This window comes from Cheilinus undulatus, linkage group 4, assembly GCF_018320785.1.
Source record: "Cheilinus undulatus linkage group 4, ASM1832078v1, whole genome shotgun sequence".
NCBI lineage: Eukaryota > Metazoa > Chordata > Actinopteri > Labriformes > Labridae > Cheilinus > Cheilinus undulatus.
In genome coordinates, this window is record NC_054868.1 from 12,841,335 (window position 1) to 12,963,230 (window position 121,896).

The following is a 121,896-nucleotide window of genomic DNA, read 5'->3' on the forward strand; positions in this document are numbered from 1 at the left end:
GAGGTTCACAGTTACACCGAGTGTTTTATACTAAGGGTTGGGTATTCACGCGCTACTTCTTTAAGTTTACAATAAGTGAGGTCTTTAGCTCACTACTAGCTACTGATTGAAGTGAACTTGTTTCTGCTTAGGCAGCCATCCCCATATGGCGGCCAGAGGCCAGGTCCAGCCAGCCAGCCAGTTTTTCTGCGCTGTCTTGTCAGAACATTTAACAGTAATGAAAACATGAAGCATGAATGAAAAGCCACAATATAATGTGTGCTTTCCCAGCCCTCCTCTCACTTCTCTTATGATATTTTGGCACTGGGGAAAACTAATTTGGGAACCCTATGCTAAGACAATGGAAAAAGATTACCTGAAAAGTTGAGCGATGCATTTACTTGAAAATTTGGGGAAATTGAACAAAGTAGCAGCCGAATCTTTTGGTACATTAGCTGAGGTGTATGGGGAACACTGCCTGCCATGTACACGTGTGTTTGAATGACACAGAAGATTTAGTGAAGGCAGAGAGGACATCCAAGATGATGGACATTCTGGCCACACATGCACATCAAAAACATATGAAAACATTTAAACTGAACAAATTGTTTTAATTGATTGATGACTCAGTATACAAATGATAAACAGAAATGGTCTCCATTGACAAACAGACAGTTTGGCGAATTTTGCATGAAAATTTGAACATGACAAAAGTGTGTGCCAAAGTTGTCCCAAAACTTCTGACTCATGATCAAAAGGAAAAACTCAAGCACATACTTGGAAACATTTCAGAATAAACTGAAGGACACCCACATTTTTAGGAGTGATTACATGTCATGAGACTTGGATCTTCCAATACAATCCTGAGACAAAACAGCAGTCAATGCATTTGAATAAACCATCATCACCAAGGATGAAAGAAGCACAACAAAGCAGATCCAAATCCAAGGTAATATTGATTGTTTTCTTTGACAGTCAAGGTATCATTTTGGAGGAGTGGGTTCCAGAAGGGTCAACAGTAAATCAACAATATCACAAAAAAGTTCTTGAAAAAAATGCAAAAAAGAGGTAGACCGTTGTGGCTAATGCAGTGCATAGAAAGTACGAGACAAGAGCCAGATAAATTGATGGCAGCCTGGGCAATTTATTTGAAAATGCACACAAAATAGTCGAAACTGACAAAAGACTGAGACCCTGCATTCTACTCCTTTTATACCCTTGATTGTGTTCATGCACATAATATTTGTGTGTGTGTGTGTGTGTGTGTGTGTGTTACGAAACACGTCTTCGCTCTGTACTGATGTTTGTTCCAGACAGGCAAAGAATCCAAGCAGCTCTCCAGTTCTCACAATAACCAATCAATTTGTCATTAGGGGGCTGATAACACTTCCTACGCCAGGTCGTTCTGACCCAGGCCTCTTAGAAACATCTGTCCCCTATAACTTAAATGTCTCTGATTATCACAGCCTTTCACATGACTGAGGCCATGTGAGGACATAAACATGAGATCTAACCCTATATCAAAATATGATATACCTACATAATCCTCCACAACTGTGGTACAATGCTTTCATTCTTTATCAAGACAACGTGCCAGCTCACACTGAGCTCTCAGTAAAGCAGTTTCTGGCCCAAAGACAAATCACAGTGCTTGATCATCATCCTTATTCTTGTTCTAACACTGTGTGACTGTGAACAACAGAGGTCTGAGACAACCAGAGGTGGGGGAAAGTCATTGTTTGGGAGAAAGTCATTGTTTTGCAAGTCCCAAGTAAGTCTCAAGTCTTTAATCCCAAGTCTTGAGTGAAGTCTCAGTAAAGACGTGCAAGTCCAAGTCAAGTCTCAAGTAAAGACAAGTCGAGTCAAGTCCAAAGTCATAGGCTGGAAATTTTCGAGTCCCTACAAGTCATAAGCACTGTTTACCAAATTAAATGCCATTTTAACAATGTAACAATCTATTAAATTTGACAAATACAATGAATGTATTTTGAATTGTTTAGTTTTTTTTTTTTTAAATAAAATAAGACGAGTGTGACAGAACTTAATCACACAGAAAAAGAGTGCTGACATAGCATTCAGGATATAATCAGTGTTAAGCGGTGCAACAACAAATGAACTTCTGAAGATGTACAGTCATTTCAACTCATCTAATGTGAGTGTGTGTGTGTGGGTGTGTGTGTGTCTGTGTGGTGAGTGTGTGTGTGTATGGATAGGTATGTGAGTGGATATATAGGGTTTTTGTGTGTTTGTAAGTAAACATGTTTGACTGGTCAACATTAGGTTTAAGGTGTTATAACCAGTTCTTAACCTCTAGTTATGTGTTATGTGTTAAATTATAAGACCTCAAATTATGTGAACACAATGACTGTCTCCTAATGAATAAACAGAAAGGAGCTGATGAATTATGGGTGTCTGTTTCGGTATTTATATTTAATATTTTGATATTTACTGTAGTTCTGTGACTCTGCTAACTTAAAGTTATGCTTTCTATTTTTTCCCCTCTAATTATTATTGCTTTTAGCTAAACGGGGAGGGTCCCCCATATTGGTCTTTGCCCTGGGCCTCCAAATGTCTAAATCTGGCCCTGCCTCACACCTGCAGCTCCCCTCACAAATCGTTCTGTCCTGCCAGTTTGTTGATCTCATTTTTCTGTTTCTGCCATTTTGACAGTATTTATTATTAGTACTTTTAAGATCAAATAAAACACTCATGTTTGGACAAGTTTTACTCAATTTTACATTATTTCAAAATGTGATGTGTGTGTTTGGCTCGTTGATGGTGATGCGCATCGTAAAAGTCATCATCAAATACAAGTGTGGGAGAGCATCGGCAGGGAGTGACTGAAGAAATGTGTTAAAACGAGGACATTAGAAGCTTATCTTAGAACACAAGACTGCACACCTCTATGGATTTACTGAATGAAGACACGCGCCACCAGCAGACTTCCTCTGTGCTCTTTTACGCACGTTCCTCCATCCAGCGTGCATCCAACGGTAATAATATACAAGTTTTCATTTGAATATGGAAGTTAAAGTCTGTCTTCTTTGTGTGGACTTATATTTATGGAGGATTTAGGGAGGATTTTTTTTAAAAGTAAGCCTTAAAAGAGCTGCAACTGGTCACTAAAGAGCCACATGCCGTGGGTTGAGCATCACTGCATTAATTGAACGCAGTTAATTTACTCAACACACTCACTGAAAATCTCAAGTATTTTCAAGTCATCGGACTAAAGTCCGAGTCAAGTCCTGAGTCACTGATATCAAAGTCCAAGTCGAGTTGCAAGTCTTTGATGATATTGCCAAGTCGAGTCCAAAGTCATCAAAATTGTAACTCGAGTCTGACTCGAGTCCAAGTCACGTGACTCAGGTCCACACCTCTGGAGACAACTGTCGTTCTGCACTGCTTTGATCAGTGGAACCTGAATGCAGCCGTGTTTTAATGCAGAAGGGGTGTATAAAGAGAGAAAGACCCTGAAACATGTCTATGTTCAATAAAACTGTTCCACAGCATTAGTCTTGTTTTTTTAATAGCCATTGCTCTTATTGCAAAAGAAAATTAATCTAAAAGGCCAAAATGTTTCTCTGTCTCTCTTTCTTTGTCCTTTCATGTCATGACCAGTTTGACAGAGCTTTATGATCACCACATCTGATCAGTCAGCAGACAGTTTCATACAGGATGATCTCTCCTTCCTAACATAAACTTCTGCTGAAGTGGATCAGGCGTTCATCACAGGTTACCATGGTGACCTATAGCCTACTGATAAGTGAATTGCATTCATAGTACTGAAAACTAGAGTTAACCTTGAGGTAACCTTGCTGACTGATAATCTTGGTTCATACGGTCCACTGATGCCTCAATGACAACATAAAATACTGAGAAAGTAAGAAAAAGACTACTGGCTTTAAAGCACTGTGAAACTTCAAGTTGATAAGACGGCTTAATTAAAAAAAAGGCTTCTTAAGAAAGCAGCAATGGCTGCTGGAAGTTGCCTTTCTGTTGCTGTATCTCATTCATGTTTTGCGCTGCTTACTTCTGCAGACCATGATTATACTCTGCCATCAACTGTGTGATCTGTTGCTCAAGTGTCCCCTGTTTATCTCGCCTGTGGTAAGAGCTGGCCAACATGGTCTAACATTTCTGTAATTTGCTCTTTTTTGGTAACGGTATTATATTGCAGCGTTGCAAAGTTAAAAAGGATAATGCATTTAAATGAATATTCAGATGCTACACTACCACATTCTTTAAAACAAGCCTGTGATGGTAAATGCTCATGTTTGTCCACATAAGAGGACAGAAAGATGTTTCTCTGAGTCTCTGTACAGTCAGTTCTGTGTTAGTGTAAATGCAGTTTTGAGTTTCATTTCTCTCCTGCTGAGGTGTGTCAAGCTGCTACCGAAAACACCTTATTTCCTGATGTGGGCGTTCACAATAAAAGAGCTCAAACAACATAAGATATAAGGTAAGGTAAGATAAGATAAGATAAGATATTCCTTTATTAGTCCCGCAAGGGGAAATTCCAAATTTACAACAGCAAGAGTGGAGTAAACAAAGCATGCAACAGAGTAAAACTGGCATTCAATTAGTACAATGAATAATATATAAAATAGGAAATATAGAAATGTAACTTACAAATCAAAACAATTATAAATACTATTTACAGCTGCTATGTACATGTTGAATATATTACAGATTGGAAATGGGGAGACACTTATATGTACACCAATATACAAATATATACATACATAATGATATATATATAGACATGTGCTCAGATTATACATGTGAATATGGTTTATTGCACAGATTACTTGGAGCAGTTTCTGTTGTGGAGCCTAACAGCTGCAGGAAGGAAAGACCTGCCTCTCCTTCACACACTTCGGGTGGAGCATCCTGTCACTAATGGAGCTCCTTAGTGCAGTGAGTGTGTGTTGGAGGGGTCGGGAGTCATTGTTTATCATGGAGGACAGCTTGGCTGTCATCCTCCTCTTCCCCAACTCCTCCACAGGTTCTAGAGGGCATCCCAGGACAGAGCTGGCCTTCTATACAAATAACAACTATGGACTTGTATTGTGAACAATCTGTCAGAAATCACATGTTTATTGTTGACTGAACTTAGCCGTGGTACTGGTGAGTGTAGCTGTGAGCTACTGTGTTTACAGCTAAGCTTATTTATTGCCACAGTCAGATTCACTGAATCATCATGAACTTAAAACAAAGGAGTCATCAGTTAAAACTCATGTTAAAAAACTGTCTGAGTTGTTATGATACTAGATGTTGCACACTGGACTCAAGAAAACATGAGCACACCTGTCCAGGCCGACAGAGACACTCTGCAGACATCAAACTTGGAGAAGAAAGAACACACATACCTGAATACTACACTTCACGTTACAAAACTTTCCACTCTGTTACCTCTCTTCTCTTTAGAGAAACACTCTCAGATTGGGCTGTAGTTTGTCACAAATCGTTGTCATGCCACCTTCCGCTACTGTGACTGGGAGTTTGAGCTATTGCTGCCATTGGTTTTTGCCTTTTGTGTGAACTAAAGTACAGCACATGTTTAAACTGTGATGGCAGTGTTATAAAAGATAAACTGATGATAGTACTGATACTGGTTTAGGGGAGTAATGGTATTTGTATTTGTCCTGAACTGTGACAGTTTGGGGTTGACAGTTCAGTGTACAAAGTCACATGAAGAATTCTTCTGAAACATTAAAAAAAAGAGAGAGAAAAAAAAGAAACAAATATGACAGTATTTAGCCGCCAATCCAGGTGACACTAATACTCCCAACGACGAAGAAAAACACAAAGAAAGGTTTGCCCCCATAGATAGAGCTGCAGAGCAGCAAGAAAGCCTCCTGATTTGAAAGCAGAAAGAGTCAAAGACATTACAGATGTTTAAACATTTTATAGGCTATGCACAGACCTATAGATGTAGAGAACACCATCTACAAATGTGTTTTTAGTTCAGATTCTGTTGCAACATCCCATCCTGTGTTTACATTAGCTTGTCTGTAGCCCCTCACTAACAAACATGGATCATGAACCACTGCATGGGCTATTTACTGACAACAGAGTCACACTTCATAAATCATGCTGTAAAATGCACATAATTAAATTTGCATTTTAAAATGTGTTTGTTTCTATTATTTCAAATCAGGAGATATTAGGCTATTCATTTCTGTGTTGCTTTTTATTTTGTATAATATTAAAATTTTGCTATTTTTTGTAATCACAGGCTGTACCACCTATAACAGATAGTTCTAAATAATACTAGATGGAACAAACAATAAGTTGCACAAATATTAGTTTTTTTTTTTTTTAGGTACACCTAGAATAATTCATCTCAGAGTCTATGTTCCTTTTTATCAATCAACCAAACCAAAAACAGAGGTACAAACCAAAACCGTGACTTCTGTAAACAGTTGCACCCCTACCGCCCACCACTAACTATGGTCCTTTCCCAGTATGTTTTCATCTGGAGTTGGGGAGATGGAGTAGCAGAGAATTGATCCTATTGTTAGCCCCTACCTTCAACAACATGTTTTGTTACTGTTTTGATTGAAAAGGGGTACAAATACATGTGGGAAAACGTGAAAACATCGGATTAAGAATCTGTTTAGGGTTAGGGTGAGAGTAAGGGTTAGGACACCAAAAGTTAAAAGATCTGCAAAACCTAATCACAAAACATTAAATATAGTTGACTAAACAGAACGCTTATCGACAAAAAAAAAAGCATGTGCTCCATGAAAACAATCTAACATGCAGCCTCTGTAGCTAACTTTAACATAACTAATGTAGCTACATAAGCTATGTAGCTAAATCTAACATAGCTACAGCTTCCTAGTTCATAAGCTACATTAGCTGTCTACAAAGCTATTGTTGCAACATTGGCTCAGACAGTAATGTTAGCTAGTGTAGCTATACTATTTTTAGTGCCTGAGAGCTGCAGTCAGACCCCTCTCCCTGGAGAGATTGATCAGTCTTGATCAGTCTCAAGATGTAATTTGATTCCAAAATGTAATCTAGAGGAAATCACAGTCTGGCAAACAATAAAATATCTGACAAACTAGATCACAGAGTAATGATTTAGAAAGCTCAATTATGAGCAGCAACACATGCTTTTCATCTGTTTTACTCTTTCCATAAAAAAATAAACAGGCGTCTCTGGAAGCCCAAAGATCATTTTTTGACCCAGGTCCTCTTAGCAGGTTTCTCAGGCCTCACAGTACCCAGATGCATGTTTGGGATAGGAAACTGTTAAATAACACAATGTGGTATTGGTTACTTATGTTAGTAGAGTTTATCCTTAAGAATTAGAAGAATTCATGTTATACAACATATATTTCAAGCATATTTTATAAAAATCAAAGGGAAATAAACACAAAAAACACTAAAGAAGGTGCCAACCTTCCTAAATGATTGTCTTTCATTTTGAAAGCTCAAAAACTTGCTGCCTTGTTAGAAGAGGCCATAATTACATGTCACTCCACAAAGCATTGTGCTGCAGACAGTGTGCCAGTGTGTGGAAAGAGAAAGCAGTATATGGTTAAGCGGAAGCAGTGACGACAGGGGACAGAACAAATGAAAGACACCAGCAAAAAAAGGGAGGGAGTATTGGAAGACAAAGAGAAAAAGCATTGCAAGAGAGGGGGGTGGGAGCAAAACACTGAAGAATAGCTTGACTCTCTTCGTGACAAATGGACAGAGGCTGGAAGCGTGTGCTTCATCCTTCTCTGTCAATGTGTGTGTCAGAAGAAGATGTATCCTGCCAACAAATGTGTATGGAGGTTCCTACCAAACAATATGACATGTTGGGTCACCTTCCACAAGAGCGTGCCTTGTAATCTTTCATCTGATTGTCTGTGGACTGTTTATTCATTGCTGTTTTGTGACGTTTTTCTTCTTTGAAATTGCAATGTGGGAAAAAAGGCTGCTGAAGGTCATGTTCAAGATTAACTGGGGTGATTTTTACAGATATTTATGAATTTTCAGAGTGACTGCTCTCTGCCTGCTCTATTAGGAAGATAACTTTTGCTTTGAACTGGTTCTATAAATAAAAAGAACTGAAGATACAGTGTACAGGGAACAGACATTTAACAAAGAATTCCCTTAAGTACTCATTCATCCTCCTGTGCTCCTCACACATCTTTATTAGTGTATCCCATTAGGGCCACTGGGATGCAAATATTAAGCGTGTGAGATGTGCATGCAAGCACAGTCTTCCAATTAAGCCCAGGAATGGGTAGAACCATGTAAAATCCAACCTTCTTCATCGACTGACCTTATCACATCAATAGCACTTCAGGATATTAGAGAACACAAGCAAATGAAGCACAAGCAATATGAACTGCTCCAAAGGACCTGACAGTTTATTTGCAGGATCTTATCTTCTCTAACATTTACTGTGACCTCTTATCAGTGTGACCTTAACACAGCCAAACTTGTAGTAGCGACTATAGGCTCAACTGGATTGGCTGATTAAATGGGAAATCAGTTTATTGAAGGGGGGCCTCTCTCACGACGGAGCCCAATCTAATCAAAGGCCATCAAAGGCACACTCCACAGTGGGTGACTAACACCAGATCCAGGAATAGAAAGTAGGTTGTGATGGGAACTGTGGATCTTTTTAGTGATCTGGATCATCTGGCTCAGCTCAGCAAGACCAGTCTGATCTTTCGGCTCCTGAATGGCTCATTATGACTTCATTCCTCGGCCAAATTTAGCAATGTGCTGACATAAAGTTAATATTTGTGCATGTATTTTATTACCTCTGCCAAGGAGGTTATGTGATGGGGTGGGTTTGTTTGTTTGTTTGTTAGTTTGTTAGCAACATTACTCAAAAAGTCAGGGACGGAGTTTGATAAAATTTTCAGGAAATGTCAGAAATGGCATAAGGAAGAACTGATTAGATTTTGGGAGTGATCCAGATCACCGCCTGGATCCAGGAATTTTTTACAGGATTCTGTACTATTGGGAGATAGGGCTAATGGCAGAGGTCTGTGCTGTTACCACTTTCCACCAGGAGATGGCGGACATGAGTAACTTCAATCCCAACACCAGTTTTTGGGTGTGTTTCTATTCAAAGTTTTGGAGTTGATAGAGTTTGAAGGACACATGTCTGGTCGAGGAGACGAGTCGGAGTGTAACAGAGAGAAAGACAGCGAACTGTAGCGAGAATACTCACAATGCTGGGAGGGATAGAGGACTACGTACACTCTGACATGACCTCCAGTCGTCCGGTGAGACAATGGGTGCATCTGATGGCACCTGTAGCGAAGCCAATGCTTTGCATCACCATGTTTCCACCCCCACTGGGGAGGGAGTAATCTGCGAATGCCATGGTGGGGGGCACATGGGGACGGAGGTCTGCGCTGATTGCAAAACAACCTTTATTATTCTAAAGGTGTCCCAAAGGCATACATTTTTTTTTTATCCTACGGTTGATGCACTTTAGCCAAGACTCTGGGGTGTAGTTACCTGAGCCACAAGACATTATGGGGAAAAGAAAATATTAGTTTCATAAAATACATATGTGAGATTTTCATTACTTAAAAAGGGCACATTTAGAACTAAATATGCCCGATCACATAACCTCCTTGGTGGAGGTAAATATCTGCATACACTGAGTACAATCACTGCACTTTAAAAAGAGTGTTTTTTTTTCCCTGCGATCAATATCTCAATTTACTCAGTCCTGCAGACCTCCTGCCATCATACCTCCTTGTCAGATGAGGGGAGACAAGAGTCAAGAGGAGTCTTCTACTGAGCTAAGAGGCTAGCTGAGCCCCTTTAACAAATAAAAAAAATCATAATTTTGTCATAAACATGCTTTTAATTGAAACAGTAATATACTATTAACCAAATAAAGCTTTTGGGTTAAGCAAATAAGTGATATGCTGTTCATAAACAAGCCTGTGCTACTAAACAGCCAATGTGAGTCACGATAGCTAGCTCCTGTTTGAGTGGCAGTCTCTTTTCCTCCATGTTGTTCTTATGTAATCTACATTTAAAAAGCCAAGCTGTGACCAAATGAAGAGCTGTCTGGGAGCCCAGCAACCAGCTCTACTGATCTGAGACAAGTGACCTACGTCTCTTAAAAGAAACAGATTTTCCATCAAAACAGATGAGAAAGGCAACTGAAGAAACAAGACACCATAATGTGCTAAACCCTAACTGAACCAAACTGGACCACTTTATGAAAACAGACCATATGCAGGTGAGATGTGGGCTCATCCAGGCTTCAGATGGAGGCTTTTTTAATTCCTGCCTGCTGCCATTTCACCTTGAGTTTTTAAAAACTGTCTTATTTATTGCTGAGTATTTCACTACCTTCAAAACACAAAGGAAACTTAAGAAAAAAGAATGTTTTTATTTTCACACTGTGAATGCTTGACACTACAGTTAACAGCTCAAAACATGGCCCTTTTGGTATCATTTCTCTATGCAGAGGAGGGGAGTTCTGCGTGACTTCATCTGCAAAGAACCTATACAAAAATGCATTTTGATGAATCAACTTACTAAAAGCCCTGTGTTGAACCTAAACATTAACAGGATTACTTGATTCCAAAGTGGTTGATGATGTCAGATGAGCTCAGCAAGTAGAAAAAATCAGCTGTGGTAGCCACATGAGGGGTCAGCCTTGAATTATTGAACAACATAATACCCATGTATGCCACTTTTCAGCTGGAAACAGTGGTCTGGGTGTTTAGTTACACTTTAATAGTAGATAATAGTATATCAAAAAACAATAAAAAGAATAAAAAAGGGGACCAACTCACAAAGGGGATCTGGCTCCCATTCCTCACATGAAAGAGCTAGCTCTTTAAATCTGCTCATTTGCAAATGACACATCACCAGTAGATGGAGGGACAGATGAAAACGGACTTACAGATGGACGGAGACAGGCTGGCAGATGTTGCTGAGTGGGTGTTAGCTGGGGAAGCCTCAGTTTGTTTCTGTGCGGGGAACACAACGCGGCGTTCAACACTCTGATTTAGGAGACAGTGCCTACACAGAACAGCAAACCCGCTGTGTGGGTGCCTGGCACAACATGGATTGACTGACACTCTGTGGTGGCATTTAGACGAAGTTGTGCCTCAGCGTGCACGCATGCAAACACACGCTGAGAAACACAGTGACACACAGACTCACACGCTTGCACAGCTGGGACTGTGGGTGTTTTGTGAAGGAGAGGCATGTGAGGTGTTGGTCCCGGATGGACAGTGGGCACTGAAGCTGGTCCACAAGTCCAGATAAGGACAAAGCAGAAGGTGTCAGGGAACAACAACAACACACTATGTCATGGCTCCCCACACTTACTCATTTGTTTATCGTTGCCTGTGGCTCAATTGGATTTTTGCAAGAAGATGCTTGTGTCATACGCAGTGTGAGTTCTCTGCCGCAGGCTTGTTGATATGTGTGTGACCATGCATACGCCCTTACATGTGACTACTTCTTAAATCATACAGTGATCTGTTGAGCCGCCTCTGGGTTACTATGAAGTGGTGCTCTTGTGTCATCAACCTCCTTATGGCTTTTTGTCGAAGCAAAAAAGAAAATTTTTTTCAGTGTCAGGGGCACAAAAGCTGAATGTTTTCTTCAGTATGAGTGTAGATAGCTGCAGCCTCACAGTAAAGCTTATTGCCCAACAGTTCAAAGTGCTGCTTGTACTGTGCTACACCTTTAGAATAATAACACCCTTTTGCTGCATGAATTCGTCTTCTTCTACTGCTCTTCTGGAAATGAATTAACAGACATAACTTAAACTAATTAATGCTCAGTTCCATACAAAGCAGAAGTGGTACAATTAAGCCAAATAAACAGAAAGGCTTCAGTGGTGAAGAGACTTGAACGTTCATGTTAATCTGGAAAACTCTCCTTTGATTTATTGATGGAGCTGATTCTATATTTCTCATGTTGATTAGTAAAATGCAGCTGCGGGTTTGCTCATTACATGATACCTTGCTTTACTTTAGTCTGTCATTGAAGCTCCTTTAGTTGTTAAAGCAGAATTTAAAAAAGCTATTCTGCAACCATGAGTACAAGGGATGCACGATATTATCGGTTTGATTTGCCAATGATTTCCTTTTTGTAATGATTCTGCTCTAAGTGCCTTTAACCCCCCCCCCTTTTTGAACTTGTATTTCAATTTGATACCTGTATCGGCAGATATGAAAATCCTGCCCATATTTTGGCTAAAAAAATCTGCTTGTATTAGTTGTTAATATTGTCAAAAGCACCAGTAAGTTAGGCTGGACAAACAGACCTATGTCAGCTGAAGTCTCTTTCTTCATGCATCATCATTCCCTATACTCTAAAGTGTGCTTTCAGGAATAAAATCTGTTTTGTTTATCCTAAAATTGTAAATTGTGTTATGGACTGAAGTTTTAGGTCTGAACGACATTTGGATATTAGTATAAATGTCGGTATTTGCTAAAATTACTTTGTAAATATCTGCATATTGGATGTTGGAAAAAATCCAATATTGTGCATCCCTAATGGATAAAGGAGCAAAGAGTGTATATAGTGGTGCTTTACAGCAAGAAGGTTCCTGGTCCTGACGGGACCTCTTTGTGAGGAATTTACATGTTCTTCTCATTCGTGGGTTCTCTCTGAGTAGTGAAGCTTCATCCAGCTTCAGCAAAAGTGGTCTATTATTTGGCAAAGGAAGCAACAACTACACGGGGCCTCGTGCTCCATGAGGTCTTAAGATATATCCATGAATGTTCATCAAATATGACGTATATGTCTAAAATTGATTTAACTGAGATGTGTTTTGAATCCAAAAATGGGGCCAAAAGTAAAGGAAAAACAGAATAGATAATGATTTTCTAAGACAGTCCCTGGAAAAGACCCCCCCCCCCACATACAGAAATGTCTACTCTTGTACTAGAAATGCTTACTTATCTGCACCCTTGTTGGACAATTTAAAAAATTGCTTTCAAATAAAGTATTAACATTTCAAGTTTACAACTTGCATGGAGTTAACTTGGGCTGCAACTTATTAACTTAATTTTAAAAATTGAATTCAATTTCTTGTTAACACTGGAAGCTATTTTAAAAGTAGATCAGACCATTTCTTCAGTGTAGATATTCACAATACCCAGAAAGATAGAAAAGCCTGTGATGGCGTGCATTGCAACAAAAAAATCCTACACAGAAAGCACACTTAGCTTTTGTGTTGGACTGAATTAAGATTTAAAAGTGTTCTTTATTTAACTGAAGTTTAAATATATAATTTATATATAATTTAGCAACAGATATTTCATTAATGGACAAGAAACATTTAGAAATGTGTCCAATGGGGTCCCAGGATGAAGTAATTTAGTTCAAATGAAGGGTTTCAAGAGAAAATGTGAAATGTAGTACATTGCCATTGAGAGGCTCCTGTTGGTTTACATTACAGTAGGCAGGGCCTTCTATTTTTTCCACTATGTGACTGACATAATGGATGCAATTTTTTATCTTACAGCTGGTGTTAAAACACAAGTAGTGACAGCTTGAGGCACAGACGCATGGCACAACCGTCTCTAAATGGCATCCATATTTAAGACATCACAGCTGTGTTTTGCTATATTTATTGTTTCATTACTTGCGGATGTCCTCGCATAAACTAAGCTTATTAAAACACGCTTACTGGCCACTTTATTAGGTACACCTGTTCCATTGTTTATTAACATAAATAGCAAATCAGCTGATCACATGGCAGGAACTGAATGCATTCAGGCATGTAGACGTGGTCAAGACGGACTTACTGAAGTTCAAATCAAGCATCAAAATGGAGAAGAAAGGGGATTTAAGCGACTCTGTGTGTGACATAGGTGTTGGCGCCTGATGGACTGGTCTGAATATTTCATGAACTGCTGATCAACTGGGCTTTTCCTACATAAGCATCTTCAGGGTTTACAAAAAATTATCCAATAAAAGGGAAATTATCCAGTACAGTTGTGTGAAAAAAATTGCCTTGTTGATGTCAGAGGTCAGATCAGAATGGGCAGACTGGTTCGAGATGACAGAAAGGCAACAGTGGCTCAAATAACCACTTGTTACAATCAGAGTATGCAGTATACCATCTCTGAATGCACAACAGGTTGAACCTTAACGTGGATGGACTACAGCAGCAGGAGACCACACCAGCCGCTCCTGTCAGCTAAGAACAGGAAACTGAGGCCACAATTCGCACAGGCTCACTAAAATAGACAATAATTTCTATTTGCATATTAGAATGGACAATAGAAGATGGGAAAAATGTTGTCTGGTCTGATGAGTCTCAATTTCAGCTGTAACATTCAGGTGGTAGGGTCAGAATTTGGTGTAAACAACATGAAAGCATGGATCCATCCTGCCTTGTATCAACGGTTCAGGCTGCTGGTGCTGCTGTAATGGTGGGGGATACTTTATTGGTTACCTTTGGGCCCCTAATTAAGCATTGTTTATATGCCACAGCCTACCTGAGTATTGCTGCTGACCATGTCCATCACTTTATGACCACAGTGTACCCATCTTCTGATGGCAGCTTCCAGCAGGATAATGCATCATGTCACAAACTCAAATCATCTCAAACTGGTTTCTTGAACATGACAGTGAGATCATATTCCAATGGCATCCACAGTCACTAGATCTCAATCCAATAGAGCACTTTTGGGATGTGGTGGGACAGGAGATTCACATCATGGATGTGCAGCCGACAAATCTGCAGCAAACTTTGTGATGCTATTATGTCAACATGGATCAAAATCTCTGAGGAATGCTTTCAACGGCTTGTTGAAACGGTGCCATGAAGAATAAGGCAGTTCTGAAGGCAAAAGGAGGTCCAAACTGATGGTAGTAAGGTGTACCTTATAAAGTGACTGGTGAGTGTATGTCACAACAAAAGAGAGGACTAGGAATAAAGAACTGTGTGAACTTTAAACAGCCAGTTAACTTTTAGAAGTGTTTCAGAGGTCCTTAATCAGTAATAAAGCAGACATCTCTCTTATCTCTTATCTCAGCCCATCACACTTGCGTTATTAACCAAACTGATATCATTTCAAATCATCATCATCATCATCATAATCATTATCAAAAGAATAATGTCAAGAGCCATAATTACACACAGCCTGACTGGACTGCGTCGTAGTTAACCTACAACAAATATTTCTCAGTCAGGGCTGTTTTGAGTGGATATCCTGGCACAGAATGCTCTCCTGTGGCTGAATCATAATTCGGGGGCATCCTTCTTTCCTGATACAGAACCATCTAAGACTTTGCTGCATTCTGTCTGGCTGCACCGAGCCGGAAACTGACCATAACGGTGCACGAAAAAAGACAGCCAGGAAACGAGCTGCGCGCTCTTCTCCTACCCATTCTCCGCTCCTCCACACAGCCCAGTCATCATCACCGGGCACTGTGCCTTGCCCCCCCCCTTACCCTCCCTTCTCTGTCTCTACTTTCACTGTATCTCACCCTCCCTTCCTCTCGTTCCTATGTGCGTCGAGAAAGTCTCCTCCTCTCACAGACTGTGAGCGCACGTCTCCAACCAGCCTTTACGCGCGCACAAACTCTCTAAGAGAATCCCCTGTGGTTGGGCCCGCCCCTTTCCGTTTCTTTACGCCCTCACTCATTCATGACCCTGGTTTAGTGACGTAGGAGATTCCACGGTGCCCACTACCGTAGGCAATTACGGGATGCTTGAGTATATATGGGACACTGGTAGCCATCAAACGGCACACTCTCAGTCGCTCCGACTCGGGAACCAGGGCATCAGCGGAGATAGCAGGCTTTACTTCGCCCTCTTAGGCTAACTCGCTTTGGGCTTTGGTTCAGGATGGACACCTCTATGATTTCTCGGAGCCGACGATGCTCCATCATGCGCAACTGCAAAAGTAAGTTTCTCCATGTTCTCTCGGATTTGGATACCACATAGATCTACACGCTAGAGTTCATGCTGCTTTAGTTAACTTGTGCTGTTTGTCTTCACTTGTGCAACTATAGTTACGTTTCTATCAAAGACTGCTGTTATAATTCATATGGTTAATGCTCGATCAAATACACATTTTCTTTTGGAAATAATAAAATGGAGAAGGAAAAAAACTTAAATTTGGTTCATTTTTAACAGAAAATTGCTTATTTTTGCCTTCAGTGGTAGGTATTGTAGGCATATTGGTGCAGCTGCATAAACTAAAGTGAAATAGAAGCACCTTTTAACAGTTGTATGCTTTTGCTTTGGTACTTTTTGTGAATTCGCTGTGCGTAATCGCCGGCAGGTGCTTCAAAGTGTTAATTCATTTGAAAGATAGTCATTATTTTGTCATTCGAGAGCTGTTCTCGTCTTACATTTAATCTAAAATGTATAATACTAGGTTTATGAAAGGGAACATTTACAAACAGTTCAAAATGTTCACTCACAAGCCCCCGGTTGGATGCAGTGAAATGTTGTAGTGGCTACTTCAGCTGCGGATGTTTTCAGCACCTCGGACAGCTCCGGCTCACCACCCTCTCTCCCCGCTCTTCCAACAGGCGGTCTCTCCCTCTGGTTGGTAGTGTGGCTGGTCCTCGGCAAGCCAAGTCCGGCATCGGCATGCCCGCAACAGTGCGTGTGCTACCCGACGCCCATGACTGTGAGCTGCCAGGCGCAGAACTTCACCGCCGTCCCGGTCGGAGTGCCCTATGAGTCGCAGCGTGTTTTCCTCCAGAACAACAGGATCACGGAGCTTAGAGTTGGCTCTTTTGCCTTCGGAACTCAGGTAAGACAGAGTTGAAAGAAAATAGAATTTACTGGATGAAAAGAAATTTCAAGCTGCCTCTTGATATCTAAACATGAAAAAGTCGTCTTTTTAAGAAATCCACTGAGAGGAATTAATCAGAACTCTTTTCATGCCTCTTCTTGCATCAGGTTCTGTGGCTGTTCTCCAACAACATCACGTGGATTCAGGCAGGGGCCTTCAGTGAGCTGAGGGACTTGGAGGAGTTGGACCTTGGAGACAACCCTGGTCTCCACAGGCTGGAGGGTGGAGCCTTCCGCGGCCTTGAGAAGCTTCAGAGCCTCCACATGCACCGCTGCCGGCTCACTGCCCTGCCCCATGACATCTTCCACAAGCTGTACAGCCTGCAGTACCTCTATCTGCAGGTAGGGGCGCAATGGGAGACACTCACATTCACAAACATACAGCCATCTGCTCTTGTTCATCAGACAAGAGCATACGTTTAGTAACATTTATTATTAATTCCTCTGTGTCTGTTCATCATATGCTTAACCACTGTTCATCTTGTGTTTTCTAGGAGAATAATATCCATTTCCTGCAAGATGACATCTTTTCTGACCTCATCAATCTGAGCCAGCTTTTCCTGCATGGCAACCGTATCCGGACTCTGTCAGAGAACATGTTCCGTGGCCTGGTCAACCTTGACAGGCTTCTTCTCCACGATAACCGCATCAGGCAGGTGAACCGCCGTGCTTTCCGTGACCTCGGCCGTCTGACTATGCTCTTCCTCTTCAACAACTCCTTGGCTGAGCTGCCCAGTCAGACCCTGAGGGACACGCAAGGAATTGAGTTTCTTCGCCTGAACGCCAACCCCTGGTCCTGTGGCTGCGAGTCCCGCGGCCTGTGGGAGTGGTTCCGTGAGGCGCGTGTCTCTTCCTCAGAGGTGATCTGCGCCTCCCCGTCAACCCGCCGTGGCCAGGACCTCCGATTCCTTCGTGAGATGGACTTTGCCCTCTGCCCCCTGCCCGATCCAGGCTCCATAGCTGGTTCCACCACCACCACCTTCAGCACCAAAACCCGCTGGTGGTTCCACAAGAACAAGCCCCAGTCATCCACAAAAGGTGTCTTCGAGAAAGCCTCAGAGACTGTCAAAGCTGGTTTGTACGGGAAGGGCCCGTCCACAACCACCTCAGTAGTCAAGTATGAGCTGGGCGAGGAAGAGCTGGCGCTGCCCAAACTTGACCCAGAAGAGTACTGGGCAAACTACGGCAACGAGGACTCAGGTGTCACCCTGCGATGCTTCGAGCTTGAATGTCCACCTGAGTTCGACCTGCCTCCATCTTCCTCCTCTCCCTCGTTCTCCTCACCATCCCTTCTATCACTACTAGCCCTTTCTGCTTTCAGCCTCTGCCTAAACCTGCTATTCGGCTGAATCTGACTCTTAGTACTCTGCACCTTTCCCTTGCAGCCTGTTTTATAGGCTGTGGGGATCCCTGTTAGACTCTCTTCACCCCCTTTGCCCACTTTGCTGTGAGCCAATCCTCAAGGCAACAGCGAGGGAGATGGGGGGAGCGGTCAGATTTTGTATCTAGCAACCACAGGGCTTAACACTTTTCAGGGCTGCTAAGAGTTCTTCAGTTGAAGTCATGTTTATTTGCATTACTCTGCAGGTATGGCGTTCTGTGTCTTACCTGTATGATTTCATGATTCCCTGTAATCAGGGTTACGAGGGCTGAGTCCATCACTAATATCAACACAATTTGATAGAAGTTGTGAATGATGTTGTCAATTTTGTCAACTTGACTTAGTTCAGATGACTAGTGCTATTAGTGCATCCAGTCCACTGGCTGCAACCAATACTGCAATTACTGTTAGATTCAGTGCACAGTGATGACAATACTGTAACCACTTAAAGTGTCATGTAAATAGGTATTTGTTTTTGTGACTGTTCAAACTGACATTTGTGGTCCAACCATTTCATTCTCATCTTGATCCAGGGTATACTCTGAAGGTTAGTGCTTCTTCAGGACAGAGCACTGTGAGGCTTAGCTTTACAATAATGGAGAGAATGGAAGGCAATATACTGAAAACAAAGAGGGAAGACTGCAAGAAGAGGGGGACAGACAGAAAGAGTGGGGAGAAGGATACATGGTGAAAGAAATGGGATTAAAAGAAAAAGGAGAGGGGGGAAAGAGGGGCAGTGATATTGCAATAATAAGGAGAGAAGCAGCAGGGATACTGTAGAGCCCTCTTACAGACAGTGCTGGAAGTAGAGGCAGCAACATAAAAGAGGAAAGTAATAAATCAACTCATCAGTATTTGTCCCATCCATCCTGCTCATCCCTAATTCTTCGTGTGTATGGTGTCATTTGTGACAACCACAGGGAACGATTGCTTCCTGTCAGGAAGCCAGACATTTTGCTTTTTGGATGTCTTTCTGTGACATTATATGAATTATAATTTGTAAAGATTGTTGAATGAAGATGAAGTTCTTGATATAAAGATACACTGACTATTTCCTGAACCATGCTATCATGCTTTTTACTTTGGAGGGGAGGGGTTGATATTTTGCTGAATGTATTTTAAAGAGGGATCTGACCAGCCAAGCAAAAGCAAGAAACAAATACAGGGCAGAAGAAGGAAATTTAAAAGAGAGCTAAAAGTAGCAGATTCTACCCGTTTGACCAAACTGTGACTAAATATGACTAAAGGTCACTAGAAGAACTTACCACATGGACCTGATGTCACAGATAGAGGGTACTCAGCTTTGGCTATAATGGCCATCTGTCACTGTGTGTGCGAAGATAAAATAAGATGAATGGATTCACATGCTGGCATCACTGCAAAAGGCAACTACGTCATTAAGTTTGTCACTACAGTGACTCACTGGTGGGCGATGCCAGATGGAGAGAAGAGGTGCAAATGGGCTGATTTGTAAATACACTAAGAGAGCAATGAGAAAGTCTGGTGACTGTCTGGGCTGCAGAGAGCAGGAGACAAAAATGACAGACACACTGACTTGCAGACAGACTGGTGGAGATAATAAGAAGTGATGGAGGAGCAATCCTTAATGTTCACTGTCCATGTTCACTTTAGGGAAATCTTTGTGAGACTGGAAAAGTAAAGAGAGGGAAGCAGCTATAGCATGGGAGTGGAAGTTACCAAAAAGAGGCAGAGTTCCTCATTCCTCCCTCTTCAGAGCAAGAATTCACACCACCTTGTAGGAGAAGGTCAATGTAGGTGTGCTGATGTATAACTACTTCATTTCTTATCTTTTTTTACTTGCCCACCTTTTTCCTAAAGTTCCCTGCATCTCTCAAGGGCAGAGAAAGTAGGAAGGGAGATGGTCCCTGGTTCCAGAAGAGGTGACAAGGGCAAGGCCAGGGTGTAGGTGCAGAAGAGTGGGAGGCAATGCAAGCAAGGCACTCACACAATTGGACCCACTCACAAAGCCAGTTAGCCTTGCCTCAACACAAACAATGTAAGGCACCTCTCTCTCTTTACTTTTCAGACTTACAGCTAAACAACTGCTGGTTAACTGATGAAACTAAAAATGAAGGTTAGACTAATATTGGGAAATAGTAAGTGTCATCTTGCTGTTATGTTTCTAATGGAGTTTTAAAGAGGAGGTCAAACTGAGCCAGGGTGCTCTTCAGTGACCAGAACAGAGAGGTCACTTTCAGACGACCAAAGTGCCAGTTATACCATTTTCCCTTTGTCATTGTGTCATCGTGCATGTTCTATGTTTTGTATTTAAGAATGAAAAACTATTCTCTATGACAGATGGATAATTTATTTTTACTGTGAAAGAATAAAACCATGTTTAAAGATGCAGCATAATGACAATACATTCATACTTGTTTAACTAAATGATTCTGTGGTGTTTCATTTTATTTCTTGGCAGTTGGCCAGTCAAACACCGTAAGCGATCAAAGCACAAATATACACACACACCCCCGCACAAACTCATGGACACATTGCCATTGTGTAACTCCTCCAGGCAGTGATCCAGCTTTCTTATCTGTGCAACAATTGAGCTGCAAAAAACTGAGAACAGGAAGTGTGGAGATGAAAACACAGAATGAGTAGTGTAAACTATTCATAAATAAATAAATCAACTAATTGTTAATGACTAAAAGCTTACAAGACACCATAAACAACAACTAATATTTCAATATGCAGACCAAACATGACCAATACAGAGAAAATGACAATAACATTCTGGATGGAAGTGTAGTATAAAACATAAATCACTGGCAGAAACCTTGTTTCTCCATTTTTATGAGTTTCTTTTGAAATAAATCAGTGCTGTTGGTCGGCCTGGTTGGTTTCACAGATATAAACTTGTGAAATCCCATAACTCTTTTGGATTGGAGGCATCTTTACAAGCCCTTATGTCTTAGGTTTAATTCCCTGTCTCCAAAGCCTTGTAATAGCATTTTATTTTTATTTTGTTTTTGTCTTTCTAGCCTTTATTTAGCCAGGTTAGTCCCACTGAGATTAGACATCTCAATTTCTAGGGAGACCTGACCCAGATTAGCAGCAACACACAGCTTCAACAACCAACTCATAAAATACACAATCAATGATAACAATAATAAATCATCAGTTAAAACAGTGGCATTTGGAAAGTTTGAATTCAAGAGTTTTCACTAAGGATTTTAAAAACATTCAGAATCACCAAGTTATGCAGTTTTAAATCAGTCAGATTGTTGCAAGCAGAAGGTGCAGAATACCTAAAAATCCTCTTTCCCAACTCAGGCTTTGGGAACAACAAATGACACAAATTGTGAAATCCATCCTTCAAGATCCAAATCAGAATTTTATTGTCAAGTACATTTTCACATACAAGGAGTTTGACTTGGTGTTTGATGTGAAAGAAGTAACACAGAGCAAGAATAAAACTGTGAGGAGGCTTAAAAATAAATAGATTAAAAAAACCCCAAAATATTAAGGTTTAATAGGCTACTTAAGTATATCGGTAAAGAAAAAAATGGTAGCAAAATAAAAATAAGAAATACAGTATAAACATCACAAAGCATGTATGCACAAAGTTGTAGAAGGAGAAACTGCACAGATGTGTGGGTTTGACTGATCAATGCTTATAGGGCTTTTTTTCTAAATGAGTGTAACACACGCAGTGTGCAGTTAAAAACAGTGGAGACAAGTCCAGTGTTGTTAATATAACACGTAAGTCTATAAGATCATGCATAGTTCTGTCTGCTGGTTCTGGGGTTCAGTCAGTCTGTAGGGGGAGGGCTGGAGTACTGTTCATTAGACTGACAACAGAGGGGAAGAAACTGTTCTTGTGTGGGAGGTTTTAGTCCTAATGGACCTCAGCATCCTGCCAGAGGGGAGGGCATCAAAAAGTCCATGTCTGGGGTGAGAGGGGTCAGCCACAATTTTACCTGCGTGCCTCAGAGTCCTGGAGGCGTACAGGTCATGGAGCAATGGAAGCTTGCAGCCAATCACCCTCTCTGCAGAGCGAATGATTCGGAGCAACCTGTTCCTGTTTTACTCTGTGGCTGCAGTGCACCAGACAGCGATGGAGGAGGTGAGGATGGACTCGATGAAGGCGGTGTAGAATTGCACTGTCATCTTCTTTGGCAGGTTGGATTTTCTTCACCTGCCTCAGGAAGTACATCCTCTGTTGGGCTTTTTCTGACGAGGGAACTGATATTCAGCTCCCTTCCGAGGCCCTGGGTCATGAGTTTTCCCAGCAAAAGAGAGTAAAGATCATCTGCAATTCTGGCTTTAAGCTTGATTTTGATAACACATTATTATTTAATGACACATGCCAGTATTTTACCATAAAGCACAAGTTTCCAAACTTTTTCAGCCAGGCTCTCCTCTTGCAGATGCAAATATTTTCATTGACCTTCTTTATGAGGATAAACTTGTCACTATGCAGCAAACTTTGCTAACACTGTTGTCTTACCTAGAACAAATGTAGTCTTCTGCTGACTGTGGGGTCTGACACATAGCATAATCCAAACAAGATGCATTGTGATGTGTATGTGTATGGTTTAGGAAAAAGGATAACACTGTTTATTCTGTAGCCTCGTAATGCTGCCTTTTCCCCATGCACATTATTTGAACATTTTTTTAAGTAGCAACTGCAAAACATCAAACTGCAAGGGAATCTAAATTTCAAAAGCTTTTTCTTAGGAGCTCTATGAACTGTTATGAGCTCTATGCACCTGAAAATGTGATTGGCTTGTAGCATTACAGGGGCAGAGGTTAGCATGTTGCTCTTATGCATTAACAACATGTTAACGGACTAAGACCAACATCCCAGTCTACTTATGAGAAATTGTGACCTGCTAGGGAATAATGCACCAGCCATGACCCAAGTTTGATACAAACAAGTCATTTAAATAAAGGTTTAAAACCAAAATAAATACACAAATAATCTAAAGTGTTTTAAACATCTGATTATTCTGGATATATATGTGTCAGATGGAACGTCAAAAGGTAGAGCCAATTCATAAATTGTCTACATTCAAATAGGATTAATCACATTTTATTTCAGTCAAACTCAGTGCTCACATAAGGGAAAGGTCACAGCAGTCATTCCACCTGATAACGGCCCTCCTTGATAAATTTTAGTGTAAGTTAACAGGCTACATTCAAAAGTTATCTGAAGTTGTGTGAGGCTTAAGCAGCTTGAGTTGTTCAGTTCATTTTGGTATTTTTTAAAGAGTCTTTGGATTTCATTATCATCATTTCTCTTCAATAGAGTCTCCTTGAACTTAAGGGTCGGCCTGTTCGGGATGTCTTGTTTCCCACTTTTTGAGGATACGGCAGGCTTTTCAACTTTTGAAATGGCTCTTTCAAAAGGAAAAAAAATAAAAAACCTTCAGAGCAGTCAGAAAATACGTTTACAGTAGCTGGCAAAGAGGCTGACACACAAAGGCTAACATGATATCATGTTTAGGTTTGGATTAAATCATGGCTTTTAAGTTAATAAAACACAGCAATACCCCATACCATCCCCTTTGAATTTGCCACTGTGAAAGAAGGTACACCTGACATAATTTCTTCTTCTAGTTATGCTATTGTAAAGCCTGCTGTTATTACAGTATATACAGTACCTGACATTTGAACATATAAACTGTCAGTACTGGGATGTAAAAAGGAGAAAAACACCACAAATGAGGCTATGTGGTATTGAGACAAATGCTTACGCCTGATTTTAAAAACAAAAGTATCTAGGGACATCCTATCTGGTGGGGCTCCATCCCTCACAGATTTTTTACCAGTTTTGTTGTGTATAATATGTAGTAATGATAAATATTCCTGTCAAATTCTTTATTTCATACAATAAACATGAGTCACCCCCCTCCCTTTAGTTGGTTTGATCCAAAAATTGCTTCACGAGCTCCGCTCACAACAGGGGATTCTACAGATTTATATGCTGATGACAGGTAGCTGTGTTGAAGTTAGAGAGGAGGGTAAAGAGCATCTTGCTTTTAAAAGTGTAAATATAAAATATAAGGAGCTATACACTGATTGACTGATTTAATATTATAATAAACCCAGTACACAAATATGAGAGTTGCACCAGACAGCGAGACCACATATCCATCCATTAAGCCAAGTTCATTTTCTGAGATGGGCGGAGTCAGACAGCTCATTAACATTTAAAGGTGCAGTGTGTAAAACTGAATATCAACATCTAGAAACTGTGGAAACCAGTTGAATTTAACGTGTATCTGTAATGTGAATACAATACAATACAATAACTTTATTTATCCTTTTTTCCTCTATGTTACCATGGAAACATGTGAAAATCCAAGATGGCGACATCCATGGAGAGGACCCTCCCTATGTGTGAATTAAAGGTTTATTCTGAGTTGTTTTTTTTTTTTTTTCAAAATAGCTATTTTTGAATTTAGATGACTAAACACTTATTTAGATAGACTGTCTTAGAAGTGTTTTTCTTTATTTTACCAAGTTTGTTCAGCTAAATGCTACTAGGCTAAATATTACACACTGCACCTTTAAAGACACAGACACAGAAATACAGCAGCTCGTTCTGAGCAGGGCTGTCACAGAGGGGTTTTTAGACATTGCAACACTGGAGTGTTTTTTCAGCAACAAACTTCACAGGCATATTTTTGAGGACCTCTGAGACCAATATAAACTTGTATTAAAAGGGTAAACTATATGACCTTTAACAGTGTTAATTTAACACAGAACCCATGAGGACTTCATAAACTTGGGGAAAGTGTTAAATTCAGCACTGTGGGAGTTGAACTAAAGCTAATGATTTTGCTGTGTAGGTTGCAACAAACCTCAGATGAGCCCTTCAGTTGATTTCCAAACCCTAAGTCTTGAAACAAAGAATAAAAGAAACAAAAACAACAAAAAAAAAAAAAAAAAAAAAAACAAGAGTGAGAGAATAGTGTATGCAATGATATGACATGTATGATAAATGCCTCTAGTTGTTTTTAAGATTTTAACCTCATCATAATTTTTCTTAAACCCACATGAAATTTCTGTCATTATTACAACCAAGAGTGACTTCATGCAGGTAAGTAAGCCTTAAATTAGTTGCTGTCACTTCAACAGACAAAACTTTGATAGAGAAACAGCTTTCACATTCATGTGACTGAATTCTCTCACTTTGTTTGACACTTTGTTTTTTCCAGACTTTATTCAGAGCAATCTGGCAAACACACACACATGCACACACATGCACACACACACAGTCAGTCTGCAGCAACAGAGCGCTGTTAGAGGAATCACAGTTTGCCATGACTATATAAGGATGAAACAGACAGCTCATTCCTCACATTCCCATTGGTCTCCATGCTTTTGTGTGGCAGAAAAATTCCATGACGCAAGTTCTTGGTGAAGTACATATAAACTGTGTGGGTACGATTGGACAACATCAGCGCCACTCAGTCATCAGACACAGCCAGAGGAGGGACTTGAGCGTGTCTGTGGAAGCTATTTTGAAGGAATAGATGAATATTAATGTATCTTCATTTATTCATGAGGGGAGAGGGAGCTGATCAGAGATGGGGTTGGAGGTGGGTTGTTGTGCTTGATCAAATGCGTCACTACTTTGTCACAACTTGTCTCCACCTGCTGGGCCCCCGTCCCTCTCACTCTTTTTTTCTCACTTACAAAGACACACACAAACAGGACAGCTATTTCTCACCCTGTCATGCACATACGTAATTTGCACGTTTTTCACACTTTTATATGTTCAGGATCTGAATTTATAAAACTGTAAGGATTCTATTTCATGACACTGTTGCTGCATTCCTTTTTATGACACATCTACTCTCTACCACGCCATTGAAGTCAGAGGATTTTCACCTTATGTTTCCATGCTTTCCTGCCCTATTTCTATCTTGTAACTTCCAACATGAGCTGACAAGCTCCTCTGATTCATAGAAATCCTACCCTCTCATATAGAGGTAATTTAAAATGTGTGACTTCCATCCTCTCTGTTACTTGTCTCTATTTGCCAGAATCTTCATCGTATGTCAGAATCAGTTTTTCACTCATGATTTTTCCTTTGAAAATTTGATTCTCAAGATTTCATTGTGTAAGGCCAGTTAATGCACACCCCTCTGTGTCTTTGCACTCTTCACAGCCAGGTGGAATCTCTATATGTTCAATATCAAACAGCAGAGGTTAGTCATTGCAACACACCAGCGAAGAGGAAGCTTTTTGATCTTGTGTGCAGCCAAGAGCTGTTTCTGTTGCTAGTGTGATGCTTGTTATTTCTAACATGTTTACCAGAACATGGAGACATGCAAGAGGTGTGTTCATTAAAAGTAACATTAGTACATGTGCACACCTTTACACCTACCCCCACATTTCCTCCAACCAACACAGTAATTAGACTGGGTGAGGCCATCTGTGTCAGCACAACAGTGATAAGCCTTTAGTTAGGAAAATGTTTCTCATTGCAGCAAAATAAGTTGAACATTTTTTTTTACATAATCATGTTTTTAATGTCAATCATTACTGATTCACTTTGGCCTACCATTGTGAAATATATTTCATGCATTGTTGCTGTTTTATGAATTACATTGTTTCAGTGAAACCTGGTTTGCGCTAATGAGGGCAGGGATAAAAGAGACTGAAATGAAAACTCAGCTGCCATCTGGGTGGGAGTTCTTGCTTGAGGACTGTTGGATGGCGTAGTATAGTTGCCTAAATACAGTTGAAAGCAGAAGTTTAAACACATTGTATAAAAAGATAACCTTGCAAAGCAGATGGATTCATCCATTTCTGTGATTCTCACTGGCAAACCCATCTTGAAAAGCTCCCATCTGAACAGTTTGGGCCCGGTTAGAAAGTGACAGGACCAATCAGTGACGAGAGGCAGTACTTTCGGGCAAGGCGGAGTCATGACATAAGCAGAGGAGTCAAAAGTATTCACATTCATTACTCAGGTAGAAGTATAGATACTAGTGTTTAAAAAGACTTGTGTAGAAGTTGAAGTATCAACTCAAGCTTTTTACTCAAGTAAAACTATAAAAGTACTGGTTTCAAAACTACTTAAAGTATGAAAGTAAAAGTAATGTAAGGGGGGAAGAATGCCATTAAGGACAAAAGCTTAGGCCACGCCACAGGGGCCAATTCCATTCTACAAGTCCCTTCTGCCATTCCATTCCACCATTCCACCATTCCATTCCATTCTACCATTCCATTCCATTATATTTTCCATTCTATTCTACCTTCCATTCTATTCTACCATTCCATTCCATTCCATTTTACCTATCCACTCCATTATACTTTCCATTCCATTCTACCATTCCATTCCATTGCATTCCATTCTATCCTCGTGCCCCCCCCCCCAAAAAAAAAAAAAAACATTTTTCTAAAGGCAATAATGACTATAATGTTATATTAAAATGTTAATGTTGAAAAATTTGGGATGCACCTGTTTCAGCTGTATTTATGCCCATTGAAAATGAACACATTTTAGTACAATACAAATACATTCAAGAACCATATACTGTATGTGTAATACTGAGCATTAACATGTGTTTCATGGAGTGGAAGATATGATGACTAGTTGCCTATAAGTACTGGTCTTCCTGGCTACCAACCTCCTTGCTGGTGCTTGGTTGGTACATTTCGCTCGAGTTCTCTTGAGTCTCCACCATGGACATCTTGGTACTAGGCTACATATGTCTGCTATTTCCTTGCTGGAGTGTGATGTGAGTTGTGTCATGTGCGCAGATGCGATGGATCGCATACAAACCAATAGGGTGTCTGAATGGTATTATGTTTATACTTCTCATCCAACCACAATCAAATTCATTCTATTCAGATGACATGATTTATCTGGATAGGTTTTGGGTTTTTTATTTGTGTTTTTTTGAATGATGACAAGCCGGAATGAAAACAAGCTGAAATGAAATAGCAGTAATGAGGCTATTTTTAAAATTTAAGGAGTAGAAGGAACAGATAATTGCTTGAAAATTTAAGGAGTAGAGGAGTAGAGGTAAAAAGTCGGCTAAAACATAATTACTCCAGTAAAGAATAGATAGCTAAAATTTCTACTTAAGTAAGGTAATAAAGTATTTGTACTTGACACCTCTGGACATAAGCAAGCAGCGACAAGAGGCTGGCGCAATTATGGTGGAAGAGATTGGCGTGGATGCTGCTTTAGCGTCAGTTTTATCAGAACTTGACGACATTTCTTCGTTAAAAGAAGAACAAAGGACATCAGTGAGTTATTTTCTTTTCAAAAACGACAAAAATCTACTGTCCCCATGGTTTGTGTTATGTAGCTCTTTATGGAGTTTACTCCTTGGTAGGGGTGCACCTCGGTAGGGGCTACGTCATGTGTTTTGTTGCTCTGATTGACCTGTAAAGATGTGACAGACAGAACATTCATCTAATCACCCTCCAAGTTTTTTTTCAAAGGCTTTGCCCTTTCCTAAACAAAATCTATGGAATGTTTTCCAGATGGATGTGTGAAACTAATCAATCTGGAGTGTCAGGTTAATAAAAAGATACATACACCTTTTGTTCTCACTGTCTGAAATTATATTAGACTAAACTTTTCCTGTGTTAGGATTGCCAAAATAATTTCTATTTGCTAAATGCCAGAATAATGAGAATTACTGTCTTTAGAGTCAGAAGTTTACATATGCTAGGATTACTATATTAAAACAATTTGGGAAGGCCCAGATGATGATGCCATTGCTTTGGAAGCTTCTGATAGGTTACTTGACACACCTGGAGGCACACCTTGGATGTATTTTAAGGCACACCTCATACACCGTGTTTCCTTGTGTGACATTGGAAAATCCAAAGAAATCAGCAAAGATATCAGGAAGAGAATTGTGGACCTCCACAAGTCTGGTTCATCCTTGAGCACAATTTATTGAAGCCTGAAGGTGCCACACTCAACTGTTCAAACACTCAAGTATAAACACCATGAATGCTCAGCCATCATAGCGCTCAGGAAAGAGACGGGTTCTGTGTTCCAGAGATGAACTTGCTTTGGTGCAAAATGTGTGTATCAATCCTAGAGCAAAAGACCTTGTGAAGATGCTGGCTGAAGCTGCATGGTACGAGACTGTCATCCTCTGCAGTCAAATGAGTCCTGTACTGACATGGGCTGAAAGGCTGCTCAGTGAGGAAGAAGCCATGACTCCATTATTATATTTGGAGGAAGCATGAGAACATCATCCCAGCTGTGAAGTGTGGGGTTGGCAGCATCATGTTGTGGGGAGACTGGTACACTCTACAAAATGGCATCATGAGGAAAGAACATTATGTAGGAATATTGAAGCAACACCTCAATACATCAGCCAGGGCTTAAAGCTTGGGGCAAAGGGGTCTTCCAAATGGACAATAACCCTAAGCATACTTGCAAACTAGTTACAAAGTGGCTTCAGGACAACAAAGTCAATGTTTTGGAGTTGCCATCACAAAACCCTGATCTCAATCCTATAGAGGATTTATGGGGAGAGCTGAAGAGGTGTGTGTAAGCAAGGCAGACTACAAACCTGACTCGGTTACATCAGCTCTGTCTGAAGGAATGGGCCCAAAGTCCAGGAAACTCTTGTGAGAAACTCATGGAAGGATACCCAAAAATGTTTGACCCACATCATACAGTTTAAAGACAATGCTACAAAATACTTAGTAAATGTATGTAAACTTCTGACTTTAAAAAAGTAATACAAAATTCTCAAAATTTTTTCTCTCTCCTTCTTCAGGCATTTAGCAAATAAAAATAATTTTGGTAATCAGACAGTGAGAAAAAAGGTTATGTCTTTTTATACAATGTATGTGAATTTCTTGTTTCAACTGTGTATATTTTTAGTCCTTTCTGGATTTTTTTTTTTTTTTTTAATGCCAAAAACAATATACCTGGGACCTGAGCTAAACCAGCGATACGACCGGTGGTAAGTCTACCTGAAAAATTATTTCTTCAGAAAACCTTTAAAAAGGGAAATTTTGACCTCAGAAATAATTGTTTATGAATCACACCGATCAGTTTGTTTACCAGATGTATACAGTTGGCTTTAAATGTCAGATTTGTTGACCTTTATTTTTGTATCCATATATTTCCAAATGATTTTCTCTAAGCATGTTGTTGGCTAATTGCTTTCATGCTGCCATATTTAAATGGCTTTATCCTGGCTACGCTTTACTGATCCCTCTGCAAGCTACTTTTTGTAGCACTCCTCCACCCCAGCTCCTCCTTTATGGAATATCTGCCTTAATCAAGGTCATTTATGCCTGCTCTGCTCACATTTTATTGCTGCCTCTCTCCCTGCCACAGGCTTTCCTTGTAGGCACAGAAAGAGCAGGAACATGTGCTGTTCCTGCTTGATGCTTTCCATGTAGGCTCGTGGAAGGGCAAGGGGATCCCAGAACAGCCACATTGCCAAATACATATAATGCTAACAAGTGCAAGTCAATTTATAACCACAAATCATGTGTGTTTCTTGACAAAGTGGTCCTAACTGAGTTATCTAATTGACTATGGATAAAGAAAAATGATGAAAATGAAAACTGAAACAAAGAACTCTGCATGCTCTAATCAATGAATATCTATTTTTTGTGATTATTGGTTTCTCACTCCCAGGTTTGGACTGTGGTTCTTGTTAAGGCATTGTTTCAACAGTTACAGTGTTACTTAACAGCAGGGTTGAGTAACACTGTGTTAAACCAACAACTTTAATCTCCATCATCTAGTCCCATTTTTATGTGGAGCTATTGTTCTTTAGTATACCACAGTAGTGGGCGCTATATCCAGTACACTCAATGCATGGCTTCTTTTGCCACGTGCAATACAATGACACGATACATTGAGTATAAGTGTGTATATTTACAACACAATAGAGTAAGGTGAAGTCAGCGCTGACAATGTGGATGGAAAAAGAATGGTCACTGTTTTTAAAGAAATAACAGAGAAACTATGTATGAATGACAGAGAGATAAGCCAACTGCATAGGCAATCCACATTTATAAATGCCTGATCATAACAACATTTACCTTAGGACACTCTACAAAAAGAGCAGGTCTTAAAGAGATGTGAGGTTTGAGTCATGTACTTGGATCTAATTGCAGCCTAACATTTGGAAGGCTTAAGTGTGCTCACACGTGCGAACACACTCTTCTTGGCAGCACTTGGTGTTGCTGATATGCCATGATAGAGGCACACTGGGAGACAGACGTTCCTCATTGCATCACTGGGGCAGGATCCACGTACACACACATGCCTGTGCACACACACACATGTGCAAACACGCAAGAAAAGATTTACGTACATAAGCAGAGCAGACATCTGCATTTTCTCAACAATACAGCCAAAAATATGTGCATGTTTACAAAGTCTTAAGCACATGCATTTCAGTTTGTATTACAGTGTTTCTGATGAGATGAGTGCGTCATGAACTCTGCTGCTGTACCCTTATCTTTTCACAAAAATCCAACTCATTCACAAAAACATTGACGCATATGAGTAGAACATTCCACAGCGAGGGATGAGTGTCTCAAACAAATGTATGTGCAAACATGTATCGGCACAAACACAAAGCACACAGGCAGAGACGCACATGCAGATGTCTCTAATCAACGCTGACATCATCCATCAGGTTGTCAGTGAGATGACAGTGAGAGAATAAGAGGAGGTAGAGGGTGTGTAACAGCAACGGGCCATAGAGAGATTATGTGGGAAAAGGACAGATGGGAGGGCAAAATAAAAAAGTGAACAAAGGAAATCATGGAAAGAGTGTAAGAACAGGATGTACAAACAATAGAGAGCAGAGTAAAAGATATACAAACTGGTACTGTTTCTCAAGAGTGATCAGTTACTAAAAGCAGCTATGGGCACATTTTACAGTAGAAGCTGTTAACTTTGCTTGTACCTGTGAAGCTTCACCATTCCCTCTTCAGTGCCATGCTTCTCTGCAAAGATCTCGTCACACCTCCCTTAGCTTTTCTCTCTTTTACCTTGAGCTGAAACTAGAGTCACTGAGGTCAGATTGGAACTAAGTTTCTCTATGTATTTACTGAGGGTTTCTATGTTGAATCAACATAAACTTGCACAGTTGTTTTTATAACACATTATCTTCATATTACAACATTGTACATATCACAGTCATATGACAAGCACATTTCATTCCACTGTCTAGAAAAGGGGACAAAAGTCATGAAAGTCAAAAATCTCTTTGCAATATCCCTCTGCAATAATGCTCACTCTCTACAAAGCACTAGTAGCACCAGATAGGGACCCCAAATAGATCTGAATTCCTTTACATAATTATTGATTCTGTAAATTAGCTGTTCACATGATGCAATCCTTGCCAATTCATCCCTCCATTCCCCAAAACTGGTTTTATCTGTCCATTTCCAATGCTTCAAAACAATCCTGCTTCCTATTGTTAGAGTCAGTTTTACCCAGGAAGCCACAAATCAGTTCCAAAGAGAATTTAAGCAAAAAAGGCATTCTTTCAGTTCCAACAGTGAAGTGAAAATGATAAAATATCAGAAAAAATAAACTTAAATACCCCGTGGTATTACTGATTGGTTAGAATTCCAGGTAAAAATCAGTCAAAAATGCTTATAATAACCAAATTAAATTGAATGCTGTGTTCAAACCATTTGGAGTACAAGCACAAACAAGGTGTCAAGGTAACACTCTCTGGAAAAAAAAAAATATTACAGCGAATACAACAGACTACTGAGAACAAGAACTGTAAAATTGAAATTATAGAAACCTGTCCATGGATTTTTATGGATGAAACCATGTTTTTGGACTAAATATTAGATTAACTTAAACTTTAAGAGGAAGCTGCTCTTATGCATTAGGAGCTATTTTGCACTGCATGCAAAGCATGGAAAATTTTGTGAGAGAACTTATGGATCAGTAAATAGTGTCTCTCAGATTAAGGGTTTGATCAACTCTTACCGAACATGTAGACGTGTCCTTGAGCAAGACATTTAACTGGGACTTGCTCCCACTGCTGCACCAGTGGTTAATGCGTATCATTGTATGGGATTAGGTCATACTGATGGACACTCTACACAGCAGCCTTTGTCACTGGTGAATGAAGAGTGTATGAGTATGAATGGATAGGTGTCACATGCAGTAACAAGAAGAGAGCTATACAAGCTCAAGTCCATTTATCAGGGCGATTTTACTTCCAGGTAAATGTATGGTCAATGATGAACCATGACTAAAACAAGAATATAGAGACAACTCACATGTTGTCCTTGGCTTCTCCTGTACTATAGTGGCAACCAGGGCTGGAGTGGGATTCATCTTCAGTCCTGGAGTTTCATGGCTCAGACCAGCCCACTTTAAGTGATAACTTCTCACTAAAGTTATTCATATTTTTTTTAAAGCATTAAAGGTGACTTTAGTGTTCAGGTAGAGATATTCTTGAGCCAGTTGTACCACATGCAATTGTTCACGCTGTAGGACATCAGCTAGTCTTTGTCTGGTGTGTTACTGACAGCAACAATGACACTGAGACACTGTAAGAGCCATGGTTATGTAAACCGGAGGTTTGTGACATCCTTACTATGCCAGTCTCTCTGAGTCCTTTTCCTCATTAAAATTGTCATCAACTTATCACAAGTCCTAAAGAATGAAGTCTGCTGTTCTTCCTTCTCTATTTTGTAGTTGTTTTCTCACCTTACATCTTCTAATTACTCCTCTCTTGTGTCTGCAGCACAGACTGAAACTTTGTGTTCATCATAACATCTTCCCACCTCTTTGTGTCATTCTCTTTGACTCCTTCTTTTGTCACCCACTTTCTCTGCTGTCTTCGTCATCTGCGGGTACAGTCTGTCCTGATTTACCGGTGATGACTGGCCGTGTCACGTAGGTGGCACTTCTGAAAAGTAACAATTTTTTTTTCTTAGAATTCTTTATGATGTCACTGTTAATTTCTTGCGACGTCTCCAGTCACATACTCAGATAACCCAGGTGTTGTGTCTGTCATACTCATGGTAGTTTGATGGCATGGATTTTTATTTTATTTTGTTTCATTTTACATGCTGCCTCTTGGACCCATGCCCACAGGAAGTCCACCAGCTTACTCTCAATTTCAAAACAGGGCATGGCAGGATGGTAACTTTAAATGACTTTAACCTCTTGTAACCTTTATGTTCTTTTGTATTCTTCTACTGTGTCTGGCAAGACAACAGTATGACACTAAACCTGCCCACAAACAAACTCCTCGTGGCCCCACCCAGGAAGTGACACAATTGAGCCATATCTATATTCCTATTACTACGTTGAACCTATCAAGCTGAGATTTTGATAGAAACGCATCAATATTTGTCCACAACACTGACATGTTAAAGGATGCCTTACTGCCAAAGGTGATCACTTCGATATCTCGTGAGTTTCACAGGAAGTTGGCATACCTCTGAAATGAAACATCTGACTTGCTTCGAGTTTCACATGAATGATCAAGGTCTGTCTTGACCAAGGGCATTGTTTCATCCTTTATTTCTCTGCAGCACTGACGCGTCCTATCAAAGGACGCTTCACTTGCATTGCTGACAAGTTTTAAATTCTCATCAATTTCACAGGAAGTTGGCATAACTCTCATATCAAACGTGATCTGTTTCAAATTTTACAATTTTTTCAATGAAATGAAGAAGTTTCCTGCAGCTGCAGTTGGAGGAAATATAAAATATCTACAGTCACTGACTATTTAGTTTAGCTGTTGCTTCACATCATTAACCTGATCGCCTCTCCCCTCTTCTGCCGCCTTAAAGAGGGTTTTAGGATGCTACGAGTTTTGATCTGTTTTTAATCTGCTAATTATCAATATTAAGCTATATTCCTTTTAAGTGTTAAGTCTGATTGATGCTCAGCCATTGTAATCACACGTTCATGCAGAGGTTTCATCCTTTAAAAGAGGATAATACTGAATATTAATTAAATAAACACAACACCAACTAGCCCAGAAAGAAAACAAAACAACTGGCCATGAATCTGTCTGCTAAATACATTGGTATGATTACTCTATTGAAGAGTTTTCCGGAAAACCTGAAGAGAATAGCTTTAGTCTTGGATCACTTGGACTCATTCTGATTGGAAGTTAAGCTCGTTCTGACCTCACATCCACCCCAGTTTCATGGAAATGACATCTCAGCAACATCTAGTGGAAATTGTATTAAAGCCTCTCTGTTTTACTTTATCTTTTTACTCTCTGGAGAACAAAGCCTTCTGCAGTTGGTTCATAGATGTTCTCTCTTTGATCGCCCCCTCACGTATTGTTTGTCTGGTTTGAGATTGTCAGTCAGTGTTTAGTCTCTACAAAGTGGAATCAATAGAAAGACAAAGTGGAACATTTTTAAACCTTATGTCTTTCCTGTAAATGATTTGGTGTAATGTGCATACTTGTTTGATGCTTTCTTACAGGTACTTTCTTCAGTCAGATACATACTTTATCTCTGTTGCAGGTACTGTGTCATTCTTTTGGAACCACTTATTTATGTAAAAACAGCTTGGTGACTAATGCTCACCAGGAGATACAGCAGTGCAACACAACTTGTCCAGAGGCATGGCGGAGGAAAAGGGAAGTGATGGGCCAGGACAGAAGCCTCCACACCGTAGCCCACTCAGCTCAAACTGAACAACCTGGGCCAACCGGGATTTGACTCAGAACAGCGAACACTGGCAAATGTAGCAAGGACAGCTGTTTCCCTGTAGTGTATGTTAGAGACCGCATGCTATTCTTAAGAAACTGAGTTCCTGGCTCTCGTCCAGCTCTCTCCTCTCCTTTCCACTCAGAGCAAAAACATTAGCATAAACCAATGAAGTCTTAAACAGCAGCAGAGTTCACTGCCTCCTGAGTTGCTTGGGGATGGAGGTTTGTTTGGACTGTTATTTTGGAGTTTTACTCTATTTTGAGAGTTTTTATCTTCATTTTCAGCTCTGCCTGTGTATTGTGTTCACTGCTAAAATCATAAAAGGAAAACACTCTCCCCTTAGCTGCAGAATGCATCAAGGATATGGACCTGAAGGGCACTTCTTTGTTTGTATGAGTTTTGAAAATCAGTTTTGAAAAGGTCTAACAGTGTGTCCTTCCAGCATGCGAGCGCCAGACGTCCAACAGTATTGCACGCTTGCTGTTCTCAGTGCACCCATTAAAAAACTCACTTCTCTGCCCTGTAATTTTCAGGCTCCCATTGTATCAGCAAACGTAGTATTCAGACACCCCTTATTATTTCAATTTTCTTATGTTGCAGCCTGAAACTATTCAAAATTAAAAAATATATATTCTCATTAATTTACACTCAGCACCCCATCATGACAAAGTGAAAACATAATGCTAAAATTATTTGCAAATTTATCAAAAATAAAAATCTGAAATAACACACTGACAGACTCTTTGCAAAAGCACTTGAAATTTAGCTCAGGTTCCTCCCATTTCCCTGGAACTCTGCTGAGATGTTTCTACACCTTGACTGGGGTCTGGGACTCTCAGCTCTCAAAAGCCTAACCAGGGAAAAAGACTGCAAATTAGTCATGGCTAGATGTCTTTCATACATTGCATTGGTTGCACTGTAATGAAATGCAGCAATGCTTATGTATTGTCCCCGATAAAATAAATGGATAAATAAATAATAAACAATACAAATCACAGCTAAAACCTAGCCATGAGATCAAAGGAACTGCCCACAGAGCTCAGAGACAGGATTGTTGCAAGACACAGATGTGGGGAAGGCTACAAAAATGTTCGGTTTCACTAAAAATTCTTAAGAGCACAGTGGCCTCCATAATTCTCTGGTCATCTGACCAAACTGAGTGATTGGGAGAGAAGGGCTTTAGTAAGAGAGGTGACCGAGAATGGTATGGTCACTCAAATTAACCTTCAGAGATCCTGTGAGGGGAAGGAACAAAGTTCCAAAAGGAGAACCATCACTGCAGCCCTCCAGTGATCTGGCCTCTGTGGCAGAGTGCTGAGAAGGAACCCTTTTCTCAGTGCAACCTTAATGAAAGCCGACTTTGAGTTTACGAAAAACTCCAACTGAAATCCAAATGGGCTATATTTTCACTTATAAAGCAAGTTAACAAGCTCTAATAAGCAAGGAAAGTGAAGAAAATCAAGTCTTCCTGTCCGCCTCTCCTGATGCATTGTCATCTCTCTCTTTCCTTGCCCATCTGTGTGTGAATGATTGAGAGTAGATTAGGAACAGGGCGTTGGGGTGTGATGTTGTGTTGTATTGAGTTGTGTTGTGTTGCATCAAATTGAGTCGTACCTTACTGCTATGCTCGCATGCTGTCAGGATACTTGTAGGAATTAATGTCATCAAGCTGATATTGTTGCTGTATTTTGCATAGTGTGTAGTTAGGACACATGCATGCAGGAAGGCAGGAATTGAATCTGAATCTGAGCCACCAACTTCAGGCACAACAGCCTCTGATCATGGGATGCTTTGACATAACCATTAGGCTACCAGCCCTCTGAAGTTTTCACTTCTTTTTCAGTATGTAGGCTGTTTTGTTGGATCCTGTCCTTATTAACAAAGGTGTATCAACATCCTCTATAGAAAGGTACTACAGTAAACATAAAAATAAACGTTTTGCATGGTTGAAAATTTGGATGCATGAAATATGTGTCTTGTTTGATGGCTTTAGCTGTGGGCCATCATCTAAATTAGGTTGAATATGACTCTTTACTAAGCACTGCAGTGCAAGGCAAACAAATAAGAAAACACATCTAAATATGTGTTGGGGATTGCAGGTTTGGATGATGTAAGCTTGTGTTAAAAAGGAACTTCATAGACTGCAGCTAACTCTCCTTGCTCTGAGAAAATTCCAGTTAGACTGACCTTGGAAATGAGAGGAAGTAATGATGAAAAAGAGACCAGGCTTTCTCTGGAAACAACTTTAGGATGATGCAACAGCTAACTGAAAGGCATCACAGGTGCTACCAGTAATGTTAAAACTGCATGACTGCCACATGACACAGGCAATCAGAAACAAAGACCTGAATAACCTTCCCTTCGGAAATGAAAAGATGTTTAAAAAATGTAATTAAAAAATGCCTCTGCCATTTCTTGCAAAGAGTTTCATCAGAGGATCAAGACCACCACTGTCATGACTCTGCTGATCAATTACAAAATTATGTTCAAGGGACTTTTAGAAGAGTTGCTTTGCCATAGTTTAATTCTGAAAATCTCTGATTACGCTGAAAGATGAGCGCTATCCATCTCAATTGTACGATCCCAAGTATAACTAGAGGGACTTTAGGATGGCAATGACTCGCTACTTCCTCTTGCCTCCATTCGTAACAGTAAGTGCAACTGAAATCAGCTGACTAGAGCCAATCTCCAGCTCTGTTTACACAAACACTCAATTAGCAAACATCCATTTCCCTCCACTAGCTTGATTTAAAGACAGAGAGAGTCTGGCAGGCAGGCAGCAATCGTCAGAGACCTGTGTGATAAGACAGAGCACACAAACAGCAACACTTGTGCAACAAGGTGAACACAAACTGGCATAGTCAAGAATAAGTAAATATCTGCTAGTAACAAGGGAAAGAAGGAGCAACTATCTGCTTGTTAAAGATGGACTCTCGGGACCCCTCCCAGAATAAGGGCAATCTTGAGCCTGTTGAGAACATTGAGGACACTGGTGTGGATCCACTCACCTCTTGTGAGGGGGGTTGAAGCTTCAGGTCAGTGAGACTGACAGGCATGGCCTCTCTGCTCCACTTGTGAACCCTTTAGAACTACATCATCATGATTATCTGTAGACTTTAGGGTCATGAAGGCCTGAGACACAGGCCACCACACTCTTTGATAAGCCATGTCCCTTTAGTTTTAGCCAATTATTATCCAATCATTTAGTAATGCCATATTCCTGTTTTAAACATTGATTTTAAAAGAATAATGGCTTTATCACTCTATTTGGGTAAAATCCTTGAAGGCTATTTGAATGTGTTAACTCTGCGAACTGCTAAAATATGTTAAGCACACATGATTGAATATGATTGGATATGATGCCCTACAAAACATGATTTTTAAAAAAAAAAATATTACATCCTGAGTATTTGCTTTACTGTGGCCTTCTATGTGAGATAAACCTTTCATAACCATTTCCGCAAAGCAGAGATACTCAGCTGATGGATAATCAGCCATCATTAGTTGGAATACTGGAAATAATGCTTGGTGTCACAGATCAGATCACCGGATCAATAATCTGGTGTCTGTGGCTGAGAGAAGCACCATGTGCACACTGTAGTGTAATTGTATAGGCTCATTGAAATGTCAGCCATTAACTATTACGCACATCAGCAATGTAAATCAAATTAATCTGGAATGCAGCAGCAAAGAATTGTAGCTTGGAGAAAAACTTAATAGGCTTGTCTGCTGCTGCTGCTCCAACTGCTGTTGCTCAGACATTCACTTAAAGCTGCATCCATAAAATCCCCCAAACTTTGTTTTAAGTCACTTTGATTAAAACTGATAAACTAATGTTGAAATCTGTGTTAAAGCTCTTATTGAAACCAGAAGATAAAAGCCCAGCTAATTTGCATTAGCTATTAGCCGTCAGGCCGGCCCACAGAATTGGCTGGGCCTCTGAAAAACCCAGGGAACTAGCCCTCCCCATGTGTGATTTATTGATGATATTGATGCATGCGTGTTGGATCAGTTGTATCGGTGCTCCTGTTCTGGCTAACAGTTACATCATTTTGGAGCTGAAAAGAGTTTCAAGCTGTTATTGGGTTCTGAAATTCGATTTTTTTTTCACTACTGGTTTAGCCCTTTTTTTCCTATTAAGTCAACTTTTTAACCAATTTCTGCTCATTTCTGACACCTATGACAATTTTTCGCTACTTTTAATCCCCTTTAACATCTTAAGCCACCCTTTCTTGCCATTTTGAACCCATTTTGCCTCTTTTTTTAACCCATCGACCATTTCCACCCATTTTTTGCTTCTTTCTTTTGACTTTTTTTTTTAAAACACTGAACTGACTGTTGCAATTTTTTAACCACTTTCTCAATTTTCCACTTATTTTGCCCTATCTGTAGCCTTTTTTTAAACCCCACGTTTGCTGTTTTTGATCTATTTTGGCTACATTCTAACCACTTTCACCAGTATCAGCCTATTTTAAGCCTTTTACCAATATTTGCAGCATTTAACCTTTTTTTTTTGCTCATTTTTAACCACTTTCACAGTTTTGCCAATTTATCACCCCTTTTTTTAACCAATATTTGCTGCTTCTGACTAATTTTTGCTACTTTTTACCCACTTTCACTATTTCTGCCCATTTTTTGGCCACATTTAACTTTTTAACCCACTTATGCCAGTGTTTACTCATTTTTGCTACTTTTTACATGCTTTTACCATTCTCCACTGATTTTTGCCTCATAAACCCATATTTGCTGCTTTAATCCATTTGTGCCACTTTTTGATTCTTCATCATTTTTTGCATATCCTTAACTTTTTTGACCTATAATACTGCTTTTAATTTTAATGAAGAAAAATGGACAAAAAGTGTCAAAAGCAGCCAAAGCAGGCAAAAAATTGCAAAATTATGCTGCAGTAGCGTGCACAAAAGGGGCAGAAATAACGAGATAAAGTAGCAAAAATTGATTAAAAGTGGCAAAAAGATGTGGCAATAATGGATGGAAAAATGGTTAAAAAGTACCACAAATAAATCATTCCAACATCAGAATAATAGTTTGACACACTTTTCAGGATGAAATTAAGGGGACTGTTAGCCAGGATGCTAACACCAATGCTACTGGCCCATTCTCTGGGTTCTCAGGGGCCTAGCCACCTCTGTGGGCGGTTCTGACCAGCAGTGAAAGTCTTCTCTTTTTCCCTTCGGTAAAAGTAATATAAATTCTCGGATACAAGTTTAAGTCTAACAATTGAAATTTTACATATGTTTGATGACAAACAAAACATACCAATTGAAATAAAAGCATTTGCATTTTAGAACATTTGATTGTACTATGCATTAATGTGTTCATGGCTTAAATGTTGCAGATGTAAAAAGTGGAGCTCATTTAGATTGATTTTGCTGTTGACTGCCTGCAGACAGTAATGCATCCACTGCCACCTGGCTGCAGAGGGAGAAGCCACTCTAGGGCCTGCACCGGCCACAGGGGGCTGGCTTACTATGGCTGCCAAAGAAGCTTTTATTCAGTGGTTCTTTTGTAAAGAAAAAGGTAGTACATGTTTTCAGTTTATTAATCTATTGGTAATCTGTGAAATAAAATGCTGATACAGATAATTGGCTATATGTCACATTTCGGCCCAGATAACCAGTCAGGCCTATAATAAGTTAACCCCCTACTGTCCAGCACTCTGGACTGTTAAACTCCATCCCTTAATATCAAACTCTGTTTCTGTGTCTGTTATTCTACTTCCAGTGGTTGTGGCACAGTTGTTCAGATAAAAATGAATGTGTTAAAGGACGTAGGAATTTTGGAAACATGATCCTGTTGCAAAAATCCCTCCAGTTTGTTGTCTCTGCTTTTGTCTTAACCTTTCACTGCTGACTTCCTCCACTCTAATATTTATTCAGTATCACTTCAAATGCATCACAGCCATACGTCATCATCACAGTTAAATATAGAATCCCACTGATCCCACTCTCATATCATATTTGGCCTACTTGGTCTTGTCTGATGTAGACTGATTCTTTCTGATCCCAACAGACCTTTTGAGAGTTCTTGGACTTCAAATGAGTCAGTTTCCAAGCCACCTCCCAACCCCTCTGCCTGCTGTCACTGTTGTGGTCTATTTTCAGTCACTGGGAATAAATATAGAAGACTGCAATGAATGAGCTACATCTTATTATGGTGCTCATGAATGAAGTGTGGCTTTTGTCACTTAAGCCTTGAATAAACCGCAGCGGCTTATTTTTTCTTATTTTAGAGTATGCATCTGTCTATTCGCTTGTTTAATAAAAAAAGTTTAGAGGCTGATTCAATATCTCTCTGAGGAACAAGTTCAGATGACATAATGGATGTATTCAGACTATAATTCAATGAACATATTAATGTATTTAACATTTATTATAACAGCAGGGACCTATTTAAATAAAGGACAATCAGCATATACATACAGTGTCTAGAAGAAGCATTCATCCCCTTGGATGTTTTACCCTTTTATTGATTCTAAAAATCAATCATGGTCAATATAATTGACAATAAAATCTTAAAAGTTAAAGTGAAAACAGATTCCTACAAAGTAATGTTAATTAGATAAAAATGTGTGAGGTAGAATATGTGATTTTTCTAATATTACCCCCTTTAAAGTGACTGACCTAATTCAACAGAGGTCCAACATATTGGAGCTAATAGTCCCAAATTAGTGCAGTGGGGATCCCCTGAGTGCAGTGACTGTGACTCAAGTGACTGTAGTATAAGATAGTCACTCGTTAATCAGTATTCCTAGATACCATTACATCATGAAGACAAAAGAACACTCCAAACAACTGAGTGAACATGCAGGAAGGAGACTTGTGAGAGAAGCCACATAGACACCTATGACTTCTCTGAAGGAGTTAAAAGCTTCAGCAGCTGAGATGGGAGAGACTCTGCATACAACAACTGCTGCCTGGGTTCTTCATCAGTCAAAGCTTTATGGGAGAGAGGCAAAGAGCAAGCCACTGTTGAAAAAAAAAAACATGTTAAATCTAAACTAAAGTTTGTAAAAAGCCATGTGGGAGACTCCATGGTCAAGTGGAAAAAAAGTTCTATGGTCTGATGAGACCAAAATTATGCTTTTTGGCCATCAGACAAGCCACTGTGTTTTGTGGACACCAAACACTGCACATCACCACAAGCACACCACCCCCATGGTGGAGCAGCATCATGTTGTGGGGATGCTTCTCAGCAACTGGTCCCGAAAACCTTGTAAAGGTAGAGGATAAAATTAATGCTGAAAAATAAAGAAAAATCCTTGAGGACAATCTTATTTCAGAGAAGATATGTTTTCTAGCAAGACAAAGACAAAGAAGCATACAGCAAAAGCTACACAGAAATGGTTTAAAGGGGCCAAGTCAAGGCTCAGACCTCAGTCCAGAAGAAAAAAAGGGCTGTTCACACTAATCCCCATGCAACCTGGCAGAGCTTGAGCAGTTTTGCAAAGTAGAATGATGTAAAATTGCAGTGTCTAGATGTGCAAGCCTGATTGAGACCCACACAGACTCAGTGCTGTGATTGCAGCCAAAGGTGTCTCTAATAAATACTGACTTGAAGCTACAGCAAAGCTGAAGGGTGGAATGATGAATGTTCAGTAAAAAGAAGAAATATTTTCTGGAACAGGTACAGTTTCTAACATGTGACTTGGCTGACAGCCAACATTCAGCATGCAAATGCCTTGAGTCAACATCCTGTAAAAACACCATTTAACATTGACTGGGCTCAGTGTTTTTATTTACCTTTTTTATTTAGGAGAAAATATACTCATTTAGATTAAAAATATCTTTTTTCAGGAGTGTCCTGGGCAAGATAGGCAGCAGCACAGTCAAAAGTACTGACAATGTGTAGTCATACAGATAAAATGTCACACATCAGTATACTGAAAGAGAAACAGCAAGTGTTTGTTAAGATCTACTACAGTCTACTTATCCTGGAATGAAGCAAAACAGCTGCCCAAATACCTGTGACTATAACACATTTTATCAAGTGCTCAGAAGGCATTTGAGCAAGGTTAAGGTAGGCCACAAGCTGTAGGCTACATGCTTTTCTATGTGGATGATGGATTTATGTAGTCTTATTTATTGAAATTTCTTTGATTCACTGTTAATGATAGTTTACTAAACTGTAGACTTCATGTATTTTCTGTCTTTAGCTTTATTACCTCCTCTAAGGAGGTTATGTGATCGACAGGGTGTGTTAGTTAGTTTGTTAGTTTGATAGCAACATAACTCAAAAAGTTCTGAATGGATTTTGATGAAATTTTCAGGAGATGTCAGAAATGGCATAAAGAAGAACTGATTAGATTTTGGGAGTGATCTGGATCACCGTCTGGATCCTGGAATTTTTTTTAAAGGATTCTGTACTATTGGGAGACAGGATAAATGGTGGAGGTCTGCACTCTCTGAGTGCTTTTCTAGTTTTGTGTTTGAATTTTGACTGATAATGTTGTATTTAGTTTGTGTATATATTGCATACATATTACATTTAAATGGCTACAACAGGTTCCACTTATCAGAGTCATCTCTGTGACACTCTAGGATTGTGGGTAAGATTCCTGGATGAGATCAGGAATAAACTGTGTTATTCTTATAAAGAGGTTAATATCTTAGGATTTTTTTCTCTGCATGACCAAATGTCATTGTTTCATTCAGGTAGCTCATAATGTTAAGTCTAACTTTGTTATTTCTGACATCAGTGCTAAAATTAATTCTGCTATGAATAAACTGAATGGGATTTTTACCTCAATAACCATGCTGTTGAGCTCTATTTCAATCACAGGAGAGCTCTATATTGAACAATAGACATATTTTTCTAAATAAACCTTTGATAAATCTTTCATAAGGGATCCTACGGTCAAGTTTATTTTATCATGGTACCCAATAGATCTGTCTCACTCCCTGGAAGACCAGATCTTTAACTTTGACACTACACTTAAAAAGGAACAAACACAGTAGGGAGGGGAAGAATGGGCCTCTCATTATAAAGAACACAACCAATAGGCTGCTGCCCCTGCTCTATGGGCCATTGACTGGCAGTGATAGTGAACAGGAAAAGAAATCTTTCTGGCAAGTATTTCAGGTTTGTGAGCTGGCTACCTTTTTTCTGTTGGCTTGTTCCTCTCGCCCCGCCTCCAGCTCCTGTGTAGAGCTGATCAGTAAAACCTCTCACATGAACTGATAAGAGGGTGTGTGTAGCCTACAAATGAGTGGAGGGTCTTATCTGTGGGGACACTCTTTGATAAATACCCTGAAAAAGCTGCAAAACAGAGATGAGAGCACACAACTGACAGCATAATGACTGGTGAAAATGATTATCAGAAGTTGTCCTAAGTAATTTAGCTCTTTTTTGGAATCCATTTTTAACAAAATCACATAAACTTTTTAAGATTTGACATGGAGGGAAAAGGAGTTGAAAAGGGCGCCAGAAACAGGCGAGGATTTCAAACAACAGTTGTTCGTGAGTTTGAGCCAGACGACAAAGCAGATGTACAGCGGATCTTTACTGAAGGACTGATGGAGATGGTTCCAGACACTGCCTTCAGAGGGTTAAGACATCACCCAGAGAGTATCCTGCTGTATGCGGCTATAACATGTAAGACTGATACAAAAATGATGTAGAATAAACCAGATTAAATTGCAGATTTGATGCTTCAGAAAAGCACTAGGAGTTTCAGTACATGTTATTTTCCATTCAAGAAAACATTTACAGTGTTTTTTTTTTCAGACATACATTAACAGACACTTCATTATTGCATTGTTTTCTTGTGTTAGGAGTGCACAGGAGTCTTACCTGTGTTATATTGTTGTTATTTTAACTTTCTCTGTGTCTAAATGAACTCTACACTCTCACATTTGTCCTCATCTGTCTTTTTGACAGTTCTATGTTATGTCATCACCATGTGTTGGTGGGTGATAGGACTCCTCCCTGCAGTTTTTCTGAGTGGACGCTACTTTTTCAGCAGACGTGTGATTCATGGCTACCTGGAGCATGCCATGGACACAGACATGGGAGACATTGAAGGGTTCTACATGAAGCCCTCAGGTATGCATTCTTCAACATCGTAGCATTGCAATGAAATTTCACAGCACAAGTAAACACAAAAATTCTTTGTCAGCTATGAGAATAATTAATTTTCCTTGAAAACATTGAGCTCCTACAGCCTTGAATTTCTCATATATTAGCTTATATAGCGCTGCACTTCCTGCTTAGGCGTGCAGCTGTTGGAGGAGACAGAAGTGTTTATGGGCTGAAGTTTCTGTGTGTAAACTTGAAAGATATGGGGTGTAGATGGACGCCCAAAGTGCGCAGATGGCCTGGGTCAGACCTGTGGCTCTTTCACCTCATGTCATTTCCCACTCTGTCATCCCTGTTTCCCACTCCATCTGTTGCCCTATCTCTCTGTAATAAAGGCAAATAAACCTTTATAGAAAATAGAAAGATGGAATCATCCACAGTGAAATCAGAAGTATCAATTTTACACTTGAAAAGTCAATTTTAACATTGTGTCAGTAAAGTTATGGCCACACCAGGGCTGGCCCTGGTCAAAGTGAAGCCCAAAGCAGACTCCAATATGAGGCCCCCCGACACTGCCCCCCAGTGCAATGTGTCTTAAGACTTTAGCCTGAGTTAGATGCATATAAACGACTCTATTCTTATTGTAATTGAGTCATCATCAACCTGTGTCTTTCGGCAAAACTAACTTTTATTTGAAATAGTTCACAAAAATGATTTTTGTGATAACATTCATTTTTGCAATAATAAAAATACTTTTTTAAAAATTCCATCAGTGTTTTTTAAGGTAATCACTGTGAGCTATCAATTTTCACCATAACATTAATCTAACTATCTGTTTTATTGGGGTCTGCCACTCAAAATTAAACATGCTTAAACCAACTGATCTTGCCCCCTAACAGCCCTAAGACACACCTCTGCACCCCTCCCCTTCCCTCACACACAGCAGCTCATCCGTTTTGCTTATTTCTCTTCCTCTGTTTTCTTCTTCAGTGTTATCATCAGTAGCCTTACTTTTATTAAATCACCTTGAAATATACGTTGTCTTTATTTGTTTTCACCCACAACCTGATTTTAAACCAGCTGATTTGTGCAGGAAATTTTACGATGTCAATTAATTCCTGATCAGAACCAGTGCAGGAACTTCAAGATGTTTAATGATAAATTCCCAAAATAAACAATGGTGGAAGATAATGTTTGAAAGGAGAGGCTGCAGAAAAACGGGTGACAGGGTGAGAGTTTCTGTGCTGCAAATAGCAAATAACAGGATGGGGTGGGGTGGTGAGGGGGTGCATTTAATTGACCATGGATGACACTGATCTCGAAAAATAGATATCTTTAGGGTTAATTCACTAATGTGTGACAGCCAGGTAAAGTTCATGTTTGCTCAACGTTCATGTACATTTATGTGTTACCTGGATTATATTTATCATGCAAACACTGGACTGATGTGCAGAGAGAGCAAGAAGAAAAAAAAGCTCAAAGTGAGCCCCCCCCCACAGTGATTAGGCCCTACGTGCTATCCATAGTTTGCATATAGACAGGGATGGGCTTTGGTCCCACTCTACAGCGTGTAAAAGTTACAACACTCCTCAGTGTAGTGTTGACTTTCCAGAGTCCCTTCAACTCTGGTAAGAGTTGATTTTTAACACTGTGCTATAATGTACTACACTGAGGAGTGTTAAACAAGTTTAACTCTGTGATGTCAGTGGTGTTATTTTATACTGGCTCTAGGTTTAGGCTGCAGCCTTTCATAATATTTTTCATCCACACTCTGCATTTTCAGCAATTAGCCTGTTTAAAGACAATAAGGGCCAAGAGGCAGCATTGTGACAAACACTGGGTTAAAAAATGCTCTTCACGGATTTGTTAAATTAGGTGAAAACATCGCATCTGTGACAACATTTTGGTCAGTTTGCACATAAAGCTCTACAATTTAAGATCAACCTGTGCAACTGAACAATGATAGAACTAAATTTACAACTTAACTAGTTTCAATGTGGAGTTTAGTGTGAACTTTACACCAAAACTTAAGACAGAGCTTACGCAATGCTGGTGCAACATACTGCTGTTCTTAAATGCTCTGCTCTCCTCCTCACACAACGGGATTTCTGATCCTAAATACAGAACATTTTTTAGATTAAAGAGCTCTGAACATCTTCCCGGCAGATAGGAGAAGGAAAGTTAATTGAATTCATCCAATCGACAGACATAATGTCATTTAAGTCCACTTGGAGATGGTCACTAAATGTCAGACAATAGAATTTGTAAAAACATTGCTTTGAAATGTTATGAATCAGAAGTAAAACTTAGATGCCAATAAGTACATATGCATTTGGCACAGATTTTTCTGCCAGGTTACACAGCAGTTTCTCACAATTGCCATGATGTTAGCAACCCCAATGTTACAGTATTGTGAGTTCTTCAAGCTTTCATTTACTGTTATGTTAAAAATTATGATGAATTGTGAGGTGAACTACTTCTTCATGCTGTGACTACTGTGAAAAGATTTGAACTGAAAGGCTTTCTCATTCCTACTTTTTGAAATCCTTTCTTTCTTTACCCCTGCCCTCCACCTCAGATTCCTGTCTGTGGGTAGCAGTGTTGGAAGGCAAAGTGGTGGGTGTTGTAGCAGCAGTCTGCCTGGAGAAATCAGGAGGTGCTGTCGAGCTGAAGCGGATGTCGGTCGACCGGAGGTTACGGCGGTGTGGAATTGGTGTGGCACTGGGACGAAAGGTTCTGGAGTTTGCTGTCTCTCACAGATGCTCCACTGTTGTCCTGGGAACCACAGCGTACACACATGCTGCCCACCAGCTCTATAAACGTCTGGGCTTCCGATGTGTGGGGATCACAAACGGGTACGTCACTCCTGGTGCCAGATGGTCCTTATTGGAAAGACTTTTCTACAGGGTCCGCCATCATCACTATAGCATCAATGTGCTTGGAAGACCATTTTAAATGCACAATGCTGGCTCAAGCAGGTGCTCACATGAATGAAGTTAAATTTACTACTGTTACACATCAGATTTTCTGCACTGGTTTTCTGTTCTTAAAGCTGTGTTGATTTTTCTAAGGTTAGTAAAGAATGATGACTGTCCTCTCTCTGTCCTGTGTTAGAAGTCTGTTCAGAAGTGCTGTCCTTTAAACAACAAAGGAAATACAGACTTGTAGAAGTAAATCTAACAATTCCAGGTTTGATACTTACAGTATAATGTTAGCCCCATTGTTTCTTTTATTTAGAATGACTTTTTTTTGTTAACACCATTATGAATGATATCTTAAATTTTAGAAAAGGTAGTCTCTGCTCAGCTTTATCTTTTATGCAAAATGATAACCTCTTTGAGAAATTCCAGTCAGGTTTTAAAGCTGGTCACAGCACTGAGATGGCCCTCTCCATGGTGATCAAGGACTTACTTTTAGCAGTAAGGGGATGGAGTGATTTCAGTTCTTTTATATCTCAGTGCAGCTTTTGATACCATTGATCATGCTATTTTAATTGAACATCTTGACCTGGATGGAAATCAGGGACACTGCACTTAGCTGATTTCATTCTTATCTTTTAGAGTGTACTTTTCCGGTCACAGGTGTCAAACTCAATCACAGCAGGGGCCGGATTCTGAAATCAGGAATAACCTGAAGGCCTAACAGGGTCACCTTTTTAACCATAAACTGTCAACCTTGTTTCACCAGTTAGAAAGTACGAAAAAAAAACAAAAAAAAAAACCTAAGCACTGATGATAAATGATTTTGACATTTAAAAGATTAGAAAGATAAGTTTAAAGGCTCACAATTTGAGAAAAGTAAATGTATTAGTTCAAAAAGGTCAAAACATGAAATTTAAATTAAAAAATATTTTTAAATGGCAAATAAATTAGAAATAAAGTCAAAAGCATAAGTTTTAAAGGTCAAAATATGAAATTAAATTTGTAATCATGAAATTAAAAGTCAAAATATGATTCAAAATTTTAAATTGTGAGTCTAAAAGGTCAAACCATGGGATTATGAAGTCAAAGTTTGGAGTTAAAAATATGAGGTAAAATTTAAAATGATTGGTTAAAATGGTCAAAATATCACTTAAAGTTAGAATTATGACTCTTGAAGCTGAAAATATAATATGACAAGTCAAAATTTTAAGTTGAAATGCTCAAAGTATGAAATTAAAAGTCAAAATCCTAAGTTTGAGTCCTAATTGTGAGATGCTAAATTAAAAATGTGAAATTAAAATACAAATAAATTTCTTTTCCCACATTCCTGAATTCTTATCTAAATATTTTTACTCCTTATTTTTTTTTCAGATTTCATGACTTAACAAGGATATCTTATAATCATAAAGGATAAGTTCACATTTTTATACTTGAGGAAATCTGCAGACCTCATACTGATGGGCCAGTTATAACAGAAATATGAGATAATCTTGGGGGCCAGATTTAACTGCTCCACGGGCCGGATTTGGCTCCCGGGCCTTGAGTTTGACACCTGTGCTCTATTTCTACTTTTACCTGTGGTGAATTGCAAAGTTTCAGGTCCAGTTTCATTTCTGTCTATGCTATTAGGCTGCTCCTTGGCCAAATCATTCAGAATCCCAAAGTCTCCTTTCACTGCCACGCAGACAACGCACAGATACCCCTGAGACCTGAGGACCCCAGAGGCCTAGCTGTCAAAGACTGTCTAAATGACATCAACTGCTTGATGGCTCAGAATTTCTCACAACTCAATAATCAAAATCTGAAATAGCACTATTTAACATCCAAAACTACACCAACCTCATACAGTCCAGACTTGGTATCCTTTCAGAAAACGTCAGAACCACAGCCTAAATATTGGAGTATTTTCTGATGCAGACCTCAACTTCACAACCCACATCAATTAACCTGTCCACTTTTTCACATCAGACCTTGAAGAAGTAACCCATGATCTAATTTTCACCAGACTGGACTGCTGCTTACTCACTCGCCTCACTCGACTAGTTCAGAATGCAGCTAGGCTTCTTATTGGTTCTAACAGATGGCATCACATCACTCCTGTTTTAGCTTCCCTTTGCTCCCTATTAGTTTAAGAAATGATTCAAAGATTTTAATGATCACTTTTAAAACAGTCAGTGGTCTGGGTCCTAGCTACTTAACAGAACTTCATGAACCAGCCCACATCCTCAAATCCTCGTACATGGGTCTCTGGGTCATTACAAAGTCAAGACTCAGAAACCCTCAACTTTGGAACGACATGCGAGAGGACATAAGGTATACAGACTCAATCACATCTTTTAAAACCCTTCACTTTGCTTCCTTTAAAAGTCTTTTTTTTCAGTTGTACATTTTTAAATTCTAATTTCCTTAGTATTCTTATTTTATCTTAAAGCTTTTATGCCTACTCAGCTCTGCTCTGTATTCTATGCCTTGATTTGATTCATATTGTCCCTTATCTCTTCTTCTATTAAATGAGTCTAAGCTTTTAACCCCTACCTCCACTTTTGTTTGTTTCAACTCTTTTTACTTTTACTTCTGTTTTAACTGAGTCTTATTGTTATTTTTATTTCTATTATTATTACTAGTATCAAAAGTATAAAATATGTTGTGGGCAGATTTACGTGAGGTTGATAATTACTAAGATCATTTACATTAACTAGAGCAAACATGCATATGAGGTGAGTTGTTTTACCACAGTGATTTTTCTCATAGTTTATAAGTAATAGTAAAGACACAGTACAGGACTTTTTAAATGAAACAGGGCTAAGGTTCTTGTAAAGTTGTTTTCTCTGACACTATGTGAGTGTTAAGCGTTCATCAGACAGACAGCCTTGGGGTAGAAACTGTTCCTGTGTTGTGCCGTATTAGCAGGTACTGGCCTGCAACACCTCCCAGGAGGGAGGAGTTTTAACCGTTTGTGTCTGGGGTGTGTGGGGTCTGAGCAATTTAAATGGATAGCTTAGCAAGCAAATTATACTTTCGGTGACCTTTTCTAATATTGTGTACAGTACACTGTTGTCACGCATGTACATGATCATGGTTTGCATATTTTTTGGTTTATTTTTAATAAAACAATGTATGCTGCTCGCCATGTTTTGATCTCATTGAAATTAAACAGGTTACATTCAGTATTTAATCTATCAAATTTGACCAGTCACATAAGACAGTCCTGAAAGTCAATACCAATTCAAGAAAATAAATGATAACCAAATATTCTATTCTCGCTTCATTTTCCACAAATTACTGTAATTGAGCAGTTATTTTGGGTACGTTTTCCTTTTTGACTACATTTTGAAATCAGTTCTTCTTCTTCTACTTAAGTAAGTTTTAACCAGAGTAACTGTACTTTTACTTGAGTACCATACTCTTGTACTTTTTCTACCTATGTTGACTGCACAGTAACACACAGCAAAAGAACCATTTCACATCAAAACCCAAAAGAACAGATCCTGCTGGGGTTCTTTGGATCATATTTCTGATGGATTGTTATGTGAGACGCATTGGCACCATGAGTAAAGTTATCCATCGAGTAAGACCTACTTCACACCTGACTTTAGGGGTTCCTAAGGGATGCATAGTGACTTTCTGTTTTATTATTGCCAGAGAAGACCCACCTTGCGACAGATTTTCAAGAGTTACTGCAGCTCTGTCATGCTCTAAAATATTTCTTTACAATCAGATTCCAACATCATCTAGCGTTAACCTGACACACCTGATAGACTTTTTCATGTATTAATTGCAAGGATGTTTTCTATGTATTTGGGAAAACTTGTTACCAAGGTGTTTGGGAAGGGCAGGACTTAAAAAAAATTCTCGGAAGGTGATTAGATGATCGTTCTCTCTGTCACATTCATCACAGGCAAATCAGGGTGACAATACATGTGTAAGGTAGCACGCATGTGCAGCTCTGCAACAAACATACTGGTAAACACTGCTGTAGTTTAGGAACTGTGGATTATGATGTGGACTACTAGCTGCGACCAGTTGGTAGAAGAGTAAAAACATGTTCTCCACCAAGAGCAGCTTACAGTGTGGCTCTTTGCTCCTGTTATAATAAAGAAATGTGGTATAGTCCTGATTAAACTGCCACTATACCAATGCTACAGCCAAGCTAACCACTCCATCACCTCCCATTATATACACAGAATCACACTACAGCCCCCGCCCCCGCCCAGCTTCCCCCATTGCTCTTGCAAACTCATGCTGAAGCAGGTCGGCAAAAGGGTGGAAAAGTCTCTTCCTCCTTGAAATGCTTTTAATGCCGTTTCTTGCTCTTTACTGTATAAAAAAATGGGGTCCAGCTGTGATAAAACTGCTGCTATACTTCACCAAGCTAACTGCAAGTAACACAGAAGTTTCTGTCAGCTCACAGAACAACTAAACCCCGCCTGTAGCTACTGCCTCATTCTCCTCAAATGATGCGGATTGGTCCGATCACCATCTGGTTCACCACAAACGCTGCAGAAAAGAGCCGTGCAACATGGATTTGCCTGACAACAGACATGAGTCTGGCCAATCCCCTGGCTTAGCAAGGTTAATGCAGTGTGGCCCAATGTAGACACTTTAAAGAGTGTAACTCCTCAGCTTCTTCATACTCAGCATACTGAAAGTAACCTTCAGATTAAATACTTTCTACTTTTACATGAGTAGATTTATAGACCAGTGCTTTTAATATAGTACATTTTAATCAGAGTTACTGTACTTTAACTTGAGTACTAGTTGTGTATTTTTTTTCCACTCTTGTTCAAATGGAATAAATTTATAAAGGGGGGCCTCTTTGTTGAAAAAGTGAAGCCAGTGTGTAGTCTTCATTCTTCTAACTGCCAGAAGGGGGAGACAAGAAAAAGAATTCAGATTGTGTGTGCATCTTTTAGAAAGAAACAGTACTTGTCAATGGCTGTAAGCACTAATTAAAGACTCAAAACAAGAGACTGAGACCATTGGAAGCTATCATTAGAATATGTGAATTAAGTTCAACAAAATATATTTTTCTGACCTCTCTTCAATCAGTGTGAATCAAAACAGTTGACCTAATATGGTAACTGATGGCTCCAAAAATACAAGATATTGATGTTCAAACTTGAGGTCTTATAATTTAGCTTAAAAAAAAAAATCATTAAACATCTTTTAAATCAGCTGTTTTCAAACAGATTTGCCTCAGGACAACTGCGTCCTTATAGAGCCAAATTTCAGAACATTTTTAACCACTTATGTTTTCTCTAATCTTTAAGAAAACTTTGTTTCTTTGGATCTGGATTCCATGGATGGTTAACATTGTTAAGCAATGTGAAAATACATTTTGAGATTTTTTTTAAAGAGTACTAATGTATTTTTAAAGCAAGTATTCCTGTACTTTAACTAAAGGGGTTGTTTTTTTTTTCTCAAAGTATTATTTGATTAATATATTTTTCTCAGCCCAATGCTTCACAATGCTTAAACATAATAATGATAAAAAATGTTTAAAAACATTTTTAATAAGTGTGCAACAATAAATCTCCTAAACATGTGCTAGATTATTCTTAAAAATTAACATTTTGCAGTTGAGATCAAACACTGCATGTTTAAATGAATACTTGACCAAATCAGAGTCATGTACTTGTACATAATTTTAGAATAGAAGTGATAAATTGATAAGTGTTCATGTTGAACTCTATATGAATTCAACTAAATGTTGCTGTTTTTAACTCTGAACAACTTGGTTGTTGTTGTTCTGACAAATAAAGAAAGTTCATATCTTACAGTACAACTCCTCAGATGTACTCAGTACTTACTTAAAGTAAACTTAAAATAAAATACTGTTACTTTTACTTTATTAGATTTACAGGACAGTAATTTCCATTTTACTTTGGAATTTTAACCATAGTAACTGTGCTTTTACTTGAGCACAATAAAGGTATACTTTATCAACTTATGTATATACATTTTGCATTATTAAATAGGATAATAATACTATTTTTTAACATCACAGTGTTATTCAAGATGAAATAAGTTTTTACACCAAATCAAACTGTGTTTAAACTTCCCCACAGTTTGCTTACATTAATCCTGCTTGAAAAGCATTTTTGTGTATTGGGACATCTCTTCTTCCTCTTTTCCATTTTGAAAGTTTCCTGTTGTGAAATTAGAAAACAGCCTTAGCTGCTCTGTGCAAATGTGTGATTACACAAAATCAGAGTAAGTTCTCTTGCATTCTTTTAAATCATGGTATTTATACTCTCTGAAGTTTTAAACAAATAAACAAGAGACACAGGCACACTTTAGCTCATCTTGTGTGGTTTCAAGGTCGTCTATAATAATAACTAAAACATACATAACCTGTGGTGTATTGATGAAACCAAAATCATTGAGCCATCAGGGTTTGAGATCAAGACTGTCTGAAGATGAACTATAATTCATCAGCTGTCACTAACTAAGCCAATAACGGGAAACTCTTGCTCCGCCTACTGACCAACTATCCCACTTCTACATATGTGAAAAAACATGCTCCAGACATTGTTAGAGCAAAAGAACACTGCTTCTGTGGGATAAAGTCGCAGGAAGCCAATTGTGAAGTAAAGCCTGTTTCTTAAACTCCTGAGAACACAAATCCTTGTATGTAATTGACTGGTTTCATCTCTACTTGAGGAGGTAAGTTAGCTTTGTTTATGTCTAAAAATATGATGATACTGAGAATCAGATTAAGAATGAGTTTTATTGACAAGTACATTTTCACATACAAGGAGTTTGACTTAATGTTTGGTGCAAAACAGATAACATAAAGGAAGAAGAAAAATTAATAAGGTGATAAAATATTTAGAGGCTCGAAACTAAAAAAGATCATTAGAGAAAAATAAAGTAGCAAAATGAAATATAAACACCACAACAGATGTAGAACGGAGCCACAGAAGGGCACAGTACAGATGTGCAGGTTTACTGCAGGTTTACTAGTGATTAGGTTATAGTGCAATTTTCTAAAATAATATAACACACTCAGGAGCAGTTGTAAACAGAAGAGATAAAGTGTAGATGTGCATTGTTCCGTCTGCTGCTTTTGAGGTTCAGTGAGAGTGTGTGAGATAAGATGAAATAAGATAAGATAAGATAAGATAAGATAAGATATTCCTTTAGGAATATCAGGGAAATTACAAATTTATAGCAGCTAGAGTGGTGTAAACAAAGCATGCAATAAGACACATAGAGCAATAAATAGAGTAAAAAGAGCATGCAGTTAGGACAATAAATACATGTAAAATTGGAAATATAAAAATGTAACTTACAAATGAAAATTATATTTATATAATTTACATAAATTTAATATTTACAGCTGTTATGTGCATGATGGCTATGTGACAGATTGGATATGGTGGCATACGAAGGGGAAGAGTACTGTTCATTAGACTGAAAAACGGGAAGAATCTGTTCTTGTGATGGGAGGTTTGTTCCTTGTGGACTGCAGCATTCTGCGGGTGGGGGGGGGGGCGGGGTGTGTGTGTAACAAAGCAACAGTAACTAAAACTGCTCCTGTTTACCTGGAATCCCTCATTCAGGTCTACACTCCTTCCTGTCCGCTATGCTAGTACTTTTAACACATAAAGCCCCTAAGTCACGCGCTACTCTTCTCTTCAGTTGTCCCTCCATGGTGGATTGAATTACCCAACTCCATTTGATCCACAGAGTCCATCTTTTCTTTCAAGAGAAAGCTAAAGACCCAGCTCTTTAGAGAACACTGTGCATTTAGCTAGACTACTCTCTGCTATTGTCCCCGGTGGTAGAATGAGTCTCCCTACCTCAGTTGGCTTGCACTGTCCTGCTCTACCTCTGGGATTTTTGTGCTGAGCTCTTTGTGAGTGACCCACTTGGTACTTTGGCCATTATTTTTTTGTGTAAACAATTTAATTAATGCTGACAATGATAGACCTCACATTGAAATTTGATTGTTTCATTGTTGACGTTCTTATATTAAAAAAATAACTTTTTAAAAACCTTCTGCATAGCAGTACCTGATTCCAAATGGACTTAAAGCACTTTGTGGCACTTACTAGTGTTGTTTCTTCTTGTCTAGATCTTTTCTTGTGTTGTACTCTTGAATGTACGCTGCTTTGGATAAAAGTGTCTGCTAAATGACATTGTAGCATTGTAAATGACATTGTGCTGTTCTTTTTAGGTAAGAACTCAATTGAAAAATGTCTGTCAAGTATCATGCTGGTACAATGACAACCTTGGACTGTGACAACAGCAAAATTGACTACAAGCAACCCTTTAAAGATGGCAGCAAGCTTCAGTATTCAGGTAACAGAATTAGATAACATTTTAAATGTTATAATAATAATAATAATAATAATAATAATAATAATTGGATAACAGAAAATAAAATGTAGATAAATTATCTTGATGTTTCAGATATTCAAATCCCTGTATTAACTATAAACATTATTTCTTTCACAGTCAATATTCCCATAAATTCCAAATGTATTTGGAATATATTTTTTCTTTTACAAATATATACTTTGGGTGCTGTGATAGGTGCAGTGATAAGTGATGCTGTTTTACAGAAAGGAGGTTCCTGGTTAAAATCCTTTATTGGTCAAGAACTTTCTGGAGTTTGTGTGTTGTTCTTGTGCATTTATATATCATATTATATTTTTTTAAATTATATTTTCTCAAAGAACTCAGACTTTCTCCTACAGTCCAAAGACATGCCTGTTAAGTTAATTTGTTACTCTAGATCATCTGTGGGCAGGCCTGTCCACAGACATGGCTGGGCCCCTGGAAAGCTCAGAGAACAGGCCATCGGCACATGTAATTTATCAGTATCAATCCATTATCATTGGTGTTAGCCTACTTTTGGAGCTGAAAAGTATGCCAACAAGTTACTGCTGGTCTCAAATAGTCCCTAGTAAGTTCTCCTTTCTTTTCTGTCATCCTGACTTCTGTGCAGTTCATGGCTTATTTAAGAAGTCTGATATACTAGCCAAAAAGTGCCCATCCACATTAACATTACACACACAAGCAAAAGGCTAATTTGGTTAAAAAGGTTTGCAATCTTAAATAGAATACAATTTACTGAAAAACAATAGATAAAATGTGTACTTATGTTGCTTTGACAAGATAGTTATCAAACATGGTTCAGTCAGGAACACTTGTCATACATGGTACCATATTATTGCAAAATGTATATATAGTTTTACTTAGTGGAAAAGGCTCTGCTCAAAAGATGCTCCCTGGGTAGTCAAGCAGCATGCTTTGACTCTACAGGGAGCACATATCTAGAAACCCCATATGGATGGATACTTTAATGATAATTCGTATTGAATGCAACAAAATTGGTTCAAAAGCAATTATAGTAGCATGAATCTCAAATATAAAGGTGCAACAGGCTTTATGCTACTAAAGAGGAGGCTGGGGTGGAGGAGGTTAAGCTTTGACAGCAGTAGCAGCAGGCGGGGATTAGTGAGAAGTACATCATATCTAAATACACTGCTTTGTTGAGAGAAGGGCTGTGATTGGCTGTGGGAGCTGGGAGGCAATGATAGGATCAGCTGGCTGTCAGCTGACACATCCTGAATGAACCAACGCTGAGCTTCATTTATCAAAGTTTACAATGGAGCATATTTTTGCCGACCCAATGGGCCCTCCTTGTAACCTTACAAAGCAGATGGTTACGCCCGTTTCCGTGTTTCTCACTGTTGAATCCATCTTGCAAAGCTCCCATCTGAACTATTTGGGCCCTGTTAGAAAGTTACAGGACCAATCAGCCATAAGGGGCAGTACTTTTGGGCACAGCGGAGTCGTGACGTAAGCAAGCAGCAACAAGAGGCTGGTGCAATTATGGAGGAAGAGCTTAGCGTGGATGCTGCTAAAGTGCCAGTTTTATCAGAACTTGACGATATTTCTTCGTTAAAAGAAGAACAAAGAACAGCATTGAGTTGTTTTCATAAACGACAAAAGTTGTCTACTGACATGTCTACAGTCGCCATTGTTCGCATTATGCAGCTCTCTATGGAGTTTACTCCTCCGTAGAGGCACAGGCTGGGTAGCAGCTACATCAAATGTTTTGCTGCTCTGATTGGCCTGTAAAGATGTGACAGACAGATCGTTCTTCAAATCACCCTCCGAGCTTTTTTCAAAGGCTCTACCCTTTCCCAAACGCTGTCTATGAGTGGTTAACCAGATGGATGTGTGAAACAAATCCATCTGGAGAGCCAGGTTACCTTCCTTGTGGCTAGGGACCTGAAAGCTTTCTTCTTTCTCCCCTTAACTGCAACTTTTTCTGTAGGTGTGAGTGTTTGTCTCTACATGTGAGCCCTGTAGTTGACTAGTAACCAGTCCAGGGTGCACCTCTCTCTATCCCAGTTACAGCTGGGATTGGCTTTAGACCCTAGAACAAGACAAGTGGTGTAGATAATGAATTGACATTGATGCTGACCCAAGTAAAAAAAGAGTAGCTATCTTACTAATATTTACATGTCTTCAGGTTGGTCAAAGTTACACAAATCTGAAATGTGATTATTGCTGGTTGTTGACATATTTCAAAGGTGCTCTTTATATGTATTTCTTATCACTATTCATTGTCATTTTATAGTTCAGGCACACAATGACAAGTTCCTCATGGTAGTTCTTCAGTTTGAAGTTTCTGTTTCCTCTCTTGCTGTCATTCAGTTCAAGCACTGGGAAACAACCCTTTCCGAGTTGCAACACTTTTCCTCTGCTTGCTGTGTGCTCTCCTTTTGGCTGGGGTTATAGGTCAGAGCGTTCACTGTGAGTAAACCTTTGTTTTCCCTGTTTCTGTATTCCACAATAACATGATTGATTTAACATTTTATTTCATTCTTGGCAGCTGGGAAAGTAGAGCGAGACCATCAGAACAAAGTAACAGCCATGAGCAAGGACAACAAGGATCTACAGGAGAGTGTAAGGACAGAGCGAAAACAGAGAGGGGAACTGCAGACAAATCGTGATCGCTTGGAAGAAAGGAGCACTTACTTAACTAGAAGAACAAGCTACCAGCAGACCAATAATGATATACTGACTAAAGAAAAAAATGAACTTACACTAAGTCTCAGTCAGTTACAGGACAGTCATGCTGCTTTGAGCAATGAGGTGACAGAGCTCAAAGTTAATTTAGCCCAGCTGCAGTCTTTTCACAGTGCCGGAACTGTAGACAAAGCCCTGTTACAGAAACAATATGATGCTGTGCTGAAACGCAAAAACGAGTTACATGCCAGTCATGAACTGGCCACTAAGGACAGAGACAGGCTTCAGATTCAATTTCGTAATGTGAGCAGATCAAAAGATGAGCTGCAAACAAGTTACATAAAACTTGTTAAGGAAGCAGAACATTTGGAAGAAAGATACAACTTATCTTCCTTCGAAAAAGACAAGTTGGAGGGCAGTCACAGTAATCTGGTGGATGAGGTGATACGTATAATAGATGCCAATTACATTCTCAAAAAACAAGAACAGACCTTGTCTCAAAAATTTGATACAGCCAGGTCAAATTTCAGTGAGGAAGACTGCAATAATCACACTGTAGAAAGAGAAAGACTGCAGACCACCTACGAAGACCTGAGGGATGAAAGAGATCAACTGCAAGCAGAAGTTGAAAGACTGAAGGCAACCATGAATGGTAAGGAAAATTGTTTTAAGCCCTGATGAACAGCACATTTGAAACAATATATAAATATGTCATTCATTCTAATTCTGTGCGTTTTTTTTTAAAGAACAGGGAACCAATTGCCAGGGTAAAAAGAAAGCATCAGAATACGAATCAGATGAATAAATTCTATTTTAGTGGAAGTAAAAGTGACCTCTTAGAGAGGACAAGTAACCTGCTATTTAAAGTGGCATACACCCACTGATCACTTTATAAGGTACACCTGTTCAGCTGCTCATTAATGCAAATATGCAAACAGCCAAGCACATGGCAACAACAATGTATAGAAGGTGCAGTATTTCTTTGACCTGAAATGTGTGTCAAAATACCATTTTAAGGCAATTTTTGGTAGCAGTGATATTTTGATTTACATATCATGCACACATTCAAGTGTCCATTTTTTTCTAGAAAAGTTTCTACAAAATTCTACTTTCCTTATTTAAATGTTTTCCTTATTAAAATGAGAATAATCATTCCCCTCAAAACAATATTTTTTTTCGAATGTGTAATATGACCGAGAGTAGAGATTTTTTTTCTCCAAAATTTTCAGTTAAATCTATCAAACACTGCATTGGTTATAATATATAATTAGGTGTATAAGATAAGAAAGTTCAAAAATCATCGCCTTTAAATTGCAATCACAATATTGGGGAAAATTGTAATAGGATATCCCCGAAACCATTCAGCTCTAAATTGAGCCCAGGCTACCTGCTACAAGGACAACAGCCTCTGCGTATCCACGGTCTTGTATTTGGGATTTCAAAATGCACTGTTAAAATGTTGACAATATTAACAGTTTAAATTAAAACAGTTTCTTCTTATGCTTTGGTATTCATTATCAAAAATGTACATACCTTGTTTATCCATAAGTAATTAATATCAATAATACTAACAGAAGTTAAACATGATGAAGTTGTATTTATATGCAGGGTGACACATTATGAACAGTTGAAATAAGGCATACATAATTCTCCTTAATTTTCAGATAAGAGATGTTTGACCGGCTGGAGGAAGTTTGAGCACAGCTGCTACTTCCCCTCTTCTGTCAAGAAAAACTGGGCTAAGGCGAGAGAATACTGCCAAACCAGGGGAGCAGAGCTGGCAATCATAACAAGCACAGAGGAAATGGTTTGTTTTTCTGCTTACAATAATAATAAAAAAAAGTAATAATATATTTTATTTATGAAGCGCATTAGACTGTATCTGCATGGGCTGCATGCTTAAATGTGTCATCTCAGTCATTTCAATGAACACGCTTCCTGAAGACCTATTAGATAAGCTTCAAACATGGATCTTTTGTAGGATCACCCATTATCAACTGGCTCTGAGGTTCCTATCAGCTCTAAACAACTGTTTGTGTGACTATGCTGATCAGAGTAAATAATCCATATCTAAGAGAAGCAGAGGTAAAATATGACAAATAAAGGCACAGGGGGTCTGTCTATTTGTTAAAGATTTTAAAGAGTTGTATTATAGGGTCAAGCTTTTTATGAGGGTTGTTATTAGGGCTGTCAGAAATAAAGTATATTTTGCATTTGAGGTCTAAAATTAAAACTTCAGGATATGGGGAGTGCTGTTTTGCCCTGTTAAAAGAGTTTTTTTCTTTTGATTTGCTTCAGCTTTTTTCATTTACTTTAGATCTGTAGCTCATTGTGAAGTAAACGTTATAACTTTCAATTGACAAAAAGTTCCTTATTTCCTTTCAAAATAAATCTGTTTTTTATGCAACAGGAACCAGAGTGCACCGAGCTTAAGACAGATCAGAATTTAAAAGCACAAAAAAAGTTTTTAGTCTTATTCTAATCATTAAACTTAAATGGTTTTCTTACCGAGAGAAAAATAATTAAATGGAACTCCTGAAAGTGCGAATGCCTTTGTATTAACCTTTGAGGCCATCTCCTACTTCTAAATCATGGTTTCAGATCACTCTGGTGTATCAGTGAAGCACTCATTTAAAGAACACATCTAAATTCAGGATCAACAAATAAGTGTCTGCTTTTTTGATTCGTAAATCCCACTTTTAATTCTAAATTAAATGCTGTTTTTCCAATGCAAAATAATGGATTTTTTAAACTGCAAATTAAAACGCAATGAGTCATGAATAACCATTGAAATTCAGCAATTAATCATAATCAAACCATTAGTTATTTAATCATTATATGTAAAAGCTATGTTTGGATAGGCAACAGATACAGTATAGTAAATACAATATGCTTGTTTACAGTCTGGCCCACCCCCCCTTCCTTACAACATCATGACATAGTGACCATCAAACAGGGAGACTGCAGCTCAGTAGGTAGCTGGTGGTCACATATTGATGTGTCCTTGAGCAATCTATTTGCCCCCACTGCTGCGTCTGTGGCATATAAGTGTGTGGCATATAATTCTCCAAAGCAACCTCTGCCATCAGTGTATGCATGTGGAGTAAATGTGGTGAATTAAGCACTGCTGAGTAATGTGGTTGTCTGAGCATGTTTCTTTTGCACCCAGTTACTTTACCAAAGTAGCTTTCCCTCCTTCTCACTATGCTTTCTTTGTTTAGCCTCATCAGTTTAACAGCCAAATGGCTTGAGAGTTTGTGCCCCAGTTTCCATTTCCAGTTTTTAAATTGAACTGATATGTCCTCACTTTGCATTTCTCCTCATAGACTTTTATCAATAGTCTGTATTCAAGTGACCAGGAAGTTTGGATTGGGCTGACGGATGAAGGACAAGAGGACCAGTGGAAATGGGTGGATGGGACGTCAATGACCTTAGCGTAATAAACACACTCAGATTTCTTATTTGAAAAACCAACGGATGAGCTCATTTCTTCTCATTTTGGATGTTTTTCAACTCTTGCAGGTTCTGGGGTAAAGGCCAGCCTAACAGCCACAATGGGAAGAACCAGGATTGTGTTGAAGTCTGGCATCGTACGACAGGAACTGGTGACTGGAATGATGAAAGCTGTACCATAGCACAAAAATTTATCTGTGAAATTTGATTCTGATGTACTGAGGGGTGTAAGGGTTTGGTCTTGTTCGCCTGTGTCTGGTTCTCATGAGTATCCTGTCATGTGAGCTGTGCATTTAATTGTTTATGGCCTTTTACGACTTTATATGTAGAGATTTACACGGAATGATAAACAGCGCTGTGAACAGCTTAAGGCTGAAGACAGTAGCTGGTGTTGAGTAAGTTAAATTAAGCACAAGGCCTTTTTTTGGGATACGCTAGGTAAAAAGAAGCAGCTTGTTAAGGTGGTTTTGAGAGTCCCTTTGAAAATGGTTCTGTTTATTAAATCATCATGTTGTATAAAACTAATTAAGAATTACAATGAATTTGTGGTTTACCCACACTTACAATTTTAACTAATTCACTTTTAAGTAATTGAATTGCTCATTAATGCATGCATCTTTTAGGGGGACTTTTGAGTATCTGGTGGACAACTTGGTTTTGGTTTGCTTGCTCTGAGCTGCTGTAAAATATCTGCTAAAGCCTGAAAACAAGAAAATGCATTTTTTTTTTCAGCATATGTTCATGTGGGATCAATAAGGCACATGGGAGGCTTTGCAGAGTGTAACTGTTACCCTAGTATACTGTATTATCCATGACCCAGTTTGTTTTAATAAACATCTTATTTGTGATTTAACATTTTAAAGGGATATTTTGGTATTTTTCAAGTTGGGTATGATACCTGGCAATAGCAGTGCCATTAGCTTCTAGTGATTTCAGAGAGCATAGCCCGTCAAACAGGACACTCCTGGAGAAACTAGGCTAGGCTAAAGCACAGCAGATCGGTAAGGCAGCTCTGAGTTAAAAATGGGCCAAATAATAATAATGCTGGCTTAGTTGTAGGCTATGTTTAAAATTTTTGAAGCGTTTAATGTTTCGTCCAGAAAACCTCTGTATTTTGCAATGTTTTGCAATGCAAGCCTCGACTACTTCAACTATTATGTGATCTTTCACCTCAGCGTATCTGAACATCTGAACAGTGGACTTCATCAGCGGAAACAAGAAGTAACTGAGCTAACATTTGCAATAGAAAATGAACAACATATCTGATTTTTTTGAAAATGAAACATTTGATCATGTCATGGAAAATATTAGCTCATTTTGAAGTGTAAGTGAACCCCAGCTTAAAGCAAACTACGCCCACTTCAAGATTTTAAAGAATACACAGAAAGTAGGCAGCTTGGTAATGAGAGGAGGGAGGGGAAAAGGACGTTTTTTTCCAAGGATGGGGTTTTCCAGGTGAAGCGGGGTTGACAGTGATGTCTCCTTGCCAGAAAATGACAGAGTCCTGCAGCCCTGCTTCCTCAGAGCGATCTTTAGATGTGGAGGATTTTTTCCCTCCAGAGTCCCCCCGAAGCAGACTGTGGAGTGGTGGTGGTCCTGATCATTACCTGTTTGGGCCGTTGACTCCAGCACCAGCATTACTAAAGCCAGAGCTCTCAGAGCCAAAGCAGTGCAGATGCAGGCAGGAGAGGATGGGATGGTCTCTGAATGGTAAAGTCAGTTAAAGGCGGTAACATTCTACCTTTTATATAGAGTTTGTCTATGTGACATAAGCCAGGCCTTTTCAGAAAACATTTTTTTTTTTTAGCAGAAGTCCGTTTGAGCTTATTAGAAGTTGTAAAATGCAGAGCTTAATCAGTTTGGTGCGAATGTCAGAAATAGCAACAGCATTGATTTGTTTTATCATAGTTCAGTCAGAGACTTCAGTGTACAGCTGAAACAAAGCTTAAGTGTTCACTACTTCTTTAAATTTGATGGCAGCAAACATCTCAAAAAGTAGTAATTCTAGCTGCTCAATAGTCCTGGGTCTTCTTCCCCAGATGTTTGATTTTATGTGTCAAGTGCTTTTTTATTGGTGAAAGGCCTGGACTGCAGCCAGGTCAATTCAGCAAACTGACTCTTCCACTGAGAAGCCATGCTGTTGTGATGGATGTGGTATGTGGTTTAGCATTGTCTGGCTAAAATATACAAGGCCTTCCCTGAAAGAGACATTGCCTGGATGGGAGCATGTTGCTCTAAAACCTCAGTTCAATTTTCAGCATTCATACTGCCTTTCCAAATGTGTAAGCTGCCCATGCCATAGGCACATATGCAACCTCATACCATCAGAGATGCAGGCTTTAGAACTGTGAACTGATAACAACCCGGATGTAACCGCTCCTTTTTAAAACAAATGGCACCTGTGGCACTCCTGGACCGTGTTCCCATAGGGCTTCTTCTTTGTATGATACAGCTTTAACTTGCATTTATGGATCACATGTGAATTGTGTTGACAGACAACGATTTCTGGAAGTGTTCCTGAGACGCTGCTGGGATTTCGAGTAGAGAATCATGCCTGTTTTTAATGCAGTGCTAGATGAGGGCCTGAAGATCACGGGCATCCAGTAATGACCTAACTTTGCAAAGCAGATGGATACGCCGTTTCCTTGTTTTTCACTGGCGAATCCATCTTGTTAAGCACCCGTCTGAACCATTTGGGCCCGGTTAGCCAGCGACAGGACCAATCAGTGACGAGGGGCAGTACTTTTGGCAGTGTCGTTATGCAAACAAGCAGCAGCAAGAGCTGGTGCAGTTATAGAGGAAGAGATTAGTGTGGATGCTGCTAAAGCATCAGTTTTATCAGAACTTGATGACATGTCTTCATGAAAAGAAGAACAAAGATCAGCAGTGAGTTGTTTTCTTTTTAAAAACAACAAAAGTCAAGTACTAACATGTCTATAGTCGCCATGTTTCGCGTTAATCCTTGGTAGCTGCTACATCATGTGTTTTGTTGCTCTGTTTGGCCGGTGGAAATGTGACAGACAGAACGTTCATCCAATCACACTCTGAGTTTTTTCAAATCCTCTGCCGTTTCTCAAACATTTTCTATTGAAGCTTTCCCAGATGGATGTGTGAAACACATCCATCTGGCATGTCAGGTTAGTAATGACCTTGTCCTTTGTGCACAAAGATTTCTCCAAGTTTATCTGAATATTTTGATAATATTATGTCCTGAATGTTTTTTTGTATATGACACTGAGGAACATTTTTCAGAAATTGTTCCACAAAGCTTTTCACCATTAGCTTTTTATTGTTGTGGCAGACCCACATTTCCTGGATCATGCTTGTTAATTTGAACCAGTGAACGAAGCCCATTCCAGTCTACTGACTGTATTAAAAGATTGGCTTTGGATGGACTGTATCCAGCTATAGTGACGCTGTAAAAAAAAAGGAGCCCAAATATTGCTGCCATCATGTGGTGTTGCTGTAGCTGTAAGCCAAAGCCTGTGCAGTAGGGTTATTATGAGGAGACCGAGCTGCCATGTTGGCCAGTGAAACCACAGAATTGATGTTGCACTCCTTTCACTAAACAACTCAAATGTATCAAATGCTAAATAGCAAAGATTGTTTAAGTTGGCAAATTCTACAGCACAACAGCTACTTATGTTGTTCTTGGGCAAACTTACGAAAGTTGGAACTGTCTCATGCCATTTGGTGCTTACAGATTGCTGGTATGTGAAATATTTACACCCCTGTTTCACCTCGCCCTCTGGTCTGCTATTGGAGGTAGTGACAGAGGTGTGATAGGGAAACAAGTTGGAACCTCCTGTGATATAGCAGCACTGACTTCACTCTAGCATCACATTAGAACTATGTACCTTTTTTTTTTTTTTGGGTAAGGTAGCATTTCAAAATGAAAGCAGCCCAAGGCAGAAACAGGCATTTTGGCTTATCTGAAAAGCTTGCTTGGGTTATTTGCAATCCCTCTTACCATGTAAGAGCAAGATTTAGATGTTAACAGAAGCCAAATTTATTGAAAGTTAAAGGTTTTCATTGTAGTTTTTCAAATGAATGTCAATGTTGAAAATTTGTAAATTTGGCACAGATAATGGACTGTTATTGGATGTGTGTGCCCGGCTCTTTTGTTATGTTTTTCTCCTCTTTCCTCTCCCTTTACTGAGTGCTGTAGGAGTCTTCTTTGAAAGACATAACTAACCCCTTTGTCTAATTATGTTGATTGCCTTTATAGGGAAAGTAGCATTTCCTGTGTGTTACAACTCCCATTAAATTATTTACTTCTTAATACTAAACATTCTGTTCTTACTTACATTACACTAGTTCCCCCAATATGGTGTTATTGCCTTCCTGACTCGTTTTTTGTATTCATTTGATGATTACCTTACCCTCACATGCCAGATAAGACTGTTTCACACATCCATTGTGGGGGACAGATTTCATATCCATCCAGGCAACAGTCTATAGTCTCTGTTTGGAAAAGGCAGAACCTTTGAAAAAAAAAAAAAAAATAAGAGCAATAAGAGCAAGTAGACATTTGACGTATAAGGCAGTAAAGGGAGTAAACTACATAATGTGAGCTTGACGGCAGCTGTTATCGTTGTTCACTATCAGTGAAGCTAGTTAAGGAATTAAACTCTTCTTGAAGCTGGTCAGGAGGAGCATAAACATTACTTCCAGAAGCTTCTGGAGAAGTCAGTGTGGTTATTTGCTCTGTTTATGATAAATTAATGTTGATCAGCTTTGATAAAACTGCTGCTGTAGCTGCATACAAGGTTATCATTGTTTACCAGCTTGTGGTAAAGCTAAACCTCACCCACAGCTACCACCTCATTGTCCTCAAATCATGCCAGTTGGTCTTCAAACATTTTTCAGCTTGAAGCTCCACAAGATGGATCTGCCTGATGTCAGACATGGAATCTGGCTAATCCATTAACTTTGAAAGGCTTCGATTACCTTCAACAATGAATCATTGCTGGTTAAACCAATGACAAGATAGCCATCAACAGTGAAGCACGTTGTTACAATTTAGCCAGGTAGTTCCATAGCCAGGATAATAATTGATTTGTCTCAAGCCTTTTTAAAGAATGACAAATCATTTCTCTCTTTCTGGTGCAAAGAGCCAGACTCAGAGCTAGAATATGCACTGGGTTGCAAGCCAGCACTCCAGCCTTTAGAATAGACCAAGCCCCCCTCTAACCAGGATGTGACCAATGCAGTGGACCAGTACACTCAGATGAGGTGCAGAAGTGTTTAGCATCATAAACATTAAACAAAGCAAAGGAATCTTTGCTGTGATCGCTGTACAACCTGCAACATCTTAACACATGCAAACACATCTAAACACATAAAAATACTTCTAAACACATCTAATCTCTGCTGGGAGCATGATGGGAAAACTCCACCCACCAGATTTGAAATGGCAGTGGGCAGGACTTAGATTAACTCTTTTCAGAGTTGAATTAACACTGAATGGATCAACAGTGTCAAATAACTCCCAGTACTGAAGGCCATTTAACTCTGAATGGAGTTAAGATTACACTTTGAGTGTTAAAATCAACACTGAAATGTTTAAAACAATTCAACACTCCAGTTTTCGCTGTGTAGCTTTTCCTTCCATTCTTTGCAGTTTCAAAATTCAAAGTCATGCTCTCCATAACATAAACTGTTTGTTCTTGGTGTATGACCTTTCTTGGACATTCATGACATTTTAGATTTAATGCCTAACCTTTAATAGACAGCGTTTGGGAAAGAGCAGAGCCTTTAAAAAAAAAAAAACTTGGAGGGTGATTGGATAAATGTTCTGTATGTCACATCTTTACGGGCCAATCAGAGCAACAAAACACGTGATGTAGCCATTACTGAGGCTCACCACTACTGAGGAGTAAACTCCATAGAGAGCTGCATAACGTGACTGTAAAAATGTCAGTACACGACTTTTGTCACTTTTGAAAAGAAAACAACTCAATGCTGTTCATTGTTCGTCTTTAAACGAAGAAATGTCAAGTTCTGATAAAACTTATGCTTTAGCAGCTTCCACACTTCCGCCATAATTGCACTGGCCTCTTGTTGCTGCTTGCATACGTCACGACTCTGCCATGCCCGAAAGTACTGCCCCTGGATGCATATTGGTCCTGTTACTTTCTAACCTGGCCCAAACGGTTCAGATGGGAGCTTTGCAAGATGGATTTGCCAGTGAGAAACACGGAAACGGACGAATTCTTCTAAGAATTCTAGTAAGGGCCATAATGATAGGCAAATAACATAAAAATATCACCTACTTTTGTGTAAATCAATATTACTTGTGTATAGAGACCACAAAACACTTAGGATCACAATCTTAATAGGATCTCTGTGAAATGTTGTCTCTGGGATCAGTGCTTCAGTCTTTCTAATCATTCCTACATCCTACATGTTTTCTTGGCTCCATCACACTCGAGCTCCATCTGCTCTGTGTCTATTTCTGGTAATTATTCTGGGGCTCAGAGGCAGGCTGCAGGCACGAGTTTTGTGCATTGAGAGGATTCCATTTTTAACCTGCATGTCTGACAACAAAATGACACAAACCTATATAAATGCTGTTTATAACCACAGGAAAGAAAGAGACTGCATTACCTGTGACAAATTAACATTGTTCTAAAGCAACAGTGGCATTTTTACAGGTTAAAACAGAGTACCATCAAACCTGGCTAAAAGAAGGTATTTTTTGATCAGTGGTTTCCAACCTTTGTCTTTGAGGAGCTCCCCCACCACCACCACCACCTGCACAGAGAAGCTGAGCATCCTTAGGATGCAAATAATACAAAATAAAGGGATACATAGCATATATTTTTCTCTCGATATAAATGATCATTGATAATGTTTAACTATTGAGTAAATACCCAGTATGATGCTATAGGTTAACTAGCAACAACTCAATTCATTTCCTGGTTAATTTGCTTGAAGTCACACTTCTCCTTGACCTAATTGTAAAGTTTTCTTTTATCTTAGAATCATTTGTTAATGAAAAAGTTATGGCAGCATTGTTCCTACCTTCAGTTGTACTTCTGATCCACGTTCAGTGTGGTTAAAAAAGTGACTAACTCCTCAGAAACAAGCATGATCCAGTGGTCTATAAATCCAGTGGCTGTCAGGTGCTCAGTTGTTTTCTGTCATTCGTCTGTACTTAAATGAACCAAATAATATTGAAGATAAATCTTTGTTCCTTACATGGTGACTCACAGGCAACACTGTGTTAAACATAAACGTGCTTTATAAATGTAATCCATTTTCTATTCAATACGCCGTTTATTTCGGTCGGTGAATCATCAGTGATGTACAGATAGATTAAATGTGCCTGACTTACACCTGATTAACTATCTACTGAAGACAGTGCTGACATCACTGACGTCAATACATGTTAACCAAACATAACATTTTTGTTTTTATTCTTTAGTTCTTGAATAGACTGCTCCTGGCAGTCTGCTCCACCCTGCGTCTCTGTGTCAGTGGATTCGTCCATCTACTGGCTGTCAGTGTCCCAATATCATACTGATACTATTATAGTATCAGTAACCGAGCATTATGTATCTACGGATACTGAAGTCACAGTTTATGTTTAAATCACTCATTAACATATATTTGTCAACCACAACTTGATAGTGAAATGGAACACACTGATAATGACTTTGCAATTGCACCTGTCAGTATGCGTGACGAGTTAGACAGCTGGTGAACATTTTTCCACAAAGTGGATTAAAATTAGTTGGAGGCAAGAAAAATGGGCAACTATGAGCACATCTGGTCAGGACTCAGCTGTTCATTTCTATCTAAAGGATACAGGGCATTTCTTTGAAGACAGAAAAGTTCGGATAGCCGGATGTGAGAGGTGTTAAGGATGCCATATACCCTTATCTCTTATACACTTATCTTGAAATATTTTTCCCCACAGTGATGTGATGGTTGAGACTAGCAAAGTACTTAAAAGTTGCTGACATACAGCTGCTGCTGAATGATTTACAATCCTTATTATAAGCATTATCATGGTGTATTTTCCTGCATTCCTGTGGACTGTAATGACACTGTATTCAAATACATGTACGTTACTATGGAGTTTGCCCCTCTTTGCTGCTATGACAGACCTTCTTCTTGGAGGGCCTTCCACAAGATTTTGGATTGTTTCTTTGGGAATTTGTGCACATCCATTCTGTAGAGCATTTATGAGATCAGGCACTAATGTTGGACAAGAAGTTCAGGCAACTTCATCCCCAATGTGCTCAATGGGGGTGAAGTCAGGGCTTTGTGTGGGCCAGCCAAGTTCTTCCTCCAAATTCATCAAACCACGTCTTTATAGTCCTTGCTCTGTGCACTGAGGCATGGTCATTTTGAAATTTAAAATGGCCTTCCCAAAACTGTTCCCACAAAATTGGATGCATAGTTTTGTCCAAAATGTCTTGGTATGCTGAAGCATAAAGATTGCCTTTCTCTGGAGATAAGGGGCCTAGCCCAAACTCTGAAAGACAGCCCCGTACCAATACTCTCCATCACTCTGTGATTTCACAAGGTCTTCTGCTTCGTGGCTGAGTTGCTGTTGTTCCTAAATGCTTCTAACCTGACACATCAGATGGATTTCTTAAACACAGTCATCTGGAAAACCTTCAGTACACAGCGTTTGGGAAAGGGCAGAGCCTTTGAAACAAACTTGGTGGGTGATTGGGTGAACGCTCTGTCTGTCCAATCAACTAACAAGGTGCGCCTGCGCCCCAACCAACTACACTAACTCTATAAAGAACTACATAACGCGAACCATCACGACTGTACACATGTCAGTACACGACTTGTCGTTTTTTAAAAGAAAACAACTCAATGCTGTTCTTTGTTCGTCTTTTAACAAAGAAATGTCAAGTTCTGATAAATCTTACGCTTTAGCAGCATCCACGCTAATCTCTTCTGCCATAATTGCACTGGCCTCCTCTCGCTGCTTGCATACGTCATGACTCTGCCACGCTTGAAAGTAATGCCCCTCAATGCTGATTGGTCCTGTCACTTTCTAACTGGGCTCAAATGGTTCAGACGGGGGCTTTACAAGATGGATTTGCCAGTGAGAAACATGGAAACGGGCGTATCCATCTAGTTTGCAAGGTTAAAATGCTTCTAATAATTTCACTTAGTTGACTATGGAATATGCAGCAGGGATGACATTTCACAATCTGTCTCATTTCAAAGGTAATATGTTATTACTGTACCGGGCTTGAAATCACTGAGCTCTTCAGAACAATCCACTTTGTATCACAGATGTTTGTAAATCAAGATTGCAAGGGTAGGATCATGATTTTGTACAGCTGTGGCAATGGGTCTGATTGACACACCTGAATTCAATAATGAACAGGTGTGGGAAAATACTTTTGTGTGGATAGTGTAAGCTGAAAAACCACCCTTAATAGAGGTGGCACCTCATATCAGCTGCATAAAATAAAAATCAAGTGTAATAGTCAAGGGTTGTTATATCAAAACATTTATTGTGCTGGACTCTGCAGTTAGCTATATTGCTTTAAGTAGCAAAAATTATTAACAAACTCAAACATTCATCAGGCTTTAGAGATAAGACATAGTATGTTTGTGAAGATCCTGCCAAATGTCTACACAGAGTAAGCAAATGTTGTCAGTGATCCCCAAGCAATCTAAAATCACATATATCCCATTCAGTGATTGTTCCCAAGCCTAGACAACTTGTGTATGGTATATACAGTGCTTAACACATTTATTAGACCACCTGTCAGTTTTGTCTCAGAGACCATCCAGCATCATGAAGTGCTTTAATGCAGACTCTTTCATTTTCAGCGAGCTCTCCACACTTTACCATTTTGAACAGGAATGAGGAATTTCAAACTGAATTCACCCAAATTTGAGCCAGCTCACTGGGCTTCTCTGAGAAGTCAGAAATAAATCAAGCTTAACATTCAACCACTAAAACTCATTTTTCTGTTCAGAAATGCAAGTAAATAACTATAATTTGACATATTAATCAAGAAATATTAATGTGCTTTACTATTTTTCAGTATTTTATATAAATCAGTCAATTTGAAAATTCATGGATAACAATGATAGTTATATTTTAGCATTAAAAATATCATTTAGGTTAAAGAGCTTCTACATATTGGTGTATTAACCATTGCAGAAACATAAAAAATGATTTTGGTAATTACCAATGCTGTAAATTTAGGGCAGCTATGACATAAACCTTACTTTGGTTAGTGTTAGGGTGGTCTAGTAAATTTGTTAAGCACTGTACATGTATACAGCGGTATAGTTTATAATACATTAGCACATGGCCCTCAGTTTTAGCTGGCAGGTTATTTAAAGGACAGTTATCTTGCAACCTGTGGCTCATCAGAGTTTTGGTGTTGTATTATCAGTACACGACTTTATCTCTGACTCTCTTTTTCTTGCTTGCTCAGTTACTGTGGTCATGTATGTGCATAGGTGTCCTGCATGCACTAGAATGCTTTCTTCGTGTACAATGAAATTTAGCCCTGGCAGCACCACTGAGTAAAAGCATTTGAGCAACTTTTACTGGAGTAACAGACTACTAAATGAGAGCATCTCATAAAACTGCAGCTCTTGTTAGTTTCCCTCACTCTGCAGTGGTTGATACCTCCCAAGAATGGTCTGAGGAAGGAAAGCAGATGTGCCATCAACAGGGTCATGGGGAGTCCAGGCTCACTGATGCTCATGTAGGGTTAAAGCATGGCAAGAGGTTCTGGATGCAGACCTCGACAAAACCTCTATGCTGGGGTGTTCAGCCAGAGACCTCTACGCTGGGGCATGCAGCGTGTTAGCTGTTGTTAGCATGACTACACTGCTGTGCTTACTAGACCTTAGCATAGCCCCATACGCTGGGGCGTGCAGCAGCAGACCCCGACCCCTACGCTGGGGTGTGCAACAGCAGACCCCGACCCCTACGCTGGGCCGTGCAGTAGCACACCCAGCACATGGGTCTACGGTGGGCGGTGCAGTAGCAGACCCTGACCCCTACGCTAGACCTTAGCATAGCTAGACCTTAGCATAGCCCCGTACGCTGGGGCGTAGGGGTCTACGCTATTAAAACCTGAGTGGTTCTGTTTAGGCATTTAAACCCGAGTGCTTAGGTTTAGGCACTAAAACCCGAGTAGTTAGATTTAGGGTAAGCCAGTGGGCAAGCAGCCAGAGCGGAAAATTCGTAGCAGGTAATATATGTCATTGCCCCAGCGTAGAGGTCCGCAGGCTTGGGCAATATACGTTACGCCCCAGTGTAGAGGTCCACTGCTTGGGCAATGTATGTCACGCCCCAGCGCAGAGGTCCGCCCCAGCGTGCAGGTCTGTGGCTGAACGCTCCAGCGTAGAGGTTTGCTTGAGGTCTGCAGCCAGATGCCTCTCAAGCATGGTCCAGTATGACAGCAGAGCTACTGCTGAAAAATAGCTAATTCTTAATGTTACCTCTTTGCAAAGACATTATAAGATGCATTCTCATGGCTCACACCAACTTAAAGCTGAAAGTTTACAAGTGTGCCAGAAGGGAAAAATAGTAAATAGTGGAGCTGAAAAATTCCTGCCATCCTCTATGTGTTCACTAGCAACCTTCCCCTCACAAGAATTTGGGACATTTTCAAGCGTTTTCTGTGAGAGTGAAAACAACATAACAGTCAGACTATAAAAAGTCAAAGTTCTAGATCTCTGTGCTTTGTTAGACAATAAAATGTCCTGTCAGGTTTGTACAGGATAGTTTTATTAGTGGCACTGTTTCACACTAAATTGATGGTTTAATAATAGATTTTCATTGTGATTTTCAAGGTGAACTTCTACAAATGCAAGACAGGCTTATTTTAACAGATCTGTTGATTTGTTTTGAAAATATGAAATTCTGTTTAATATTTTCTCATCTACTTTAAGACAAGGCAGCAGTTAATAAAGCTTTTTCCTAACATCTTCATAGGTTATTTAGTCACAAATGATGACGTAAATGTGGCTCAGTGATTTCCTGTGCTAAGTTAAGTTTGGCAGTGGTGCCCCCTCCTGGTTAGGTACAAGTATGAGCAAAGTCAAAGCAATTCCTTGAGAAGTCTAGAGGGCCAAAGAAACACAAGGGTAGAGGACCACTACGCAGCTAAGAGGTCCCTTTGTAACTGACAGTTTCAGTGTTTCATGGGCTTCACCAAACTGTGAATCAGGTGGTTGAGTGTAGTGATAATAGTGCAAATAGCGGCCCCTGGTATCAATCAGTACAATCAGTGTTAAACTGAGGCAAATATTTATTCCCCTCTTAAAAACTGTGAAATTAAAAAGGAAATAGGGCTGCAACAAGCTATTATACAGGCACAGTTTTTCAAATTCATACATAATACTGAACAGTTTTCACATTGTTTTACAGTGCACCATTTTACTTTGAAACAAACACACTGCCAGTACTATACACAGTGCGTCATCATTAGTTCACAACACATCAAACTCATGTTCCTTCACTCATGTGCAATCATAATAATATGGTGAGTGCTGAAGAAGACTGCAAGTAGAAACGTGTTTGTTGTGGCCACTGCTTTGCCTAGAAAAAAAAAACAATTTAAAAGGACATTTTTTGAATGCTGAGTCATCAGTTTTGTAATTTTGCAGTGCCCCTTGAAACAGTTAAGTTAGTGGCAGCTATTTAAAATTTTAGTCTTAGTTTTAGTCTTTAAATGAAATGTGTTTTAGTCACATTTTAGTAATTTCTATCCTTTTTAGTTTTAGTCTAGTTTTAGTTGACAAAAACTCAAAAAATTGTAGTCTAGTTTTAGTCCATAAAAAGTCTCATATTTTAGTCTTTAATTTTGGTCCAAGCATTTACTTTCTTGCCTAAATCTGGTACCAAATCACAGTAGTGTGTTCTCTGCACCCTGCCAAACCTGGGGTCCCTGCTTTCTACAGCTGAGAGACAGAATAAATACAGCTGTATTGTTTTTTTGACGAATTTACCCACAGTTGAGAAATGTCAGAAGAAAACTACATTACATTTTAGTCTAGTTTTAATCCTCTTGACGAAAGCTAAACTTAGTTTTTGTCAGTTTTAGTCATGACAGATCTATTTTTGTTAGTTTTAGACTAGTTTTTGTCATCGAAATAAAGGCTGTTGACGAATAGTTTCAGTCAGGGTTTTAGTCGACGAAATTAACTCTGGTGTGGTGTTGAAAGCACTTTGAGTTGTCAGAAGATGAGTAAAGCCCCATAAAAAAATAAAGACTATTTACCATTTACTGAATATTTATATCTCATTCTGTTTTTGACTTCAAGGGTACCCATATCATTGATCATAACTGTGACTAAACACTTAACAAGGCTGTATTTTAAGAACTTTTCAATGATCTATAATGCTGTTTTATTGTTTTTAAAGTAATTACAAAAATGATAACATCATATAGAAGATTATTCAAAAAAACATTTCGAGCCCAATGGTGGATATTTGCTGTGTCAGTCAAATAGTCACACTTTCCTCTTTCCTTTGTATGTTTTAAAAGCCTATTCAGCATTTTTGTGTTTTGTGAAATCTTTTCTTCCTGTTATCCGTTCATGTGGTTCCTGGTATGACATTGGCCAATAATCAACACCAAATATATTTACTTTATTTCCCATGATTAAAAATAATGGTCTTTTAGACATCTTTTAGACTGTGTTTGATTGTTTGTAAGATGATCAATACAAAAACCGCTAAATACTTCCTTTAGCATAGATATTAAAAACAACTCAGGATTAAGATCAGTTAACCCATGAGATCTGGAGTTAACTACAATCTATCAATCAAATACAACTGCCTCAGTCAGTCAGTGAAGGAGGCTCTGGCTCTGCCTACTGACCAACCCTCAGTTCCTCTCCCACTGGCCACAAGTCAAACATATCCATACCGAGGTTTCAAGTAAGCGTGGCATATACTGAAACAATAGTTCATCTACTTTTGTAAGTCAATAGACTGGATGTTATTGTCTGAGGTAACTAAAATCAGTCTTTCTGCAAAATTTCATTTGACTGTTTTGACATCCCTACATCAGAGGTAAGTTTTTCTTTTTAATGTGTTCTATTCATGAAATCATGCAGTCTAAAACCTGAGATCCACTGTGAAGGAGTAGGAACTCATCAGAGATAGCCTTTAATGAAAAGCAAATGATTGTAAAGGAACTGATTTACTCATAATTTTGCTGAAATCTCAGACACCATGCAAGAAGCTAATGCTATTCTCTTTTTCAGACTTTAGCTCATGGAGGATGCAAAAATGGCTGACGAGCACCGTACCTCTTCAGTGATAAACTTGGTCAGTGACAACAGCAAACATGGCTACAAGCAACTTGATGAAGATGACAGAAAGCCTCAGTTTTCAGGTAATCAAATATGAACTCTTCTCATAAAAGAATGTGTTCTTTTAGAATGAGACAGAACAAATTATTCATTTATTTGTAACAACAACTAAAGAAGGGTTAATACTGAACTTCCATTCATCAGTTGGCCATTAGCATTTTAAATGAAAAGGGATGAGCAGATTTTGAGCAACTTCTTTCTTTCACTTAAATTCTTTCTCCTAAAAACAGTCACTCATTTTCTCTTTGTTGACTGCTTTCTTTGCCACAAATAGAAAATCTTAAGATCTTCACCTCCCACCCAAAAGTGAGCTAGGTTCATAATTTGAAATTATGACAAATGCCTCTGTAACCTGGTAAGTTTTAAAACTACAATGGGTGACCCAATAATCATAGAAAAAACAAAAAACAAAAAACTATAGTCTGCAGAATATGTCCACTGTGTTGCATTTAAGTTTTCACCATCTGGTCTATTCTGTTAAAACAGAAATCAGTGATCATAACATTTTTGAAAATGTTTACTGATATTTTGAAGTCAGAGATGGCATTTTTAACCAGATTTAAGCATTAAAGTCAATGACAAATTCTTGAATAGAGCCATTTTTAGTCACTGGTGAAAATGATGGGGAAAAAAACTGTATATAGTGTTAGGAGTGAGAAAAAAACCTTAAATTATTTAACAAGTGGGTTAAACAAAATCATGACTGATCCCAAATTCAAACAACCTTTAATATATCTGGTATATAAAATCAGCCTGTATATAGAACTACATAAATAATACTATTATTTTATTTTTATTTGGTAACAATTTACAATAAAGTATGAAAAAAATGACAAAACTACTAAGTTACAAAGAAGTAACTAACAGCTAATATACCAGGAAGTGAATAAAGAAATAACTGTTGATTAACTAGGTAATGCAGTTATCAAGTTATATGAAGTACCTGATTACTTTAAATTGGTCACCATACTTGGTATGAATTGCTCTCTGGAGACAGTGACTGAGACGGTAACTCAGTATTTCTGAGCAGTGTGTGCAAAAGTTCAATCGATAGCGCCAGGTAAGCATCACTCATCTGTCAAGACATTAGGCCTGATATGTGGATATGGTAGCACTTCCACTGTTCTTTTCAAAATAAAAGCTTGAACATAAATTTTCTTCTATGAGCCACCTGCATTCTGCACAAGGTTTGCTGAGCTCTTTCTTGGAGTCCCTGCTTATTTTTGTTACTATTCTTGAAATTAACAATGATAATACTATTCAAACTAATTTAAAACATTGAGTCATGGGGGATATTTTTGAATTTGAGATCTTATTCCCTCTCTGATACACTTCTCTTCATATAGTTTTTTTTTCCAGCCTTCTTAGTGTAGCACATCTTTTTAATGTTAGTGTTATGACTGAAATCCATTCTGTACAGGTATGGCAAATTACATGTATGAGGATTTAAGAATGGGGAAAAAGGGATATTTTTATTTTTTTTAAATGTTTTGATTTGGCCTTGAATTTTCGGACTCCTTGCTATAAAAGGGGGTTTGAACTAGTTCAATATTTGGTCTTAGTTCCTTACAGATGTGGCACCATTTAAAAGGAAAATACACAAGCCTTCCAACAGTATAAGATTTACTGCCAAGAAGCATTGTTACAGCAAAGAAATAATCTACCAAACACAAATTTCTTTGTTTTTTGTGCTAAGTTTATATACAAGCTAACACATGGTAATGTTATTCGGAAACGCAGTTGTTAAGACAAGATAAGATAAGATAAGATACGATACAATATGATGCATTAAGAAAGATAAGATAAGAAAGATGATACAAAAGATAGTATACGAAAAGTACGATACAAAAGATATGATAAGATACGAAAGATACGATACGATATGAAAGATACCATATGATACAAATGATACGATACGAAAGAGAAAAAACAATATTAAAGATATTGAAAGATACCATATGATACAAAAGAGAAGATATGTTACGATACGAAAGATACGATAAGATAAGATAAATGCTAAAATAACTTGGGTTATCCTCCCACATTAGCCCCATGCTAAAATCTTTGTATTTTTTTGTGCCTTTAACCTTGACTATAAGGGTAAAGCCATAGAGAAATCCAGTTTCTTCCAGATTCACATATCCTCTGATTGGTAAGTTACCAAAAAAGTGTTTTGGTAAAACATGTTTTGTCTACTACACTGTTTTATGAACCTGCAAACAAAGATGATGAAAAAAAAAATGGATGTCAACTGTTATAAAACTGCTATAAAAATTGTTGGTTCAAGCGTTTGTTTAATTTTTATATTGCTTATTAAGCAAAAAAACCCTGAAGTTCCTCAACACACTTCTTTAATTTGAAGTTTCTGTTTCCACTCTGTTGTCTTTTAGTTCATGAATTGAGAAACAACCCTTTCCGTGTTGCGACACTTTGCCTCGGCCTCCTGTGTGTTCTTCTGTTGGCTGGGGTCATAGTTCAGAGCGTTAACTGTGAGTCACTACCTCTTTGTTTCCTATATTTAAATGTTTTAAACCGTCTCTAATTCCAATGTGAAATCATCGATTTGATATTTTCTTTCATGTTTGGCAGATCAAAAAGCGGAGCAAGACCGCCAAAACAAACGAACAGCCATGAGCAAGGAGAGAGAGGATCTACAGGTCAGACTGAAGGCTGAGCAAACACAGAAAAGGAGTCTAGAGATTATCAAGAGTCAGCTGGAGGACAAGAATAATCAATTAAGTTCAAAGAGATTTCAACTACAGAACAGTGTCATGACTCTGACTCAAGAAACCAACAAACTCAAGGCTAGTCAAAGTCAGGTACAGGATAGTAATGCTGCTTTGAGCAGAGAGACAGAGCAGCTCAAAGCTAGCAACGACCAGCAACAGCTTATTAACAATGCCTTAGCTAATGAAAAGGACTTGTTACAAAAAGAATATGACATAGTGCTCCAACGCAGAAATGAGTTACAGACCAATTACGACTCAGTGACTAAAGAAAGGAACATCCTGCAGAATAAAGTCAATAATGTAAGCAGATCAAGAACTGAACTACAGTCAAGTTACAACAACCTGGTGAAGGATGTCGAACAATTGCAAGAAAGATACAACTCCACTTCTATGAGAAAAGACAAGCTAGTAGACAGTTATGAATATCTAATAGGAACAAAAGGCATACTACTGAACACCACTGACAGAATCAAGAAATCAATAGCTGAGCTGGGAAAAACGTATGGAACATATGTGAAGGAACAGCAGGACCTTGAAGTTAGATGCAGAACTGAAATACAAGAAAGACAAAGGATGCAGGTTAAAAATGACAATATAACTGCTGAAAGAGACCATCTGCAAGGGGAAGTGGAGAGACTGAACGCAACAATTGAAGGTAAGTGGAAAAAAATCAGAACGTGTACAGATGGGTAACAGTTTACCTCAGTTGGTAGAGCATCCTTATACTTTAGTCCTCAATGCACTGGTCACAGAATTGAATCCTGATCCTGGTACCAGACATGGTGTGAAATAATATTTAGTAATAATAAAGAGTATTAAGAGTATATATAATATTAATAAAGAGTGTAAACAAACTGAAAAAAAAGGAAATTAACAAGAGTATTTATTGAAAGAACTAGAGACCAGCAAGAATGGGTAAAAGGCTATGCTCAAGGTAGTTTCTAAGCAATGCCTGTATGCCCCTGACAGAAGTTTTGTGAGGGGACCAGCGATAAAAAACAATGTTGACTTACAGAAGATGTATGACTCTGTAGGTAGAAATGCCCTCTGGGGTATTCTGGAGCTCTGCGGGATCCCACGCTTGTTCAACCCGCTGATGTCTGCCCTGTATTTTGAGAGTGCTGGAAAGTGTGGTAGCTCCACCTCTGACTTCTTCCCAGTGGATTCTGAGACAGAGCAGGGGTGCATTTTAGCTCCTAAGCTCTTCAGTACCTGTATGGACTGGATAATTGACAGGTAACAAGGGAAGGGAACTGTGGAGTGTCATTTTGTGATGTCCAGATCACTGATCTGGACTTTGCTGATGATGCTGTGATCCTTGCGGGGTCTATAGATGTCCCTGTGGGAGCTTTTAACTCACTAAATGAGGAGGCGGAAACATGCTAAGTAAAGTAAGAGTATTTCAGTCTGTGATCTGCCCAGTCTTATCTTGTGAGGCCTGGACGCTGAGCAGGGGCACCAGCTGGACTCCTTTGTGACAAATTAGCTCCTACACATTTTTGGGTGTCGTTGGCAAGACCATGTGTTTAATGTTGCTGTACTTAGGAGAGCGTGAATGGGAAGGGTCAGCTGGTTGGTACGGGAATGGCAGCCGTGCTTTTACAGTCACCTGGCATGCTTATGGACGGTGTCAGTTGGGACACCTGGAGAGATGGGGCATGGGCCTGGCACATGCAATGATGAGGCCAGAACAGTACAGGACCAAGGTTGGTGCGGCAATGCTCCCATGCCTGACCTGATAAGATGAAGAATTTTTCTTTACTTTTGAGATAAAAGTTTTGTGTCTGCAGAAACTTCCTAGACAAGTTGTCGGTCAGAAACACTGGAACTTAGCGATGCAAATAAATAAATAAGTTACAGACAGAAACACTTTTAGTTGAATTAAATACCTTCTAAGGAAATCAAATAGGAGCCAGCAATGAATTTTCTTGTTTTAGCAGCAGCATCCTAATCCAAATTAACCTAACTTTATAATCTATAACTGTGAGAAAACAATCAAATTAATGCACATTGCAGACCAATATTTACAAATCTTGTCTGTTTCAACTTAATTTTATTCAAAATCAGTGAGATGTAACATGTTTATATGTACTATAATACTAAATATGTTCTCTCGTCAGTTCAGGGTGTTAAATGATGATGATAGAAGAAAAATTCTTCATGCCGGTCTTGTTGAATCTTGATTGCAGGGCATCTTGGACGTGCTGGTAATTATGTCATCTTACAAGAGTGATTGTTGTTCCCAACATGAAAAATCGGGCCTGAAGTTTGACGAAGAGCTGTGACATTGCAGTCAAGCCAAAATCTGGCTGAATTCATGTAGTCTGAATGACCATAAGTGATTTTCAACAGCGGCTAATCTGCTCTGTGCTTCATACAAGGAAGTGATGCAAAGACTGGAATAAAATTGCAGTGTCCAGATGTGCAAGCCTGACTGAGACTTATCCACATGGACTCAGTGCTGTGATTGCAGCCAAAGTGAATATTTATGGGGTCACTTATTTCACATATTGAACTGACGTTAAAATGTAGAAATCTGTTTCACTTTGACATAAAAGAGTTTTTTTTTTTTTTTTGTTGTTGTCAAAAAAATGCAAGGCATATTTACCATAATTGATTTACAAAATCATCAAAGGATAAAACACCCAAAGGGATCAATTTTGTGTATAGGCACTGTATCTTTTGCTATCCAGGAGACAGAGACAATCCTAATCCTTGATTATTCTGAGCTTGAAATTCAGCTCAACTTCACTTAAAAAATGCCGCAATGCTCTTAATGCTGATTGCCATGTTTGCGATGTCCTCTTCCATTTCCATCTGCATACATTTCTCAAGCACAGACAATGAAAGACAAATTAAATGGTTTAAGTCAGTGAATAAAACATTATTGGGCAAACAGAAAGGTGTGTTCATCCTTTTTATAAGCTGATAATGACATTTATCTTAGAAAGACTGACATAACATGCTGTTTACAGAACAACTTTAGTAATCCAGTAACTTCAAAGGTCAGATAATAGTCGATGTACTAGTGTGCACGTACGTACTCATTCTCTCTGACGGTGAAGAGTCAAAGGGTATTAGAAAATCCAATTTTGAAAAACAACAAAGAAGTTTACTTTAATTCAGTTTTTAACTCTATGCTTTATTTTTGTTTATAATAATTAGCAATATTTCTCCTCAATTTCCAGGGAAGAATTGTTCTAATGGCTGGAGGAGGTTTGAAAACAGCTGTTACTTCACTTCTGTTTTAAAGAAATCCTGGGCTCAAGCAAGACAACACTGCCAGAACATGGGAGCAGATCTGGCAATGATTAAAAGTCAAGACAAGATGGTTTGTTTATATTTGTGCATTTGGCTGCAATATATTTGTTTGTGCAAAAGTTTAACATTCATTTATTTTCTATAAAAGCACAATATATTAGCTCTAGAAAATGGATTTCTCATATAAATGAAGAAAAAAGGTACATGACTTTAACTGCTTTGAAGCGGTTAAATAAGTTAATAATTCAACACTGACATAACCAAATTAATCGTTCTGGTAAAAGCTAAGAAAAATAGTAACACTACAAACTCTTTGTCAAACCCACAAATTTAAATCACAATTTACTCTATTAGCTTTTTATGTAACAAAACATCTGCCTTTTTTGCCCTGCACCATGTTTTGGTCGTTGCATAACTAGCTTCTTTATTTCATCCGTGTGCACTTTATACGAATCCTCATTTGTTTCTCTACAAATCAACAATAGCTTCTGTAGTTATGTTGTTTTAATGAGTGAGTGAAGGTTATCATTACTTCATGTGTAAAAATCCTCTTTATTAAATGTTGTTTTTTTTCATAGAATTTCATCAATGGCCTGTATAAAAGTGATAAAGAAGTTTGGATTGGGCTGACTGATGATGGAGTGGAGGGACAATGGAGATGGGTTGATGGATCACCATTGGGTGCAACGTAATGAAACACCCTCATATCTCTTATTTTCCAAAATAACAAATTGGGCTTTGTTGACATTGTGAACCGAGGGATTAGCCCATGTACATTCTCATTTTGGATTTTCTCTTCATCTTGCAGGTTCTGGGGTCCAGGCCAGCCTAACAGTCATAACGGGAAGAACCAGGACTGTGTGGAGTTCTGGCACCGTCGGACAGGAAATGGACAATGGAATGATGAAGCGTGTGACATAACACAAAATTATATCTGTGAAATTAATTTCACTGCACAGTAAAATTAAGCCAAGAGGTTTTCTAGCCGAACTCTGCCAGTACTGATGTTCACCCGGCTTTTTCTTTGGTTGTTCAATACTTGGAGAAAGATTTTTACAGAAAACGTCAGGTTGATTTTGTTTTTAGAGGAAAAAGGGAAAAAATAGGGACAAAGAATCAGAAAGAGGTTTTATTGCTCAGTACATTTTCACATACAAGGAATCTGACTTGTTTGGTGCAAAACAAGTAACATAGAGGCAGAACAAAAGTATTACAATGTTAATGAAAAAAAAAAAACATAAAATATTAAGGGGTTTGACTTGATTGTTATAGAAAAAAAATTATAAAAGCAAAATAAAAAATATAACATCACAAAGAGAGAAGAGACTGTACAGATGTGCAGGTTTACTGATCAGCTTATAGTGCTTTTTTTCTAAATGAGTGTAGCACATACATTTTGCAGTGAGAGACAGACAGTGGAGATAAGTCCAGTGTGAGTAAATGTAACACATAAGTCTGTATAAACATGCATTATTTAGTCTGCTGGTTTTGGGGTTCAGTGAGAGTCTGGGAAGGGGGGGGGGGGGCAGTGTACTGTTCATGAGTCTGATATTAGAGGGGCGGGAGGTTTTAGTCCTGATGGACCCCAGCTTCCTGCCAGAGGGGAGGGCCTCAAAAAGTCCATGTCCGGGGTGAGAGAGGTCGACTGCAATTTTACCTGCATGCCTCAGAGCCCTGGAGGTTTACAGGTCATGGAGAGATGCCTGCATTGTTACACAGATTGTTATTAGTTTGTGATGAGTTTCAGATGAAGCTGTTTGCTGATGTTTGGCTTCTTTTAGGGCAGGAGTCCTTGATCACAAATCTGTTCTTTAGTGCTTTCATTTGTAAAAGGCTGCTTGTATTGCAATCACAATGTTGATTTTTCTCATTAAAATCTTATTTAAACATGGATGTGTGGTTGACTTTCAGACAGCAAGCAACACATTTATTCAGGTAATCATAATTTAATAACAGCGCAAAAAATCAAACAAGAAAAATAAATTAGACACCTCCTCTGGGATGTGCCATTGTTTCTCACTGTATGATTAATCTATCTAACATCAGAATCAGAAATACCTTGTTAATGGGGCGTGGAAGGCCTAGAGGGTAGGTTGCTTCCTATGTACATGAGTGTCCCATGTTTAAGTGTCTCATTTTGAAAACAGTGTGTAGAATCCACACTAAAGGTTTGCCCAAATTGACAAGTACCGAAAGTAATTCAGATTTATAAAACTGTTAAGGGTCATCCACAAAGGACAAAAAAAGGAACTGACTAATGCCATGTTGCTGCTGCATTCACACGCTCCTAAAAGAGCAAAAACAAAAAACACCATTCATCATTGCACATAAGTTTCTCTCCAGATTTTTAATTGTTTCAGGACACATGCTGATTTCTGACCTCCAATACAGGATATATATGAATGACTGATTATAAGAATGTATTATGATTGAGAATTGTCCAGGCTTAACACACTTTGTTATACATGTAAATACATGCATTGATAAAGATGTGCTCAATGATGAGATAGCAAAGAGGAATCTGTGTGGAGCAGACGCTGCCGTGTCTCTCTTTACTATGTGCATCTTGGAGCCCAGTAAAATATATCGTTAAAAAAAAAAAAATTGAATTAAATTAAATTAAAGACTGCAACTGCACTGATGTCAGATTTCTGTCAGTCTTTACCAATCGGACTCACAGTTTATTGTTTTATTAAATTCTCACACAGTCAGATGAACATCAGGATTAACAAACCTTGACTGAAACACAGTTATAGTGTGGAGTCTCTCGTCTTTGTGTGAGTGCTGATGTTCTGAGTCCAGGTAACAAGATTTGAAGGAACAGCTGCGCAGTCAGGGACCATGATGACCAAAGGATGACAAGACTTAGACTAGCTAAAACACATCTTTGGTGCTAAAAATGGATAAAAATAAGTTTAGTTTTCATTAAAGAGACTAAAATATAAGTGCTAGACTGTTGGACTGTCATAAACCAGTCCCATATGCATATGGATTTAATCAGTATTTTATTGGTGTATTTAGAATCAATTAAAGCACAAATAGTTCAATAAACATGGTGTTTTGCATTCATGTTAATGTTGCATTATGGCTAATTACATTAGTTCAAGAAAAATCAATGTATTGACTGAAAGTAAAGACTAAAATATTTGTTTATTTTACTCACTAAAACTGGATAAAAATGTTTGAGTTTTCACCAACTTAAGACTAAAACAAAAAAGGTTAAAAATGACTCAAATGACAGTAAAATTGAAAGTCATTTTAATCTAAAGATTAACACTAAAATGAAATTTGAAATTGCTGTCAAGATAAACACTGTAAGGCACAAATTTATGTGCCTGGGATAACCTAATCTGACTAAGTGACCATAATAGAAAAGGTATCATGTAATCTTACCCCGGCCTAACTCAACTGTAAATGATGTGATACTTTGTTATTTTTTGGAAGGTTATAGGATGAGGACAAAACAAAGTAAGTTTTCATATTACCTTTACATAAAGAAACTGTTATAGAGTTTGTACTGGCCCATTCCTCCAATTCACTGCAAGACTCAGGGCTCCTCTTGGTACTCACAACAGAAAAATGACCATGCTTTGCTTCAGCAGAACTTTTCAGGATTGTATTAAAGCAACACAAACTTTTAGTGTTCAATCAACACAAGTACTATGTACATACTATGTTGGCCCAATGCAAGGGTTTTATGTTGTCACAGCATTTATACAGTGCAAAGTACTTTACATTCAAAGATTGCCACCTTACATTAAACTACAACAGCAGTGTGAGGTGTCTTATGGAAATTACGCAGTGAGGAGACGGACACAGAGATAACGTGTTCTGAGGTCCAAACCTGCATCAAGCCCTTACATTATTATAGACTGTAGATTAACACAGTCAGCAAGTGACCAACTTAGCAGATAACTCATGGTGCAGAAGTGTATAACCCCAAAAACAACAATTCACCAGAAGAAATTGGTTCTGGTCAATAAAAACGTGTTTATTTTTATTGTAATCCATGTTTATATTTACAATATATCTTTCAAAAGATCTAACTTGTTGAGCACTGTACAAAAATAACATTAAACATGTACACAGGATTGAATAAATGTACTTTGGGGCCTCTTGTGGTATGTAAACCTTACTCCAGAATAGGACAAACCACAAAAAAATCTCTGGCATTGGACATACATTTGATGTGGACAGATGTGTAGCACACCACAAATTTTTATGCATTAATGTACATAACAAATTTGTGTGGTAATTTGTACAATACAGATGTAGTAAGTCATTTACTTACTCTATTTCAAACAAACCACTCACTTTGGCTATCTATACTACAATACACAAAGTCACAGCCATAAAACTTAACCATGTAGAATTTAGATATGGCATCACTGAAATAAACTTTATACACAAACCACAACTTAAAAAAAAGATTAGATGTTTCGTTAAAGTGAATAAAAACAGAATAGAGTGATTTGAAAATGCTTTTCAAGCTTGATAAAAATTGAATACATCACAAAGACAAGATGCTTAAAACTGATCTACTTTGTTGTTTCATTGGAAATACACACACTTTCTGAATTTGTTGCCAGCAAAACATTACAAAAGAGTCAGAACAGGGGAAAGATTGGGAAAATTCTGGAATGCTCAAAAATACCTGGAACTTTTCTGTCTCAAGAAAAAAAGAGGATGACACAGAGTGGTAAATATGCTCCTGTCCAAACTTTTTGAAACGTGCTGCAGACATCAAAAACAATGAGTATATTTTCTAAAAAGGTGCTTCAGTTTCAACATCAGATATGTTGTGCTGTATTCAACTGGAAATCAACTGTTCATGTTTAACAACATTTTACACAAATGTAAACTTTTGTGGAACTGGGGTTTGTACATTTACTGCATTTATTGTATTGCTAAAGTATTATTCTCAAATGTACTCCTGGAGGGATAACAGTGTTAGTTAAAGTGTCTTCACCTGTCTTCAACAGTCATACATCTACTAACTCGGATTACATTCATACAGCAGTACAATTAAGGGATTCTCTTATATTTAGAAATAATGGACGTAACTGAAAACAGACAACAAGAAATCTTTGTACATCAAGAAGAATGACACATACATAGTCTGATCCTTGTCGCATTCATCACAGAGGAGTGACGTTGGGTGAGAAGTCAGCGAGACATCATCCGGACGAACTCTAAGGAGAGAAATAATTGTGGTTATGGTAAAGGACAAGGACAGAATCATGGTACAGCCCCTTCAACACTTCAAAATGGTGACTGGGTGGAGCATCGAGCTCTGCCCACCTCTGCTGCTACTATGTTATTTGAACTGAGGTGTTTTTACATTAAAAACTGAGCTCCATAAGGTATAGGTACTACTAGTTTGTGCCAGCTCCAGGCACAAAACAGATGCACAAATGATAGGGCTGTCAAAATTGACGCATTAATGTGGATTAATCCATCATTATGAGTAATCTGATTAAAAATTTTAATGCAATTGACCCAATTACAGCGCAGAATGACTCAAAATCCCTGTAACATCTCTGGAAACGCATTTCAGGCAGTTTGTCCAAGTAGGGTTACCGTCAAGCATGCCGCCGCTCATGCGCAAATGGGCTGTTGATCTGGTAGTAACCAACCAACTCGATATGGAAGACGCTAAAGAGCACATTGGCCCTCTTGATGGGAATTTTGAGTACAAAAGAACTAAGATGGTACAGTCGACCGACATAAAGTATTATGCACATTCTGCAGTAAGGAGTTTTCTTTTCACCAAAGCACTTTCAGCTTATAATACCACATTAACGTGAAGCATACATTTGTCTGGGATTCTGCTAGCACTTTGGCTAACGTGTCGCCAAGCTTGCGACAAACCACCCTCACGGAACGCCGAATTTAAAATGGAAACTATGAATAAAAGTGAATATTTTTCATCAAATTCATCTGTATTGTTTCAAAATTTGACATTACCAGCTGCTTACTGGGTGCCAAACATGTCTGACCCAGCTACATTTCTTGACTTAAAAATCTGGCCCAGTTGAATTTGTAATTGAATAGCCCTGGCATATATATATATATATATATATATATATACCCTTCTTTCTTGAGTCTGCTTGCTTATGCAAAATGAAATATAAAAACAATATAGATTAAAAATGAATAATATTTAATCATGATTAATCTGAATTAATCCACAGCAACCCTGTGATCAATCTGATCAAAAATTTTAATCATTTTGACAGCACTAATAAATAATCAAGTGTTTTTTTTTTTTTTTTATTAAAAACTCCTTCATTAAAAAAAAAATAAAAAGAATGAAAGCAACAACAGAGAGCAGAGCACAAAGCTGCATTGAGTTACCACTTGGATGTGTTCATTCAGGCAGCTCAGCCTTTGTTGTATGGGGGCTTCTTAGAACTTTCAAGAGGTTTGGCTGCAGCCGGCAGGAAAACACCGTTAAACTTAGGTTTAGGGTTAAGGTAAGGGTTGAGGAAACAGTTAGGAAACCAAAAGTTAAAAGTTAAATCCCTGATCACAAAACCTGACTACAAAATGTTTAATAAAGCTGAGTAAATAATCTGCTTACAGGACAAAAGCTTGTCCTCCATGAACACATCCTAATGTAGCAAGCTCTATAGCTTGCACAGCTAACAGAGCTACGTAAGCTAGCAGATAGCAGAGCTAAGCTAAGCTCACCAAGCGACTATGTAAGGTAAGGATCTTGGTTATCTATGTAGCTACGTTTGCGTTAGCTACATTTGCTAAAGCACATGGTGCCAAGGCTAACTTTGCTACACTGGCTTATGAAGTAACGTTAACACATTACGTCCTGGAGTACCCGGGAGAACCCACACATGCACAGACAAACTCTGCACAGAAAGACCCTGACCTATTTTGTATTTTTGTAGAGCTAGAGTTGGACAAGCATTTTACTGGCAATTACGCCACTTCTATTTGAGATGTATGGCTTCTCGCATGATGCTGCGATCATTCCCATAGGAGATGAACATCTGCAGCCACACTGTTTTGACACTTTCTCCCATTTTTTATTTTAATTTTCTTTTACTAGCCTTAACTTTCATTCTGCTGCCTAAACAAAACAGAATCAATATTATAGAAAATCTGTTATACCACACTAAACCAGTTTCTGATGTTTGTTTGTCCAGTTTGCTTTGGTCATTGGTCTTTATTCCTTTCCTTTACCTTTCATTTCCTTTCACTTCATTTTTCATATTTTATATACCTTCAAAGTCCACCTGTCCATCCCCATTGAGATCCACGTCTCGAAGGATTTCATCAATCTCACGGTGATTGAGCTGCTCCCCCATTAACTTCTTCATAGCTTCTCTTAGCTCTCCGAGACTGATCTGACCATCACCGTCAGAGTCAAACTGAGGAAACAGAAGGATGAGACAGAGAAAGGAATATGTAATTATGGGTTAAAGGTGAAAGAAAAAGGAGTGACAATGGCATCTTCTGCTTGGTTTAAGGGATTGTATTGCAGACCTCTTTGAATGCATCCCTTAGCTCTTTGACTCCAATCATGTCTGCAGTTTCAGCAAGCATTTTGGGACCCATTAGTTCCACAAAGTCCTCGAAGTCGACTCTGCCACCACCTAGAGGGGGAGAAAACAAAAACAAAACACTTTAACAGATCATTAACTCACTCACACTTTGCTGAGAGCCAGACACACAAAAGGCACCAAATATGTTCTGAGGGGAAAAAGAGAGCTGTCTTTAGGGGGATATTGTTTTTTTATGACTGCAAGCTGTACTCACAGATCTGCTGACTTAGTTCAATCAGCTCCATCTCTGTGGGCATGTATCCCATAGTCCTCATGCACTCGCCCAGGTCCTTACAGCTGATGAAGCCATCCTTGTCTTTGTCAAACTCCCTGAATGCTTCACGCAGCTCTGCAAAGAAGACATAAATAAAATATTTTATGGACCCCCCCCATGTGCTAAGAATTTTCTCTGATTTGCATCTTTCAAATTAATCTAATGGACAAAATGTTAAAAATAAAACCGTCCTGGTGATCACTGATATTTTTTATGATTCTTAGAAGTAATTTACTAGATTGGATGCATGTAATTTTCTAAATTTGGGGTTTCTCATATGCTTTTATTGATGCTACCACTGGGTGGTGCCATAATGAAAAAGAGAACAAAGTAATACTTAAAGTGGACCTCATTAGCTTTTGGCAGTGATGACAGAAGCTGTAAAATGAAGTCCATCATAAGCTGATATCTACATATCACTCCATCCCCAATGTTATGAACCAATCACAATTCTTGCAGCTACCAATGCACTCTGTGGTAACTTCAAATTTTAAAAGGACCACACAACAACTATTAGTCATTTTGCACGGGAAAGGCAGAGCAACTTCTTACATGCTATGACTGGCATATCAATGTGTTGCTTCAGAAGAACACTAAAAGACATTCAAGTGTACTGCAGAAAATGGGAAATCCTACATACCCTGTTATCACTATAAATAACGTTGATCATTGCTCCCAAAGTGGTAGGATTACTATTTACGATTAATCTAAGCAGCTTTAACATTAACAGTTAATATTATACTATATACTATATACTGCTCACATTACAAAATACTCTGACAGCCAGCTCACAGACCTCAACAGAAAACCAGTAGAAAATGTGATTTTCCTATGGTTACGTTAAAATCAGTGCTTAAAGGTACAATGTGTAAAATCTGGCATTTTAGCAACATCTAGCGTTCAGATTTTAGAATGAGCCGATCTGTTACCAAAACGTCACATCACTAAGCGACGAGAGCCTGTGAAGACCAAAAAGGATCGTGAGCTGGACATCAATTACAGCAGTGACGAGGTGAGGGTTTATTCATTCATTTTTGTAACCATTATTTTTTATAGATTATAGGTCAGTCTTCTTCTCCACCTGCCTTCCAGGTAGCTTTCAGGACCGGTGGGCAGGTTCGTATTTAAAAATCGCGTTTCGCTTTTTCTGTCCCCAAAACGTTGCCGTAGACAATATGGTGGTTTGTAATGTCAGCCTCCATTAGGGCGACCCGTGGTAATGTAAATTTAAAAAGCTTTTTTCTAATTTTTTGAAAAGAAAACGAAAGTTTGAAGGGGATGATTGTGCACTTATTTTAACATACTTCACATAGATATATAAACATTATATTGCATGTACACTGTTTCTGTTCGGCGAAATGCAGCCAAATTTTACACATTGTACCTTTAAATGGAAAAAAATAAGTGCCGGTACTCTCCTTAAAGGTCACTTACTATGCAAAATACATTTTTTCAGGCTCTTCTAACAAAAAATATGTTCCCCTGGCCTGTCCACAATCCCCCCAAGAATCACACCCCCGTCTTTCTCCAAATTTCAGAAAATGTGTGCTGAAACAAGACATCCCTTCATGATGTCATGTGGGGAGTTAGCCCCACCCCCAGGTTTGGTTGGCCCTCCCCGCTTGGAAGAAAGTTCTGCCCTTCTCTCCTAATCCTCCTCTCAGGAGAGCCACATCCATTAATCCACACCCATTTCCTGAGTGGGGCGGAGTCAGGGGCAGAGTCAGACAGCTCATTAACATTTAAAGCAACAGACACAGAAACAACTCACTCTGAGCAGGGCTGAAACAGAGGGTGGTTTAGACATGCAAAAATCCAATACTGGAGTGTTTTCTAGACAACAAACTTCCCAAACATGTTTTGGCAACCTCTGAGACCAATATAAACTTGTCTTAAAGTAGTAAAATATGTGACCTTTAACATGGGCAAACTAACAATTGTCAGACTGAGCTAGGTGTGTGGGGCTCAGCTATGTCCACTGAAAAAGTTCATTGGCTGTAAGACAATGGTTTTGTATGGACACTGTCTTGCAGCCAACTTCTGTCAAATCCAGATGAGTCCCTTTCCACCTTTTTAAATGCCATTTCAAATAGCTTTTTACTGCTTTATAATGCAGTAAATGATTTTTTTAGCAACACTTAAAGACAACCTGTAAGTCAATGATTTTTTTCACACATGCAGTCCTTTATAGAAAATCTCAGCCAGGCTGACCTTGAAATCTTCCTGTGTTGCTTTTTCACATAAACACCTCACAGTGGGAGACATACTCTGCTGCCTTGGGGCTTGGGTGGGGGCTCTCAAGACGCAGCAACCAATGTAAAAATAACAATGAGAAAATGGATGAAGCAATAGAAGCTATAGATAGGACATTTTACATTATATTTTAGTCACATGTAATTTCTTAGACTATATGGACAAACTTATTGGGCCTTCTGCCAATTACACCAAAAGGGATTGTAATGGCATTGTTTTTAAATACATGTGCTTAAATATAGAGTAGTCCCCTCTTTTGCACTTTGATTAGAAGGATTTCCACAAGATTTTGGAGTGTTTTTGTGGAAATTTGTGCCCATTAATTCTGTAGAGCATTTATGATGTCAGGCACTGATACTGGACAAAAAGGCTTGCAGTCTCATTCCAGTTCAATCCCAACATGCTTGATAGGTTTGAGAACTCTGGTTCTTGGTGGACCAGTCAAGTTCTTTCACACCAAACTCATCAAGCCATGTCTTTATAGTCCTTGTTTTGTGCACTGGGGCACAGTCATGTTGGAATAAAAAAGGCCTTCCCCAAATTGTTGCCACAAAGTTGGAGGTATAGCATTGTCCAAAATGTCTTGGTATGCTGAAGCATCAAGATTGCCTTTGGAGCGCAGATGGCCTAGTGGTTTTAGGCTCGCTCCATGTACTGTACATGGCTGTCCTGGGTTGGAATTTGGCCTGTGGTCCTTTCCTGCATGTCTCTCCCCAGTTTCTCATCCTTGTTTCTGACTCTATCCACTGTCCTTCTCTGTCAAACAAAGGCACAAAAAGCCCAAAATAAATCTTTAAAAAAAGATTGCCTTTTACTGGAGATAAGGGGCCTAGTCCAAACCCTGAAAAACAGCCCCATACCGTTATCCCACCTCTACCAAACTTCAAAGTTGGCACAATGCAGTTATGAAAATAACGTTCTCCTGGCATCTGCCAAACCCAGATTGGTCCGTGTGAGTGCCAAACAGAGAAGCATGATCCATTGCTTGACTTTCAACTGCTCCATAGTCCAGTGATGGAGGGCACACCATCCAAGGCTCAGCCATGAAAAGCCATTCCATGAAGCTCCTGCCACACACTTTTGTGCTTTTTTTTAATTTAACCTTTATTTTACCAGGCTAACCCCATTAAGATCAAAGATCTCTTTTTCAAGGGGGACCTGGCCAAGAATGGCAGCAATGCAGTGCTTACATTAATGATAGTGGAAATTCAGAACTCTTCAGCTATGAAATAAGCGGGAGCAAGGCTATTACACAGTATGTGCCTTAGGAGTCTTCAGCCCGCTCTGTGATTTTATGTGGTATTCCCCTTCATGGTTGAGATGCTGTCATTCCTTAACTCTTCCACATTCTAATAATATCACATACAGTTGAATGTGGAATACCCAGCAGGGCTGAAATTTCATGAGCCGTCTTATTGCAAAGTATCACACTTGCAGTCACTGAGCTCTTCAGAGTGACCCATTTAGCATCACAATTGTTTGCAAATGAAGATTTCATGACTAGGATCTTGATTCTATACACCTGTGGAAACAGGTCTGATTGAAAACTTCTGAATTAAATTATTAACAGGTGTGGCCAAACAATTTTGTCCTCAACACAGTGTATGTTAAGGAGTGGAGAATTATGCCGAAAAAAAAATGTACTAAGGCAATTTCATTATATGCATGGAAATGCATACAGTATACAGTCTATGGTCAAATGCTGTCTAGCTTGCTCACAGGGAATTTTCATGCGTATATACTGCCTTTTTAACATATCAGCTTAAGTTAACTTTATGAGGACAATTTACCAGGGGATTGTCTGGGAAAATACAAAATAAAAAATTCCACTGTGTGAAATCTGTCATCCTGCCAAGACTAAAAATTTCAGTAAGTTTTCAGGAGTTTAGTGCATACCCTATGTGGGTTATTGATTGTGCTATGTTGTCTAGAGTAACTTAATTTTAAAACAGAGGCTGTAGACTGTGTGAACCAAGAACACAGAGCGCTTCAGATTTAAAAACATAACTGATAAGAGGAGAAAAATGCTGTAACTAAATACTTAAAATGGAGCCATTCCATCTATCGATCTATCCATCTTCTATACTGCTTATCCTGTTGGGGGTCGTGGGGGACTGGAGCCTATCCCAGCTGTCATTGAGTGAGGGGTGGGGTACGGAGCCATTTCTAATGTCTAAAATATTTCCTAAAGTTATGTCATGTGGTCAACAGTGTTGGGTAACGTTTCTTTTGGAAATAACTTGTTAGATTACTGCATTACATACTGAGAAAATTAATTTGTTACATTACTGCATTACCTACTTATAAAACTAACATGTTAAAGAACTTTTGCGTTACTAAATATTAAAACCCTTTAGCCACTCGCTCCACTAGTCGGTTGTAAAAACAATATATATAACGAAACACGTCTGCCTTTAAATGACTCTAATGTCAATGTAAAGCCTAATTGACAGCCCATGATCTGTATCTCTGTCACCTGAAAACACCACTAACATAATGGGGATAATTCCACAGTGGTATGCTGTCCTCTCTGTTGTCTTACAGGCTCAAAAATGCATATATCATCAGGTACTTCTCTCTTGCAAAAGTCCTGCCTGAAACCACTGTGCCAGGTCTGAAAATGCATCTGACTAATTAGCATCATTTGAGAAGAACAAGGTGGTAACTTCAGGTAAAGTTTTGTTGCACTGAAAGCTGGTAGCAATGAAAGCCATCTGTGTAGTTATTAGCTCAGATGTAGCTATGATATAGAAGGAGTTTAATCAGAACTGGACCACATTTTTTAAACAAATGAAGAGCAAAGAACAGCACTGAAAACTTTCCATGATGGAAAAGACGTTTTCACTCTTCTCTGGATCTGCTTCGAGTTAGAGGTCAGGTTTAGTTGTAGAGTCAGTGGGTATATACAATTGCTGGGGTGTAGCTTGGATGTAGCTACAGCAGCAGTTTTTATCAATCCTGAACAGCTTCAGCATGAGTTTTATCCACCTACTGTCTCCACTTTTCAAGTAGCTTGTCTGACAAACTCATGTAACACACGGGACCTATGCATGCATCACCTCATTTTTTTCTTCTCGCTCTGATTGGTTCATTGTGAATGTGAGCAGAATGTTCGTCCGATCACCTTCAGAGAATTTTTACAAAAGTCCTGCTCTTCTCAGACAGTTTGGATGAGAGGTTTCCCAGATGAATGTGAAATATATTCCATTAGATGGATATATATGACAAAGTAATCTAGAGTGTCAGGTTAAAGATCCCTTTACACCGTTGTACAACCATATCAATTCATCAAGATGGCTTATGTACACTGTACACTCCATGCTCTCTTGTGCTTCTGTAAATCCATAACACAATGTTAATTCCCACACTGGGACACCATCAGAAAAAGAACTGCACTCTGCAAGGGCTAAAGTTTGTAGATGTTTACTGAGTAGAGACAGGGAGTAAGCAGTAAAAACACACAACACACCCTCTGACTCCACAGATAGCTTACCCCAATAACTGTTACTAATTCTGAAGCCAGGGGTGGGATCAATTCAACAATTAATGTGAAGGCCAGGGTTGCCAGGTCCTGCTACGCTACATTACTATCCACCAGATGAGTGGACCTATTTTTTAATGCCAAGAAAGTAAATAAAAAAAATTCAAATCATAATTTGAATGCTTTGTTCCAACAAAGTAAACACATGGAAGCTGGTGCAATTGAAGTTTGTTTTACAAGCAAATATTTTTGCACACATAGCACAGACACACAGTCCCTGTGTGTTGTGGTAGGCTGCCTTTATTAGCTGTTTGGCTACTTGTGGCCTGGTTTTAGTTGGCCATTTTTGCTGGTTTTGCGACACAGACCTGGCAACCCTAGCTGAAGGTCAAAAACAAAGGGCTGTAAATGGCACAGCTTGAACTTGCAGAGTGAATAGAACTAGAGTGTACAACCAATGGTTGCTGTCTAAGAAATACCCTGTCCTGCATTTGTGTTCAAAGCTTTTTCCACTTATTTTTATGCTGTTGATCACTGCTGATAAACCCGGCCATCATTGATGTGCAGGCCTTCTGACTCTGTCTAAGCCACATAGAAATGAACAGCCATGCTTCGCCCAGCCCTGCTTACTGTTTGAACTAATTTGTCTTCTCAATTAAAGCTCTTTCTATTAACTTTGTAAAGCTGATGGATTGACCAGAATCCATTGTTGTCACCAAATGGATCCATCTTGCAAAGTTCCAAGCTGAGACAATTTTTCCAGGTCAGAGAATGTATGGACCAATCAGCGTCACTGAAGAGAATGAGGCAGTAACTACGAGCTTAGTTTAGTATACTGTAAGCCTGTAAGTGATGGTGACTGCTGAAGAGATTAGCTTGGATGCCTATAACAGCAGTTTTATCAGAACTGGACCACATTCTGTATTATAAGAAGAGCAAAGAATAACACTGGAAACTCTTCTTGGTGAAAAAGATGTTTTTCCTCTTCTCCTGACCGGCTTCAACAAGAGTTTTATTTGCGAACTCACTCCACTGATAGTTTACAGCTAAAACATTTGCCTGTAGAGCTCACTTTTTGTACTTGACTCCCCAGGGAGGCAAACACCCAATGCGTCATTGCTCTGATTGTCCCATAATGTTTGTGATGGACAGAATGTTCATCCAATCACCTTTAGAGATTTTATTTGCAAGGTCCTGTCCTTCTCATACACTGCAAATGGGTGTGAAATATAGTCATGCAATGGATGTGTGAAACAGTCTAATCTTACAGGTCAGGTTAGCTCTATAAGGCTTAATCATAGTCATCCACAAATTTCATACCATGGATTTCTGACGCTGGGTTGTATAAGGTACTTGGCATTAGTAGTGGCATTAGCCTCCAGTGATTTCAGAATGTATTGCCATTTCAAACAGGACCCGCTTGGAGATGCTAGGCTTTACAGCGTAGCAGACAGGCATAGTTCCTCAGCATGATTTGGCGAGTGAAATGGGCCAAAAACAACACTGGCTCAATTGTATGCTATATCAATTTTTTTTGAGGAGTTGTATTTTCCACCCAGGAAGGCTCTGCATTTGGCACTATTTTGCAATGCAAACTTTGGCTACTGTCCTCAGTCACCTTAGTGTTATCTAAACAGTTGTTTGAGTCTGCGGGCTTCGTCAGAGGAAAAAATGCTAAACTGAACTATTTCGAATGGAGTGATGATGACATGCTGTTTACTCTAGGTCATAAAAGTATCCCCAGTAAACGGCATGTCATGGGAGAAACTACCTAAACTATACCTGTCTCCAAGGGCAACACTTACTGAAATCACTGGAAGAGAAGCTACTACTACTTTCAAGTACCTTATACAACCTAACTTAGAAAATACTGAAAGATTATTTTAAGCAGTTAAAAAGGGAACAAGCAACTTTCTGCCAATTGTTTTAATGTGTATTAATTAGTGCTGTTAATCAATTAAAAAAAAAGTTTAGATTAATCACAGCATTTTTTTAAAAAACAGTTTAAGTAAATTTTTATGTTTTAGATTTTTAAAGGTTGTTATTGTAAAGAGTTTTATTTTTATTATTTTAATTCTATGTACAGCACATCAAAAGTGCTGATTTGAGTTCTTATCGATACCACTATCAATACTTTCCATAGTTTGGTGGAAAATACAAAATAGGGGCAAATATTTAAACTACAAGTGGTATTATCTGGGTAGTGCTTGAGTTAGAAAGCTATGATTCAGTCTGTCATATCTCTTGTATATCCCTCAAATATAAACACATATTAACAACTGTATTTATTGAGGTTTCTCATCAAAAACTAAATTTTCCAATTTTTATGTGATTTTTGAACACATCATAACATATAGTATACAGTTGTCTAATTTACTGAGGTTACCTGAACGCATCATATTTCCCACCTTCAGCTCGTAAAGTTCGGTAATCAACTTTAATTTTGCCAATTTCACTGTGATTTCTACTCTGGATAAATATTGTTAACAAACAGGACTTGCTCAAAGTTTTGGAGCACTTTTCAGCATTTATCTGAGCGGCTGAAGAAGAAAACTATCCTGAAGCAGCTGAAGAGAGTGGTATGACCATGGCTTGATCCTGTTCTGTTGTTAGCGATGTTGCTAACATTAGCAAAGACGTGCTTTACCCAAAGGTGGACCTTAAGATTCGTTGTACTTCGGTATAAAGACAGTTCATCACTGCAACAGGTGCCCACAATTTTGGTTTTATCTTAACATTCACCAGCTTTTTAAAAAGACAATAGCCGTTAAGCAGACCTGGGTCTGTCTCCTCACTCATCACTGCTGGCTGTTTTTGACCCGCCTCTCACCTCTTCACCCTCAGACTACGGGAGCAAGTTGTGGTCAAACTAAGTCATATAATTAAATTGCGTTATTATTTTTTTAATGCGTTAAGGTTTCAAGATTAATCACAAGCGTTAACACGTTAATGTTAACAGGCCTAATATATATAAACTCAGGACAAAAAGTAAGGAAATTTGTGTTTGGTAGATTATTGTTTTGTTGTAACAATGCTTCTTGGCAATAGATCTTATACCGTTGGAAAGCCTGTTTATTTCTCTTTTAAATGATGCCACATTTGTAAGGAACATGCATTTGTGGGATGAGCAGCAGAGCTGAGTATATATGTAATGCGCCCATGAAAAATGTGCCAAATCTTCTCTGCCAATGCCAAACAGCTTATTCCGCCACTGACTCTTGTTTGGTGTTTGGTGGATTGGATGATAGAAGTCTGAAGAAACAAGACATATTGGCAATTTAACAATTTATTCATTTAACAAACAGGACCCTCAGTAGCGTGTGGAAGAACCATACACAGCCACAACAGCCTGGCACCTCCTCCTCATGCTGGTCACCAGCCTGGTCACACACTGCTGTTGGATGGCATCCCATTCTTCAACCAGCATTTGTCGCAAGTCAGCCGTGGTTGTGTTGGTCACTCTGGCACGAACAGCATGCCCAAGCTGATCCCACAAGTGTCCAGTGAGGTTGAGGTCAGGACTGCTGGCAGGCCATTCCATCCTCTCCACTCTCAAATTCTGGAGGTAGTCTCTGATAAATCCTGCTCTGTGGGGGCGAGCACTTTCATCTTGGAGGATAGAGTTCAGCCCCAGACTGTGGAGATATGGGATTGCCACTGGTTGCAGAATATCATCTCAATATCTCTCTGTAGATTGCCTCCAATGATGACAAGCCTAGTTTTCCAGTGAGGGAGATGCCGCCCCACACCATCACGCTGCCTCCACCAAAAGATGTTACACTGTCGGTGCAGCAATCAGCATAGCATTGTCCGTGTCTTCTCCACACTTTGACCCTATGATCCAACTGCTGTAGGCAGAATCTGGACTCACTGCTGAACATAACATTCCTCCACATGTTTAGGTTCCAGTGCACGTGTTGCCGATACCAGTGCAAACGGGTCTGACAGTGAAGGGCAGTCATGGAGGCCTCCTGGCAGCCCTATGAGACCGGAGGTTGGCTGCTTGCAGTCTGTTCTGGATTGTCTGGGCAGAGAGCCGTCGTCCATATCGTCCTGCAACCAATGAATGCAAATCTGTCGAAGACAACCAAAGGTACCTAAGTGCTGACAGGGTGAGGAAACAATCTTCTTGGGGTGTCATCTTCTTGGGACGCCCACTTCGCAGCCTGTCTCTGACATCCCCCTTTATATGGAACTTGTCCTTTAGTTTGGAGATGGTACTAGGGCTCACTCCAAACAATGCCACAACTTGGTTTTGCAGAACACCGGCTTGAAGTTGCCATATCGCATGAGCCATATCCAGATCAGTCAAACCTGGCATTCCGATTCTTGGAGCAGACAACTACTGACCACTGTAACAGGGCCCATGCTCACCTGGAGGTACCAGAAGCTCAAAATCAATAACAGCAAAATCAGCTGTTTGGCATTGGCAGAGAAGATTTGGCAAATTTTTCATGGGTGCAACCCACATACTCAGCTCTGCTGCTCATCCCACAAATGCATGTTCCTTACAAATGTGGCACCATTTAAAAGAGAAATAAACAGGCCTTTCAACGGAATAAGATCTATTGCCAAGAAGCATTGTTACAACAAAGCAATAATCTACCAAACACAAATTTTCTTACTTTTTGCTAAGTTTATATGTATATATGTATATATATATATGTGTGTATATAAATATATATATATATATATATATATATATATATATATATATATACATATATACACATACAGTGCTTAACAAATTTATTAGACCACATGTCTCAGTTTATGAGCTTCTACATATTGGTGTATTAACCATTGCAGAAACATAAAAAATGATTTTGGTAATTACCAAAGCTGTTAATTTAGGGCAGCTGTGGCATAAACCTTACTTTGGGTGGTGGTCTAATAAATTTGTTAAGCACTGTATGTGTGTGTATATATATATATATATATATATATATACACAGTGCTTAACAAATTTATTAGACCACATGTCATATTTGTCTCAGAGACCATCCAGCATCATGAAGTGCTTAATGCAGACTCTTTCATTTTCAGTGAGCTCTCCACATTTTACCATTCTGAACAGGAATAAGGAATTTCACACTGAATTCACCTTTTTTTTACCCAAATTTGAGCCGGCTCACTGGGCTTCTCTGAGAAGTCAGAAATGAATCAAGCATAACATTCAACCACTAAAACTCATTTTTCTGTTCAGGAATGCAAGTAAATAACTATAATTTGACATATTAATCAAGAAATATAAATGTGCTTTACTATTTTTTCAGTTTTTTTGTAAATCAGTAAATTTGAAAATTCATGGATAACAATAATAATTGTATTTTAGCATTAAAAATATCCTCTCAGTTTATGAGCTTCTACATATTGGTGTATTAACCATTGCAGAAACATAAAAAATGATTTTGGTAATTACCAAAGCTGTTAATTTAGGGCAGCTGTGGCATAAACCTTACTTTGGGTGGTGGTCTAATAAATTTGTTAAGCACTGTGTGTGTATATATATATATATATATATATATATATATATATATATATATATATATATATATATATATTTTAGCTGTGCTGATGAGTGCAAGATAAGATCCTCCACAGAGCTCCCAATGTAGAGAGGAGAGTGAGTTTGACTTTCGTCACAACCACACATTTCAGTGACTATTTACTCCGCTGTCAATATCCTGTGTTTGAGCCCTGAGGAATTTAGGAATATGGCTAACCTCTTCCTTTGAATAATAATCCTTCCCTTTGATCCCCAGTTAAAGTAAAAATACAATTGTGATGGTTCTTACAGCTAACATTCAGTCAGAGGGCAAAGTCAGAGGAATACTTTGAAATACTACTCTTTGTCATAAAGCACAATTTTTCACAGTCAAACAGAAGGTTTGAGGTTTGAAGGGAAGGGTGGTTACGAAAAAAGACAGAACTGAAGGAATGATGGATGGAAGGAGGATTTGGATTAATTCTTTTTATATCTCTGTACCTTCCATCTCCTCTGGTCGAAGATCTCTGTCCTGTGTTGGTGCAGACAAAAAACAAGAAATGGGTAGATTAACACACTTCAAACCTAAGCTTTCATTCTTTTTGGCTTTGCAGTGACAAAACAAAAAGGAGACATTTTAGAGCTGCAGTTTCTGGTGGCTTCTCTGCCTGTGTTATTCATGGTTATCAGCCTGAGCAGAGATTCTATTACAAGATCATTTGGTTTTGATCTGGCTGACCCCAATAACCTTTTAGTCGACAATCTCCAATCTCATTTTGTTCCTGCTAAAAAGGGAGCTATGAAAGTCCATGGGACATATGCTTCAAAACAAGTGGTCAAACATGTCAGAAAACTAAAATAAACAGATACAACACATTAAAATCACACAGAATCCCTTTGGCCTCTGTCTCCATTTTTAAAGCACACACACAAATCACACAAAGCTGATGAAATGGTTTCAGCATGATGCAAGTTCAAAGAAAGGCCACCCAGTTTAACACAAATTGGCTGAAATTACAATTCAATTAAAAAATCATTGTCATGTTGAGACATGCAAAAATGGCTTCAGCCACGTACACATATACAAACACGTGCACATGAGCAAACAAACTTTTAGTCTGATGAAAAGGCTTTGGCATACTGCTGCACAATAACAGTAATGCCAGGATGTGTCCTGCAAGGCGGTGACATCAGCAGCAGGAATAATACAGGCCTGGATTAAAGGATGCAGAGAGAGAACAGTGGCAGGGAGATTACAGCTGTAAATTGTATTACAAATCACGAAGGCTTATCGGTTTTTCATTTTCCTATCTGCTACAGATTTTTTTTTTCATCTTGATCTGTATCATCATCTGCAATGTACCGCAGCTTGACTGACACTTGTTAACAAACACACAAACAAACCTGCTCCAGCTGAGCATGTAGCAAACCCACGTTTCACTGTTCAAGGTGTTTTTTATGGCAATATCTAGCGACTACCCGGTGAAGCTGGAATAAAACACAAAATCACATTCTTTGTGTCTTCTTTTTGTTTGTCCCCAAACGAAACATCACTGTAGGAGATGGCATACATCAAAGAAACAGAGGGGTGATAAATTCTACAAGATGTAGCAAAAAGTACATCCTACCATCAATTAATAAAATACAAGGTGAAAAATACCCACAATAAAAAACATTCATGCTATGACTTTATTTTAGTTCACTGTTTCAGAAAATAATAGGGGATTATAGAGGATTAATGACTAGTAAAGGCTATTAGTCCAACACTATCCATGACTCACACTAATCCCTGTCCTCAGTCGAGGAATTCAATTTTTTTCCTCATTAAAAACTTCAAGTAACAGCAGGAGACAAACTTTGGTTACTTCAAGATCAAGGAGAGAGAGAGCCCAAAGCTACATTAGCTTTGTAAGACACTTCACGTCAGGGAACTTTATGGACCACTCAAGTGCTGCACATATGTGCTGAAGGGCTCACTTCATGCATGCACGCTTGTCTCGAACACTAGTGCCCTGATTTGTTGCACATTCACAGTATTTAAAGCTGCAGTGTGTAAAACTGTGAATATCAGCAACATCTAACAGGCAGTTTATCTGTTATTTGGTGCCTTCTGTGTTACTATAGAAACAGGCAAAAACCCAAAATGGCGGCATCCATGGAGGGGACCCTCCTTAAGTATGAATAAGAAACTTATTTCAAGTAAATTTAGAAAGATAACCTTTTTTTTGTATTCAGGTGATTAGACATTAAAGTACTATTAAAAATAGTATGTTCATTTTTACCAAGTGTGTTCCACTAAATGGACTAAATATTACACACTGCACCTTTAAGAATATTTGTGAGATAGCATTGACTTACTACAAAAAAAAAAAAAGAAACTAAAGGTTAATAATAATTTAATTTGTAAACATTTCATCTGAGCTTATTTGACATATGAAAAGTCAAGTTGATGCTAATTTTAGACTTCCATTATTCGTTTAACAGCAAAAGTATTTCTATATCTAAAAATCTGTCAAAGCATGTACACTTGCTATACACTGGATATACATCTGCCTTTAAAGTGTTGTTTCTGACATTATTCAGTCTCCCTCTAGCTCAGTTTTTGTGTTAACTGACTGTGGAAGATGGCCTTTTAAATGCTTAATGCTGCGGTTCGTTTACTAGTAGACTTGCTATGTTTCTCTGCTCCTTGGGGTCAGGCATGAAGTTTTTAACGCTTAAATGCAGATACTGCTGTCTTATACAGCTAAAACTCCTTGAAAACAGATGGTCTCCAGCTAAGAAAGCAGCTGGAATCAAAGATAATGTGTCCTGCCCTTTTTTGAATGTAAATCATTACAAATTGTGGCTCTATGCTCACTCTTGTGGGTGCATTTTTGTTTTTTTTGCTTTGTAGAAAAAATGAACCAACTTTACTCAATCTCCAAAAACATCCCAAGCATTCTAAAAAGTTTATATCAATTTAATTAATATGGTGCAATGATCCTATTTTTCCATTGTGTTCTGAGAGTACATTATATTTCTCCTCTAAAATCCTAGATATAATAATCTGAAACAAAGCAATCACATGAATTTAGGTGAGTCTGATTCATGGTCAGAACAATGCCAATGGCCTGAAGGGTTAAATTCTTAGTGATACAGATTGGATTGGAAGGCTGAGATGATGATGGAGGCTGAACAAATGGATGGCTCTGACTTTGGCTTCCCTTGGACGGTGTATAAAATGGATGGATGAAGAGATTTGTGGGATATTTTGGCTGTGGTAATTCTGTTCTGTGTATGTTTGTGTGTGGTGCGTGTGTAATGTCATACATACAAGCTGGCTCTGAGCGAAGCTCTGTCTGAGGAAGATACAAGCAGGCCCCACTAAGTTGTGCAGCATGTTGCAATTCTTAACCAGAGCGCACAGAGGCTCATCGAACTCCTGCTCACTCGCTCCTTCCTCCTCTTCATCCGTGTCTGCCTCACCTGCACCTCCAAGGCCCCCCAGGGTGGTGGCAGCCATTGGGGTGCCACTTCTTTCTACAGGCGACTCTCCCTTTGAGGATGGGAACCAACTGGATTAGAACCAAGATACATTTTCCACTCACTGACTAATTTTTGCAAATATGTCTACTAAGTCATGAGTCAAATTTTAAAATGTATATTTTCTGTATTTCGGAACTAATTTGTTTTAAATTTAAAGATGTATGTACACAAGTGTAGACTGTGTTACCAAAACAGTGTTATCATTAAATAGTAATCAGTTTAAATGTATTTTCTTTCTCTGAAAACATTTAAAGCAGTCCTTACCTTCTTGTTTTTACTGTTCTTTTTAGAAGCCTTGTTGATGTTTCCCATCACCCTGCCCTCTTCTCCCTGTCTGCCCCCCTCCCTATGCTTCTTGCACCCCCCCTCCACACTTCTTCCCTGTTTCTCTCTGTTTTGTTCTCTCCCTCCCTGCTCGGTTACATTAAAATCCACTACATCCAGTACAATCCACGGGCCAGCGTCTTTTACACCCAGTGAGACGACAGCAAATGTTTCCACTAGGACCTCTACTACTGCAAACAAATGAGGACTCCTCCTGATGCATGCGCGTCCAAGTGCATCCAAGATTCTATTGGTCCAAACAAGGTAGGCATATGATAGTATATTAAATCCTAAACTCCTGTGGCATGTTGGCTGCTGTCATGATGAGCTTTGAGACGTGTGGTGTAGATATTATTGAGTAGCAGAGGAGTGCTAGAGTAAGACAGGGTGGGGTGGGAGAGCCAGGTCATATCTGGGCTGAAACAACCTGCTGCGGCCAGACTCTGGCTCTGATTGCATGACTCGACCATTTTCTCTATCTCTCCCTGCCTCTCTCTCACATAACCACACGCTTTTTTGTGTGCTTATCTGTCAACCCCTCTTGCCACGAGTGATCCCTTGAATTTGGACCGACTTAATCTAATCCAACCCACCCACCTTCCCCTCTCTGCTGAGCAAACATCAGGCTTACAGTCCCAAAATGACTAGTCTGGCAGGACCCTGTGTATTTATTTGTGTGAGTGTGTGTGTGTATGATGGCGAGAGGGAGGGGTATGGGGGTGGGGTGGTAGAATTATGGATGGAGAATTGGCTGCCTGTTTAATCCCCGGCATTTCAGATTAGAGGGAAAGAGTTATGTTGACGGGTTAGGGGACTACGGGATTGAGGAGGGAGGTATAGATCAGGAGTGCTCAGCTCCTTCTACGGTGCAAAGAATGGGAGCTCTGGTGGTGAAGGGATGTGTACCAGAAAAGAAAGTAAAAATTGGACAGGATTAGAAAAGAGAAGGAATGTGACACTGAAGTAACACTGAAGTAGACAAAGCTGGATATGTTAGACACCAGTTACTTTAAATGGTTAATGGACTTGAATTCAAGTTGTGCTTTTCTTGTCATCTTACTCAAAGTGCATGTTATAACGCAGGTCACTCTTTGCCATTCACACCCACGCACTCCATTTTCCATGTGACTGCAGATGCAGGGGATCGAACCCCCGACCTTCTTAGAGATGATCGATTCAGCCAATTAAGTCACAGTGTTAACACCGCTTCTGATCAGGCATCAGGAATAAATTCATTTCAAGTTTTGGTTTCCACTGATTGTGGCGCCACATGCATAAAGAGTGTTTCTGATAAAAATAAATAAATAAATAAATAATCATCCACTGTGAACGGCTGTTGGGGAAGATTCAAAGACTACAGAATGTTTTGAATACACTGTCTTAAACTTATCTTGATATGGTGTTTATGCAGCCCAGGTTATGGACTGTTTATTAAAATGTTAGTAAATATATTTACTTCTAAACAAAGAAAAACAGCACAATGTCATCAAAAAGGTTAGTATATGTTTTCTTAATGATATGAACATATTAAAAAACTAAAAGCCTTTAAAGAGTCATTATTATTATTATTATTTTTTTTACAAACAAAAGTATTTCAGAGCTGTACAAAACCATGTTTAATCTGAATAATTCCTCCACAGCAGTTGCTACAGCACCCACTTGCTGCCATGACTTAAGGCCATTGCCTATCAAGAGTGATGGAAATAAACTGCACAAAAATGCTAATAATTCACAGGAAAATTCTAATGCAGCCTTTTATGATTATCAGGAGTGGTGTGATTTTCCAGGTGAACTATGCACGGTCTACAAACAATCATGCTGAGAAAATCTGCAGTGTGTTTTGGACACTCTACTGGTAAACTGGGGTATACTGGGGTTTCTGCCTCTCTATCTGGTAGCAGTGCTGCTCTCTCTCTTCAGCAGGTGACTACAGTAGCAGGGACCAGGTATTCTTCTATTCTGTGATCGGTACAAACATGTCAATAGAGACTGAGTTAAAACAAAGAAATCCACATTTTAGACATATTTATTTAAAAGTGACACTGTTTTTTTAATCTTGGTAAACTTTTTCTGGTCCGTCCTGGATAAAGAAAATGGTCAAGAGGTTTAAATTATAATTGAATAAAAAGTATTACACTGTGAATGTGAACTTTTTAGTCAAGAAAACTCAGCACTAAACAAAGCACCAAAAACATTAACCATTAATACAATAAATGTATATTTATAAATCAAATCAGTGATGGTGTGAATGCTTAAATGAAGGCTTCAAGTATAACTCATTATCTCACTACTTCATTAACAGCTGTTCTTCTTGTTCAGCTTTGACCTTAGATCTGTCTGCAGAAAACACTTGTGTATGAGACGGTTACATTTCCAAGAACCAAAAGACCAAACAGAAATAACTGTTTAATCACTGATCTGCTTTGGTCTCCCTGAGTTATCAGCATTAATTTCAGCCTTCCTCATAACCAACCAAAAACTTCACACAGGAGCTTTACCAATAGTTTATGATGATACTGTTTAGGCAGATGGAAAATACTGAGGGAAAAATGGCTAAGATTCACTCAAAGTAAGTATAGTTCTAATTATTTTATATCATGTGACTGAGAGGGATAAAGGTCACGTGTTCTTTAGATCAATGAATGGTAAATGTGCTTGTGCTTTTCTAGTCACTTTTCTTATTAAAGCACTTTAACACTGCAGGTCACACCTACCCAATCACACCCGTTCATTCCACATTCACACACTGACAACAGAGGTTGCTACAGAGAGTTGGCAATCAGTAATAACCAATCCAATTCAAATACATCCATACATTACATTACATACATACATACATTACATGCCACCAACGCAGCAGTGTGAGCAAATTAGGGTCAAAGGTCTTTGCACACCAAGTCTGTTATATTCAGATAAGGGTCATGCAAACAAACCTTGCTGCAAAAGTTCATAGAACATGGCAAATTGTTTCATTCTGGAGAGAGAAAAAAGAGTGAAGATGGTTCTGTCCACCAGCTCACATGTTGTAGCACCGTGCAAAGTTGGAGGGAAGGGGAACAATTTTTTAATGCATTCTCTGTTAGGCTGTGAGTATAAACGAGTGAAAAGGGAGTAGCAGCCAGTGTAATAAATCATGAAACATCAATTTAAATGACGGCTGCAAAAAATGCCTAATTTTGATTAACTTAACACGCGCTTTTGTTCTCTTAAACAGTGCAAAAATTTCTAATGCAAAAAATGGACTTTGTACAAAGGTCAAAAGTGTCTTGCCCAAGGATATGCTGGCATGTAACTGGTGCAGCTGGGGGTCAAACCCAGTCTTTCGGGTTGGGAGATGGCTAACTCTACATCCTGAGCTACATTGCCTTGTTTGCTGTTGTAGAATGGTTTAATTTGCTTTTTATGGAGGTAAAAAAATCTGTATGGGACAGATAGAAATACACTTTCTAAAGTTTACTTTATAGTATAGCATTTAAAGTGACTATGCCTTAGAGGGATATGTAAGCATACTTTATCAATAATTGTAAAGCTAATCATGAATGGAGGAACTGGGCTGTATTCCTTGGAATATAATCCATACTCAGTCCACTGAGGGTAGGCTCTTTGTGACAGCTGCAAGGAAAAACTGTCTGCATACAGAAACATTTAGCAAAATGTGACTCATCGGTGGAGGGCTGCCTTCTTTAGCCAGATTTTGTGCAACTGATCACTCGTTAATTCTTTTCCTGCTCTTTGGTACTCTCAAGATGCAATACAGCTCTACACGTCCTATAAATGTTATGCAAAGATCTCAGACCATTTTTGAATGACCAGCACTGAGAACCTGGACATCTGAAGCATTTGTAATTTCTTATTGAACTTACAGTATGCATGTACTAACACTCTGTCCCCTGCAAAGAGACGCAATGCTCAGCTTCTTGCTGATGAAAGATGAGCCTGAGCTCAGTTGTAATACGAATGTGTCACCAGCAGATGTCAGCATCAGACTGTGTTGCTTTTAGAGTCTTCAGCTACAGAGCTGTGTGTTTGTGATGAGCTCTCTAATCCCAGAGAGACCGAAGAGATTTGGCTGAAATTGTGAAAAGGGAATCCTTCCCTGTAATGTTGTACCTGTAAATGATAATCATCACTGGATCTCCTCCAGCACCATATGCACAGAATTCTCCACCTGAGATGAACTTTTGTTCACTTTTGTTTTGTTTGTTTCATTTGTCTAAGGAATTTATTAAAAGCTTTACTTTCAGCTATGCATCCTTTAAATGAATAGGAAAAAGAGTGATGAGGTGACTTGCAGCTGTATCCACAATGTCTTGGTTATATAACAGTATGTGCCTTAGCCCACTGATCCAGCTGGACATCAACCAGATTAGCAAATGGAAGCCTGAAGCCTGTAATGAGCTTTTTCCCCCTGCATTATTTCCCATGAAATATTTCACAGTCATGCACAGAATGCTTCATCTTCATCCATCATGTAACTTTAGTGATGACTAAGGCCAGTACCAACAAAGACATAAAGGGTTATATTCCAAAAGACACGTATAGAAGAAGATATTCAAAGAAATAAAAAATGTCAGCTTTTGTCTAATTTGAAAAAAGAATAACTGAAATCCTGCTTTAATCGAAATCCTCGTGTGACAACAAAGCATTTAGCCATTAAATCCCAAAACAGAGCATTTGGGTGAGAAAAATGTACCATCCCTCGACAACACTGAGCACACCAGATGCCAAAAAGACAAGAGCAGAAGATAGGCCAACAGAAAAGCCACTCTGGGGCAGCAATGGACATATTCCAGAAATCAGGATTGTGCATGCCATGCTATGCTAACAGCTGTGACGTAGATCGGGTTGAGCATTTTGGCCCAGACGGGGTGTGTCCATGTGTATTTCCCTACTTACACTTGCGTGCACGTTGACATACAAACACATATTTGAAATGCTTTAAATCGGTCATAGGATGCAAACAGAGTGACCTACAAAATGTGCAGATATTTCCATGACCAAATCCAAGAATTAGGGCAGATATGCTGCGTTCACTGTATTGTGAATGTCAGCCCTTTACAACCTGAACTGTGCTACTGTCATCAAGCCTCTCCAAAAGGTTTGCGTCATAATCCCTATGCATTTTATACACATGAAACCCTGCTTATAGGCAGTAAAAGTCCATTTGAAATCAGAGCTTTAGCTTAAGATATATAAATCATTTGACCCCTTATTTAGTCTTTGTCAGTGAAACATATACACTTAAAGCATGACCTCTGACCTTGGAGGTGTGATGATCTCAGGGAAGTGATAGTACATTCATGATATAAAAAATAAGAAATATGTCATTTGAGTTAGCTGAAAAGGGGTGGAGCTGGGGTGTAGCAGAGTTATGATTGGTTTGAGTTGTAAAGGGCTTCTTTTATACAAATTCATCATAACTATATACCTGCCAGTACTGCACTATTTTCAAACCTCATAATGAGGGGGAATAAGGAAAAGCAAATAGTAAATAAAGTAAATCAGTTTACTTTCCATACACAGTCTGATTGTCTCACTTTTATGCATAGAATGCATGTGCTATATGCATGTGCTTTTGAACAGTCTGAAAGGAAAAAAACGGAATTATTAATCTTTAGCTCACCTTTAAAGAGGAGTGAGGGCACACACTGCCTCTGCAAAAAAAAAAGTCGCCACCTGGATTGAACTAGGCAAATAGGCCTCCTATTGGATAATTACTGCATGGATGATTATCTTTCAGCTGGCAACAAGTTATTTAACCTCAGCTAATGCAATGAGTAACATCTCATTTCTTAAACAACCATGTTGAAAGACACGTCCTGTGGTCGTGGAAAAGATGTTAGTCTGTTTAAGAAGGGTCAAAACCACTAATCAGTAAGGCTAACTGGAAAAAAAAGGCTTCAGTTTGCTAGGGAGCATAAAGATTGGATTCTGGAGGAATGGAAGAAGGTCATGTGGTCTGATGAGTCCAGATTTACCCTGTTCCAGAGTGATGGGTGCATCAGGGTAAGAAGAGAGGCATGTGAAGTGATGCACCCATCATGCCTAGTGCCTACTGTACAAGCCTGTGGGGTCAGTGCTATGATCCGGGGTTGCTGCAGTTGGTCAGGTCTAGGTTCAGCAACATTATGTGCCCAAAGAATGAGGTCAGCTGACTACCTGAATATACTGAATGACCAGGTTATTCCATCAATGGATTTTTTCTTCCCTAATGGCATGGGCATATTCCAAGATGACAATGCTAGGATTCATCAGGTTCAAATTGTGAAAGAGTGGTTCAGGGAGCATGAGACATCATTTTCACACATGGATTGGCCACTACAGAGTCCAGACCTTAACCCCAATGAGAATCTTTGAGATGTGCTGGAGAAGGCTTTGCACAGTGGTCAGACTCTCCCATCATCAATTCAAGATCTTGGTGAAAAATTAATGCAACACTGGATGGAAAAAAAGTCTTGAGAAATTGCAGAAGCTTATCGAAACAATGCCACAGCGAATGCGTGCTGTAATCAAAGCTAAAGGCGGTCCAACAAATTATTAGAGTGTGTGACCTTTTTTTGGTGGCGACTTTTTTTTTGGCCAGGCAGTGTATTTCAGGTCATACACCACTTCTATAAAAGAATCTACTACCATAATGTTTTCATGCTTTCAGGCTGGAGATATGTTGTTGGGTTGTCTGTCCGTGCATACGCAGCTGTCTATCTGGGCCATTCTTACGAACTAGAGATCTCAAAACCATTCAAAGAGATTTTCTTCAGACTTTGAACTAATATACACTCTGACTAAAGTATGAACTGATTTCATGTATGTTCTTTGCAGATGACGCAGCAGTACAGAACTCCCCTTGGGGGGCAAGTAGTCATTTCTGCATAGAGAAACACTGCCGTGATTCGAGCTGTTTCCGATCATGCAAAGCATTCAAAGTGCAAAAATGTAAACATTCTTAATTCTTCAGCAACTTTTGTATCCCAAAAGTTCTGAAATGTTCAAGCAATGAATAATAAATAAATAAATAAATAAATAAAAATGGAGAAATGGCAGCAGGCAGAAATGTAATAAGCCCCCATCTAAAATCTGTATAATCCATTTCCACAAAGCAGTCCAGTTTGGTTGAGTACAGTTTTGCCATGGTTTAGCACATTAAATGATCTTGCCTGTGTTTCGTCAGCTGATGTCACCATCTCACCAACTTTTCCCCCTTTGTGACAAGAAAGCCATCTCTTTTATGAGATCCAGATCATTTGGCTCAGCTTAGGGGGGCTGGTTGTTCAGCTCCCAAACGGCTCTCCACTTGGTCACAGCTTGTTTTTTTAAATATGGATTAAGTAGGGGTCAAAATGTTTCCTAGGTGTCCATCTTTTGCACAATTTCCACCAATTTCTGGACACTGCACAAAAAAATGAAAATGCATAAAACTTGATGACTTTTGACCATCTTTGATAATAACTTAAAAAATATCACTTAGCATTTTTAATATGGAAAATATCTCATTCTGCTGAATTGAAAAATGAGCAAACTGGCATTTAAAGGGTTAAAATCACATAAAATCATGACAATGACCAGAGATGTTTTGTTGAACAGGCTCATTCATGAACAGCACAACTTCACTGAGTCGCTTACCTCACAAGGTGTTTTCAGGTGATGGTGCATCAGTGTTTCATTTAAAATCATGTTTGTGACGAAATGAGATTTTAATGTTTAATGTTATGCTAGATGCTAAAGTAGCTCTGCAGGAATGAGTAAACTGTGATATTGATCACATTGATCAGGCCATTGGATCTTAGTTATACCTTGCCTGTGAATGTTTCTGCAAACTTTGCCCAGATGTTCAAAGGATAAGGCCTTATGTTCATCTCTTCCCCTTATATTTTCTTTGGTAACACAATGCCTCAGGAATGCTTTGAGGGATTGTCTTCAAACGTTTTCCTAATGGCTATTCTGGCCCAAGAATTAACTGACAACAATTTTGAGGTACAAGTTCAAGGTCATGACATCACATATTTAAAGCACAATATTTTGCCACCTTTACACACTGAAGATAACCTGCATTGTAAAGTGTCCATCAGTTTTAGTTGCTTTCATTAATGCACATTTAGACACAATCACACACCACTGAGTTGCAGAAAACTGGGATTTAGTTCCTTGACCATGGACACCTAAACATGTGACTGCAGTAGCTGGAGATCAAACACCCAACTTGCCAGTTGAGAGGCAACCGATGCTGATCTATGGCCGCCTAGTATATTGACGATGCATTCACTTTATGGTTCTTACATAATACTCTTCCCTGTGTATAACTAAACAACTAAAAAGCACTTTTAAAACTGTAAATAAACATTCTGCTATCATGGTTGATAGGCAGGGGGACGGGGAAATAGAGCCAGAGGATGGCATGCTTGAAAAGGCACAGGTCAGAACAAAACTACAATAATGAAGATTTGGGGCTTCCATATTAATTGATTTGAGTTTAAAATTTGTGTTTGGTGTTAACATTGTTGAGTCTTGTCCTGTTATACCGGCCCTTACAGAGAAGAGTGGCAACACTTTTTCAGGTCTCTGTATCTGTATCTAATCTGTATCTGTGTCATTTTTGGCTCATTTCCTTTTGGCTGGGCTGCCATTAGCAGATGTTTTAAGAGAAACAGCTGCAACAACCAACTGTATGCTCAACAACTGTTAGTAATCTCGTGATACATTTAATTCTTTTTTTTTTTTTAACCAATTTTGATTACGATATATTACATTAAGACCAAACTGAATTTAATAAGGGCGACTGTGGACTCATTCTGTACTGGCTGTAATGCCACCCACACAGCCCTTGTTGTCTCAGTGTAAACTGGATATATGTTACTGATTTATCTATTGTCAATCTAAATCCTGGTGTACTACCACTAGTGGACAAACATGATTTATCAATGGTACATAACAGCAGAAAAAGATGTAAAATCTTTTCTATCTTCTCCAATTGTTGACTTAATTGAAAAGCAGATTCTGTCCCAGTGTAAGAACAGTTCAAACCAAATATATTTATATTATTAACAGGTCAAAACAATATGCTTTAATGCATGATCTAAGACATATTTTTTATCATCTATTTTCAACAATCAAGTAATGCTTCATATATGAGAACTGAACTTATATCCCAACTATGTTAACAGCCATTAGCATGGACTGTCAAAGGCAGCAGATTTCACTCTGACTTGACATGATTTTACAAATTGCAACAACATAAGGCTGTTTGGATTGGCCCACATCCCCTGCTCTCATTCTCAACAAATGCCCCTCTCTAAAAGAGAGGTTAATGCCTGTTGCACCTGTCTACATTTCTGTTTGCGCATCTTCATTTGACCTAAAAGTTAGATTTGATTTTTTTTTCCTCTGAGGCAGGAAGGTACTTTGGATTAGAGACTCTCTGTAAAAATAAATAAATAAAAATGGAATGACAGGACAGAAAGTCACAGGAAGGTTGGAATGGATCTTTATCTCCAACTATAATATAGGACACAACTGTTGCAGCTAAGAGTGATGTAGTAATGGACCATCAACTAACCCGCTTTTAAATCTGCCCACTAAAGCTGCTTTTTATCCACCAACTATGAAGGCATTCAGCAGCACAAAGTGTAACCTGATATGATGGGTTCTGATAATGATGGAAAATAAAAGTCAACCACTGATATATAAATGTAGACTTTTTCTTTTTAAAGTAATAATATCCTGATCTTTTGAAAGGGAAATTTCCAGGTAATTATACGCTTTGGAACAAAATCTACATGTATAAGAGGACAAGAATGCAATAATAAGAGTTAGGGAGAAAACAACAATTAAGGATACATACTTGGATGCATTGAATTAAATTAACATTAACTTTTTTTTTTTTAAATAAATCCATCATCAGTTGACTGAGTCAGCAGGATTTAAATTCATAAGGATGTTGAACATTAGTAATCCTACAGGATCTTTCATTAATGGGAGGGAATTAGAATTTCTTGAGTTGTGTCCTCGTGTTTATTTTAGTCATGATGACAAATAAAGAGACAAATAAAGACCCCGAACTATAATTAGACCAAAATAATTATGTTCCCATATTGCTGTAAAAATTGTTTTAAAGCTGACAAACATTTGAAATTATGTCGTCACAGGATGAAATGGACAGATTTTTACAACAGCGATTTTAATCAAATTTTTCAAGGCAATGAGTGGTCATCCTGCCGACTGGGGTCATTTACAAATAAAGTCACTATTATTTATTTATTTATTCAATCATTCATATAATAATAAAAGGAGAAGAATAAGTTAAAATTTTGAGTACGTCATACTGTGTACTTCTGTTTTTTTTAATCCAGGCACACATCAGTCACCCACTGAAAACAGCTTAGCAACCCACTTTTGGGTCCCCATCATTTAAGAACCACTGATGTTCACACAAACTCAGTAACAAACACTGTCTTAACTTCAAACTATGTTTTCCCCTTTCTTTCTTAATATTTTCAGTTTATGTTTTCACATCAATATGTCACTTAAGACCCATGTGAATATGTTCTGGATTTTTTTAATCATCTAGAAATTCATAATTGAATGGCTGCTTTTGTTGCCGGTGGGCGCGTGGCTTATATTCACCACTATAATGGTAAAATGTGAAAAAGAGTGAAAAAATAGAGTGTCGTTAAAGTTTGCCTTTTCAAAAGACATTTACTCATTACGAAAGAAGTTTATATCAGAAAATGTTCGAACAACCATTTAGTCAGAGAGACCTGTAACCTATCATTTCTGTTGTTGTGAATTAAAATGTTTAGTGAAGTTTTAGTTTTATTTAGTGATAAATACAGTAGTGTGTGGAACTTTATGGCATGTTTGGGCAAAAACAATCGAAGCTGAATTAGGGTGTAGATGCGGCGAGTACGCCCACCTAAGGGCACCTTTGTCCACCAATATGTCCTTGCATATTAGCAGGGGCATGGGAAAATAAGCTCTTGAAATTAAGCAATGTCCACACTTTTATGGCACAGTAGCAGGGGGTTGTGGACTGTCTGGACTGGTAGTACAGTTGCCAAGAGCCCTGGTTGTACTGTGGCTGTCCCAAGGACTTAAAACCGCTGACGGTCTACAGGTGTGTTATCAGGGGTGAAAGGCCTGGACAACAGAGATGCTGTGGAGCTTGGCCTTGACTGTGGAGTGAAACACGTGCCCACCCCCTGCTCCTCTCCAGCCTTGGGTTGTGGTACATCAAGCCTCTTGGTGAATCCTTTGCACCCTACAGGCCTAAAATGTACGCACAGGACTGTATATATTTCACTTATATATTTCACTTGACAGTTGTAAAATTTGTAGCAAACTTCTGCATACTGTCTTACTTGCAATCAACTGATATTTCAATGGAAATGTTTTTAGTACCATAAATGGTCACTCAGGGGGCAAGAATTCACTTATAAATCTTTAAGTTTTTTATAAGGATTTTGAATAAACATCCTTATTTTGTGTGTTTAAAGAATTTAGCTCAGAAGATGTATATTTTGCCATTGTCATGTGTTATTTGAAATTAGTTATGATTAGTGGGGATAGAAATGTTAATTAAAGGAAATTAATTGATGTTTATGCACACAAATGTTTGCCTGTTTTAAGTCAGTGCCCCGGTTTGGCCACCCCTGACAAAAATGTCTGGACACATCATTTATTTATACAGGCAGAAGAAAGGATCATCAATGAAAAGACTATCATCAAAGGCAGATACAACGACATACACGGTTTCATTTTGTTTTTGAACAATGGCAGTACAGATAAATATTGAGTCTGTCTGGATTTAAAAGGGTGCCACTAGTAATCAATCAGTTCTCTCTCTGGCTATTACTGGACATTGCATTCATATTTTTATGTGCTATAATGTCGAACAAATTAAGTCAAGTTTTCACAGACATGCAGCCATTTGCTTCAACTCAGCAGTTTAAGCGACTTTGAATAACTGATGGGCCTCTCTTTAAGCTCTAATCTCCCTTTATGTCGCAATCAATCTCTTCTCTCATTCTTTATGACATCCAGCCAAAGAAAGCTCCCCTGCTCTCATCCCTGCCCTCCCTCCTTCAGATTCTCATCATTCACTCCATCTGTTGCTCAGAGTTCAGCTGACTCAAAAAAACCAGACTGGGCGAGGCAAACAAAAAGAAAAAGAGAGAAAACCAGCAGGGCCTCTTTTTCTTTACAGTGGGCCCAGAGTAGAGGAAAACAGACTTCTTATGGCAGGCCGATGTCATGTGTCATTTTCTGACATAACATTTTCATAATAGTTTTGTGCCAGTTCATTGACGTAACATGATAGCTATTGTAGCATAGGGAAAAACACTCTTAGATCCTTTCATAGATTTATACCCTTGTGCCTTTTAGGTTTAAAGTGATGAAAAAAAATCTCCAACTTTTTAATAAATCAAAGAGTAGCTTCTAATAAATCAGTCTGAAAATGGAGATTGTCTCTTTATGCACCAGTAAAAATCACACCACGTACAAAGTTCACAGCTACAGAAGGAGAGGCAAACTTTCAGTTGATGTTCTGGGAACAGCACAACCTAAATCTACACACGCACAAAACTCGTGTAGCTCAAGGTCTGACAGATTGTTTCTGAATGCACTGATTAAAACATCTGCACACATACAACCTGTTTGCAAGACTACTGATTGGATTTGGTGCCGTGAACACATAGAATTTACTAAATGTGAGACACAAAATACACTTACTACAACAATGCTCCATTTGCTTCAGAAACTACAGAGGCAAGCTTTTCAGTCAAATTCAAATTTGTTAGCCCGCAAAGTTGGAGGGCATTGTTACAGTACTTCCTGTAATGTGCCCATAGATGTGTTAACTCTCCTTCCTCTCTTAAAGCTGATTTACACAATCACTCATTGGTCCATTAACTGATGTAGCACGCTAAGTTTGCCTGATGTGTTTATCAAATAATGTCCAAAATGATTGTGAGAAGTGTTCATGTTTCTTCTGAAGTTTACAAGCTCATACAGTCAGAGTCATGAAAAGACATGACGTCATTATCCCACCTGTCCAAATACCGAGTCCACAATAGGTCGCAGCTTTCTCCTGTCTCCTTCCTGCAGCCAGAGGTCCTCAGGGTCTCCCAAAGGAGAAGACAGACTCAGGGACTTGGCCTTTTGCTTTGGAGGTCTCTTCATGCTGGCTGAACTCCATCGCCTGAAAGACTCGATCTTCTTCTTGATGGAACCCTGGAGAGGAAACAAAGAGCCTGAAATGGGAAAAGTTGTCTTGTTTGTACAGAAAAGTTGGTGGCCAGCAAGAAAATTAACCTGTAACCTGATTTTAGTCATTTGAAACCCCAGGCAAAGAGTTTTATGAGGTCCATCTCCATTTTGCTTGAAGTGATTAAAACTAGAGCAGAAAAATATTTTGAATTTCCTGCAGGATGGCAATGTGTGTACATGCACACATATATCTCTTTAATAGGCGTTCTGTTAGTTAACAGGTTGTATTCTTTTTTTACCTTGTGCCTTGAATTTTATTGTATTTTTTTCTTACAATGACATTAAAAGAATCTAATCTCTGTCTGCTCACAGAGTTGAACTAAATAACAGGACATAACCAAACATGAGAAAGCAAAACTTGCTCACATTTGAGTTACAGCATAACTGAAAGTCTGCACATCTAAATACTCTAATACACTGGTCCTAAAATGGTGGGTCGGGACCCAAAACTGGCTCACAAAGCTCTAAACAGTGGGTCCCATATGTGCAAGGGAAAAAAATCAGACTAAGAGTCTATTTACTGAAATTGAGTGGATATACAGTAAAGTCATACTTGTATTTTGGTGTTTCCTATGATGATAACTAAATTCAGTTTTTCTCTCAAGATCTCTTCCTATTTATTTTCTTTTCTTTGTATAACAAGGCTGTTTTTCCTAGATGATAACAACATTTCTCAAGACATTACCAAATTTCCATGCTTTTGGGTAAATAGAGTAAAATATGATGCATGCATGCTCTTTGGTTTTCTTCTGTCTCTTTGTTAGATTATTTTGTGTTCAATTTTGGGTCCCAAACAGCAGCATTTTTTAAATTAAATAAAACTGAGTGGTTAGAAATGTTTGAAGTCTGGGTCACACTTTATCCTTAAAGGGGGTGGGGTGGGTCCTGATGCCCAACCAGTTGAAGACCACTGGACTAATATGTAAAATAAACAATATATATACAATACAGCTGTAGTAGCTGCCACAAATCTTGTTTTACTGTTTATTTATGCCTTATACCACACAGAAATCCACTATTTTTATAAATATATATTTGGTATACCTGTTTAGATCCACCTAGATTAAATTTGCATGATATGGAGTCAGGGCCTTGAACCTCAGCATTGGCAGGGCAGAACTCCTTTGCATAGATTGTTTTGAGCTTTCAAACTCAGTTTTTATGTTTTTTATTTACTCCAGGCATCTTTTAAATTCTAAATAATCATCTTAATTATTTGAATAATTCTTGATGTAAGCATCATCATTTGTTGCACATCTATTTTGCCTAAGCCTTGAGGCTCCTTTGTTGCAGAAGGCCCCAGGCAATTTTCTAGCTTTACCTAATGGTAAAAATGCTCATGGAGATGATTATTCATAGAGCAGAGGCAGTGAATGGACAAACTGTTGAACTTATTGCACACATTCAGACAAAAAAAGGATCAATAAAGGTTGAGATAGAGAGAAAGTAGCAGCACACAAAAAGTGACACTGTGAGTTTCATGAAAACAAAAACCATCCATAGTTCTATATCCCTTCTCTTAATTTCTGGGAAACAATGAACTGAGTGAAAAAGTTCTCTTGCACATAGTTGTTCTCTAACATGAAAACAAAGGACAGAAACAAACTTATTGAACAGTGTACATGCCCTCAGGGCCTAAGATGCAGAGTCTGGGTCACCCCAGTATATCATGTTGTGCTAGTAAGAGCAGCTGCAGCAGGATTAAGGACACTGCAAAGTCATATTACTGCATGTACATCCACTGACCTTTTTCATTAACTTGTCCTCTGGCACCTCCATGGTTGATACGCTTTTGGCATCGGTCATCTTTGCAGCGCAGCTTGCATGCACAGAGATGTCCTCGTTCTCTCTTTCTCTCCCCCTGCGCGCTCCTGTCCACTCCTCCTCTTTTTCTGCCTCTAGAGCATCTGACACCAGTTGATAATCTGAGGCATATCTCCCACTCATGTTGCTCCTCCTGCTCTCATCCCCTCCTCTCTCTCTCATTCATCCCTCCTCTGACTCTGTCCACATGGACCCCTCACTTAAACTTGCTTTTATCCACTCTCAGTGGTGTGCAATCCCTCTGACATGAATGAATGAAGAAACTTTTTCTCATTGATTGCTCAGTAAGAACAGGCACCTGTCTATAATTTGCCACATTTGCTTGTCCTTTGTGAGCCGTACACTATTTTCTGTCTACATATGTGACATCTGCAGTAATCCTGTATTTATTTCCTCTCTATCTCTCTCC

General features: G+C 38.8%; 5 protein-coding genes across 8 annotated transcripts; 4 read left to right on the top strand and 1 right to left on the bottom strand.

Annotated features, from left to right (window-relative positions):
* Positions 1–15,703: 15,703 nt before the first annotated feature.
* rtn4rl2a (reticulon 4 receptor-like 2 a) lies at positions 15,704–20,416 on the top strand. Its single transcript, XM_041784572.1, has 4 exons — positions 15,704–15,845; positions 16,480–16,706; positions 16,856–17,089; positions 17,242–20,416. Exons 1-4 carry the CDS (start codon positions 15,788–15,790, stop codon positions 18,094–18,096), a joined length of 1,374 nt encoding a protein of 457 aa, XP_041640506.1. The 5' UTR covers positions 15,704–15,787; the 3' UTR covers positions 18,097–20,416.
* A 24,768-nt stretch (positions 20,417–45,184) lies between these two features.
* LOC121508652 (N-acetylaspartate synthetase-like) lies at positions 45,185–48,945 on the top strand. Its single transcript, XM_041785642.1, has 3 exons — positions 45,185–45,383; positions 45,669–45,833; positions 48,385–48,945. The coding sequence occupies exons 1-3, from the start codon at positions 45,185–45,187 to the stop codon at positions 48,759–48,761; spliced, it is 741 nt and encodes a 246-aa protein (XP_041641576.1). The 3' UTR covers positions 48,762–48,945.
* Positions 48,946–55,260: 6,315 nt separating this feature from the next.
* LOC121507854 (C-type lectin domain family 10 member A-like) lies at positions 55,261–64,025 on the top strand. Of its 2 annotated transcripts, XM_041784218.1 has the most exons (7): positions 55,261–55,393; positions 56,910–57,034; positions 59,405–59,503; positions 59,583–60,371; positions 61,384–61,526; positions 63,046–63,155; positions 63,242–64,025. In XM_041784218.1, the coding sequence occupies exons 2-7, from the start codon at positions 56,929–56,931 to the stop codon at positions 63,378–63,380; spliced, it is 1,386 nt and encodes a 461-aa protein (XP_041640152.1). In that variant the 5' UTR covers positions 55,261–55,393; positions 56,910–56,928; the 3' UTR covers positions 63,381–64,025. The 2 variants fall into 2 exon arrangements, with proteins under 2 accessions (XP_041640152.1, XP_041640153.1); XM_041784219.1 differs by lacking the exon at positions 56,910–57,034.
* Positions 64,026–76,979: 12,954 nt separating this feature from the next.
* On the top strand, positions 76,980–85,384 carry LOC121508758 (C-type lectin domain family 4 member M-like). 3 transcript variants are annotated; one of them, XM_041785833.1, is made up of 8 exons: positions 76,980–77,201; positions 77,396–77,526; positions 79,603–79,655; positions 79,894–79,992; positions 80,093–80,887; positions 83,421–83,563; positions 84,072–84,181; positions 84,302–85,384. In XM_041785833.1, exons 5-8 carry the CDS (start codon positions 80,134–80,136, stop codon positions 84,453–84,455), a joined length of 1,161 nt encoding a protein of 386 aa, XP_041641767.1. In that variant the 5' UTR covers positions 76,980–77,201; positions 77,396–77,526; positions 79,603–79,655; positions 79,894–79,992; positions 80,093–80,133; the 3' UTR covers positions 84,456–85,384. The 3 variants fall into 3 exon arrangements, with proteins under 3 accessions (XP_041641767.1, XP_041641764.1, XP_041641766.1); XM_041785830.1 differs by lacking the exon at positions 79,603–79,655; XM_041785832.1 differs by lacking the exon at positions 79,603–79,655 and having other exon boundaries at positions 76,987–77,066; positions 77,394–77,526.
* Positions 85,385–88,659: 3,275 nt separating this feature from the next.
* cabp2a (calcium binding protein 2a) lies at positions 88,660–121,469 on the bottom strand. The gene is made up of 8 exons (XM_041785708.1): positions 121,410–121,469; positions 119,445–119,627; positions 105,868–106,089; positions 103,053–103,083; positions 91,270–91,404; positions 90,997–91,106; positions 90,734–90,881; positions 88,660–88,685 (listed from the first exon to the last, which is right to left on the bottom strand). The coding sequence occupies exons 1-8, from the start codon at positions 121,467–121,469 to the stop codon at positions 88,660–88,662; spliced, it is 915 nt and encodes a 304-aa protein (XP_041641642.1).
* Positions 121,470–121,896: the final 427 nt, after the last annotated feature.

Excerpts from the sequence above, each read along its gene's own strand:
- rtn4rl2a (XM_041784572.1), top strand. The coding sequence starts at position 15,788 with ATGGACACCTCTATGATTTCTCGGAGCCGACGATGCTCCATCATGCGC. Across the intron at positions 15,846-16,479 it reads CATCATGCGCAACTGCAAAA|GCGGTCTCTCCCTCTGGTTG; the intron begins GTAAGTTTCTCC and ends CTCTTCCAACAG. Across the intron at positions 17,090-17,241 it reads TGCAGTACCTCTATCTGCAG|GAGAATAATATCCATTTCCT; the intron begins GTAGGGGCGCAA and ends TGTGTTTTCTAG.
- LOC121508652 (XM_041785642.1), top strand. The coding sequence starts at position 45,185 with ATGGAGGGAAAAGGAGTTGAAAAGGGCGCCAGAAACAGGCGAGGATTT. Across the intron at positions 45,384-45,668 it reads GCTGTATGCGGCTATAACAT|TTCTATGTTATGTCATCACC; the intron begins GTAAGACTGATA and ends TCTTTTTGACAG. Across the intron at positions 45,834-48,384 it reads GTTCTACATGAAGCCCTCAG|ATTCCTGTCTGTGGGTAGCA; the intron begins GTATGCATTCTT and ends CCTCCACCTCAG.
- LOC121507854 (XM_041784218.1), top strand. The coding sequence starts at position 56,929 with ATGTCTGTCAAGTATCATGCTGGTACAATGACAACCTTGGACTGTGAC. Across the intron at positions 59,504-59,582 it reads TATAGGTCAGAGCGTTCACT|CTGGGAAAGTAGAGCGAGAC; the intron begins GTGAGTAAACCT and ends CATTCTTGGCAG. Across the intron at positions 61,527-63,045 it reads TAACAAGCACAGAGGAAATG|ACTTTTATCAATAGTCTGTA; the intron begins GTTTGTTTTTCT and ends TTCTCCTCATAG.
- LOC121508758 (XM_041785830.1), top strand. The coding sequence starts at position 77,406 with ATGGAGGATGCAAAAATGGCTGACGAGCACCGTACCTCTTCAGTGATA. Across the intron at positions 77,527-79,893 it reads CAGAAAGCCTCAGTTTTCAG|TTCATGAATTGAGAAACAAC; the intron begins GTAATCAAATAT and ends GTTGTCTTTTAG. Across the intron at positions 79,993-80,092 it reads CATAGTTCAGAGCGTTAACT|ATCAAAAAGCGGAGCAAGAC; the intron begins GTGAGTCACTAC and ends CATGTTTGGCAG.
- cabp2a (XM_041785708.1), bottom strand. The coding sequence starts at position 121,469 with ATGACCGATGCCAAAAGCGTATCAACCATGGAGGTGCCAGAGGACAAG. Across the intron at positions 106,090-119,444 it reads TGGACTCGGTATTTGGACAG|GGAGAGTCGCCTGTAGAAAG; the intron begins GTGGGATAATGA and ends CCATCCTCAAAG. Across the intron at positions 91,405-103,052 it reads TCGACCAGAGGAGATGGAAG|AGCTGCGTGAAGCATTCAGG; the intron begins GTACAGAGATAT and ends TCTTCTTTGCAG.